We start from the raw sequence: 136008 nt of genomic DNA, 5'->3' as shown, positions 1-136008 counted from the left end.
ATGTTCTAGAGACCACTGATATGAAGAAGATGCTCTTCTCATCACACCGGTGAATTGAAATAATAGTTCAGAAAAGTAAATAAGGAATTGTGAGTACTGAAAGGATTTTGCAGGCCAGGGGAAAGGTGCAGAATGAGAATGGATTGCCCTGCTATATCTCATTTAAAATGATGTTTTAGGCAGTGAGCTTGAGAAACAGGTCTTCATAGCAATCCAACATGGAAAATAAATACTTCTGCCACATCATCACATTCCCTTTCTTTTATTCCAGGAGGTCATATATGAATTTAGCTCTAGTGAGTCAATACAGAAATTATAGATTTAAAAGGAATCTCACTTTTTTTTTAATAGAATGGGACACAAGAGATTTCGACAGAAGAGTACTGGAAACACTCGTCCCTCTCACCCTGGTTTGATTAGCTCAGGGTACGGAAATTAGATTGTGTCGTTCTCCAGTGTGTAACTGAGAGGTACATAACAGAAATCTCAGAGTACATGCAATTGTTATCTATCTGGTGCGAATGCTTAGGAATGCAGAGTTTTATTCCTTTTAATTAAAACACAAATAAAATCCTATTGAGAAGATTTTGGGATTAAATTCTTTTCTACTCCTCTTTGTCCTGGTCACTGCCGTTTTGTACGGTAACTATTTGAAATACTAAATGGGACTGTTAGGCAAAGCTTTTTTGCTGATTCTTGCATTGTATGACTGTTTGTAATTCTGAACTTCAGTTTTAGAAAGACTCAAAAAATCCAGGCCACTATGACACTTTTGAATCAGCTGAAGTGGTTTAATATTACAGCCTTTGTGATAATGATGCAGAAGAGTTGCTGGTTTAGACACCCTGACTTCTGAGTTTTACCAGTACCTTTCAGCCTTTTGAGGATGAGGTATGTGAATTTATCAAAGCTTTCAATTTTACTCTATTTTATTAAGGGAGAAGCAAGAAAACTGAGTGACGCTCAAATTGTCCAGTACCTTCTCTTGTCAAAAAGCTGGGGGGGAAGAGAAGGCTTTACTGATTGTGAGTCAAAACTGTAGATTTTGGTCTAATTTATTTGGCATACAAGTATAACTCTGTTTGATATGGTTTTGTTTCATAGCAGCATAGAAAACACCTATCAAAGTTTTAAATATTAATGCAAAACCTTCAGTGAAGTCCTGCCCTAATATTTTAGCAGAATGGGAAACATTCAGTTTGCATGTCATCCATGTGCCAGAGCATTTGATAACACAACAAAAGGATCTGTTTTACCAAGCTGGTTCTGACACATAAAAGCTGTGACTTCAAATTATTTTCCCCTTTTAAAATTCCTATTAATTCTTTTTTCTCAATACTAGTGTTGTTATATTTGTTTCCTAAGGGTATCCAGGTATTTTCACTGGAATAATGCAATTTCGAGACATTTCTTTTCTGCATGCCAAATTCATTGCATTAATCACTGTACGCAAACATGGCTCAGCACTGTCCAGTGGCAGTAAGGAGATGCAGCTTCTCAGTGGCTGGTTTCTGAGCTGGCAGAGAGCAATGGGGAGTGACAGCCATCACCATCTTCTGATGGTTTGGCTGTGGGACATGGGGCAAGAGCTGCAGCACACTTGGGCCAAAACACAGCACAAACCCCCACATCCATAGTGGGCAGTAATCTGCAATCATCCAAGCAAAGCAATAACAAAACTATGTTTCTTCTTGCCCCGAGACACCATCTGTTGAGAACAACATGAAAACATCTTCTGAAGATGCAGAAGAGAAACTTGGAGTGAGAGTTGTCCTGTGTGTAAGCGGAGGGTTGTCATCCATCGTGTTTGGGCACTACCTGAATATGTGAGCATCATGCCTCAGGCCAAAAATTAGCAGAACTGAGAGAGTCTAGAGCTGTTGAAGAAGAAATCAAATGTACTTCCATATTTTTAGAACTAAAGTTTTAACACTACTTTCAAAGGCTGTGTGAAAACACATATTTTGGGCACAGGGTGTATGTACTTTTTCAAACTTTTCTTTAGGGAATAAACATAGAGAACCACACACTCAGCAAGTGTAAATCAATAAAGCAGTTGAGAACCAGGCTCAGAGGAGGGTCTAAGTTTCAAATTTAGGGACAGAACCATACCGTTAAGGTTTTGCATTTGGGTTCAGGTTCAGAGCTGACTTTAAACAGACCAATCTGTTTGAGAGGCCAGGCGGGCTTTTCAAAGCCAGAAATATTCCTGGTAACAGTGGTCTTGCTTCTAAAAGGTTAACAGCCTTCATGAGTGGTCAGGCATAATATGTCAGTGCCAACATCAACAGTGATAGCTCAAATGAGGATTTGTTCTTACAAACCTTGTAAGCATGTATGTACTTATAATTCCACTGTAAGTATCTGGCTTTGGCTTCTTATACATTCGGCATCAGAAGAATGAATAAAGTAATAACTCTAATAATAATAAATAGTTGCTCTTTTACAGTTGCTTTTATTCCATATGCAGCCTGCACATGGACATATCCAAGTGTCTTCTTTATTTCCGTGTTACATTTATCTCATTCCTGCTTTCCCGTGGTTTATATTTTTATTTGCAGTATGAAAATACTTAAATCACCATTCCAATTTGTCTTTATTGCCCAGTGTGACCACTTATTCCAGCTGTTTATTTATCTTTGTGAAAAGGTTCTTACTGGTTTTTATTCGTGTTTATGTTTAGAATGCTTCTGCCATGTTTGATGGCTGCTGGGCCTCTTGGATGGGAGGATGTTTTACCATGTGCATCATTATCACTTCCTTCATTATTTTGTACACATTTTTAGGTCATCTTAAATGTTTTTCATCATCACTGAAAATAAGCTTAACACGTAACAGGTGTGGAGCCAGATGGGGACAGAAACCTTAAAAGAAAAATACTAGTTTATCCACCACAGTGCAGTGCCTCTCTCCATCAAACAGCATGAGCATATATTGATGCAAAGGGAGGTATAGCCTTCCTAGCCCACTCCCTCTGTAAATCCTCCTCTGCATAAGTGCCTTGCTTTGAAAGTCCGTATGACAGAAGAGAGCCGTGTAAAGCAAGTAAGTCTTCCAGGTCCCAAAATTGTGGGTCACTGACTATCTGGGTGTCATTCATAGCTCTTCACAGCCTGTTAAGTTATACTAAGATTTAATATAGCTGTAATGCTTAGCCTCCATTTTCCCTGTCATGGACACAAGGTGTAAACAAAATAGGTAGGGAGTTAGCTAAGTGTTGCTGAGCTGCCTTGGGGTTAAAGAATTGTTATGATGGCTTTATAGTGCCCTGCTATCTAGCATCAAGCTGGGCTGAATTTAGTAAGTGATCAGAGAACAGCTGGCTCCCAGTGATTCACAAATACCAGAAAGGTGCCTTTAGGATCACTGCAGCCAGGCAAAATTTGCAGAAGTCCCATGTCTCCTCTTAGAAGCACAGCAGCCTGAACCAGCCCCATAGTCACAACTGGGAGGAAAGGTGGTCAAAGTGGCACACTTTGTCCTGCCTTTTCTGTCTTGGCCTCCACCTGGTGCAGATGAAGTTCTGCCCCTGAAAGAGTAGAGAGATGAATTTCAATTCCTGTAGGACTGGGCTCTAAATCAGGAACAGTAATATAATCCTTGTTTTTCCCCTTCCTTCTCTATACTATTATTAGACCATTTCCTTTGTCCCTGTTTCTCATTTTTTTTTGTGAGTTTTTAGGAGACCACTATTATATTTTCCTTTTACTTTAATGTGAATATGTCTAGAAAGTCTATTGTTGTCAGTGGAAATATTTATGTAGTTTAGCATTCAGTATTTCCATTTGCTCCTTTAATTTGATCCTTTAACTTACTTCTGCTTATTTTGCATACAGTGCCTTCAAATCCTCTGCACCAGATTTGTTTATCTTGTTTAAAAGCTTTCAGCTCTCTGCTTGTAAAACTCTGTGCATTTCATTCCTTACCTAACCACAGCGGCAGACAATGTTGCACTTTCCCCTGTTTAGATTGAAGTGGGAAGAATTTCAGCTGCACTCTTTCCAACAGTTGCTTAAACATTTCCCAGTTTTTCCCTAGTAGCTTTCCCACAGTTAGTAGAAATCCAATCAAAAGTACTTTCCACTCTTTTCAGAGTCAGCTACTTTATTTCTCTTATGCTTTCTGGTAATACTCTGTGTTCAGCCTTGAAATTTCTCAGCCATCTTATATATTTTGAGAGAATGTTATATATATATAGTGTGTGTATGTGTGTGTGTATGAGTAAATACACGCATGTATGCACACACACAACTCTATTTAGCCTTTTTCTTCTTTCTTTCCTCGCTTTGGCTTCCAAACTGCTTATATACCAGTCTTGTGTTTTGGGGTGTTTTTTTTAAAACCATTGCGCTATTTTCTTAGTGTAGCAAAACCATTAGTGGGATGGAGAGACATCTGCTATGAGGCATTTGTCCTATCTTTGGGGACATCTGACCAATTGGACAACTTGGTGTGAGTTCTGGCACAGGCCACCAACCCAGATGTTTTGGTGGTATGTAGGACAGTGAGAAAGGAGTGTTGTTAGGCTAAGAAGGGAGAGACTGTAAACAGAAAAAGTTGGATTTGTTTTTCCTGAATGGATGAGTGCAGGACTGAAGCTGCCTTTCAAAGCAGAAGTCTCAGAGTTACAGAAGGCTACCTGGTGGGTAGACTATCACAAAACCCACTCCCTGATTATCTGTCACTGTCACACGGCTGCTCTTACCTAGCCCCACATCCTAAGATTCTGGAAGTCAAAGAAGTCTCTGCAAGAGAAGTACATTTGGTGCTTTATACTAACAAGAACTGAAAAAGCATTAGATAATCAACCCTTTCAAAATCCTCAGGCTTAATTGAGCCCTGTGTGGTTCCAGTTTTATGCTGGTTTGGATCCAACAATTTCACTAGCATGAAAGAGGATGAATTAGGCACTTGAAGTATTGTTTAACGAACTGGTTGTATAGAAAGGCCAACGGGAGCAGAAGCATGAGGTGACTCAAGTCAAGATTTCTGTTCTTGTGCTCATTCTTCAAGGCTGTGCTTCCACATCAAGGGCATGTAGTGGGATATGCAGTTTGGTCAAAGCCAAAAGCTGTGGGATGTGGGCTAGCTCTTCAGCTGGTTTTAACTGGCACAGCTCCCATGAAACCAAGTTTTAATTCATGGAGCAGTTCCCATTTTATACTCACTGGGGGAAACCTGGCCACTGGTTTTAGCTCCCAAACTCATATAATATTTATTTTCTCCACCCAGATGGTGCCTCCAACCCAGTTTTATTTCCGTATGACTACTGTGCTACACATTTCTCTTTGAAATCCAGTCTCCAACGATACTTCTCTGTAATGGGTACTTCCTCACTAATTTTGAAGTGTTGACCTGAGAACCAGCTGGGTATAAGTGCAGCACCTCCAGACACCCTGTGAAATCCTAAGCACAGCTGCAGCAAGTGAATATATTTGCAGTAGTAACTGGAATGAAACATTATATTAAAAGTGGAATAGAAAGATGCTAGGACCAAGTAAATAAAAGAACATGCCCCAGTGTATGAACATGGTGGAGGGAGCAGAGGCAGAATTCACTGAGTGTGAATTGATTCACCTGCTGGCATATTTATTTTGGGACTTTTCTATAAAGCAAATAATCAAAATATGGTGGTGAAATAGTGTATGTTTAAAGAGTAAACAGATATGTGCCACTTTTTATTTCTCATGTAGCATTTATTGCTAAGTGTTAAATGAGTTGTCCTGCAACTAGATAGGGAGTGGAGACATTTTGAAAGAGCCACTTTGTAAAATGTACAATAATAACTACAGCATCCAGGCTGATCAAGAATGTCTTATAGTATTATCAGTAGGTATTTAAAAACCCTAATGATTTGTTTGTTTATTTGAAGTTGTAGGGTTATTTTTCCTTTTTTTTAGTAATAGTGTGGCAATAATGCTTTTTTGTTATAAGAGGAATAATGTCAACAGAAGGCTAAAAAGCACATGCCTGTAGAACATCTGCTCTGAGAAGCTACTTGAAAAATAACCACCCAGTAGCAGGATAAGAAAACATCTGTGAAGCACTGGGAGGAATATTAGCAATGGAAGGAGGCAAGGAAGGACATGTGAGGTCAGACCTAGGTCAGGAACAAACACCTACCAGTGGCAGCACCTCTTATTTATTTCACAATTACATCTATATCTAACATTCAGATTTTGTTAGAAGCAGGGAAGGATGTGGCAAGGGGAAAACTGAGTAGGGTGGCCATCATCTTACCAGGTGAAAGACTGAAGCCCCAGCTCCCCACCCTCACACAGGCAGCCCGGGCATTGGCGTGGGAGGGAGGGAGCGCGTTGCTGGCCAGGCTTGGGGCAGGCACTGGAGCACTTTGCATGATCAGAACCCAATATGTGTATGCATATAGCCTGCTCCTTGTTTTCCTTTGTTGTGCTTTAGATGTTGGATGAATCACACAAGATTTTATTATTAAAGCACTGATCTTATTAAGATTGTATACAAACAAGCCATCTGCCTTCACACATGTATTTGAAGATTTTTGACACTGGCAGTTTGATTTCAAGGCACTTACAGAACACTTCTTTGCTGAATATTGGGAGAATGACACATAGCAGTGTCTTAACCGTTAAGCAGACATTTGGCTTTAATTCGTGTGCAGATTATGCTCCGTTTTAAAAGTGGGATAGTTAGTGTTTATTCGATTACACCAACACAGCTCCTCAGCAACTTTTAACAAAGAACACATACTACTGAGACATTTCCCACAACATACCATGGCCTCAAAATCCCAATGGATTGCTATAGAATAAACAGTCAGGAATTCCTGGAAATTAAAAAACAAAAACCACATGGACGGTAGGAGAAAATTAAATTAGTGACCCTAGGTAGAAACAAGTCAGATTTTCAGGCATCCACTCTGTTTCCAATCGTATTTATTCATTTTCTGGAATTAATCAACCTCTTAGATTTCCCTTTGGATATGGCTTTTTCCATTACAAATTTAAGGATATTGTAGAACGACAACTTCAATATACTATAGGTTGTATATTATTCTTCTGAATAACACATGCAGAAATTGATACATATTTGTAAAGAGTACATGTATGAGAAAGAGCTAAGTACAGATAGATGGAAGTGTATGTCTCTGTATTTAGAGAGAGGTGAGATGCTGGTAAACTGGTGCATCAACTCATTATGAGATGCTCAGTCTACAGAAAGAAACCAAACCCAATCTTTTATTGCTCGTTACAGATCCTATTTCACATAATAGATCATGAAATGGAAGAAAGGAGAAGCTATGACTAAGAGCCAGGCATAGGAGTCAGGATGTTTTGTCACCCTGAACAGATCAAATTTGCTCATATTCCAAAAAATGGAGCAAATAGTTCCAGCTTATTCAAGGTGCTCTGAATCTACCTGGTCAGGAACCCTCACCAGGAAAACATTAAACATCTCTTAATGAGGATAATGTTTGAACACCTCCTTATTTCAGTGGACTTAAGCATGGTACATCCTAACAAGGGACAGTTCTGTGAATCACAACCTGAGTTCTGCCTTGTAATCTGGAAAGGTGACGGCTGCAGCATTTTAAAAAGAAGGGCAGGTACTCATAATTTACTGAAAATCAGGCCTCTTTCAGGTGTCTCAAGCTGGGAGAGCAAATAGTAAGACAATAAAACAGGACCCTTTGGGAAAAAAATCTTCTCTTCCTGTGGAAAGCAAGTTATATTGATCATTTGTTGTTTTGATAGGTTGAAGTTCACAATGTTCCTATATTTTCTGGCTCTGACATACACAACACAGCAAGTACATTTTTAAGCCTCAGTTTGCAACCTGATCTGCCCAGGCAGACCTTTTGGTTCCTGAGAATTAACGATTCATTTGGCTGTATGATGGGAGGAGGCTGCCAGCAAGGAGGAGAACTAGTTTTCACCTAAACTGAAGATGTACACTCTCATCATCTACTAGGTAAAGAGCTTTTCCATCTTCAGATGTTTTCCTTGTCCACCTCCAGATGTTTTCATCTCTCTGATCTGCTGGTGAATGGTGAGGATGGTGTTTTGGAGGTGGGCTGTGAGCATTTAACTGTTTTGGAGGTACAACATGGCTAGAATAATATGTGCCTTTACAGTCTTAAAGCGATGCCAGTTTAACTTAAGTTTTGAATTGACAAAATTGACCCCTTACGAACTTCTGTTTAAACTCTTAGCTTGCTTCATACCTTTTTGTCGATTCAGTCTCTTGTGCAAGTTAAACAGGATTTAGGAGTGTCCAAACAATGTTCTATACCAGTTTAAATACATTGTTTTTTAAACATATATATAGCTCAGCTGTGTAAGGTTTTGTTTAGAGTTAGGAACATGAACAGTAAAATATAATATGGATTTCACAACCTTATCCATACTTTCAACATTTCCTGTACTTCTTTCCATTCATTCATCTAAAATGTTGAGTATACAGGAGTGTGTACAGCTCCTGACAGAGTGAGGAAGAGATGTTCATTTGGTGTCTTGGTATGACCAGAATGTATATATTTTAGGTAATAAAGGGGTAAAAAAAAGTTCTAAAACTTAACTGTTAGAAAAGATTTATTCAGAAATGAATACTATCCCAAAGTTTACCAAACATTTTGAAATCTAAAGAACACTTGATCAGGTTTGATTTTCTCCACACTCATTGCCTCTTCTGGGTTGATGACAAAAATTGTCTTCATCACCTGCAACATTCCTATTCTTTGCAGGGATACAGAGAGGAGAAAAAAGACTCTATTGCTAATAAGCATACAAGCCATTTATTTCAATAGTGTAGTAATCACTGTATAACGATTTACAAAAATTGTACATCCTCTGTTTAACTAAGGTTTTGCCTGTGATCATCATAATCAGTTCTGCCTGTTTGAAGAAACGCATGCTTGCACAGCTTGAAACATTTAAAACCTTTCAAGTCAGGCTTTGGCACCTCTGATGGTATGTACTGTGCTTATGACAGTTAATCATGTGAACTGAACTTTCTTTCTCTTCCCTTTAAACTTGGTAGATTTAAGATTATCTTTTTTTCCCCCTCATATTATTTCTTCAAAGTTAAATTTCCAGTGCATGAAACTACTTGACCTGGAAAATAAACACAGCACCGCATATAGAGCAGTGGGATAGCAAAAGAAATCCGACCTGTGTAACTAACAACAGAGACATGTAAAACAATGAGGGTCTAATTTTCTATGGTGTTTTAGCAACAGTTTTAGGGTACCTAAACAGATAGATGTGTCTGCAATTGTCCTCAATGTTCAGTACCTTCCATAAAGGAGTTTTAAAAATCTGGTCCTTGAATCTTCAGTGACTTACCTTTAATTTCCTCAAAGTAATAAAGGTTGGCATATATGACAGACTTCAGTGGAAACAGCTGATGTTTACTCCCTCTGAGAAAATCAGACCCTGCAGACCATAGTCTCTGCTGGTGAACCATGACTGGGCTCCTCTCACAACAGTGAGGGTGTCTAATTTTACACCTGTACACTCTTCCAGTACTGCGCTGCCTTCACTGTGGGTTTGGTTTTTTTTCTAACATCCAGACAGAATTTTGTTTCCTATGACCTGCGACTGTTGCCTCTTTTCCTTCTGCTGTGCACCTTGAGAAGAGTCTGCCTCTAAGACGGTTGCCTTGCCTTAATAACATAAAGGATCATGATACTCTCATATTAAAGAAGGCTGGAGAGTATGACAGAAACAAAAGAACAAATAGTCCCTTTGTAAATGTTTAGATAAAATTTGCATATGGCTTCTCATTGCGATTGCAGGGCATAATTCTATGGAGTAATTCCAATTCTGTGGAATAGATGAATTATGCAAGAGATAGATAATCAGTGACTTAAGCTCAAGATTAGTTTCTTAAAGGACTGTAGGGCAATCATCTGTTCCTTAGACTGTCTCAAATTGTACTCTATGATTCTGATTCACAGTATAAACACCCACACAATTTTTTTATCATCAATATACCTTATTTTGTTAGAGACAAAAAATTAATATAAATGAACAAAGAAGTCACTGTTTTTCCCCTAAAAAAGTAACTTCCTTTTAAAAAAACAACTGTCTATCCCCTTTTCTAAATATCAGGCTCCAGTATAAAGATGTAGCAGCAGAGGACGGTATAGATTGCCATTGTAGACATTCAGTGATTTCCTAAAAGCAGATTCTCATACTGCTTCTCTCGCCTTGGCTGCACCATTCTCTTCATGCTTTTACAGCGTCTTGTCTTAGTTTGATAACATTTTTTTCTATCTTCTTTGAATAGTGCCTTGTATGGGGTCTGACTTTGATGGGCACTTCCAGATACCACATCAATGCAAATGCTATCATGAACATATCTGGGTGTTGCTAATATACGCTTACAATATATATTTGTGAAGTATTTCAGTGTTTCAACAGAGAAGGCAAGTTAAAAATGCTGAGTGTTTAAGCAAGTGGATTGTGGTGCTCAAGAAAATGATTGCCTCTAGCACCACTAGATGCAATTTTTTTTTCCATTCTGTTTGTATTGGGTGTGTCTGACATTTCAAAGCAGCATCAGAAGGTAATGCTAAGTATTGAATGCATGCTTATTTATAGTTATTCCTTGTCTCGTGCAGGCCATAGGGCTTGTCACTGTATTTTTATATGGATAATATGTTATTTTTTCATTTCATTTTGGAGTGGTAAATAGGGATCACAAATAGCTTTTCTTTGCCTGAAATGTTTCTGTGTTTTACATGATTGGTTACTCACAGAATTCAAACACATTATATATACTGGATTTGTGTCCTTAAATACGTTTTACAGTACAACTCATGATGCTGCCATCCCAGAATTTTGGAAGACAGCAAGCTCATATTTTTAAAAGTATAAGGAAGTATAAGGCTCCTGATAAGGTAATTTTGGCAAGCTAAAGTTCTTTCACTTCTATTTATCCTGGAGGCATCAACAGGTACATTTTGCTTTATCACTTTAAGCATACAGGATCTGGAGTTTTGTTTTGTATATGCCATTAAAATAGCAGATTTTCTCTGTTACAGAGATGTAATATGGGTTGTATGAATTTTAGCGAGATGGTTGGAGTTACAGTAGAAGCAACCCAATCAAGGTGAAGGTTTGATGTGCATAAGAGAGGGCCTTTAGCCCTTTCTGATGGTGAGCCATGTTTCCAGATGACCAGAATGTTTTTAGCAACCAAGATGAAGTGCTTGCAGAAGTCCTTACCAGTAGTTCGCCAGCAGAGTTATCATAAAGTAGACTTGTCGTCTTAGGAGAAATTTTCTTTACATTGTCTTTTGAAAAATGAAGGGGAGCAGGAAGGTCATGACAACTGCTTTGCAGTGAGATGTCATCCTGGGTGTGAATTTGGAAGAGAAGTGTGGATGTGCTTTCAGAAGGGTGCTTACAGAACAAGTGACTTGTTTCCCAGTCTGTACACTGTCACACTGATCAAATACTGTGGTACATTGAGGGCATTTGTGAATGTCTAAACATAAGTTAACATGATTTATGTGAATTTGTAAGGAACTGGATAAATGAAGACATGTTTTGTCTCATACCAACTTTGTGATTTTATCTCATTTACCTTTCCATTTTGGTAAATATCTCACACAATATTTAAAAAAAAAGTCTTTTTAAAGGATGTTTGGTGTTTCTTGATAGGAACTGAAGTACAACAACGTGCCCTTTACCATACCTTTACAGTGTTGCCTGGAACCCTGCAGCTTTGTTTATGACAACATTATTCCACATTATATGTCACATATAATGTGGAATAATCTTGGACACAAATAGACCACTTTTGTTCAAGGGAGATTAATGATGGGGCTAACTTGCTGATTTAATAATCTCTGGGACCTAAAAGGGTGTATTTCAGGGACCAAATTTCCCTCTAGTTTTGCTTACAGTTTATGTTGTTCACACATATTAAGTAACTTCTAGAAGTTTTGGCTGAAAATTTAGTTAAGAGGCTGAACTCATATGTAGTCAGCATTTCTTCATCACACAGACATGCGCTATTCATAACGTAAGTGACATTTGACTCACACTTAACAACCTAATTATTTTCTTGCAAGGACATGTGTTAACCTAGACCCAGAGTCAGAAGATGTTTGCTGCCTATGTACAGCAAAACAAGGCCTCCTTACTTTTCTGTGGTCAACATTAGCTTCCATTTTGAAGGGGAGTCTTTATTTTACAATGCTTTACAATCCTGTGAACTCAAGAAAGTTCTTAGCATTTTGTTTAATGTACGCCTGTAAGGGAATAATGGACTACCTCAGCACTAGCTAGCAATGGCTTTGGGGTCTGAGCTGGCTTCTGTTGTGCAAAATGGATAGCCTTCACTAGTGAAAAAATCTCACTTCTTCCAGGAGGCCAGGGTGTACCCCGTGGCGGAGCACTCACATGTGGAGCATTCATTTCTCCCACAGTCTCCCAAAGGTGTCACAGCTGGAGTATTGGCCAGTATCTGTGATTTTTCAGATAACCAGTGATTCCAATAGTCTCAAGCTCAAAAACTGAACCCAGGATGTATTGTCCAGTGCCAAGCTCCACAAGCCACCTCTTCCTCTTAAGCAGAATAGCTAAATCTGAGTAATTGGCCAGGCTATCTATTTAGTTTTCAGTCTTCTCCAAGGAATCTTCTTGGTGATGGGATTTTTCCTAGTGAGTGATGCAGAATCTTTCTGCGTGCAAAGATCTATGGCAGTGTTTTATACCTGAAAAATATTTCAGCTAGGAAGTATCCTTAAACCTTCTGCTTTTGGCTAAATGTGTTATTAATCCTCAGTTTGGCTACACAGCAATGATAGTTAACCATTGTCAGGATTTTCTTGTCTAATGCTGCTTCAGAAATAAAGCAAACACTAGGGCACACCTGAAAGGAAAAAATCTTAGCCCGAGCAAGGTCTTTGATACGTTTTGTACATGTTATTGCTAGATGTGATGGATAGGTGTTTGTGTATGAACTGGATTTATGCCTTTCAAAGTTTGGCACATCTCACTTCCATAGTTCACATACAGTTTATATTTAAAGACAACTGGTAATGTATACAGCAACTGGTTACTCTGTAAGTAATATTAAATGGATATAAATCTGAATGATCACCCTGGAATGTGATCAGAGACTCTGGAGTATTGAGGATGAAGAATTCTGATCTGCTACCTGTTAGTATGCAAATGACACCATCTTAAACTACCCAAAATACCAAAGTACTCCTTCCCCTTTTACATGGAGTTACCTGTAAATACATAGAGAATACTGGCTGCTACTTTTTAACAGGAGACACCATGAGTCCTCAGCCCTTAACATTCATCTGGGCTTGTTGGCATAAGTCCTGGGTCCCATTTGCTATCGGCACTCCCATTACTGTTAACCCCTGGGCTCCTCTGGTGTGTGAGCTCAGTGCAGTTTACCACCTGCATATGTGATGGCTTTGCCACAGGTTTGGGGATTCAGCTTTTCCACTGCTTGCTATCCTGACAGAAATGTCTCTTTCAAGCTTCGCAGTGTCCATCCTGAATCTCTCCTCTTTTCCGTGTTCTGTACTTTAATTCTCAGAAGACTGTCCTGGGAGGAAGGCTTTCAGATAGCTGAGGCTTGACTCAGTCCCTGCTTGTTACTCATATAAATTATCCAGATTACTTACCAGCAGTAGGAGCACATTCCTGCACCTTCTTTTCTCTGATACACTGAGAAAAAAGACCTCATATTGTGCTGGGGCTTTCAGGCAAGAGGAAAAGGTAATACTGTTAAAACTATTACAAATAATGATTCTTTCTTAAATGATTTTTTAAAGATTGCATTTTAGAAATTGGAGGGAAGTCCTGGAGTACACAGCACTGTAGCCTGTCATTTCTGCAAATCCCTTTCATCACCTTTATTTGCTAATGTATATGTGATATGTGGGCCTGAGTCAATAGTCTGGGTTCACATTCAGGAATGTTTGCAATCGGTCCCTTACTTTTCAGTCTGTGTCTTCCCTAGTGTATAGGGAAGGACTTCATATTTCTTGTGATCATTAATGTCTGTCATGACACATACTTACAGAACAAAAATCTAGTTGTGTTAAAAAAGGGTTTAGGCTCAGATCACCACCCTGCAAAATCACAAAGGACAGCTGAGGAAGATAGGTTTGACCTGAGTGATTTCTATGAAAAAAACGAGTCTACTCAAGTATTTACTGAAGAATTGTTATTTTACATATGAAAGTGAAAGGTGTCCCTGCATGACTGATTTAATTTTTAATTTCTTGTCTTATAGTTAGATTACAGCTTCACTGGGACACTAGTTACTACCTTATTTCATCCAGTACGAGGCTTCTGCCATATAAATAGGACTGAAGCAAAGGGAAGGCAACAACACTTAACCTGGGACATGTGTTAATAATGTAGAAAAGGAGATCAGAGCTTCTGTCTGATTCCTATTGTAATAGCATTTGATTGTCTTTTCTTCTGTTTTAATGTTTAAATTTTTCTCTCCTTTTTTTTAAAACATTTTAAATATATCATAAGTTCTTATATTTGCTTTCTTTTTGAGCTAAAAATAGCAGGTAAGATTGTAGCACTGCATCAGCTATTTGAAAGGTGAACCAGGACCAATATTGTTTCTGTTTCTTCCATCTGAAAATTTCCTGTGCTTCAACAGTGATATTGCCTACTTTTTTCTACCTGAGCTTTGACCAAAGCCAAGACTAAGTTTCTATGTATTTTCATATGTAGAAATCTGTATGTAGAGATCTGGAACAAGAATTCCAAGAGCCTTAATTAAAAGGCACTTCTGAAGTGAGGTGTTATCACATGATTTCCTCCCCCCCCCCCCCCTCCCCTGTAGTATCATCTAACATGAGAAATATACAATTTGTTCCCATCCCCAAAATGCTGTACTGGAAGGACTAATAGCAGAGAAATGAAAGGTAAAAGTGAATTGTATTCCCTACCAAATCCAACAGCATTTTAAATTTTGTTAATCTCTTTGAAGAGGTATGAAAATCTGTATATGATAATTAAAAGAAATTTTGGCTGAGCAGCATTCATGCATCCTAGAAGTTCTGCAGTTTTCTTTGAAAATCAAGGAGACTTAAGGCTAAGATTCATCCACCTAACTTTTGACCCATGACTAATGCCTAGAGAGAAGCCTCGTCACTCTAAGCTTCATTCCCAATCAGTAGGAAGAGATGTAGGATGGATTTGGTTGAGGGGAGGAGAGTGTACTTTCATTTCATACATGTTTCAGTGTTTCGTAAACAGCCAGCTGGGATATTTGGAACTGAACCCTTCAGGCCTACCATAATAGGAGTTTAGCCAGAGTGAACACTACATCTTCACACACTGTTATGTTTTAATCTTCTACTTCATAACACTGGTTTGTCACTAGGTTCTCCGGAAAAATAGCCAGTAATGGTGTCTAAAAACAGAGAACTCTCTGAATCCCTGCAGTGGTCTTCCATCACATTTACATATGTGCATCTCTTCTCTAAATATCTCTAACCTCATCTCCATTGTTCATAGGCTCTGGATTGTGTTTATGAAAATATGTCTGGAATACAATTCCTTATAAAAGTACTGCGTGCTAAAGCTGCTTGGAGATCTCTTTTCCAGGGATCAGCCTCAGAGGATTTCCAAGCTACAACCACAAATTGTATCAGTTGTTTTCTGTAAGAAATACAGTACTTCATTATTGCCACAGGGGGTACTGTTGGCTTAATTTTGTATTTGAGTCACTGCTGCTGAAATTATTAAGTTAATGATTTATGCTCCTATGATACAACAATCTCTAGTGTTTAAATTTGTTACTATGTTTTGTTTACTGTTTATAACTACCACAGTTGTTTTAAATGCTACTAAAACTACTTGCCAGCGTGTATGGTTTATTTCTCCCTGCAGATTTTTACAAACCACTGATTGAATATGGGGAGGGGGGGAACTATAGTGATTTATGCTTGAAAAAAAAATCCCAGGAGCTATGAATTAACCACTGTTCTGCTATGTTCTGCTATATAGAAAAAATAACACTCTAGTGACACTGAACAATGGATGTCAAAACCTACTTATTCTAGTGCTTGCTTCTGGTTTTATCATAGTGGAAAATTTGAGTGCTTTTTCCTTTCTTTTTCTTTGAGTACTATGACTGCATCAGTTTTCAACTATGAGCTCACTAGTTTTTCCCCAGGGTTCCTCCTCATCATGCCATGTTAAGTACTTGATTCACTTAAACAGGCTAATGTTTGCAAAAGTGGAAAAAATGTCCCAGAATTTGCTGCTTGACAGAAGGTTAGCTCATTTAGCTCCTGGTGTACACAGAACATTTGGGAGGCTGATCTACAGCTTCAGGATAACCATCTGATAACAAAGCGAGGTAGATTCTGTGACTCTATTGCTTTGAAGAAAAGAAACACTGTTTTTCACTGGAAAGAGCAGTGAGAACATAGCTGAACTGTGTGGGGCAGGACAAGGAGACTTCACCAGTGTGTTACAGCTGTTGCAAGACAGTGTGACAACGGGCACTTTCCTTCACTCTGCTGGGTGAAGTTAAGGTCACAGTAAAGCACAAAAAACTGCTTCTAACATCACATCTTAGACCTCCTTTTCTGCAGCGCTAATGCCTGTTTTGCATTTGTCTCCTTTTATGTGCCCCCTGAGCCACCACTTCCATATGCTTAGCCAGTTGCTTACTCGTGAGTTTGTGATCAAAACTAGGGGTGCAAGTTAAATAGGTTTAGGGCGATATGTAAAACAGAGAGGACAGCTCTTACAGATAGCTAGAATTACAAATTCCACCCACTGGCTCCATCTCCATAGATACACAGACTATGGATCAACATCTGAACTGCTTTTCATTCAGCAGAGAGGTCAGGAGCACATGTTGCTGATCCACCCCTCAGCCTTCAGTGGTTCAGCCACTGGCCTTGTTCCCAGCAACTTCAGGCTGTTCAGACAGCCAAAAATTGATGGAGTTGATTAGGTGATGCTGTAGGAGCCATCCCAGCAGCAATGCACTACCAGAACCCCCTTACTCCCCAACACATGGGCTGGGATTTTCTCCTGTAGACATCTCTTAAATCAAACACTTATCATCAGACCAACATCAAACACTTGTTGCAGCAGGGAACAATGAGCCTGAGAGTTTCAAGTGGAAGGGAGATGCTGGCAATGTAGACAATCAGGCACAAGTATTTTAAGATGAAAAAGTATAGGATGTCACTTCTAAATTACAGTATAATGTAAACCTAAGGACTTTTAGCTAACAGGGCTCTACTATTTCTGCCCCAGATTTCCCAACAGAGGGGTGGCACAGATATTATACACAAGAGAATCAATGCATTTGGGGTCCGTCTGACTTACTACACAAAGCAATACCTCTACCTGGTGATATGCACATACACTTGCCTGGGGCTGCTGTACATCTGGCAGCCAGAGAGCTACCTTTTCTCTGGGCTAACTTATCCAGACAAATGGGAAAAGAGAGAACATTTCCAGGCAGAAAGAGAGGGTATATTGTGGGAAACCCCAAACTTTTAGTACCCCCAGCTAGTGACACAACCTGTTACGTGTCCCCTTTCACAAATTCATGCTATAGTTTCATTAACTGACAGCATGCAAGCAACTATGAAATCCTAAAAGCCGCAACAGAAGAGCCTTGAGCTCTACTTTAAATGAGCGTAGGCTTAAGTTAAGTTTTAGGTATGTTTTCACATACCTATCATGATCTTTCCACCATCCAATCCATCCTTCTCAACAAATACTGTGGAGGGAGCAAAGGCATTTCATGTGGTAGAGGAGAATTTCTCTGATATAAAGAAAACTTCGGATGTGTTAGTGAGAAAAGCATGAATTCACGGAGGAGATGTCAGGAGGGAGAGGAAGGGTTGGCTGTCCAGGGCACAGCTTTGAGGAACTGCACCCAATCCTGCAAACTCTTCCTAGTGTGAGTTGGGAGAAGATACAGATGTGAGTAATTCCTCTGGAGCTTCCTTTGAAATGCAAGTATGAATTTTACCTAAGATGTGCTTCAGCAGCTAATGGTGTACACAGGCGGCAGATGCCTGGGGTGACTGGAGGGTGGGATGCACTGCCTGTTGGTCCTCTCTGTTAGAAGCATGAAGTGCCCAGCTCCAGGGTGGTTTCACACACCCGCAGCTGACATGGCTTACCCATATACATTTGTGGGAAGTTAAAACTGGCATCCAGTAACAGAAGCCCACGGATGCTGCTGTCAGCCTCTCATTAGTGACTGCATCGGTGCAGAGAAGAAGCTGGCAAAGGAAATTATCTTGCTTCAGCAGGTATCTTTTTAAGCTAAATAAGCACCTAGTCAGAGATGAGCTACATTTTACGTACTTTCAGAGACATTCCTTCATTCCTTGTGTATTTTTCCAGGTCTGGAATGCTGCATATATGATATTTCCCTTAATAAAGCATTCAGGAGTTGTTTTTCAAGGAGGTGTATAAATATGGGAGTGCACTGTGCAAGGGAGGTCATGTGTAGAAGATGTGAGAACCTATTGGCAGAATTACCCTGCGACTTTATTTTATATGACTTGAAGCTATATTTTTTTTTCCTCACAGATTGTAAAATAACACTGATCTGTGTGTTAATGTGTGGCCTGTGAAAGGTGTGTGAAAGGTCCACTTGGCCCTCTGCAAGGAAAAGGCTCGCCTCCTCTGATTTAGATGACTCAGAAGGTTCTCTACATGGAAATTAACTCATCTAGGAAATTATCCATGGCAAGAGAAACATGAAAAAATTATTTTCTGGCACCAGGAAAACTTTTTCCTTAGTACATCGGGGTACCACAACTGTGGGAAAATAAAGGAAAGTGATAAACCTAAACTACAAGCTATCTGGAAACAACTCCCCCACGCACAATACACGTGAGCACACACCTCTGAATGGTTTTAGAGAACTAAGTGAAAGATCTCAAACAGACCAAGTAAGAAAAGAGACTCTTATTTTCATGGGTGAAATATTGATTGAAAAATGTAGAGGATTATTTCTCCCTGCGATGTGAAAACTTGAAGTGGGGAACCCTGTGTTTCAGAAGTAAAAATTAATATTAAGCACTCTAGCAGGAAGATGATATTTCCTGAAGCACTGAGACCCTCAAAACTGCAGAGGCAAGAAAAGCTGCAAGCTCCTCAAGTCAACTTTGTGCTCCTAAAACAAATGGAAAAAGTCAGTTTTCAGACAATATTTGTAATTTTTCGATGTTTTTTAATGTATCACTGCTGATCAGTCAGAAGAGAACTGTATAAAAGAACCTCCAGTGAGGTATGAGGTGTTTCACTGTTTTTACCAAGCAATAAAATTGTGTAGTAAGAGGACAATATAAAACTGTACATTTTTGTATAATTCAAACCCATTTTTTTTAAAGTGTGATTTAATCCTGGATGTAAAATCTGCCCTATTAGAGGAATGACTATATGATTGTGCCTCCAGCTTTTAACAGTTACAGCAGGGGCCAGTGTTCTTTACAATTTTTGTTTTATCATGAAATATAAACATTAGATTTGCAAATATGATTTTAACAGCTTTTATTTAAATAAAGTCATAACATTCTCATATGACATTTCCAAAACTCTTCCTGTTAACTCTGGAAACACTCTACTGCTGGATTTAATACACCCTATGTTCATGAACTTTATGTAAATAATAGGTATCTCAGAGGACCATAAGGACTGGTAAGCTTCTTCCTTTCTACTGGGGACAAAAATCCAAGTCAGAATGTCATTTGCTCGGCACTTTGTATTTTCACTAAAGTTGGTGGGAATTGAATTTACTGTCTAGAATTAATTTGATTTAAACAACATCTGTTCAACCCTTGATTCTTTATTTTGGAGCTGTGATCATTATACAAGCTGAGAATCAGACATAATTTTTGAGGACAGCAAAGGAAAATATTTTCTATATTTTCTTTTCACTTTTATTCACTGCATTAAAATGCCTTTGTCACTTAACAAGTGAGAGGTTCATCCCCCCTCTCTATGTCTCTGCTCCCTTTCTGCCCTCCCAGTCCATCTGGCTTTGTTCCTCTGTTTCTTTTGCTTCCCACCCTCAGTTATGATGTTATCAGTAAAACCAGTTTTGAAGCAAAACTCTCACACTCCACAAGACCATTCGTATATATGGTACGCTGACTTTTTGAGCACATGACTTGCTACCTCTCCCTATGTTGAATTCTTCACTCTTACTAACACTGTTTCCTGTCTGTAAGCCAGTTTTGAAGCTTACAATATTTGTAGAGTCCTCTCTCTCTCTCTTTCTGATTTGTAAGGGTTTTCTGAGAACTTTGTTACACAACCCATCATGCAGAATTGTACAAAGGCTTGGCTTTTGTGTTGTGCCTAATGGAAACCTGTGTGCTTGGAACAGCACCTGCTCTTCTACTGGGGTTTAAATCGGAAGGAAAAGTGTTTATTTCAGTGGACCTTAAGCTATGCCCCAATAATCATGCAGTGAAACAAATCACCTCCCATCAGAGAGCCGAATGGATTGAAGAGGAGGGTCCTTGTCCCCTTCTTGCATCATTTCCTAGTGACTGGGTGGGAGGAGGACTGGGAAGACCAGGAGATGGAAGGCAGAAGTTCCTACACTCACTCCTTGGACGAGGAGGCCAAAGGCTTCATACTGAAGCACAAAAACTGGAGTTCGTTTTAACCTCCCTAATAAGAAATGAGAAGTAAAAGGTACTTCAAGAGTAGCGTGATAACTATCAGTAAACAGTTAAAACTTCTATGCAGAAGAAACCAGGTTACATCAAGTTACCAAATGTTTTCTATAACACTATATTCCTCTCCTGTGGACAATTAGGAAGACTGCTCTGCACTGGAGGACTAGTGTTGACAGCACAGAGCTATGGACATTTCAGTGAAAAAGTTGCTGTTCTCTTCCTCCTGAGATCCAATAAAGATTTTATGCATTGGGTTTTGCCTTATTTCACTTCCATTGTGATGTTAAGTACAGAATGGCAATATTTATTTATGCTACACTGTCTGTTTGCATGAATTCATAACTATAAACAGGTACTTTCTTTTTTGATGGAAGCTATCTAACTAATGTTTTCCAGTGACCGCTTACATTGATTTTAAATGAAGTACCAAGCGACTTTTAGAAGGGGACTTGAGCAGTAGTTACATGGCATAGTACCAATTTTTAGCTCCATGTTTTGTAATCTATCATACACAAGCAAATCAATCCTCATTTGCCAAAGGAATGCTAACAGTGTCTTACGAGACTGTAAAATCATTAAGTCAAGTTATTCTGGCTTGTTCCCCACTGGATCTCTGTTCATGAAAATTATTCTCACTACAGAGCGTCTGCTCCTCTTTTGGTTTTCCATATTCTGCACATCTTCAAAACCTGACTACCGTCCTCAGTGACAATCATGTGTGTGCTCTCATTTTCAGGCCCAAGTAACAAAGCTTCCATCATTTATCTGCCTACTAGCTCCTGAGCTCAATATCTGTCATTGTGGTCAGGAAAATACACTTTTTAGTAGTGCTGTTATTTGTTCTGAATTCTGTCCTCTCTGGCTTTCCCCTGAGGGTGTTCCACTCCAAGTCAGCAAGAAAAGAAGAAGCAGAAACGTGGTTGTTTTCCCACCCTGCTTAGAGGACCTGGGTTGTTCACATGCTTCGAATGACATACAGATAAATATACGGACCTTGAAGTAGTTGTCCAAATGGGACATACAGACTTCTGGAGAGGCAGCTGTAATTAATTTAGTATTACAGCAAACCCGTGGCTCCTTCCTGAGGGTGAGGATAAGCCAGGAAGCTGTAATGAACAGTCTGTTGTTCTTACACCACCCAAGTGCCTTCCAGAAGGTGAGCTGGTCTTCCCTGGGAAGGGTCCATCACAGGGCTCTGGTCCTGGGCAGTAGATGGCAACGTTGCATACACTCAAGACAAAATTAGGCTTGTCAGGTGTCCTACATAGGCCTGCTCAAGGGGGGTTGGACAAGATGATCTCCAAAGGTCCCTTCCAACCCCTATCATTCTGTGATTCTGTCATTCTGTGATAGTCAAGTCAGTAAGAGATTAACATAATAGTTAAAAAAAATATATTTCTGCCTGTTCACCAAAAATTTCTCTTTCCTCAGCTGAAGAAGGGCCACAGAAACATTGCAGGCAAAGGTTTTCCCCTGGGATGTAGGAGTGGGGACAAGTAACTAGGGGATGGGAAGGGAACCTTTGTGGACAGCGGTAAAGAGGTACACCCATCTTATTACAGGTCTGTTTCAAATTACCCTCTACGAATTATGCAATAGGACTATTAAGACAAAAGACTATCCGTTTTCTAGGATCCTGTTCTGATGGTCCCCAAATAAAGTATTATTTCTGGGAATTTTTCTTTTTTATTTAAATTTAGTGACCTAAATGCTGTTCTAAACTTTTCAGAGACCTCGGAACTAACCTGAGAAATATCTCTGCTGGAGAGAGTCCTAGTAGTCTGATTTACCAGCCCACTTGTGTAGGCTAAGCTCCCATCACAAAGCCAGAGTCCACAAGACCTTCCTCTCATGTATGAACTAGACTGATCAGTCAAAGCTACCAGAAGTCAAAACTAAATCTGATCACTAATTTTTCTGACTTGCAGTGTTAAGAATATAGAAGATCCCTAAATCATTGTAGTTTCTGGTAGAGATCAGACTAAATTCTCCTGTGCTTTCACTACAGCTGTTTTTGAAAGCTTGCAGACTTTCCACATGCAATGCAATTCAGAGATCTGCTGACATTTTTCAGAGCACACAGATAACACAGAGAAGAACTGATTGAAATGTAGAGATCAAAAAATTCCCCCAAGAAGTAGTGCTTCGTTAAATGTCTCACCTGAATTCTAAAGCCCAGGGGAGGGTGCTTTGGTTCTAAAGGTGTTTTTGCTACTTGGAAATCCCTCAAAGAATCACCTCTAAACTGCTCAGCAACATCCTTAATTTCCCAATGAGAGAAATTAAAATGAATTGGGACTGACATGTAGGTGGGGAAGGAGAGAGAGAGGGAGGGAGGAGGGGAAGCTGGTTGATTTTCTGATACTGCCTTAGCAAAAGTTGCATGTTAATTTGACTCAGAAAAAAGAAATAAATACTGCATGAATTAATAAATTTTATGTTAATAAAATGCAAAAAGAATGGAGCAATTGATCTTGTAACTAATTAATAATCCTTTAGGAGGATTTATCAAGAGCTGCCAATAAAATATATTTTAAAATATTATTCATGGAACATATGGGAAAACCTACAGAGCTTTAGAGACTGAATGAAAGGTTTTAAAGCACTGCAGAGATTTCATTTGTAACCCTTTGTGTTGAGTTTTTTAATACCTCACAGTGATGACAAGAAGACTAGTGTTTGAGCAGAGCATCAGTTAGTGTTGCAGCTGTAATTCATCACAGATGGGGTTTATTTGATTTTATTTATCATGCCTTCTTTGAGGTTAAGCATCAGAGGCTGGATAGTATCTTCAGTAAGTGAAGTCACAGAGTTTGTGTGAGTATAATCTCTCGCTCTTGGCTGGTGGGTGAGTGGGAAGGCATTCTGAACGCTGGATGCTGTAGGATAAGCAGGGTCACATTCACGCAGTGTCACTGTGCTGGTTCAGTCGAGTGCATCAGGAGTTAACTGTGAGAAATGTGCATGTGTCAGGTTCTAGTAACTCTTCTCCCTGAAATCTCTGAGGGGCTGCTCTGAATCATGTCAGTGAATCATGATCCTTAAGAGTTGGGTCTGTCTCATCTAACTTCAGCAATGTTCACTTAAACTCTTTCTGGAGACAGTGGAGAGAGGTAGGCACCCTCACAAATCAGTCTTAGGATGGAATTAACTGGGCCATGTATACCAGAGGGGGAATGACTAATGTAGACTGTATGCCTAAAATATAGGTGGCCAACTTGGGTAAGATGAATGTACAGTCACTGCCTGTGACTGTACTAGCTGGAGGATTAATGGAGCACTGCTCACTTTGCTATCCCATCACTGTTGCTCACTGCCCTCCACCACAAGCATAACTTGAATATGGGACCAATGGCAGTGGTGGGAGGATCTGGATGTGGAAACACTCTGCTCCATGGAAATTCTGCTTTAGTGAATTGCTGGGGCAATTTCAGCTTTTTTAATGCCTCTTTAAGCACCTGGTATAGGGTGCAAACAAATGAAGGCCCTGACTTTGCAATGTTATATGTAGAGCTCTGAATTTGGGAGGTTGCATGCATAGGACTCCCTTGGCATACTTCCTTCAGAAAGCTGACAGAGCTCTAATCCATGAAGTAGTATGTACCAAGCTTTCTAGTATGTACCAAGCTTTCAGTATAAAGCCGAGAGTAAACCCACTATTATTATCAAAGCAAGGTCTACCAGCAGTTGTGTAAGACAAGACCAGTTCCTCATTTTGAGTTCACGTCTTTCTCCTAGCTCTGTAATGCAAATGGACCTGTCAGTTGCAGCAGTGAGAATCTGACCTCATTTGAGGTTCTTTTGTGCAAAGAAAAGGAGTTCTGTTCACCAGGCTCTGAAGATGTTCAGACGATGTTCCTCCTTTGATCTCCAGAGCAGGCTGGGCTCACAGCCTAAGCTTCTATTGCCAAAAATTCTGTGACCCCACAACTCCTACTCCTAATAAGATACCATCTGGTTTATGAGGGTGAGAGTAAATTCAAATTTAAAGTGAGAGGCATACCTCATAAGACGGGTGAATAAATATATAGTGACACAGTGCCATTAGTGCTATATGTATGTGAGATGTCCAATTATATGAGCCACACACAGATGGCCACACTTTAGAAGATTAGGTCAGTCGCCTTGCAGTTTATCTGGGGAATCACTATATAAATAAGCATCAACCATAGCAGAAAGCAGAGCTTTAAATGTAACATCCACTTCTTTTTTTTTTTTTTTTTTTCCTTTTATGATGTTTCAAATACGCCTCATTCCTCAGTAACTTCTGTCATCTGGACTCATGTGCATTTTTCAGCTATCGATTTGTAAAGGAAAAAATGCTGGGAGGTAGCAACATGGCTTTAATTGGAAAAACCACTTGAGAGCTCACATGTGCAGCTGATGCTGACCTAGATTATCTGACACCCATGAGCCATATACACCCTGGTACAACCGCACCTGAAATGAGAGGCCAGTTCCTCTCTCACAGCCTGTGGTATGAAACAGAAGTAATTATTTTGAAGGAAGAGCAGTGATGGTTGTGTAAGAACAGCACAAAGCCCAGGAGAAAACCTGGCAAAGTTACTGGGTAAGAGTCAGCCCTCTACAAAACTAAGCCCTGGGGGGTCCAAGCATTCTCGCACACCCAGTCTGATGTGTTGGGAGTAACACAAGATCACCTTCCTCAGCCTCAACCTGTGCTACTGCTCTGGTGCTAAAGAGGAAAAAAAAAGAAAAAAAAGAAATAAAAACAATAAAAACAAGTACTTTGGGACCTCAGAATGTTCTGTTTCAGCTTTGATTTTATAAAAAGCAGGTTATTATTTTAACATGTGGGATACTTATTTTTTCTGAATCTGTCTCCCTGCCTACCAAATAACTGGAGTATCATCTTGTTTCAAGCCTCAGATCTCAGTCTAGGAAAAACATAAAAACTAGCTTCCTTGCCCTCTTTCTCTTAGGCAGTGTCAGAAACATACATTAACATTTCATCCAGTCCGACCAACCGCAGAGCAAGGATTTTCAATTAACAATTTGTACACAAGATTCTTGCAAAGCAAATTATACTTTTGCTGAGCTGCAGCCTGTGTTGCGTTGTGCCAAAATGTCAACTCCCAGCATACAATGTGTTGAAGTGAAATATGAAAATTCTGCTTCTGTCTTAGTTGTCTAGTCATATACACCATATTGACATGGGATAGTAAGGAAATACACTCTAATGATAGGAGAACTGCAGCCAACATCTTGTTCATGGTTGGGCTAAATGTCAGTTTAGTGATAGTTATGGCAGGGGAGCATTAATTAAGTGTGAACTTTGATTAACAAAAACATCACCCTGGATGCAAAGCAGAGGAGCAACAACATGATCCTCCTGGCAATGTGAGTGGGGCGCTCTCCAGTCACCTTCCCAAAAGTCCACAACAACTCTAGTGTGTAACAAGATCTCTCTGGTAGATAGGGACGTGGCCAGAGCAGGCTCTGGGGTTGGGAACAGCCACTTTACATTCCACATCTGTACACAAAGCTAGTGGAAAGTGCAGGAAAACAACAGCCACTCCAGTTCTGCTTCCTAACTAACAGTGTTTCGTTTTCCCATATCCAACCTTAGATGCTTCTGTCACAGAGAGCAGTAATAGGCTTTGTTGCCTATTTGTATGCAAAGAAAAGGGCAGAAGAATAAGAGGCACACAGAGCTGGGATTAGGTTTTTCCATGGATCTCCCCATTGTACATGGTGGGAAGACCACATGAAAACCTTTGTTGCAAAAGTTTCTCTGAGGAATTCATGTTGTAGCAATTCCAGAAGAGCTCAGAAAATTAGCTGTACTATATGTATGCCCTCAGGAGATTTTGCCTGTGTGAGGGCATTTTATTTCCTAATTAGACAATCTGTTCTGCTGTGGATTCTTAATGAAACTCATGTCTGTGCTGAACCCCCCATTCAGGACTTACCTGAAGGATCTCTGTGGCGTGTAAAGACTTAGGCAAATGTCACCCAAAGCCCATGGGTAATGAGATGAGTTCCCTCATACCCACTGCAATTATTCTTCTTCACATGCTGTGAGATGCATCTGTAGAGTCTGAAAACAAGAGTCTGTCATCTGGTTTTATTTTGTTGCTCTTGAGAATGCCAAGTTGATTCAGCCAGGTCATGCATTGTCTAAATATATGCAGTAATTTTTTTGTTGTTGTGAAAATCAGCTTTAGATTTATGACTATGAACAATAATCTAGTTTATGCTCAGTTTTGTAGTCCTGCATGCTATTTTGCAAATAAAAACACCATTACAAAGTTTGAGCATTTAGACCAACCTTGAAGTTGACATGAAAATTTACATACTGAGCTATCAGTTCCCTAATGTTAGTACAGTTAATATGTTCCCTCTTAACCCTGCAATGTCCTTATATGCAAGTTATAGTTCTTGTACATCCCCTCTGAACACTATTGTGGTGCTAGTGACATATTTACAGTAGACATGCTAAACAGCTCTCACAAAGCAAGTGGGCTGCATTGCATTCTCCCTTTTTTGCTGCATTTAGTTAAAGCTTGAAAGAGCAATACCATACAAATGTAGTTCCTAGTAGCTGTACTGCAGCTGGACATTTTTCAAAGGTCCTTGAAATCCTTGAGCAAACATGTAAAAGTTACTGTGTAGAAGTTAATGGTTTTGATCTAAGTTTCAGTAGTATAAATCTGGAATAACTTCAGTGACCACATGTCTGAATATGCATATTTGTCTTCAGAACTTGGTTATAGTTCAATGTATGAATGCCCCATATACCCAACAGAAAGCTTCTATAGCGAGGTGTGGCAGCTGTTTAACACTGCACAGGAAAGCACAATTTAGGAGAGTTCTGCATCAGTCTCTGCCCTCAAATCAGTTTTGCAACAGTGCAAATGCATTGATTTATATGGAATTACAGCTTATAAACTCTAAGGGTAATTGAAGAATCAGAAAAATTACAACCAGCTGAAATCAAAGAAGGACTTCTATAGAAGCAAAAGCATAATTATTGGAAACTGCATTTTTCATGCTCAGCGGGTTTAACAGTAATACTGTTGAGAAAGTGTCAGGGACTGTTTCATGATCTCAGTCTTTGGGATGTAGATTTATGTTGCTTCCAAAATGTGACACTTCCCCAGATAGAGGACCCTCTAATTCATCTTTATTTCAAAAACCAGCTCAGATAGATAGACTAGTAGGGTAGTCCTAAATCTAGTTCAAATAGTTTCTCTCAGGTGAGTGCATAATGACAGCTGGTAAAATGGTAAGATTGAAGTGCACTCACAATGAAAAATTAGTCTATTGTCTTGTTTTAAAATGTGTCAACTTGTAAAAAAAAAAGATCCATATGGTAATGCTCAAGTTATTAAAACATGAAGTGTCCTAAAGTAGTAATCACTGGAAGATTTTTTGTTCCCTGTAACGATGCTGTGAGCAGGTGTTTTTTATTCTGACCAGAATCAAATAACACAAATCACAAAACCAAAGAATGGGTGAAGGTACCTTTGGGGTTATTCCTCCCCAGGTGCAGGACTTCCCCTTTCCCTTTGTTGATGTTCATAGGATTTCTGTTGTCGATTTGAATGCCCCCTGAATGGCAGCACAACCATCAGGTGTATCCCAATTTTAATCCCAGTTTTGCTTTGTCAGCAAAATTACTAGGAATACACTCTGTCCTGGTAGCCAGGTCATTACTGAAGATGTTAAAGGGTGTTGGACCCAATATCAACCTGTGGGCACACAACCATTGACAAGCCTTCAGCTGAATTTGTAGCTGCTGATTACAGCCCTTTGAGCCTAACAGTTCAGCCAGTTTTCAGCCCACCTTACTGTCCATTTATCTAGTCTGTACCTTATGAGTTTGTTTATCATGAACACGGTGTTGAAAGTCTTGCCAAAGTGAAGACAGGCAACATCAGCTGCTCTCCACTTGCCCACCAACGACTGTGTATGATTCCCCGTTCATATATCCGTGCTTGTCCTTCGTATGTTTGGAAATGGTTTCCAGGAGGATTAGCTCCATCACCTTCTTGAGGATCGGGGTGAGGTTGACCAACTGTAGTTCCCCAGATCTTCCTTCTTGCCCTTTGTGAAGACAGAAGGGACTTCTGCTTTCTCCCAGTCCTCAGTAACCTCCGCCATGCACCATGATCTTTCAAGGATTATTGAGAGTACCTTCGCAGTGATGTTGATCAGCTCCCTCATCAGTCATGGGTGGATCCCCCCAGATACCATGGATGTTCAGCTTGCTTAAATGTTCCTAACTTGATCCTCTTCCATCCTCCGATCCTCTCTATATTACTGCAGGGCCACCTACCTCTGTTTCCATGTCTTGTACACTTCCTTTTTATGTTTGCATTTTGTCAGGAGCTCCTTGATTTCTTCCGGATTGCAATGCACTGGCCTTGAATTTGGAGGGGGTCATCCCTGAATATCAATGAGTTCTCCTGGACCACTCTTTTCTCCAGTGCTGTATCACATAGGGTTGTTCCAAGCAGGCCTTTGAACAAGCCGAAGTCTGCTCTCCTGAAGTCCAGGGCTGTGGTCCTGATTTGGGGGTTTTTTGTGTCCTCTTAGGATCCTTAGTTCCACCATCTCAAGGTCACTGCAGCCAAGGTTGCCCCTGACCTTCACATCCCTGGCAAATTTGTCTATTTGTGAGTCTGAGGTCCAGCAGAGCGCTTCCCCTCATCTGCTCCTTGATCACCTGTGTCCAGAAGTGTCATCAGTGTACTCCAGAAACATCCTGGATTGCTTGTTCCCTGCTGTGGTGTCCCTCCAACAGATATCAGGGTGCTTGAAGTCCCCATGAGGGCCTGGACCTGCAAACATGAGGCTTCTTCCAGTTGTATGAAGAAGGCCACATCTACTTCTTCCAGGTCAGGCAGTCTTTAGCAGATACCCACCATAATGTTGCCCACATTGGTCTGCCCTCTAATCCTGGCCCATAAATGCTCAGCTGACTTGTCATCCCTCCCTAGGCAGGGCTCCATGCTTTCCTGCTGTTCTGTCACATTCAGGGTGACATCTCCTCCTCTCTATCCTGCCTGTCCTTCCTGAAGAGCCTGTATCGGTTTAGTGCAGCACTCTAGTTGTGTGAGCTATCCAACCATATCTCTGTGACCCCAGTGAGGCTGCAGCCTGGTGACTACACACAGATCTCTAATTCCTCCTGTTTGTTCTCCCCAGTTAGATTTTAAGCTATATCTAATTCAAATGCTTTATAGTTGCAAATGATACTAATTTGGGGTTTGAAAGAGTAATATTCTATTATTAGTCCACATATGCATATAATGTATAAGGAGCTGGTATTTTTGTCATTAACATATCTAAAGTATAGAGAACACAAGTGGGTTTCTAAGTTTAAATGTACCCTGCCTTTCTTATAAGGCCACAGTGGTTTACTGTTTCTTTCAAAGGGAATCTGTCTGATCCTATACCTGTTGAATTGTGAGCAGAATCTATAAAACTAATGTGACTTTCCTCCTTCCCCCTTGCATACATGCTGAGCCAGGTATTTTAATGTGGTTGTTATTATTATTATAAATTATTGTTATTGTTATCTTTATTACTTTACAATAGCAATTTTCTCTGACTCAGATGTGCAGAGACCTCTGTGTCACTACTATAGTTCATGGCCAGTCAACAGCATTTGGAAACTTGTTTCCATCTGGAAACTCTTTGCTGTCATATGGGAAATGCATTGGTGATGTCAGCCTTGTACTTAATGGAAAGAGATCCACAACACTTGAATTGTCACTGCTCAGCCAAAAGTGGCCAAGAACTGAATGTGCATGAAGCTCAAAATATTTTCTCAGCCACCGAGATCACTTCATCCAAGGATTGAAGCTCATTGGCAGCAAAGGGCACTGCTCACCCTGTTCTTGATCTATGGATAAGTAAAGTGCTTCTGTTTCCAGGCTCCCCTTCTAAGATGTTTCCTGAGCACTAAAAATGTTTCAAAAATGTAAAAGAAAACAGTTACAGAAAAACGATATTATAAGAAAATTCCAAACTGCAGTGAATGCCTCCAGCCAAATTTCTAAACTGGGCAACAGAATGAGAGGAAATGGTAACATATTTTTGCAGCACTTACACTTTTTATGCTATTGCTGGCACACACAGTTTTGTGCCTGTAGAGAGAGCAAAATATTGGAGTCAAAATCTATCCTGTAGATCTGAGAGCAGAATAATATTGAAGTTCAGCTCCGCAGTATAGGTCTGAAGATACAGTTGTGCCCTCGGGTTGAACTGCCTGTATGAAGCTGAAGGGTTTTTGGGAAAATCGGCAGAAGAGCTGGGACAAGTGAGTGAATTTGGTGGCCCCACTAAGGGCACCAGGTCCCTGCTGGGAGCCTGCAGCCAGCTGGCCATCCATGGCTGATATCCTTGACCCCACCATGGCATGTGTGGCTGCTAGCCTGGCCAAGCCTTTTGGGGACAGGGAAGGGAGCGTGAAAGTCCTGCTGGGAGGATAATGGCACTGTTTGTGTCTTGGGGAAGAAGAGGCAGAGCAGGTTGGATGGGAAGCCTCAGGAAACCCGGCATTGTTGCTTAGCAGTACTCATAGGAAACACTTTTGTTTGCTTGCTTGTCTTAAACTTTCACATAAGCACCCTCAGTCCCTTTGAAACTTGTTTAGAAATGAATGAAACACAGCATTAAGTGGCTGATACATAAATCAAACCATTACTGTAACTGTAGAATGATCAGTAGAGAAAAACAGCCTCTTTTTAGTTTGTTACTAGCCTGGAAAAAGCATTAATTAGCACTAATGAATCACCAGAGCTATGACTGAGCCAGGTTTCCAGCAATGCCAAAACACAAGCATGATTCAATTAAGGCTGAAGGTTTTAGTGCATGTGTTTTTATGGAACAGTCTTTTGACACTAGTGTCTTTTTAATAATGCTTTGCAAATCTCTTCCAATATTATTGCGTGCAGACAGAGCTTCCCAATTTACTGCAAACAATAAAGAGTCAGAAATGCATTTGTGACCTCCTTTTGGAAGAAATACTCATCTGGGTAATGTAATTATTATGTAAATTACTTAAAGTTAATGGTATTTTCTGTTTATGTTGGATTTACTGCTGTCAGAGTTGATGACTGACTAGTGCTAGAGCTTAGATATAGGCGGAAAAGTTCATGTGTTACTTAATTTAATTTAATGGTTCTGAGAAACTGCTCCTAGTGGGTAAACAAAATCTTATCAAGCAACTTCCACAACAATTTGTGTTTTCGTTGGTTATCTCTGCCATTCAGAGACAGGGGCCTAACTGTGCAATCTGACTCAATAGGGGATAATGTGGAATCACACCAAAGAGTTGTGAGAGGCCATATATTATTCTTGCCTAATGTCCTCAGAGTAGGGGGAAAGATAGTACAGCCTCTCTCTTTGCTGTGCAAAGAGCTCTGTCCTCTTCAGGTGAAGTCTGAGCACAAACCGAGAGGTGGCAGAAACCATCAAGTGGCACAGTCTGCAGCTGTTACTTCATTGCCACCCCGGACTGGCTTATACCCAGATATTATGATCTTCAGGGACAAGATTACTTTCTAGACCCTGAAATGCTCAAGTTTTCAAATCCAATGTGAAGACATGTGCTCTCTGCGATCCATGAAATTAAAGTTAGATGAAAGCCTTCTTAGTTAAAGGTGACTGAGGAAGAGGTATAGCATAATACCCAAGCTGTTTTCCTGGTGGGTGTCAGGAGCAGACCTAATGCCTCCCTCTGTAGTGTGAGAGTCACTGATTTTTTCGAACAGTTTATGCCTTTCAAAAGAGACTTGTAATTCCTTGTTTTGGCAGAATAAGCCAGTTCATGATCCTGAACCATCCATAGCGCTTGGAGTGAACAATCTTACTCTCTAAGTATTCATAAACCTGAGCTTATGGCAAACCAGTTTTCACCAAACATGAACTACCAATGCTTGTAATCTTTCTTCTTGCCACTCTTCCTTGTCACACTTCCCATTCCCTTCACCTCTTAGCTGAAACTGCATTGCTGCTGCTTCCTCCAAAGGGAGTCTGGAAGGTCACCCACAGTACTGGGTGGGCAAAGGGAACTCGCTGGCCAGGGGGAAAGTAGCAGCTCTGGCAACACAGAAGTTTTGCAATTTCCCCTAATTAGTAACCTGAATGTACTGTTGAGGAAAAGACACTTTGCATTTTCTCTGGAAACCCTTCACATGACCGTTAAGACCATGAACTGATGATACCACTGATAAGAGGATGTGGAAGCAGTGTTCCCTCATGCAGAGGTAGTCTGTACCAGAAACATTCATTTGAGTCTCTTCATCCTTCATCTACTTGAATTCTGAAGAGTTGAATAAAGCAGTAGAGCTGTAAGAAATATCAGATTTGCAGAATTACACAAACTGAGCAAAGTTTCACATCCCAGATGGCCATCAACTTTGCCCATTTCCAGTATGTCTCAGGCTTGCAGTCATCTACTCATCTTCTCTTCTTTGCTGCCAAGACTGCCTGCTGACAGTCTTTTTTCTTAGGAAAGGTCCAGCAATCATTCAGTGGGAGTACACGAGGCTGTCAGCTCCTCCTATACCACTAACACTGGGCTTGTTGTAATCTTTTCCACTATAAGCCAAAATTTCTCAGCACTTACGACCCAGATGTACACATTCATTTTGGTCTAAAACCTAAAACAGAAGGAATTAGGCCACCCAGCTCTGAACTAAGGACAAACTTCCCAATCTATGTGTTGTCCCTATGAGAAAAGTGTAGGTCTCAGTTCCAGCTGGGAACATTTATGACATTTGGTATGTCTGCACATTCTCACTGCAAGGGACAGATTGTCAAATTCTGCTTTTAGTTACATGCATGCAGCCCAAGTGAAATCAGTAAATGATCACATCATCAGCCTCTCCAGTGAAATCTAGGTCTTTTATAAGCTTCAGTAACAGACTTTTTTTGCTGTCTACTGTCACATAAATAAAATATGAAATTAATTTTTAAAAGATAGCAAAATGACTTTATAAACACAGTGCAGACCAAGAAAACATCAGAGTCCTAAAACAGGGAACCATACGCCTTCCCATAAAATTTGTTGGCATTGCTGTGGTGTATTTGTGTCATAACTTTAATTGCATTTAAACGTTGAATTTGGGGTACTTCATGTGAGGCTGAAACCTGAGAGGAGACCAAACTTGATAAACAGAATAAAGTTTATTAAAGCAGTGATTTACAGAGTAATTCCAAGTCTAGCTAAAGTTCTCTGTGTAGTAATTTCACAGGGCCTACTGTTTTTCTCCAAGTTCATCCTCTCTCTAATCTATGAGCTACTTTCCATAGCCTATGCAGATGGCTACAAGTTGGGATGTTACCGTTTTCCATTTGGATCATGTCACTGTCTTTTAGCAGAGGTTTATTTCATTCTGCTGCTGGGAATCAATGCCCTCCTGTTCAGTTTAGGTGACAGCATGTGGAGCTATCAGAATTTATGTTTTTTTTCTCTAAAATCCAAATTCCTGTTATGTCCTCAGATGCAACTAACAGCTCTCCAGGACAAATGGTGCTGTTAATACTAGGAAAATGCACACTGCAGTCATCATATGTACTTCCAGTACAACTCCTCTTATCTGCAATTCCTGTGGGCTACATTTATGACTCCTCTTCTTTCCTCCAAATGCTCAGTTGATTGTTTTGTTCATCAGAGTAATCCCCAAGACAATACTTGTGTGGCTGCAGTATGTTAGTAAAAAACAATTTTCCCCATTATAACTGACTCTGGTGCAGTTATCCCTGCCTGCATCCCAGTTAGAGAATGGCAACAACATGATGTTGTTTAAGAGACTAAACAATTTTTTGAAAACTCTGATACACAAGACAGAAAAATATTGACTTGAAAAGGTACAGGATGGACTATAAAAGAGGGGAGCTGCCACAGTAAAAGCAAAGATCATTTGATGTTTTATCATAGTTTCAAGGCTTTCTGACAGATCAGCATTGTCTGTTACAAGACCAGGTAAAACTTGATATGTCTATAAATTAATTTCTGTTCATTCATTCATTTCTATTAAAAAGCAAGCAAGTAAATACTGATTTACACAGCTTCATTGTTTTTCCCTACATATGATATGAAAACAAAATTGTCTAATATTTTTTCCAAGACTGTCTCTCCTTTTAGGCACTCTTCTGAAAATACTACCAAACCAGCAGCTACTTCTGAAAGCTTCTGCTCTGTGATTATCTCTGTTGGAAAAACAAAACTAGAGAAAAAAAAAAGTGTACTAGAAGGATCATTTAATCTTATGTGTTATTTCTCTTAAAAATGGGCAAGGATATGAAAATTAGAAGACTGTTAAATGGTGGTGGCCGTATACGGAACCAGTGGAGCAATATGTCTTGGTTTGAACTTTTGTGTATTCCTCGCTAACAGACTACCTAAACTTAATCTGTCTTCAAAAAGTTCTTTTAAATACAGTTAAAATACAGTCAGTAAGAAGTCAAGAAAAACAACAAAAAGAGAAAGAAGAGGAAAGGTAAATTGGGCATGCTTTGGTAAAAAGGAGAACTGAGTGCAGTGGGTCATGGCTTTCCCTAACAAACTGCACTCTGGGACGGAAAGGTTTGCAGGCTCTCCCCGGGACGAGGGAAACAGAAGAAAGCAAAAGAGAAAAGGTACTTGGGGAGAGGAGAGGGAAAGCTGCACGGCAAAGAAGAGGTTGCAGGTTGCCCATCCCCACGTCCTGGTGAGTTGAGGGTATCTCTTAGGAGCAGCGAGCATCATGTGGGCAGAGCGAGGGCAAGACGTAGGCAGGGCACTGTGGCCAGGAAGGGCAAAAGGTCCTCGGGCAACCACCGCCCCCTGCAGCTTGCTGTCCCCTGCAGCCATCCTCCTTGCGCACCGACTGTCGGGCAGTTTCCTCAGACGCCCCCGAATTCCCGGCAATGGGAGAGATTCGCTTCCACGCTGGGTGGTAGGAATGCGTCAGCTCACCCAAAAAGCTTTTGAAGCAGCTGCAACAGCAGCCGGCCTGCGGAGGCTTTTGTGCATCCCGGTGTGATCCCGGGGACGCCCGCACGGTGACGGAGGAGGAAAGATGAGCACTCTCACCTTCCTAGTAGGTAACTATTTTGCTCACAGGCTGTTGTGGTTCAACCCTGGCTCAACACCACGCAGCTGCTCGCAAACTGGCTGGCCCCTCCGCAGTGGGATGCAGGGAGAGAATCGGAGGGGTGAAAGGGAGAAAGCTTGTAGGTTCAGCTTCAGGTTCAGTGTTATGACGATTAAAAAAAAAAAAAAAGACAAAGAACAAACAAGAAAGAGAGGGGACAATAAAGGCCAAGAAAACCAAGTGATGCAAAAGAAAGCAATTGCTCACCACCAACCGACCGATGCCCAGCAAGGCCCCGACCAAGGGCAGCCCACACCAAACCACGCCCCGCCCCGGCTTCTTGCTGAGCACGACGGCGTCGTATGGTGAGGGATACGCCTTTGGTCGGTTGGGGTCAGATGTCCCTGCTGTGACCCCTCCCATCACCTTGGGCCGCCTGAGGAGCAGAAAAGCCCTTGGCGCTGTGCCAGCCCTGCTCAGCAATAACCAACACACCCCTGGGCTATCAAGGCTGTTTTCAGTGCAGGTGCAAAACAGAGGCCCATACAGGCTACTATGAAGAAAGGTAGAGACGAGGCTCGTCGTACGGCCCCACTTTGGGACTTCTTGGGCTCCATCTCCAAACTCTCCTGGCCTTCAGTAGGCCGTGGCAGCACAGGAGGCCGGCCTAGGTTCTGCCAATCCTCCTGGGTCCTCGCAAGACCAGCCTTCAGACATGCCAGGCCCTGGAGACACGGAGGAAAGGCTGGGCCGAAGAAGAGGTACCCTTAGCGCAAGGGGCTTTGGCGGGATGCGGAGCAAGAGGAGGAGATGAGCGAACTCTTAAGCAAAGCGGAGGTGCACAAGTCCCTGCTGGGCCCTGCTGGGCTGCAGCCTCAAGTGCTGAGGGAGCAGGCAGGTGGGCTTGTGAGGCCGCTGCAAAAGGGAGATGTGCTGAGGACGGGAAGACAGCAACCAGCGCGTGGGCTGATGAGCGGTGCAGTGGATGGAAACCTGGCTGAGCGGCCGGGCGCAGTGGCCGGTGACCAGTGGCACCAAGTGGACCTGTAGGCCAGGAACCAGCGGTCAAGCCCGAGGCAAGGGGCACTGCCGGCAGGTGGAGGGAGGTGGTCCTTCCCCTCTGCTCTGCCCTGCTCTGGGCTCCCCAGTGCAAGAGAGACATGGCCATAGTGGAGAGAACACCCAGTCCAGGGCCCCCCCCGCGGCCCCTCCCCCCCACTCCAGCTTCCGTTGGGGTCGGACTGTTGGCGTCAGTTGGAGCCAGCAGCCACCAGAGACAGCAGGAGGGAGCTGTGCTGGCCTGGAGCAGCGCTGGGAGGAAGCAGGGTCTGGCCGAGCAGCACTGCCCTGGCACGGGCACCTGCAGCAGCACAGGCACCCCGCTTCCCATCGTTGCTGTTGCCGGCTGGGCCGCGTCCTTGGCACACGGCGAGGGCCCTCCTGTCCCGGGCGGGATGGGCCAGGCCAACTGCTGCTGCGGCTCCAGGTGGGCTCTCCCTGTGGCTCGGGGACACGTGAGTACAGGCGGGCCCCGCAGCAGCAGCCGTCCTCACGCCTGCCGCTCTCCGCTCCGCAGGGAGGCTCTCAGCGATGCCGAGGCGGTGCTGAGCACGGACGTGCGGCTGACCCGGGGCCGCAAGAGGAGCGAGAGGCGCCTTCTCCTCCTCCAGGAGGATGTGGTGGTCGCCAAGTTGCAGTAAGACCCCTAGAGCCCCGTTGCCTTTCCCCCACGCCTGGCCCTGGGACCAGGGCAGGGACGGCCTGTCACCAGCCCCAGGCCCCGGGCCCTTGCTGCTGGGTGCACCAATGTCCGTGGCAAGGGCAGGTGGGGGAGAGGGCTCTGCCCAGGAGGACCCCAAGGAGGCCACCTCCAGCTGAGTGCCCGCCTCTCCTCTCTGCAGGCATGGCACCACCCTGCGCCCACAGCTCCGCCTGGCCCTGGACCAGCTGTGGGTGCTGAGTGGCACGAAGCAGGCGTGGGGGGAGGAAGAAGAAGAGGCAGAAGGCAGCGATGAGGGCAGGACCTCCCTCGTGTTCATCTGGCCCACCGGCTCCTGCATTGCCGATTTTGGGTGAGGCGTGGTGCCACGTGCCATGGCCGGGCAGGAGAGGTTCCCAAGCGTGCCCACGTCATGCGGTGAATGGCCTCTGGCCTCCGGCCTCCGTGCAGAGCCTAGGCACGGAGCAGGCAGCACGGCGGCAGGGAGGGATGGGGGCACTTCCATGTCCTGCATCCCCTGGTGACCTTTTGCTCCCCAAAAGGGAAGAAGGGCAAAAGCAGCCGCTCTGGCAGGACAGAGGGTGCCAGGGCTTGGGCAGTGCCTCTGTCCTGCCCCACGGGGCTTCCTCCCGCCCCTGTGTCCTTCCCCACAGGGCAGGGCTGTGCAGGCGCCCGCCTCTGCCCAGGGGCTGGCAGGCAGCAGGGCCTGACACTCTTCCTCCTCTCTTTCTGCAGCTCCCAGGAGCTGAAGGAGCTGTGGCTGGGCACACTGCTGGGGTAAGCCAGGGGGGATGCTCCAGGCACAGCCGGATGGGGGAACACAGCTCCCCAGCTGGGCAGAGGTGCCCCCGCGGCTGTGGGCAGCTCTCGGGCAGAGCTGCCTGACAAGAGAGAAGAGGCGGCTTGGAGCTCACGCAGCTCCCTCCCTGTCCCTCCCCTGGGCACAGGACACCAGAAGGAGCCAAGAGAGTCCGAGTGACCCGAGTGCCCTCCGTCAAACTCCTTGAGAGGGAGCTGAGCCGCCGCCATGCCGTGAGTGTCTCTCTGGTCTGGGCTCAGTCCCCGAACTCTGCTCTTCCAGGCGAGCAGCAGAGGCATCGCTGCTCACCTTCTCCCGCTTCTTCTTCTTCTTCTCTCTTGCCCAGTGGAGGCCATTCAGCACCAGGAGCCTGGAGAGGCTGATGGAGCGCCAGGCAAAGGTGAGAATGGCTGCCTTTCAGCCAGCTCTGGCTGTGCCGGGTGCCAGGGATGTGCGGCGAGCGTGCTGAGCTTGTGCGGGAGGCAGGCAGGGAGGCAGGGAGAGAGGGAGGGAGGGTGCGGCGGTGCCACTCGGAGAGCGGAGAGGGTTGGGGAGGCACCAGGGGCCCCCGGATGGTCCTCGCTGGCGGCGCTGTGAGGAAACCTGCTGTGCGGGGCAGGCGGCCCGGCAAGGCAGAGGGCCCCAGATGCGCCACGCTCAGGCTGCTGGTGCCGGCTGGCAGCTCGCCGGTGGCCCTTCCTGCTGCGGGCCTGCTCTCTGAGCGCAGCCCGGTTCTTGCAGGCTGATCCCAAGCAAGGGCCGCTGGTGGTGCCGTCTAGCAATGGAGAGGGACTTTGCTGCTCACCAGGTGAGTTTTGGAAGGAAAGGCAACCTCCTGCAGCCGGTTGCTCTGTCCTCACTGTCTCTTGAGTGTCTCCATGCAGGCTGGTCAGCCCAAGGGAGGACGCGTCCTGGAGGAGCAAGGACACCCGCTGGGCAGCGGCCGCTGGACGTGGTTCTGTGGGGACACGCGGGCTCTGCTGCTGCCCACAGCTTGTAGGAGGGCAGGCCGAGGGCTGGGCCGGGCTGTCCCTCCCGGTGGCACGCTGGCTCTCAGGAGGCTCCGAGCCAGAGCCGCTGAGCCAGGGCCCCGGTTCCAGCTGCCGGCTCCCTGCCTGTCCTGCCGCAACGCACCGCTCAGCATCGCACTTGCAGGCAGGGCAGGGCAGTCTCCGGGAGCCTGCCCATTGAGGGGCTCTTGCTCTGTTTCCCTTTGCAGCAGGAGGGAGCACCAGGAGGAGGAGGGCGCTGCCCTGGCCCTTTGCTCTGCGGTGGGGCCCGGCCGCTGCCCAGGCGCCAGGGCAGGCAGGCTCCGGCTGCAGCAGGGCGCTCTTTGGGCAGCCCCTGGCAGCCCTCTGCGGGGACGACGGCACGCTGCCCCAACCCATGCAGGTAAGCCAGCCTGCTGGAGGGGATTCCCCAGCCCTCCAGGTGCTCCCTAGAGGCAGTGGGTGGGTGCCCCCAGCAGCTCCGGGGACAGGGGGTGACGCTCTTTGCCCCCCCAGCAAGGAGCCAGCTCTGGGGCAGAGCTCTGGCCACCGCTCTTGCAAGGCAGCTCCTCAGCCAAGCAACTCTCCCCCTGCCTCTCCTGCAGGAGCTGCTGGCTGTCCTGCAGCAGGAAGGGCCGTTGACGGAGGGGATATTCCGCAGAGCTGCCAGCAGGAAAGAGCTTCAGGAGTTGCAGGAGGCCCTGGACCGCGGCACAGACGTCGACCTGGCAAGCCAGCCGGCACTGCTGCTGGCCGTCCTCTTGAAGGTGAGTGCTTCTGACCCACAGCTGGAGGAGCTCCTGCCTGGCCTGGAGCGTTGAAAGGCTCATGTGGAGCCCTTGGTCTGGCAGGACTTCCTCCGAAGCATCCCCGCCAAGCTCCTCGTCAACGACCTCTACGAGGACTGGGTGGCAGCGATGCAGAAGAGCAGCAAGGAGGAGAAGCTCTCAGAGCTGAAAGCGTAAGCGTGGGCAGCAGCCTGCGTGTTGAGCGGGAGCCCTGACCGCTGGCTGAGGGCCCCCGCAAAGCTGCGCAACGCAGCCGCTGGATCCCCCCTGCCTTGGGCAAGGCTGGGGCAAGGCTGTGGGCAACGCCTGCTTCATTAACCTTGTGTTCCTATTCGCTCAGGGTGGCCGACAAGTTGCCTGCAGCCAACCTCCTCCTCCTGAGGCAGCTGCTGTCCCTCCTGCAGCACATCGGCCGCAGTGCAGCCACCAGCAGGATGAGCTGCAGCAACCTGGCTATCTGCGTTGGGCCGAACCTGCTGAGCCCGCCCAACGAGGAGCTGCTCCCGCTCGAGGCCATGCTGGAGGTCACTGAGAAGGTGCGCTGTATTGAGTAGCCGGCTGCAGCCTTCCCGGCCTGTCAGAGCTTGGCTGCTCCAAGGTCTCGGGACGCCTCCTCCCTTGAGCAAATGCTGCTGGTCCGCTTTCCGGCAGCTGGCTTGAGAGCAAGGGCTTGGTGCGCGCAGGTGAAGGTGCTGGTGGAGTTTCTGGTGGAGAACTGCAGGGAACTCTTTGGGGAGGAGACGAGTGACCGTTCCTGTCCACGAGCCAAGGAGTCGCCAGCCCCCGCGGAGAGATCCAGAGGTAAGAGGAGGGACGGAGGCTTGTCAGAGGCTGGGGCTTGGCACGGCAGAAGCCTCAGCACCACTTCTGGCGGGGCTGGGCATGGAGCGTTGTCCTCTCAGCGCCGCTTGTCCCGTGGCCTCTGTTTGGCCACTGCCTCTTTGGGGCATGAGGCCTTTGCGCGGCAAGATGAGCTGAAGCCTGCAGGCAGGGCATCAGAGGGCCGAAAAGAGAAGCGGTGTAGGGCTTTGGGTGGGTTTTGCTTGGGGTGTCTCTTACTTCCAAGAAGCCGCTTTGCTGCACGTGCTTTTTCTTTCCAGATGCGTGTTTGGAAGAGCCAAGTGTCCCCGCAGCCGCAGCAGCCGCCGAGCATCAGGTAGAAGCCTTGCCGCACGCCACCCCCTCCCTGCTCGGTGCCTTCACAGAAGCTGGGGGGGATACGGTGCTGGAGGCTGAAAGGGGAGAGGTGTGTCAGGTCCTCAAACTCTGTGGCAGCGTGTCTGGTGTAGGAGGGGAGCCTGTGACGAGGCCAAGTGGCTGCTGTGCCTGTGCCTGCACCTATGCCAGTGCCTGTGCCTGTGCCTGGCAGTCGAGCTGCTGTGTGCCGGTGGTATTCCTCCACCCACACGGGATGACAGATTGTAAGGGAGACTGGCGAGGTTGTTTCTCAAATGCACTAGGCGTGTGCTTAGTCAAACACAGTGGCCCCAAAATAGCTACAAAAAGACAGAGGGAAGTAGATGGCAAGCGCCAAAGAGTTTTGCTCAGGTCCTACTTGGTCGGTGCTTCATCAAGTCTATTTGGGGTTGATCTCCTCTGGAGAGGAGGGAGCTGCGCTGGAGAGCTATGGTAGCAATTGGGCAAGTGGTCGCTTATCGCCCCAGGTCGTCTCTTGCCACCTGCCAACTCCAACGTTTCCGTTCTAGGCACCTCCAGCTTTGCCTCCCTCCACCCTCGAGAGCATGGCGGGCTCCCTGGGGCACCCAGGAGAACGGGCGAGCCTTTTGGAAGAGAGAAGGTAAAATGGGCGTGCTTTGGTAAAAAGGAGAACTGAGTGCAGTGGGTCATGGCTTTCCCTAACAAATTGCACTCTGGGACGGAAAGGTTTGCAGGCTCTCCCCGGGACGAGGGAAACAGAAGAAAGCGAAAGAGAAAAGAGGCCTGGGGAGAGGAGAGGGAAAGCTGCACGGCAAAGAAGAGGAGCAAGAGAGGAAAAGTTCCGGGGGACGGAGCAGTGAAAAGACGCCGGAGGGTGCAGCAGGTCCGGAAGCCCAGGTGTGTAGCAGGCCCTGCTGCCCATCTTTCCTAACTCTCCGCACTGCTCTAAGTCAGCGCAACTTGCTGGCAAGGGACGGCGAGGGACGGTGCTGCGCAGGGTTTGGAGAGGCCTCCATGGCAGCTCCCCAGGGGCTCCCGATGGAGCCCTGCTGCGTGGCCCAGGGGCAGCGTGCGTCTCTGCACACGCACGGGTCTCTGAGGGCATCACCCCTAAGGGTAAGGAGAAGGCGGCAGAGCCACCGCGTAGGCGATGCCAGCGCTAGCTCTCTCTTCTGGGCTAGGAAGAATTCCTGGCAAACGGTGTACCCCAAAGAGAGGGGAACACAACCCTACCTCTTGCTGCCGTGGTGGGTTTCTCAGAGCTTTCCGACTTTGTCATTGCAGGTGCCGATTTGTTTTCCGTGGCTGACCCGCTGTGCCTCGTGGGCCCCCGCACATGGTGTCCCCAATAAAATAAAATGATCTTTCCTCTCTTCTGACTGTGTCTGCCATGGGATCTTGTGGAGTGGGGAGAGGCTGTTTTCTGATGGATCCTCGGGGAGGAGTTTGGGATCGTCCCTTGTGCCAGCATGCTTTCCGCTGGGCATGAGGGCTGAGCTGAGGTGCTTTAGGAGTGAAAGCACAGCAGGAGGGTGGGGGCTGGAAGGGACGCGTGGACGTCACCTGCTCCAACATCTGCTCAAGCAGGTTCACCTCGAGCAGGTTGCCCATCCCCACGTCCTGGTGAGTTGAGGGTATCTCTTAGGAGCAGCGAGCGTCATGTGGGCAGAGCGAGGGCAAGACGTAGGCAGGGCACTGTGGCCAGGAAGGGCAAAAGGTCCTTGGGCAACCACCGCCCCCTGCAGCTTGCTGTCCCCTGCAGCCATCCTCCTTGCGCACCGACTGTCGGGCAGTTTCCTCAGACGCCCCCGAATTCCCGGCAATGGGAGAGATTCGCTTCCACGCTGGGTGGTAGGAATGCGTCAGCTCACCCAAAAAGCTTTTGAAGCAGCTGCAACAGCAGCTGGCCTGCGGAGGCTTTTGTGCATCCCGGTGTGATCCCGGGGACGCCCGCACGGTGACGGAGGAGGAAGGATGAGCACTCTCACCTTCCTAGTAGGTAACTATTTTGCTCACAGGCTGTTGTGGTTCAACCCTGGCTCAACACCATGCAGCTGCTTGCAAACTGGCTGGCCCCTCCGCAGTGGGATGCAGGGAGAGAATCGGAGGGGTGAAAGGGAGAAAGCTTGTAGGTTCAGCTTCAGGTTCAGTGTTATGACGATTAAAAAAAAAAAAAAAGACAAAGAACAAACAAGAAAGAGAGGGGACAATAAAGGCCAAGAAAACCAAGTGATGCAAAAGAAAGCAATTGCTCACCACCAACCGACCGATGCCCAGCAAGGCCCCGACCAAGGGCAGCCCACACCAAACCACGCCCCGCCCCGGCTTCTTGCTGAGCACGACGGCGTCGTATGGTGAGGGATACGCCTTTGGTCGGTTGGGGTCAGATGTCCCTGCTGTGACCCCTCCCATCACCTTGGGCCGCCTGAGGAGCAGAAAAGCCCTTGGCGCTGTGCCAGCCCTGCTCAGCAATAACCAACACACCCCTGGGCTATCAAGGCTGTTTTCAGTGCAGGTGCAAAACAGAGGCCCATACAGGCTACTATGAAGAAAGGTAGAGACGAGGCTCGTCGTACGGCCCCACTTTGGGACTTCTTGGGCTCCATCTCCAAACTCTCCTGGCCTTCAGTAGGCCGTGGCAGCACAGGAGGCCGGCCTAGGTTCTGCCAATCCTCCTGGGTCCTCGCAAGACCAGCCTTCAGACATGCCAGGCCCTGGAGACACGGAGGAAAGGCTGGGCCGAAGAAGAGGTACCCTTAGCGCAAGGGGCTTTGGCGGGATGCGGAGCAAGAGGAGGAGATGAGCGAACTCTTAAGCAAAGCGGAGGTGCACAAGTCCCTGCTGGGCCCTGCTGGGCTGCAGCCTCAAGTGCTGAGGGAGCAGGCAGGTGGGCTTGTGAGGCCGCTGCAAAAGGGAGATGTGCTGAGGACGGGAAGACAGCAACCAGCGCGTGGGCTGATGAGCGGTGCAGTGGATGGAAACCTGGCTGAGCGGCCGGGCGCAGTGGCCGGTGACCAGTGGCACCAAGTGGACCTGTAGGCCAGGAACCAGCGGTCAAGCCCGAGGCAAGGGGCACTGCCGGCAGGTGGAGGGAGGTGGTCCTTCCCCTCTGCTCTGCCCTGCTCTGGGCTCCCCAGTGCAAGAGAGACATGGCCATAGTGGAGAGAACACCCAGTCCAGGGCCCCCCCCGCGGCCCCTCCCCCCCACTCCAGCTTCCGTTGGGGTCGGACTGTTGGCGTCAGTTGGAGCCAGCAGCCACCAGAGACAGCAGGAGGGAGCTGTGCTGGCCTGGAGCAGCGCTGGGAGGAAGCAGGGTCTGGCCGAGCAGCACTGCCCTGGCACGGGCACCTGCAGCAGCACAGGCACGCCGCTTCCCATCGTTGCTGTTGCCGGCTGGGCCGCGTCCTTGGCGCACGGCGAGGGCCCTCCTGTCCCGGGCGGGATGGGCCAGGCCAACTGCTGCTGCGGCTCCAGGTGGGCTCTCCCTGTGGCTCGGGGACACGTGAGTACAGGCGGGCCCCGCAGCAGCAGCCGTCCTCACGCCTGCCGCTCTCCGCTCCGCAGGGAGGCTCTCAGCGATGCCGAGGCGGTGCTGAGCACGGACGTGCGGCTGACCCGGGGCCGCAAGAGGAGCGAGAGGCGCCTTCTCCTCCTCCAGGAGGATGTGGTGGTCGCCAAGTTGCAGTAAGACCCCTAGAGCCCCGTTGCCTTTCCCCCACGCCTGGCCCTGGGACCAGGGCAGGGACGGCCTGTCACCAGCCCCAGGCCCCGGGCCCTTGCTGCTGGGTGCACCAATGTCCGTGGCAAGGGCAGGTGGGGGAGAGGGCTCTGCCCAGGAGGACCCCAAGGAGGCCACCTCCAGCTGAGTGCCCGCCTCTCCTCTCTGCAGGCATGGCACCACCCTGCGCCCACAGCTCCGCCTGGCCCTGGACCAGCTGTGGGTGCTGAGTGGCACGAAGCAGGCGTGGGGGGAGGAAGAAGAAGAGGCAGAAGGCAGCGATGAGGGCAGGACCTCCCTCGTGTTCATCTGGCCCACCGGCTCCTGCATTGCCGATTTTGGGTGAGGCATGGTGCCACGTGCCATGGCCGGGCAGGAGAGGTTCCCAAGCGTGCCCACGTCATGCGGTGAATGGCCTCTGGCCTCCGGCCTCCGTGCAGAGCCTAGGCACGGAGCAGGCAGCACGGCGGCAGGGAGGGATGGGGGCACTTCCATGTCCTGCATCCCCTGGTGACCTTTTGCTCCCCAAAAGGGAAGAAGGGCAAAAGCAGCCGCTCTGGCAGGACAGAGGGTGCCAGGGCTTGGGCAGTGCCTCTGTCCTGCCCCACGGGGCTTCCTCCCGCCCCTGTGTCCTTCCCCACAGGGCAGGGCTGTGCAGGCGCCCGCCTCTGCCCAGGGGCTGGCAGGCAGCAGGGCCTGACACTCTTCCTCCTCTCTTTCTGCAGCTCCCAGGAGCTGAAGGAGCTGTGGCTGGGCACACTGCTGGGGTAAGCCAGGGGGGATGCTCCAGGCACAGCCGGATGGGGGAACACAGCTCCCCAGCTGGGCAGAGGTGCCCCCGCGGCTGTGGGCAGCTCTCGGGCAGAGCTGCCTGACAAGAGAGAAGAGGCGGCTTGGAGCTCACGCAGCTCCCTCCCTGTCCCTCCCCTGGGCACAGGACACCAGAAGGAGCCAAGAGAGTCCGAGTGACCCGAGTGCCCTCCGTCAAACTCCTTGAGAGGGAGCTGAGCCGCCGCCATGCCGTGAGTGTCTCTCTGGTCTGGGCTCAGTCCCCGAACTCTGCTCTTCCAGGCGAGCAGCAGAGGCATCGCTGCTCACCTTCTCCCGCTTCTTCTTCTTCTTCTCTCTTGCCCAGTGGAGGCCATTCAGCACCAGGAGCCTGGAGAGGCTGATGGAGCGCCAGGCAAAGGTGAGAATGGCTGCCTTTCAGCCAGCTCTGGCTGTGCCGGGTGCCAGGGATGTGCGGCGAGCGTGCTGAGCTTGTGCGGGAGGCAGGCAGGGAGGCAGGGAGAGAGGGAGGGAGGGTGCGGCGGTGCCACTCGGAGAGCGGAGAGGGTTGGGGAGGCACCAGGGGCCCCCGGATGGTCCTCGCTGGCGGCGCTGTGAGGAAACCTGCTGTGCGGGGCAGGCGGCCCGGCAAGGCAGAGGGCCCCAGATGCGCCGCGCTCAGGCTGCTGGTGCCGGCTGGCAGCTCGCCGGTGGCCCTTCCTGCTGCGGGCCTGCTCTCTGAGCGCAGCCCGGTTCTTGCAGGCTGATCCCAAGCAAGGGCCGCTGGTGGTGCCGTCTAGCAATGGAGAGGGACTTTGCTGCTCACCAGGTGAGTTTTGGAAGGAAAGGCAACCTCCTGCAGCCGGTTGCTCTGTCCTCACTGTCTCTTGAGTGTCTCCATGCAGGCTGGTCAGCCCAAGGGAGGACGCGTCCTGGAGGAGCAAGGACACCCGCTGGGCAGCGGCCGCTGGACGTGGTTCTGTGGGGACACGCGGGCTCTGCTGCTGCCCACAGCTTGTAGGAGGGCAGGCCGAGGGCTGGGCCGGGCTGTCCCTCCCGGTGGCACGCTGGCTCTCAGGAGGCTCCGAGCCAGAGCCGCTGAGCCAGGGCCCCGGTTCCAGCTGCCGGCTCCCTGCCTGTCCTGCCGCAACGCACCGCTCAGCATCGCACTTGCAGGCAGGGCAGGGCAGTCTCCGGGAGCCTGCCCATTGAGGGGCTCTTGCTCTGTTTCCCTTTGCAGCAGGAGGGAGCACCAGGAGGAGGAGGGCGCTGCCCTGGCCCTTTGCTCTGCGGTGGGGCCCGGCCGCTGCCCAGGCGCCAGGGCAGGCAGGCTCCGGCTGCAGCAGGGCGCTCTTTGGGCAGCCCCTGGCAGCCCTCTGCGGGGACGACGGCACGCTGCCCCAACCCATGCAGGTAAGCCAGCCTGCTGGAGGGGATTCCCCAGCCCTCCAGGTGCTCCCTAGAGGCAGTGGGTGGGTGCCCCCAGCAGCTCCGGGGACAGGGGGTGACGCTCTTTGCCCCCCCAGCAAGGAGCCAGCTCTGGGGCAGAGCTCTGGCCACCGCTCTTGCAAGGCAGCTCCTCAGCCAAGCAACTCTCCCCCTGCCTCTCCTGCAGGAGCTGCTGGCTGTCCTGCAGCAGGAAGGGCCGTTGACGGAGGGGATATTCCGCAGAGCTGCCAGCAGGAAAGAGCTTCAGGAGTTGCAGGAGGCCCTGGACCGCGGCACAGACGTCGACCTGGCAAGCCAGCCGGCACTGCTGCTGGCCGTCCTCTTGAAGGTGAGTGCTTCTGACCCACAGCTGGAGGAGCTCCTGCCTGGCCTGGAGCGTTGAAAGGCTCATGTGGAGCCCTTGGTCTGGCAGGACTTCCTCCGAAGCATCCCCGCCAAGCTCCTCGTCAACGACCTCTACGAGGACTGGGTGGCAGCGATGCAGAAGAGCAGCAAGGAGGAGAAGCTCTCAGAGCTGAAAGCGTAAGCATGGGCAGCAGCCTGCGTGTTGAGCGGGAGCCCTGACCGCTGGCTGAGGGCCCCCGCAAAGCTGCGCAACGCAGCCGCTGGATCCCCCCTGCCTTGGGCAAGGCTGGGGCAAGGCTGTGGGCAACGCCTGCTTCATTAACCTTGTGTTCCTATTCGCTCAGGGTGGCCGACAAGTTGCCTGCAGCCAACCTCCTCCTCCTGAGGCAGCTGCTGTCCCTCCTGCAGCACATCGGCCGCAGTGCAGCCACCAGCAGGATGAGCTGCAGCAACCTGGCTATCTGCGTTGGGCCGAACCTGCTGAGCCCGCCCAACGAGGAGCTGCTCCCGCTCGAGGCCATGCTGGAGGTCACTGAGAAGGTGCGCTGTATTGAGCAGCCGGCTGCAGCCTTCCCGGCCTGTCAGAGCTTGGCTGCTCCAAGGTCTCGGGATGCCTCCTCCCTTGAGCAAATGCTGCTGGTCCGCTTTCCGGCAGCTGGCTTGAGAGCAAGGGCTTGGTGCGCGCAGGTGAAGGTGCTGGTGGAGTTTCTGGTGGAGAACTGCAGGGAACTCTTTGGGGAGGAGACGAGTGACCGTTCCTGTCCACGAGCCAAGGAGTCGCCAGCCCCCGCGGAGAGATCCAGAGGTAAGAGGAGGGACGGAGGCTTGTCAGAGGCTGGGGCTTGGCACGGCAGAAGCCTCAGCACCACTTCTGGCGGGGCTGGGCATGGAGCGTTGTCCTCTCAGCGCCGCTTGTCCCGTGGCCTCTGTTTGGCCACTGCCTCTTTGGGGCATGAGGCCTTTGCGCGGCAAGATGAGCTGAAGCCTGCAGGCAGGGCATCAGAGGGCCGAAAAGAGAAGCGGTGTAGGGCTTTGGGTGGGTTTTGCTTGGGGTGTCTCTTACTTCCAAGAAGCCGCTTTGCTGCACGTGCTTTTTCTTTCCAGATGCGTGTTTGGAAGAGCCAAGTGTCCCCGCAGCCGCAGCAGCCGCCGAGCATCAGGTAGAAGCCTTGCCGCACGCCACCCCCTCCCTGCTCGGTGCCTTCACAGAAGCTGGGGGGGATACGGTGCTGGAGGCTGAAAGGGGAGAGGTGTGTCAGGTCCTCAAACTCTGTGGCAGCGTGTCTGGTGTAGGAGGGGAGCCTGTGACGAGGCCAAGTGGCTGCTGTGCCTGTGCCTGCACCTATGCCAGTGCCTGTGCCTGTGCCTGGCAGTCGAGCTGCTGTGTGCCGGTGGTATTCCTCCACCCACACGGGATGACAGATTGTAAGGGAGACTGGCGAGGTTGTTTCTCAAATGCACTAGGCGTGTGCTTAGTCAAACACAGTGGCCCCAAAATAGCTACAAAAAGACAGAGGGAAGTAGATGGCAAGCGCCAAAGAGTTTTGCTCAGGTCCTACTTGGTCGGTGCTTCATCAAGTCTATTTGGGGTTGATCTCCTCTGGAGAGGAGGGAGCTGCGCTGGAGAGCTATGGTAGCAATTGGGCAAGTGGTCGCTTATCGCCCCAGGTCGTCTCTTGCCACCTGCCAACTCCAACGTTTCCGTTCTAGGCACCTCCAGCTTTGCCTCCCTCCACCCTCGAGAGCATGGCGGGCTCCCTGGGGCACCCAGGAGAACGGGCGAGCCTTTTGGAAGAGAGAAGGTAAAATGGGCGTGCTTTGGTAAAAAGGAGAACTGAGTGCAGTGGGTCATGGCTTTCCCTAACAAATTGCACTCTGGGACGGAAAGGTTTGCAGGCTCTCCCCGGGACGAGGGAAACAGAAGAAAGCGAAAGAGAAAAGAGGCCTGGGGAGAGGAGAGGGAAAGCTGCACGGCAAAGAAGAGGAGCAAGAGAGGAAAAGTTCCGGGGGACGGAGCAGTGAAAAGACGCCGGAGGGTGCAGCAGGTCCGGAAGCCCAGGTGTGTAGCAGGCCCTGCTGCCCATCTTTCCTAACTCTCCGCACTGCTCTAAGTCAGCGCAACTTGCTGGCAAGGGACGGCGAGGGACGGTGCTGCGCAGGGTTTGGAGAGGCCTCCATGGCAGCTCCCCAGGGGCTCCCGATGGAGCCCTGCTGCGTGGCCCAGGGGCAGCGTGCGTCTCTGCACACGCACGGGTCTCTGAGGGCATCACCCCTAAGGGTAAGGAGAAGGCGGCAGAGCCACCGCGTAGGCGATGCCAGCGCTAGCTCTCTCTTCTGGGCTAGGAAGAATTCCTGGCAAACGGTGTACCCCAAAGAGAGGGGAACACAACCCTACCTCTTGCTGCCGTGGTGGGTTTCTCAGAGCTTTCCGACTTTGTCATTGCAGGTGCCGATTTGTTTTCCGTGGCTGACCCGCTGTGCCTCGTGGGCCCCCGCACATGGTGTCCCCAATAAAATAAAATGATCTTTCCTCTCTTCTGACTGTGTCTGCCATGGGATCTTGTGGAGTGGGGAGAGGCTGTTTTCTGATGGATCCTCGGGGAGGAGTTTGGGATCGTCCCTTGTGCCAGCATGCTTTCCGCTGGGCATGAGGGCTGAGCTGAGGTGCTTTAGGAGTGAAAGCACAGCAGGAGGGTGGGGGCTGGAAGGGACGCGTGGACGTCACCTGCTCCAACATCTGCTCAAGCAGGTTCACCTCGAGCAGGTTGCCCATCCCCACGTCCTGGTGAGTTGAGGGTATCTCTTAGGAGCAGCGAGCGTCATGTGGGCAGAGCGAGGGCAAGACGTAGGCAGGGCACTGTGGCCAGGAAGGGCAAAAGGTCCTTGGGCAACCACCGCCCCCTGCAGCTTGCTGTCCCCTGCAGCCATCCTCCTTGCGCACCGACTGTCGGGCAGTTTCCTCAGACGCCCCCGAATTCCCGGCAATGGGAGAGATTCGCTTCCACGCTGGGTGGTAGGAATGCGTCAGCTCACCCAAAAAGCTTTTGAAGCAGCTGCAACAGCAGCTGGCCTGCGGAGGCTTTTGTGCATCCCGGTGTGATCCCGGGGACGCCCGCACGGTGACGGAGGAGGAAGGATGAGCACTCTCACCTTCCTAGTAGGTAACTATTTTGCTCGCAGGCTGTTGTGGTTCAACCCTGGCTCAACACCATGCAGCTGCTTGCAAACTGGCTGGCCCCTCCGCAGTGGGATGCAGGGAGAGAATTGGAGGGGTGAAAGGGAGAAAGCTTGTAGGTTCAGCTTCAGGTTCAGTGTTATGACGATTAAAAAAAAAAAAAAAGACAAAGAACAAACAAGAAAGAGAGGGGACAATAAAGGCCAAGAAAACCAAGTGATGCAAAAGAAAGCAATTGCTCACCACCAACCGACCGATGCCCAGCAAGGCCCCGACCAAGGGCAGCCCACACCAAACCACGCCCCGCCCCGGCTTCTTGCTGAGCACGACGGCGTCGTATGGTGAGGGATACGCCTTTGGTCGGTTGGGGTCAGATGTCCCTGCTGTGACCCCTCCCATCACCTTGGGCCGCCTGAGGAGCAGAAAAGCCCTTGGCGCTGTGCCAGCCCTGCTCAGCAATAACCAACACACCCCTGGGCTATCAAGGCTGTTTTCAGTGCAGGTGCAAAACAGAGGCCCATACAGGCTACTATGAAGAAAGGTAGAGACGAGGCTCGTCGTACGGCCCCACTTTGGGACTTCTTGGGCTCCATCTCCAAACTCTCCTGGCCTTCAGTAGGCCGTGGCAGCACAGGAGGCCGGCCTAGGTTCTGCCAATCCTCCTGGGTCCTCGCAAGACCAGCCTTCAGACATGCCAGGCCCTGGAGACACGGAGGAAAGGCTGGGCCGAAGAAGAGGTACCCTTAGCGCAAGGGGCTTTGGCGGGATGCGGAGCAAGAGGAGGAGATGAGCGAACTCTTAAGCAAAGCGGAGGTGCACAAGTCCCTGCTGGGCCCTGCTGGGCTGCAGCCTCAAGTGCTGAGGGAGCAGGCAGGTGGGCTTGTGAGGCCGCTGCAAAAGGGAGATGTGCTGAGGACGGGAAGACAGCAACCAGCGCGTGGGCTGATGAGCGGTGCAGTGGATGGAAACCTGGCTGAGCGGCCGGGCGCAGTGGCCGGTGACCAGTGGCACCAAGTGGACCTGTAGGCCAGGAACCAGCGGTCAAGCCCGAGGCAAGGGGCACTGCCGGCAGGTGGAGGGAGGTGGTCCTTCCCCTCTGCTCTGCCCTGCTCTGGGCTCCCCAGTGCAAGAGAGACATGGCCATAGTGGAGAGAACACCCAGTCCAGGGCCCCCCCCGCGGCCCCTCCCCCCCACTCCAGCTTCCGTTGGGGTCGGACTGTTGGCATCAGTTGGAGCCAGCAGCCACCAGAGACAGCAGGAGGGAGCTGTGCTGGCCTGGAGCAGCGCTGGGAGGAAGCAGGGTCTGGCCGAGCAGCACTGCCCTGGCACGGGCACCTGCAGCAGCACAGGCACGCCGCTTCCCATCGTTGCTGTTGCCGGCTGGGCCGCGTCCTTGGCGCACGGCGAGGGCCCTCCTGTCCCGGGCGGGATGGGCCAGGCCAACTGCTGCTGCGGCTCCAGGTGGGCTCTCCCTGTGGCTCGGGGACACGTGAGTACAGGCGGGCCCCGCAGCAGCAGCCGTCCTCACGCCTGCCGCTCTCCGCTCCGCAGGGAGGCTCTCAGCGATGCCGAGGCGGTGCTGAGCACGGACGTGCGGCTGACCCGGGGCCGCAAGAGGAGCGAGAGGCGCCTTCTCCTCCTCCAGGAGGATGTGGTGGTCGCCAAGTTGCAGTAAGACCCCTAGAGCCCCGTTGCCTTTCCCCCACGCCTGGCCCTGGGACCAGGGCAGGGACGGCCTGTCACCAGCCCCAGGCCCCGGGCCCTTGCTGCTGGGTGCACCAATGTCCGTGGCAAGGGCAGGTGGGGGAGAGGGCTCTGCCCAGGAGGACCCCAAGGAGGCCACCTCCAGCTGAGTGCCCGCCTCTCCTCTCTGCAGGCATGGCACCACCCTGCGCCCACAGCTCCGCCTGGCCCTGGACCAGCTGTGGGTGCTGAGTGGCACGAAGCAGGCGTGGGGGGAGGAAGAAGAAGAGGCAGAAGGCAGCGATGAGGGCAGGACCTCCCTCGTGTTCATCTGGCCCACCGGCTCCTGCATTGCCGATTTTGGGTGAGGCGTGGTGCCACGTGCCATGGCCGGGCAGGAGAGGTTCCCAAGCGTGCCCACGTCATGCGGTGAATGGCCTCTGGCCTCCGGCCTCCGTGCAGAGCCTAGGCACGGAGCAGGCAGCACGGCGGCAGGGAGGGATGGGGGCACTTCCATGTCCTGCATCCCCTGGTGACCTTTTGCTCCCCAAAAGGGAAGAAGGGCAAAAGCAGCCGCTCTGGCAGGACAGAGGGTGCCAGGGCTTGGGCAGTGCCTCTGTCCTGCCCCACGGGGCTTCCTCCCGCCCCTGTGTCCTTCCCCACAGGGCAGGGCTGTGCAGGCGCCCGCCTCTGCCCAGGGGCTGGCAGGCAGCAGGGCCTGACACTCTTCCTCCTCTCTTTCTGCAGCTCCCAGGAGCTGAAGGAGCTGTGGCTGGGCACACTGCTGGGGTAAGCCAGGGGGGATGCTCCAGGCACAGCCGGATGGGGGAACACAGCTCCCCAGCTGGGCAGAGGTGCCCCCGCGGCTGTGGGCAGCTCTCGGGCAGAGCTGCCTGACAAGAGAGAAGAGGCGGCTTGGAGCTCACGCAGCTCCCTCCCTGTCCCTCCCCTGGGCACAGGACACCAGAAGGAGCCAAGAGAGTCCGAGTGACCCGAGTGCCCTCCGTCAAACTCCTTGAGAGGGAGCTGAGCCGCCGCCATGCCGTGAGTGTCTCTCTGGTCTGGGCTCAGTCCCCGAACTCTGCTCTTCCAGGCGAGCAGCAGAGGCATCGCTGCTCACCTTCTCCCGCTTCTTCTTCTTCTTCTCTCTTGCCCAGTGGAGGCCATTCAGCACCAGGAGCCTGGAGAGGCTGATGGAGCGCCAGGCAAAGGTGAGAATGGCTGCCTTTCAGCCAGCTCTGGCTGTGCCGGGTGCCAGGGATGTGCGGCGAGCGTGCTGAGCTTGTGCGGGAGGCAGGCAGGGAGGCAGGGAGAGAGGGAGGGAGGGTGCGGCGGTGCCACTCGGAGAGCGGAGAGGGTTGGGGAGGCACCAGGGGCCCCCGGATGGTCCTCGCTGGCGGCGCTGTGAGGAAACCTGCTGTGCGGGGCAGGCGGCCCGGCAAGGCAGAGGGCCCCAGATGCGCCGCGCTCAGGCTGCTGGTGCCGGCTGGCAGCTCGCCGGTGGCCCTTCCTGCTGCGGGCCTGCTCTCTGAGCGCAGCCCGGTTCTTGCAGGCTGATCCCAAGCAAGGGCCGCTGGTGGTGCCGTCTAGCAATGGAGAGGGACTTTGCTGCTCACCAGGTGAGTTTTGGAAGGAAAGGCAACCTCCTGCAGCCGGTTGCTCTGTCCTCACTGTCTCTTGAGTGTCTCCATGCAGGCTGGTCAGCCCAAGGGAGGACGCGTCCTGGAGGAGCAAGGACACCCGCTGGGCAGCGGCCGCTGGACGTGGTTCTGTGGGGACACGCGGGCTCTGCTGCTGCCCACAGCTTGTAGGAGGGCAGGCCGAGGGCTGGGCCGGGCTGTCCCTCCCGGTGGCACGCTGGCTCTCAGGAGGCTCCGAGCCAGAGCCGCTGAGCCAGGGCCCCGGTTCCAGCTGCCGGCTCCCTGCCTGTCCTGCCGCAACGCACCGCTCAGCATCGCACTTGCAGGCAGGGCAGGGCAGTCTCCGGGAGCCTGCCCATTGAGGGGCTCTTGCTCTGTTTCCCTTTGCAGCAGGAGGGAGCACCAGGAGGAGGAGGGCGCTGCCCTGGCCCTTTGCTCTGCGGTGGGGCCCGGCCGCTGCCCAGGCGCCAGGGCAGGCAGGCTCCGGCTGCAGCAGGGCGCTCTTTGGGCAGCCCCTGGCAGCCCTCTGCGGGGACGACGGCACGCTGCCCCAACCCATGCAGGTAAGCCAGCCTGCTGGAGGGGATTCCCCAGCCCTCCAGGTGCTCCCTAGAGGCAGTGGGTGGGTGCCCCCAGCAGCTCCGGGGACAGGGGGTGACGCTCTTTGCCCCCCCAGCAAGGAGCCAGCTCTGGGGCAGAGCTCTGGCCACCGCTCTTGCAAGGCAGCTCCTCAGCCAAGCAACTCTCCCCCTGCCTCTCCTGCAGGAGCTGCTGGCTGTCCTGCAGCAGGAAGGGCCGTTGACGGAGGGGATATTCCGCAGAGCTGCCAGCAGGAAAGAGCTTCAGGAGTTGCAGGAGGCCCTGGACCGCGGCACAGACGTCGACCTGGCAAGCCAGCCGGCACTGCTGCTGGCCGTCCTCTTGAAGGTGAGTGCTTCTGACCCACAGCTGGAGGAGCTCCTGCCTGGCCTGGAGCGTTGAAAGGCTCATGTGGAGCCCTTGGTCTGGCAGGACTTCCTCCGAAGCATCCCCGCCAAGCTCCTCGTCAACGACCTCTACGAGGACTGGGTGGCAGCGATGCAGAAGAGCAGCAAGGAGGAGAAGCTCTCAGAGCTGAAAGCGTAAGCATGGGCAGCAGCCTGCGTGTTGAGCGGGAGCCCTGACCGCTGGCTGAGGGCCCCCGCAAAGCTGCGCAACGCAGCCGCTGGATCCCCCCTGCCTTGGGCAAGGCTGGGGCAAGGCTGTGGGCAACGCCTGCTTCATTAACCTTGTGTTCCTATTCGCTCAGGGTGGCCGACAAGTTGCCTGCAGCCAACCTCCTCCTCCTGAGGCAGCTGCTGTCCCTCCTGCAGCACATCGGCCGCAGTGCAGCCACCAGCAGGATGAGCTGCAGCAACCTGGCTATCTGCGTTGGGCCGAACCTGCTGAGCCCGCCCAACGAGGAGCTGCTCCCGCTCGAGGCCATGCTGGAGGTCACTGAGAAGGTGCGCTGTATTGAGCAGCCGGCTGCAGCCTTCCCGGCCTGTCAGAGCTTGGCTGCTCCAAGGTCTCGGGATGCCTCCTCCCTTGAGCAAATGCTGCTGGTCCGCTTTCCGGCAGCTGGCTTGAGAGCAAGGGCTTGGTGCGCGCAGGTGAAGGTGCTGGTGGAGTTTCTGGTGGAGAACTGCAGGGAACTCTTTGGGGAGGAGACGAGTGACCGTTCCTGTCCACGAGCCAAGGAGTCGCCAGCCCCCGCGGAGAGATCCAGAGGTAAGAGGAGGGACGGAGGCTTGTCAGAGGCTGGGGCTTGGCACGGCAGAAGCCTCAGCACCACTTCTGGCGGGGCTGGGCATGGAGCGTTGTCCTCTCAGCGCCGCTTGTCCCGTGGCCTCTGTTTGGCCACTGCCTCTTTGGGGCATGAGGCCTTTGCGCGGCAAGATGAGCTGAAGCCTGCAGGCAGGGCATCAGAGGGCCGAAAAGAGAAGCGGTGTAGGGCTTTGGGTGGGTTTTGCTTGGGGTGTCTCTTACTTCCAAGAAGCCGCTTTGCTGCACGTGCTTTTTCTTTCCAGATGCGTGTTTGGAAGAGCCAAGTGTCCCCGCAGCCGCAGCAGCCGCCGAGCATCAGGTAGAAGCCTTGCCGCACGCCACCCCCTCCCTGCTCGGTGCCTTCACAGAAGCTGGGGGGGATACGGTGCTGGAGGCTGAAAGGGGAGAGGTGTGTCAGGTCCTCAAACTCTGTGGCAGCGTGTCTGGTGTAGGAGGGGAGCCTGTGACGAGGCCAAGTGGCTGCTGTGCCTGTGCCTGCACCTATGCCAGTGCCTGTGCCTGTGCCTGGCAGTCGAGCTGCTGTGTGCCGGTGGTATTCCTCCACCCACACGGGATGACAGATTGTAAGGGAGACTGGCGAGGTTGTTTCTCAAATGCACTAGGCGTGTGCTTAGTCAAACACAGTGGCCCCAAAATAGCTACAAAAAGACAGAGGGAAGTAGATGGCAAGCGCCAAAGAGTTTTGCTCAGGTCCTACTTGGTCGGTGCTTCATCAAGTCTATTTGGGGTTGATCTCCTCTGGAGAGGAGGGAGCTGCGCTGGAGAGCTATGGTAGCAATTGGGCAAGTGGTCGCTTATCGCCCCAGGTCGTCTCTTGCCACCTGCCAACTCCAACGTTTCCGTTCTAGGCACCTCCAGCTTTGCCTCCCTCCACCCTCGAGAGCATGGCGGGCTCCCTGGGGCACCCAGGAGAACGGGCGAGCCTTTTGGAAGAGAGAAGGTAAAATGGGCGTGCTTTGGTAAAAAGGAGAACTGAGTGCAGTGGGTCATGGCTTTCCCTAACAAATTGCACTCTGGGACGGAAAGGTTTGCAGGCTCTCCCCGGGACGAGGGAAACAGAAGAAAGCGAAAGAGAAAAGAGGCCTGGGGAGAGGAGAGGGAAAGCTGCACGGCAAAGAAGAGGAGCAAGAGAGGAAAAGTTCCGGGGGACGGAGCAGTGAAAAGACGCCGGAGGGTGCAGCAGGTCCGGAAGCCCAGGTGTGTAGCAGGCCCTGCTGCCCATCTTTCCTAACTCTCCGCACTGCTCTAAGTCAGCGCAACTTGCTGGCAAGGGACGGCGAGGGACGGTGCTGCGCAGGGTTTGGAGAGGCCTCCATGGCAGCTCCCCAGGGGCTCCCGATGGAGCCCTGCTGCGTGGCCCAGGGGCAGCGTGCGTCTCTGCACACGCACGGGTCTCTGAGGGCATCACCCCTAAGGGTAAGGAGAAGGCGGCAGAGCCACCGCGTAGGCGATGCCAGCGCTAGCTCTCTCTTCTGGGCTAGGAAGAATTCCTGGCAAACGGTGTACCCCAAAGAGAGGGGAACACAACCCTACCTCTTGCTGCCGTGGTGGGTTTCTCAGAGCTTTCCGACTTTGTCATTGCAGGTGCCGATTTGTTTTCCGTGGCTGACCCGCTGTGCCTCGTGGGCCCCCGCACATGGTGTCCCCAATAAAATAAAATGATCTTTCCTCTCTTCTGACTGTGTCTGCCATGGGATCTTGTGGAGTGGGGAGAGGCTGTTTTCTGATGGATCCTCGGGGAGGAGTTTGGGATCGTCCCTTGTGCCAGCATGCTTTCCGCTGGGCATGAGGGCTGAGCTGAGGTGCTTTAGGAGTGAAAGCACAGCAGGAGGGTGGGGGCTGGAAGGGACGCGTGGACGTCACCTGCTCCAACATCTGCTCAAGCAGGTTCACCTCGAGCAGGTTGCCCATCCCCACGTCCTGGTGAGTTGAGGGTATCTCTTAGGAGCAGCGAGCGTCATGTGGGCAGAGCGAGGGCAAGACGTAGGCAGGGCACTGTGGCCAGGAAGGGCAAAAGGTCCTTGGGCAACCACCGCCCCCTGCAGCTTGCTGTCCCCTGCAGCCATCCTCCTTGCGCACCGACTGTCGGGCAGTTTCCTCAGACGCCCCCGAATTCCCGGCAATGGGAGAGATTCGCTTCCACGCTGGGTGGTAGGAATGCGTCAGCTCACCCAAAAAGCTTTTGAAGCAGCTGCAACAGCAGCTGGCCTGCGGAGGCTTTTGTGCATCCCGGTGTGATCCCGGGGACGCCCGCACGGTGACGGAGGAGGAAGGATGAGCACTCTCACCTTCCTAGTAGGTAACTATTTTGCTCGCAGGCTGTTGTGGTTCAACCCTGGCTCAACACCATGCAGCTGCTTGCAAACTGGCTGGCCCCTCCGCAGTGGGATGCAGGGAGAGAATCGGAGGGGTGAAAGGGAGAAAGCTTGTAGGTTCAGCTTCAGGTTCAGTGTTATGACGATTAAAAAAAAAAAAAAAGACAAAGAACAAACAAGAAAGAGAGGGGACAATAAAGGCCAAGAAAACCAAGTGATGCAAAAGAAAGCAATTGCTCACCACCAACCGACCGATGCCCAGCAAGGCCCCGACCAAGGGCAGCCCACACCAAACCACGCCCCGCCCCGGCTTCTTGCTGAGCACGACGGCGTCGTATGGTGAGGGATACGCCTTTGGTCGGTTGGGGTCAGATGTCCCTGCTGTGACCCCTCCCATCACCTTGGGCCGCCTGAGGAGCAGAAAAGCCCTTGGCGCTGTGCCAGCCCTGCTCAGCAATAACCAACACACCCCTGGGCTATCAAGGCTGTTTTCAGTGCAGGTGCAAAACAGAGGCCCATACAGGCTACTATGAAGAAAGGTAGAGACGAGGCTCGTCGTACGGCCCCACTTTGGGACTTCTTGGGCTCCATCTCCAAACTCTCCTGGCCTTCAGTAGGCCGTGGCAGCACAGGAGGCCGGCCTAGGTTCTGCCAATCCTCCTGGGTCCTCGCAAGACCAGCCTTCAGACATGCCAGGCCCTGGAGACACGGAGGAAAGGCTGGGCCGAAGAAGAGGTACCCTTAGCGCAAGGGGCTTTGGCGGGATGCGGAGCAAGAGGAGGAGATGAGCGAACTCTTAAGCAAAGCGGAGGTGCACAAGTCCCTGCTGGGCCCTGCTGGGCTGCAGCCTCAAGTGCTGAGGGAGCAGGCAGGTGGGCTTGTGAGGCCGCTGCAAAAGGGAGATGTGCTGAGGACGGGAAGACAGCAACCAGCGCGTGGGCTGATGAGCGGTGCAGTGGATGGAAACCTGGCTGAGCGGCCGGGCGCAGTGGCCGGTGACCAGTGGCACCAAGTGGACCTGTAGGCCAGGAACCAGCGGTCAAGCCCGAGGCAAGGGGCACTGCCGGCAGGTGGAGGGAGGTGGTCCTTCCCCTCTGCTCTGCCCTGCTCTGGGCTCCCCAGTGCAAGAGAGACATGGCCATAGTGGAGAGAACACCCAGTCCAGGGCCCCCCCCGCGGCCCCTCCCCCCCACTCCAGCTTCCGTTGGGGTCGGACTGTTGGCATCAGTTGGAGCCAGCAGCCACCAGAGACAGCAGGAGGGAGCTGTGCTGGCCTGGAGCAGCGCTGGGAGGAAGCAGGGTCTGGCCGAGCAGCACTGCCCTGGCACGGGCACCTGCAGCAGCACAGGCACGCCGCTTCCCATCGTTGCTGTTGCCGGCTGGGCCGCGTCCTTGGCGCACGGCGAGGGCCCTCCTGTCCCGGGCGGGATGGGCCAGGCCAACTGCTGCTGCGGCTCCAGGTGGGCTCTCCCTGTGGCTCGGGGACACGTGAGTACAGGCGGGCCCCGCAGCAGCAGCCGTCCTCACGCCTGCCGCTCTCCGCTCCGCAGGGAGGCTCTCAGCGATGCCGAGGCGGTGCTGAGCACGGACGTGCGGCTGACCCGGGGCCGCAAGAGGAGCGAGAGGCGCCTTCTCCTCCTCCAGGAGGATGTGGTGGTCGCCAAGTTGCAGTAAGACCCCTAGAGCCCCGTTGCCTTTCCCCCACGCCTGGCCCTGGGACCAGGGCAGGGACGGCCTGTCACCAGCCCCAGGCCCCGGGCCCTTGCTGCTGGGTGCACCAATGTCCGTGGCAAGGGCAGGTGGGGGAGAGGGCTCTGCCCAGGAGGACCCCAAGGAGGCCACCTCCAGCTGAGTGCCCGCCTCTCCTCTCTGCAGGCATGGCACCACCCTGCGCCCACAGCTCCGCCTGGCCCTGGACCAGCTGTGGGTGCTGAGTGGCACGAAGCAGGCGTGGGGGGAGGAAGAAGAAGAGGCAGAAGGCAGCGATGAGGGCAGGACCTCCCTCGTGTTCATCTGGCCCACCGGCTCCTGCATTGCCGATTTTGGGTGAGGCATGGTGCCACGTGCCATGGCCGGGCAGGAGAGGTTCCCAAGCGTGCCCACGTCATGCGGTGAATGGCCTCTGGCCTCCGGCCTCCGTGCAGAGCCTAGGCACGGAGCAGGCAGCACGGCGGCAGGGAGGGATGGGGGCACTTCCATGTCCTGCATCCCCTGGTGACCTTTTGCTCCCCAAAAGGGAAGAAGGGCAAAAGCAGCCGCTCTGGCAGGACAGAGGGTGCCAGGGCTTGGGCAGTGCCTCTGTCCTGCCCCACGGGGCTTCCTCCCGCCCCTGTGTCCTTCCCCACAGGGCAGGGCTGTGCAGGCGCCCGCCTCTGCCCAGGGGCTGGCAGGCAGCAGGGCCTGACACTCTTCCTCCTCTCTTTCTGCAGCTCCCAGGAGCTGAAGGAGCTGTGGCTGGGCACACTGCTGGGGTAAGCCAGGGGGGATGCTCCAGGCACAGCCGGATGGGGGAACACAGCTCCCCAGCTGGGCAGAGGTGCCCCCGCGGCTGTGGGCAGCTCTCGGGCAGAGCTGCCTGACAAGAGAGAAGAGGCGGCTTGGAGCTCACGCAGCTCCCTCCCTGTCCCTCCCCTGGGCACAGGACACCAGAAGGAGCCAAGAGAGTCCGAGTGACCCGAGTGCCCTCCGTCAAACTCCTTGAGAGGGAGCTGAGCCGCCGCCATGCCGTGAGTGTCTCTCTGGTCTGGGCTCAGTCCCCGAACTCTGCTCTTCCAGGCGAGCAGCAGAGGCATCGCTGCTCACCTTCTCCCGCTTCTTCTTCTTCTTCTCTCTTGCCCAGTGGAGGCCATTCAGCACCAGGAGCCTGGAGAGGCTGATGGAGCGCCAGGCAAAGGTGAGAATGGCTGCCTTTCAGCCAGCTCTGGCTGTGCCGGGTGCCAGGGATGTGCGGCGAGCGTGCTGAGCTTGTGCGGGAGGCAGGCAGGGAGGCAGGGAGAGAGGGAGGGAGGGTGCGGCGGTGCCACTCGGAGAGCGGAGAGGGTTGGGGAGGCACCAGGGGCCCCCGGATGGTCCTCGCTGGCGGCGCTGTGAGGAAACCTGCTGTGCGGGGCAGGCGGCCCGGCAAGGCAGAGGGCCCCAGATGCGCCGCGCTCAGGCTGCTGGTGCCGGCTGGCAGCTCGCCGGTGGCCCTTCCTGCTGCGGGCCTGCTCTCTGAGCGCAGCCCGGTTCTTGCAGGCTGATCCCAAGCAAGGGCCGCTGGTGGTGCCGTCTAGCAATGGAGAGGGACTTTGCTGCTCACCAGGTGAGTTTTGGAAGGAAAGGCAACCTCCTGCAGCCGGTTGCTCTGTCCTCACTGTCTCTTGAGTGTCTCCATGCAGGCTGGTCAGCCCAAGGGAGGACGCGTCCTGGAGGAGCAAGGACACCCGCTGGGCAGCGGCCGCTGGACGTGGTTCTGTGGGGACACGCGGGCTCTGCTGCTGCCCACAGCTTGTAGGAGGGCAGGCCGAGGGCTGGGCCGGGCTGTCCCTCCCGGTGGCACGCTGGCTCTCAGGAGGCTCCGAGCCAGAGCCGCTGAGCCAGGGCCCCGGTTCCAGCTGCCGGCTCCCTGCCTGTCCTGCCGCAACGCACCGCTCAGCATCGCACTTGCAGGCAGGGCAGGGCAGTCTCCGGGAGCCTGCCCATTGAGGGGCTCTTGCTCTGTTTCCCTTTGCAGCAGGAGGGAGCACCAGGAGGAGGAGGGCGCTGCCCTGGCCCTTTGCTCTGCGGTGGGGCCCGGCCGCTGCCCAGGCGCCAGGGCAGGCAGGCTCCGGCTGCAGCAGGGCGCTCTTTGGGCAGCCCCTGGCAGCCCTCTGCGGGGACGACGGCACGCTGCCCCAACCCATGCAGGTAAGCCAGCCTGCTGGAGGGGATTCCCCAGCCCTCCAGGTGCTCCCTAGAGGCAGTGGGTGGGTGCCCCCAGCAGCTCCGGGGACAGGGGGTGACGCTCTTTGCCCCCCCAGCAAGGAGCCAGCTCTGGGGCAGAGCTCTGGCCACCGCTCTTGCAAGGCAGCTCCTCAGCCAAGCAACTCTCCCCCTGCCTCTCCTGCAGGAGCTGCTGGCTGTCCTGCAGCAGGAAGGGCCGTTGACGGAGGGGATATTCCGCAGAGCTGCCAGCAGGAAAGAGCTTCAGGAGTTGCAGGAGGCCCTGGACCGCGGCACAGACGTCGACCTGGCAAGCCAGCCGGCACTGCTGCTGGCCGTCCTCTTGAAGGTGAGTGCTTCTGACCCACAGCTGGAGGAGCTCCTGCCTGGCCTGGAGCGTTGAAAGGCTCATGTGGAGCCCTTGGTCTGGCAGGACTTCCTCCGAAGCATCCCCGCCAAGCTCCTCGTCAACGACCTCTACGAGGACTGGGTGGCAGCGATGCAGAAGAGCAGCAAGGAGGAGAAGCTCTCAGAGCTGAAAGCGTAAGCATGGGCAGCAGCCTGCGTGTTGAGCGGGAGCCCTGACCGCTGGCTGAGGGCCCCCGCAAAGCTGCGCAACGCAGCCGCTGGATCCCCCCTGCCTTGGGCAAGGCTGGGGCAAGGCTGTGGGCAACGCCTGCTTCATTAACCTTGTGTTCCTATTCGCTCAGGGTGGCCGACAAGTTGCCTGCAGCCAACCTCCTCCTCCTGAGGCAGCTGCTGTCCCTCCTGCAGCACATCGGCCGCAGTGCAGCCACCAGCAGGATGAGCTGCAGCAACCTGGCTATCTGCGTTGGGCCGAACCTGCTGAGCCCGCCCAACGAGGAGCTGCTCCCGCTCGAGGCCATGCTGGAGGTCACTGAGAAGGTGCGCTGTATTGAGCAGCCGGCTGCAGCCTTCCCGGCCTGTCAGAGCTTGGCTGCTCCAAGGTCTCGGGATGCCTCCTCCCTTGAGCAAATGCTGCTGGTCCGCTTTCCGGCAGCTGGCTTGAGAGCAAGGGCTTGGTGCGCGCAGGTGAAGGTGCTGGTGGAGTTTCTGGTGGAGAACTGCAGGGAACTCTTTGGGGAGGAGACGAGTGACCGTTCCTGTCCACGAGCCAAGGAGTCGCCAGCCCCCGCGGAGAGATCCAGAGGTAAGAGGAGGGACGGAGGCTTGTCAGAGGCTGGGGCTTGGCACGGCAGAAGCCTCAGCACCACTTCTGGCGGGGCTGGGCATGGAGCGTTGTCCTCTCAGCGCCGCTTGTCCCGTGGCCTCTGTTTGGCCACTGCCTCTTTGGGGCATGAGGCCTTTGCGCGGCAAGATGAGCTGAAGCCTGCAGGCAGGGCATCAGAGGGCCGAAAAGAGAAGCGGTGTAGGGCTTTGGGTGGGTTTTGCTTGGGGTGTCTCTTACTTCCAAGAAGCCGCTTTGCTGCACGTGCTTTTTCTTTCCAGATGCGTGTTTGGAAGAGCCAAGTGTCCCCGCAGCCGCAGCAGCCGCCGAGCATCAGGTAGAAGCCTTGCCGCACGCCACCCCCTCCCTGCTCGGTGCCTTCACAGAAGCTGGGGGGGATACGGTGCTGGAGGCTGAAAGGGGAGAGGTGTGTCAGGTCCTCAAACTCTGTGGCAGCGTGTCTGGTGTAGGAGGGGAGCCTGTGACGAGGCCAAGTGGCTGCTGTGCCTGTGCCTGCACCTATGCCAGTGCCTGTGCCTGTGCCTGGCAGTCGAGCTGCTGTGTGCCGGTGGTATTCCTCCACCCACACGGGATGACAGATTGTAAGGGAGACTGGCGAGGTTGTTTCTCAAATGCACTAGGCGTGTGCTTAGTCAAACACAGTGGCCCCAAAATAGCTACAAAAAGACAGAGGGAAGTAGATGGCAAGCGCCAAAGAGTTTTGCTCAGGTCCTACTTGGTCGGTGCTTCATCAAGTCTATTTGGGGTTGATCTCCTCTGGAGAGGAGGGAGCTGCGCTGGAGAGCTATGGTAGCAATTGGGCAAGTGGTCGCTTATCGCCCCAGGTCGTCTCTTGCCACCTGCCAACTCCAACGTTTCCGTTCTAGGCACCTCCAGCTTTGCCTCCCTCCACCCTCGAGAGCATGGCGGGCTCCCTGGGGCACCCAGGAGAACGGGCGAGCCTTTTGGAAGAGAGAAGGTAAAATGGGCGTGCTTTGGTAAAAAGGAGAACTGAGTGCAGTGGGTCATGGCTTTCCCTAACAAATTGCACTCTGGGACGGAAAGGTTTGCAGGCTCTCCCCGGGACGAGGGAAACAGAAGAAAGCGAAAGAGAAAAGAGGCCTGGGGAGAGGAGAGGGAAAGCTGCACGGCAAAGAAGAGGAGCAAGAGAGGAAAAGTTCCGGGGGACGGAGCAGTGAAAAGACGCCGGAGGGTGCAGCAGGTCCGGAAGCCCAGGTGTGTAGCAGGCCCTGCTGCCCATCTTTCCTAACTCTCCGCACTGCTCTAAGTCAGCGCAACTTGCTGGCAAGGGACGGCGAGGGACGGTGCTGCGCAGGGTTTGGAGAGGCCTCCATGGCAGCTCCCCAGGGGCTCCCGATGGAGCCCTGCTGCGTGGCCCAGGGGCAGCGTGCGTCTCTGCACACGCACGGGTCTCTGAGGGCATCACCCCTAAGGGTAAGGAGAAGGCGGCAGAGCCACCGCGTAGGCGATGCCAGCGCTAGCTCTCTCTTCTGGGCTAGGAAGAATTCCTGGCAAACGGTGTACCCCAAAGAGAGGGGAACACAACCCTACCTCTTGCTGCCGTGGTGGGTTTCTCAGAGCTTTCCGACTTTGTCATTGCAGGTGCCGATTTGTTTTCCGTGGCTGACCCGCTGTGCCTCGTGGGCCCCCGCACATGGTGTCCCCAATAAAATAAAATGATCTTTCCTCTCTTCTGACTGTGTCTGCCATGGGATCTTGTGGAGTGGGGAGAGGCTGTTTTCTGATGGATCCTCGGGGAGGAGTTTGGGATCGTCCCTTGTGCCAGCATGCTTTCCGCTGGGCATGAGGGCTGAGCTGAGGTGCTTTAGGAGTGAAAGCACAGCAGGAGGGTGGGGGCTGGAAGGGACGCGTGGACGTCACCTGCTCCAACATCTGCTCAAGCAGGTTCACCTCGAGCAGGTTGCCCATCCCCACGTCCTGGTGAGTTGAGGGTATCTCTTAGGAGCAGCGAGCGTCATGTGGGCAGAGCGAGGGCAAGACGTAGGCAGGGCACTGTGGCCAGGAAGGGCAAAAGGTCCTTGGGCAACCACCGCCCCCTGCAGCTTGCTGTCCCCTGCAGCCATCCTCCTTGCGCACCGACTGTCGGGCAGTTTCCTCAGACGCCCCCGAATTCCCGGCAATGGGAGAGATTCGCTTCCACGCTGGGTGGTAGGAATGCGTCAGCTCACCCAAAAAGCTTTTGAAGCAGCTGCAACAGCAGCTGGCCTGCGGAGGCTTTTGTGCATCCCGGTGTGATCCCGGGGACGCCCGCACGGTGACGGAGGAGGAAGGATGAGCACTCTCACCTTCCTAGTAGGTAACTATTTTGCTCGCAGGCTGTTGTGGTTCAACCCTGGCTCAACACCATGCAGCTGCTTGCAAACTGGCTGGCCCCTCCGCAGTGGGATGCAGGGAGAGAATTGGAGGGGTGAAAGGGAGAAAGCTTGTAGGTTCAGCTTCAGGTTCAGTGTTATGACGATTAAAAAAAAAAAAAAAGACAAAGAACAAACAAGAAAGAGAGGGGACAATAAAGGCCAAGAAAACCAAGTGATGCAAAAGAAAGCAATTGCTCACCACCAACCGACCGATGCCCAGCAAGGCCCCGACCAAGGGCAGCCCACACCAAACCACGCCCCGCCCCGGCTTCTTGCTGAGCACGACGGCGTCGTATGGTGAGGGATACGCCTTTGGTCGGTTGGGGTCAGATGTCCCTGCTGTGACCCCTCCCATCACCTTGGGCCGCCTGAGGAGCAGAAAAGCCCTTGGCGCTGTGCCAGCCCTGCTCAGCAATAACCAACACACCCCTGGGCTATCAAGGCTGTTTTCAGTGCAGGTGCAAAACAGAGGCCCATACAGGCTACTATGAAGAAAGGTAGAGACGAGGCTCGTCGTACGGCCCCACTTTGGGACTTCTTGGGCTCCATCTCCAAACTCTCCTGGCCTTCAGTAGGCCGTGGCAGCACAGGAGGCCGGCCTAGGTTCTGCCAATCCTCCTGGGTCCTCGCAAGACCAGCCTTCAGACATGCCAGGCCCTGGAGACACGGAGGAAAGGCTGGGCCGAAGAAGAGGTACCCTTAGCGCAAGGGGCTTTGGCGGGATGCGGAGCAAGAGGAGGAGATGAGCGAACTCTTAAGCAAAGCGGAGGTGCACAAGTCCCTGCTGGGCCCTGCTGGGCTGCAGCCTCAAGTGCTGAGGGAGCAGGCAGGTGGGCTTGTGAGGCCGCTGCAAAAGGGAGATGTGCTGAGGACGGGAAGACAGCAACCAGCGCGTGGGCTGATGAGCGGTGCAGTGGATGGAAACCTGGCTGAGCGGCCGGGCGCAGTGGCCGGTGACCAGTGGCACCAAGTGGACCTGTAGGCCAGGAACCAGCGGTCAAGCCCGAGGCAAGGGGCACTGCCGGCAGGTGGAGGGAGGTGGTCCTTCCCCTCTGCTCTGCCCTGCTCTGGGCTCCCCAGTGCAAGAGAGACATGGCCATAGTGGAGAGAACACCCAGTCCAGGGCCCCCCCCGCGGCCCCTCCCCCCCACTCCAGCTTCCGTTGGGGTCGGACTGTTGGCATCAGTTGGAGCCAGCAGCCACCAGAGACAGCAGGAGGGAGCTGTGCTGGCCTGGAGCAGCGCTGGGAGGAAGCAGGGTCTGGCCGAGCAGCACTGCCCTGGCACGGGCACCTGCAGCAGCACAGGCACGCCGCTTCCCATCGTTGCTGTTGCCGGCTGGGCCGCGTCCTTGGCGCACGGCGAGGGCCCTCCTGTCCCGGGCGGGATGGGCCAGGCCAACTGCTGCTGCGGCTCCAGGTGGGCTCTCCCTGTGGCTCGGGGACACGTGAGTACAGGCGGGCCCCGCAGCAGCAGCCGTCCTCACGCCTGCCGCTCTCCGCTCCGCAGGGAGGCTCTCAGCGATGCCGAGGCGGTGCTGAGCACGGACGTGCGGCTGACCCGGGGCCGCAAGAGGAGCGAGAGGCGCCTTCTCCTCCTCCAGGAGGATGTGGTGGTCGCCAAGTTGCAGTAAGACCCCTAGAGCCCCGTTGCCTTTCCCCCACGCCTGGCCCTGGGACCAGGGCAGGGACGGCCTGTCACCAGCCCCAGGCCCCGGGCCCTTGCTGCTGGGTGCACCAATGTCCGTGGCAAGGGCAGGTGGGGGAGAGGGCTCTGCCCAGGAGGACCCCAAGGAGGCCACCTCCAGCTGAGTGCCCGCCTCTCCTCTCTGCAGGCATGGCACCACCCTGCGCCCACAGCTCCGCCTGGCCCTGGACCAGCTGTGGGTGCTGAGTGGCACGAAGCAGGCGTGGGGGGAGGAAGAAGAAGAGGCAGAAGGCAGCGATGAGGGCAGGACCTCCCTCGTGTTCATCTGGCCCACCGGCTCCTGCATTGCCGATTTTGGGTGAGGCGTGGTGCCACGTGCCATGGCCGGGCAGGAGAGGTTCCCAAGCGTGCCCACGTCATGCGGTGAATGGCCTCTGGCCTCCGGCCTCCGTGCAGAGCCTAGGCACGGAGCAGGCAGCACGGCGGCAGGGAGGGATGGGGGCACTTCCATGTCCTGCATCCCCTGGTGACCTTTTGCTCCCCAAAAGGGAAGAAGGGCAAAAGCAGCCGCTCTGGCAGGACAGAGGGTGCCAGGGCTTGGGCAGTGCCTCTGTCCTGCCCCACGGGGCTTCCTCCCGCCCCTGTGTCCTTCCCCACAGGGCAGGGCTGTGCAGGCGCCCGCCTCTGCCCAGGGGCTGGCAGGCAGCAGGGCCTGACACTCTTCCTCCTCTCTTTCTGCAGCTCCCAGGAGCTGAAGGAGCTGTGGCTGGGCACACTGCTGGGGTAAGCCAGGGGGGATGCTCCAGGCACAGCCGGATGGGGGAACACAGCTCCCCAGCTGGGCAGAGGTGCCCCCGCGGCTGTGGGCAGCTCTCGGGCAGAGCTGCCTGACAAGAGAGAAGAGGCGGCTTGGAGCTCACGCAGCTCCCTCCCTGTCCCTCCCCTGGGCACAGGACACCAGAAGGAGCCAAGAGAGTCCGAGTGACCCGAGTGCCCTCCGTCAAACTCCTTGAGAGGGAGCTGAGCCGCCGCCATGCCGTGAGTGTCTCTCTGGTCTGGGCTCAGTCCCCGAACTCTGCTCTTCCAGGCGAGCAGCAGAGGCATCGCTGCTCACCTTCTCCCGCTTCTTCTTCTTCTTCTCTCTTGCCCAGTGGAGGCCATTCAGCACCAGGAGCCTGGAGAGGCTGATGGAGCGCCAGGCAAAGGTGAGAATGGCTGCCTTTCAGCCAGCTCTGGCTGTGCCGGGTGCCAGGGATGTGCGGCGAGCGTGCTGAGCTTGTGCGGGAGGCAGGCAGGGAGGCAGGGAGAGAGGGAGGGAGGGTGCGGCGGTGCCACTCGGAGAGCGGAGAGGGTTGGGGAGGCACCAGGGGCCCCCGGATGGTCCTCGCTGGCGGCGCTGTGAGGAAACCTGCTGTGCGGGGCAGGCGGCCCGGCAAGGCAGAGGGCCCCAGATGCGCCGCGCTCAGGCTGCTGGTGCCGGCTGGCAGCTCGCCGGTGGCCCTTCCTGCTGCGGGCCTGCTCTCTGAGCGCAGCCCGGTTCTTGCAGGCTGATCCCAAGCAAGGGCCGCTGGTGGTGCCGTCTAGCAATGGAGAGGGACTTTGCTGCTCACCAGGTGAGTTTTGGAAGGAAAGGCAACCTCCTGCAGCCGGTTGCTCTGTCCTCACTGTCTCTTGAGTGTCTCCATGCAGGCTGGTCAGCCCAAGGGAGGACGCGTCCTGGAGGAGCAAGGACACCCGCTGGGCAGCGGCCGCTGGACGTGGTTCTGTGGGGACACGCGGGCTCTGCTGCTGCCCACAGCTTGTAGGAGGGCAGGCCGAGGGCTGGGCCGGGCTGTCCCTCCCGGTGGCACGCTGGCTCTCAGGAGGCTCCGAGCCAGAGCCGCTGAGCCAGGGCCCCGGTTCCAGCTGCCGGCTCCCTGCCTGTCCTGCCGCAACGCACCGCTCAGCATCGCACTTGCAGGCAGGGCAGGGCAGTCTCCGGGAGCCTGCCCATTGAGGGGCTCTTGCTCTGTTTCCCTTTGCAGCAGGAGGGAGCACCAGGAGGAGGAGGGCGCTGCCCTGGCCCTTTGCTCTGCGGTGGGGCCCGGCCGCTGCCCAGGCGCCAGGGCAGGCAGGCTCCGGCTGCAGCAGGGCGCTCTTTGGGCAGCCCCTGGCAGCCCTCTGCGGGGACGACGGCACGCTGCCCCAACCCATGCAGGTAAGCCAGCCTGCTGGAGGGGATTCCCCAGCCCTCCAGGTGCTCCCTAGAGGCAGTGGGTGGGTGCCCCCAGCAGCTCCGGGGACAGGGGGTGACGCTCTTTGCCCCCCCAGCAAGGAGCCAGCTCTGGGGCAGAGCTCTGGCCACCGCTCTTGCAAGGCAGCTCCTCAGCCAAGCAACTCTCCCCCTGCCTCTCCTGCAGGAGCTGCTGGCTGTCCTGCAGCAGGAAGGGCCGTTGACGGAGGGGATATTCCGCAGAGCTGCCAGCAGGAAAGAGCTTCAGGAGTTGCAGGAGGCCCTGGACCGCGGCACAGACGTCGACCTGGCAAGCCAGCCGGCACTGCTGCTGGCCGTCCTCTTGAAGGTGAGTGCTTCTGACCCACAGCTGGAGGAGCTCCTGCCTGGCCTGGAGCGTTGAAAGGCTCATGTGGAGCCCTTGGTCTGGCAGGACTTCCTCCGAAGCATCCCCGCCAAGCTCCTCGTCAACGACCTCTACGAGGACTGGGTGGCAGCGATGCAGAAGAGCAGCAAGGAGGAGAAGCTCTCAGAGCTGAAAGCGTAAGCATGGGCAGCAGCCTGCGTGTTGAGCGGGAGCCCTGACCGCTGGCTGAGGGCCCCCGCAAAGCTGCGCAACGCAGCCGCTGGATCCCCCCTGCCTTGGGCAAGGCTGGGGCAAGGCTGTGGGCAACGCCTGCTTCATTAACCTTGTGTTCCTATTCGCTCAGGGTGGCCGACAAGTTGCCTGCAGCCAACCTCCTCCTCCTGAGGCAGCTGCTGTCCCTCCTGCAGCACATCGGCCGCAGTGCAGCCACCAGCAGGATGAGCTGCAGCAACCTGGCTATCTGCGTTGGGCCGAACCTGCTGAGCCCGCCCAACGAGGAGCTGCTCCCGCTCGAGGCCATGCTGGAGGTCACTGAGAAGGTGCGCTGTATTGAGCAGCCGGCTGCAGCCTTCCCGGCCTGTCAGAGCTTGGCTGCTCCAAGGTCTCGGGATGCCTCCTCCCTTGAGCAAATGCTGCTGGTCCGCTTTCCGGCAGCTGGCTTGAGAGCAAGGGCTTGGTGCGCGCAGGTGAAGGTGCTGGTGGAGTTTCTGGTGGAGAACTGCAGGGAACTCTTTGGGGAGGAGACGAGTGACCGTTCCTGTCCACGAGCCAAGGAGTCGCCAGCCCCCGCGGAGAGATCCAGAGGTAAGAGGAGGGACGGAGGCTTGTCAGAGGCTGGGGCTTGGCACGGCAGAAGCCTCAGCACCACTTCTGGCGGGGCTGGGCATGGAGCGTTGTCCTCTCAGCGCCGCTTGTCCCGTGGCCTCTGTTTGGCCACTGCCTCTTTGGGGCATGAGGCCTTTGCGCGGCAAGATGAGCTGAAGCCTGCAGGCAGGGCATCAGAGGGCCGAAAAGAGAAGCGGTGTAGGGCTTTGGGTGGGTTTTGCTTGGGGTGTCTCTTACTTCCAAGAAGCCGCTTTGCTGCACGTGCTTTTTCTTTCCAGATGCGTGTTTGGAAGAGCCAAGTGTCCCCGCAGCCGCAGCAGCCGCCGAGCATCAGGTAGAAGCCTTGCCGCACGCCACCCCCTCCCTGCTCGGTGCCTTCACAGAAGCTGGGGGGGATACGGTGCTGGAGGCTGAAAGGGGAGAGGTGTGTCAGGTCCTCAAACTCTGTGGCAGCGTGTCTGGTGTAGGAGGGGAGCCTGTGACGAGGCCAAGTGGCTGCTGTGCCTGTGCCTGCACCTATGCCAGTGCCTGTGCCTGTGCCTGGCAGTCGAGCTGCTGTGTGCCGGTGGTATTCCTCCACCCACACGGGATGACAGATTGTAAGGGAGACTGGCGAGGTTGTTTCTCAAATGCACTAGGCGTGTGCTTAGTCAAACACAGTGGCCCCAAAATAGCTACAAAAAGACAGAGGGAAGTAGATGGCAAGCGCCAAAGAGTTTTGCTCAGGTCCTACTTGGTCGGTGCTTCATCAAGTCTATTTGGGGTTGATCTCCTCTGGAGAGGAGGGAGCTGCGCTGGAGAGCTATGGTAGCAATTGGGCAAGTGGTCGCTTATCGCCCCAGGTCGTCTCTTGCCACCTGCCAACTCCAACGTTTCCGTTCTAGGCACCTCCAGCTTTGCCTCCCTCCACCCTCGAGAGCATGGCGGGCTCCCTGGGGCACCCAGGAGAACGGGCGAGCCTTTTGGAAGAGAGAAGGTAAAATGGGCGTGCTTTGGTAAAAAGGAGAACTGAGTGCAGTGGGTCATGGCTTTCCCTAACAAATTGCACTCTGGGACGGAAAGGTTTGCAGGCTCTCCCCGGGACGAGGGAAACAGAAGAAAGCGAAAGAGAAAAGAGGCCTGGGGAGAGGAGAGGGAAAGCTGCACGGCAAAGAAGAGGAGCAAGAGAGGAAAAGTTCCGGGGGACGGAGCAGTGAAAAGACGCCGGAGGGTGCAGCAGGTCCGGAAGCCCAGGTGTGTAGCAGGCCCTGCTGCCCATCTTTCCTAACTCTCCGCACTGCTCTAAGTCAGCGCAACTTGCTGGCAAGGGACGGCGAGGGACGGTGCTGCGCAGGGTTTGGAGAGGCCTCCATGGCAGCTCCCCAGGGGCTCCCGATGGAGCCCTGCTGCGTGGCCCAGGGGCAGCGTGCGTCTCTGCACACGCACGGGTCTCTGAGGGCATCACCCCTAAGGGTAAGGAGAAGGCGGCAGAGCCACCGCGTAGGCGATGCCAGCGCTAGCTCTCTCTTCTGGGCTAGGAAGAATTCCTGGCAAACGGTGTACCCCAAAGAGAGGGGAACACAACCCTACCTCTTGCTGCCGTGGTGGGTTTCTCAGAGCTTTCCGACTTTGTCATTGCAGGTGCCGATTTGTTTTCCGTGGCTGACCCGCTGTGCCTCGTGGGCCCCCGCACATGGTGTCCCCAATAAAATAAAATGATCTTTCCTCTCTTCTGACTGTGTCTGCCATGGGATCTTGTGGAGTGGGGAGAGGCTGTTTTCTGATGGATCCTCGGGGAGGAGTTTGGGATCGTCCCTTGTGCCAGCATGCTTTCCGCTGGGCATGAGGGCTGAGCTGAGGTGCTTTAGGAGTGAAAGCACAGCAGGAGGGTGGGGGCTGGAAGGGACGCGTGGACGTCACCTGCTCCAACATCTGCTCAAGCAGGTTCACCTCGAGCAGGTTGCCCATCCCCACGTCCTGGTGAGTTGAGGGTATCTCTTAGGAGCAGCGAGCGTCATGTGGGCAGAGCGAGGGCAAGACGTAGGCAGGGCACTGTGGCCAGGAAGGGCAAAAGGTCCTTGGGCAACCACCGCCCCCTGCAGCTTGCTGTCCCCTGCAGCCATCCTCCTTGCGCACCGACTGTCGGGCAGTTTCCTCAGACGCCCCCGAATTCCCGGCAATGGGAGAGATTCGCTTCCACGCTGGGTGGTAGGAATGCGTCAGCTCACCCAAAAAGCTTTTGAAGCAGCTGCAACAGCAGCTGGCCTGCGGAGGCTTTTGTGCATCCCGGTGTGATCCCGGGGACGCCCGCACGGTGACGGAGGAGGAAGGATGAGCACTCTCACCTTCCTAGTAGGTAACTATTTTGCTCGCAGGCTGTTGTGGTTCAACCCTGGCTCAACACCATGCAGCTGCTTGCAAACTGGCTGGCCCCTCCGCAGTGGGATGCAGGGAGAGAATCGGAGGGGTGAAAGGGAGAAAGCTTGTAGGTTCAGCTTCAGGTTCAGTGTTATGACGATTAAAAAAAAAAAAAAAGACAAAGAACAAACAAGAAAGAGAGGGGACAATAAAGGCCAAGAAAACCAAGTGATGCAAAAGAAAGCAATTGCTCACCACCAACCGACCGATGCCCAGCAAGGCCCCGACCAAGGGCAGCCCACACCAAACCACGCCCCGCCCCGGCTTCTTGCTGAGCACGACGGCGTCGTATGGTGAGGGATACGCCTTTGGTCGGTTGGGGTCAGATGTCCCTGCTGTGACCCCTCCCATCACCTTGGGCCGCCTGAGGAGCAGAAAAGCCCTTGGCGCTGTGCCAGCCCTGCTCAGCAATAACCAACACACCCCTGGGCTATCAAGGCTGTTTTCAGTGCAGGTGCAAAACAGAGGCCCATACAGGCTACTATGAAGAAAGGTAGAGACGAGGCTCGTCGTACGGCCCCACTTTGGGACTTCTTGGGCTCCATCTCCAAACTCTCCTGGCCTTCAGTAGGCCGTGGCAGCACAGGAGGCCGGCCTAGGTTCTGCCAATCCTCCTGGGTCCTCGCAAGACCAGCCTTCAGACATGCCAGGCCCTGGAGACACGGAGGAAAGGCTGGGCCGAAGAAGAGGTACCCTTAGCGCAAGGGGCTTTGGCGGGATGCGGAGCAAGAGGAGGAGATGAGCGAACTCTTAAGCAAAGCGGAGGTGCACAAGTCCCTGCTGGGCCCTGCTGGGCTGCAGCCTCAAGTGCTGAGGGAGCAGGCAGGTGGGCTTGTGAGGCCGCTGCAAAAGGGAGATGTGCTGAGGACGGGAAGACAGCAACCAGCGCGTGGGCTGATGAGCGGTGCAGTGGATGGAAACCTGGCTGAGCGGCCGGGCGCAGTGGCCGGTGACCAGTGGCACCAAGTGGACCTGTAGGCCAGGAACCAGCGGTCAAGCCCGAGGCAAGGGGCACTGCCGGCAGGTGGAGGGAGGTGGTCCTTCCCCTCTGCTCTGCCCTGCTCTGGGCTCCCCAGTGCAAGAGAGACATGGCCATAGTGGAGAGAACACCCAGTCCAGGGCCCCCCCCGCGGCCCCTCCCCCCCACTCCAGCTTCCGTTGGGGTCGGACTGTTGGCGTCAGTTGGAGCCAGCAGCCACCAGAGACAGCAGGAGGGAGCTGTGCTGGCCTGGAGCAGCGCTGGGAGGAAGCAGGGTCTGGCCGAGCAGCACTGCCCTGGCACGGGCACCTGCAGCAGCACAGGCACGCCGCTTCCCATCGTTGCTGTTGCCGGCTGGGCCGCGTCCTTGGCACACGGCGAGGGCCCTCCTGTCCCGGGCGGGATGGGCCAGGCCAACTGCTGCTGCGGCTCCAGGTGGGCTCTCCCTGTGGCTCGGGGACACGTGAGTACAGGCGGGCCCCGCAGCAGCAGCCGTCCTCACGCCTGCCGCTCTCCGCTCCGCAGGGAGGCTCTCAGCGATGCCGAGGCGGTGCTGAGCACGGACGTGCGGCTGACCCGGGGCCGCAAGAGGAGCGAGAGGCGCCTTCTCCTCCTCCAGGAGGATGTGGTGGTCGCCAAGTTGCAGTAAGACCCCTAGAGCCCCGTTGCCTTTCCCCCACGCCTGGCCCTGGGACCAGGGCAGGGACGGCCTGTCACCAGCCCCAGGCCCCGGGCCCTTGCTGCTGGGTGCACCAATGTCCGTGGCAAGGGCAGGTGGGGGAGAGGGCTCTGCCCAGGAGGACCCCAAGGAGGCCACCTCCAGCTGAGTGCCCGCCTCTCCTCTCTGCAGGCATGGCACCACCCTGCGCCCACAGCTCCGCCTGGCCCTGGACCAGCTGTGGGTGCTGAGTGGCACGAAGCAGGCGTGGGGGGAGGAAGAAGAAGAGGCAGAAGGCAGCGATGAGGGCAGGACCTCCCTCGTGTTCATCTGGCCCACCGGCTCCTGCATTGCCGATTTTGGGTGAGGCATGGTGCCACGTGCCATGGCCGGGCAGGAGAGGTTCCCAAGCGTGCCCACGTCATGCGGTGAATGGCCTCTGGCCTCCGGCCTCCGTGCAGAGCCTAGGCACGGAGCAGGCAGCACGGCGGCAGGGAGGGATGGGGGCACTTCCATGTCCTGCATCCCCTGGTGACCTTTTGCTCCCCAAAAGGGAAGAAGGGCAAAAGCAGCCGCTCTGGCAGGACAGAGGGTGCCAGGGCTTGGGCAGTGCCTCTGTCCTGCCCCACGGGGCTTCCTCCCGCCCCTGTGTCCTTCCCCACAGGGCAGGGCTGTGCAGGCGCCCGCCTCTGCCCAGGGGCTGGCAGGCAGCAGGGCCTGACACTCTTCCTCCTCTCTTTCTGCAGCTCCCAGGAGCTGAAGGAGCTGTGGCTGGGCACACTGCTGGGGTAAGCCAGGGGGGATGCTCCAGGCACAGCCGGATGGGGGAACACAGCTCCCCAGCTGGGCAGAGGTGCCCCCGCGGCTGTGGGCAGCTCTCGGGCAGAGCTGCCTGACAAGAGAGAAGAGGCGGCTTGGAGCTCACGCAGCTCCCTCCCTGTCCCTCCCCTGGGCACAGGACACCAGAAGGAGCCAAGAGAGTCCGAGTGACCCGAGTGCCCTCCGTCAAACTCCTTGAGAGGGAGCTGAGCCGCCGCCATGCCGTGAGTGTCTCTCTGGTCTGGGCTCAGTCCCCGAACTCTGCTCTTCCAGGCGAGCAGCAGAGGCATCGCTGCTCACCTTCTCCCGCTTCTTCTTCTTCTTCTCTCTTGCCCAGTGGAGGCCATTCAGCACCAGGAGCCTGGAGAGGCTGATGGAGCGCCAGGCAAAGGTGAGAATGGCTGCCTTTCAGCCAGCTCTGGCTGTGCCGGGTGCCAGGGATGTGCGGCGAGCGTGCTGAGCTTGTGCGGGAGGCAGGCAGGGAGGCAGGGAGAGAGGGAGGGAGGGTGCGGCGGTGCCACTCGGAGAGCGGAGAGGGTTGGGGAGGCACCAGGGGCCCCCGGATGGTCCTCGCTGGCGGCGCTGTGAGGAAACCTGCTGTGCGGGGCAGGCGGCCCGGCAAGGCAGAGGGCCCCAGATGCGCCGCGCTCAGGCTGCTGGTGCCGGCTGGCAGCTCGCCGGTGGCCCTTCCTGCTGCGGGCCTGCTCTCTGAGCGCAGCCCGGTTCTTGCAGGCTGATCCCAAGCAAGGGCCGCTGGTGGTGCCGTCTAGCAATGGAGAGGGACTTTGCTGCTCACCAGGTGAGTTTTGGAAGGAAAGGCAACCTCCTGCAGCCGGTTGCTCTGTCCTCACTGTCTCTTGAGTGTCTCCATGCAGGCTGGTCAGCCCAAGGGAGGACGCGTCCTGGAGGAGCAAGGACACCCGCTGGGCAGCGGCCGCTGGACGTGGTTCTGTGGGGACACGCGGGCTCTGCTGCTGCCCACAGCTTGTAGGAGGGCAGGCCGAGGGCTGGGCCGGGCTGTCCCTCCCGGTGGCACGCTGGCTCTCAGGAGGCTCCGAGCCAGAGCCGCTGAGCCAGGGCCCCGGTTCCAGCTGCCGGCTCCCTGCCTGTCCTGCCGCAACGCACCGCTCAGCATCGCACTTGCAGGCAGGGCAGGGCAGTCTCCGGGAGCCTGCCCATTGAGGGGCTCTTGCTCTGTTTCCCTTTGCAGCAGGAGGGAGCACCAGGAGGAGGAGGGCGCTGCCCTGGCCCTTTGCTCTGCGGTGGGGCCCGGCCGCTGCCCAGGCGCCAGGGCAGGCAGGCTCCGGCTGCAGCAGGGCGCTCTTTGGGCAGCCCCTGGCAGCCCTCTGCGGGGACGACGGCACGCTGCCCCAACCCATGCAGGTAAGCCAGCCTGCTGGAGGGGATTCCCCAGCCCTCCAGGTGCTCCCTAGAGGCAGTGGGTGGGTGCCCCCAGCAGCTCCGGGGACAGGGGGTGACGCTCTTTGCCCCCCCAGCAAGGAGCCAGCTCTGGGGCAGAGCTCTGGCCACCGCTCTTGCAAGGCAGCTCCTCAGCCAAGCAACTCTCCCCCTGCCTCTCCTGCAGGAGCTGCTGGCTGTCCTGCAGCAGGAAGGGCCGTTGACGGAGGGGATATTCCGCAGAGCTGCCAGCAGGAAAGAGCTTCAGGAGTTGCAGGAGGCCCTGGACCGCGGCACAGACGTCGACCTGGCAAGCCAGCCGGCACTGCTGCTGGCCGTCCTCTTGAAGGTGAGTGCTTCTGACCCACAGCTGGAGGAGCTCCTGCCTGGCCTGGAGCGTTGAAAGGCTCATGTGGAGCCCTTGGTCTGGCAGGACTTCCTCCGAAGCATCCCCGCCAAGCTCCTCGTCAACGACCTCTACGAGGACTGGGTGGCAGCGATGCAGAAGAGCAGCAAGGAGGAGAAGCTCTCAGAGCTGAAAGCGTAAGCATGGGCAGCAGCCTGCGTGTTGAGCGGGAGCCCTGACCGCTGGCTGAGGGCCCCCGCAAAGCTGCGCAACGCAGCCGCTGGATCCCCCCTGCCTTGGGCAAGGCTGGGGCAAGGCTGTGGGCAACGCCTGCTTCATTAACCTTGTGTTCCTATTCGCTCAGGGTGGCCGACAAGTTGCCTGCAGCCAACCTCCTCCTCCTGAGGCAGCTGCTGTCCCTCCTGCAGCACATCGGCCGCAGTGCAGCCACCAGCAGGATGAGCTGCAGCAACCTGGCTATCTGCGTTGGGCCGAACCTGCTGAGCCCGCCCAACGAGGAGCTGCTCCCGCTCGAGGCCATGCTGGAGGTCACTGAGAAGGTGCGCTGTATTGAGCAGCCGGCTGCAGCCTTCCCGGCCTGTCAGAGCTTGGCTGCTCCAAGGTCTCGGGATGCCTCCTCCCTTGAGCAAATGCTGCTGGTCCGCTTTCCGGCAGCTGGCTTGAGAGCAAGGGCTTGGTGCGCGCAGGTGAAGGTGCTGGTGGAGTTTCTGGTGGAGAACTGCAGGGAACTCTTTGGGGAGGAGACGAGTGACCGTTCCTGTCCACGAGCCAAGGAGTCGCCAGCCCCCGCGGAGAGATCCAGAGGTAAGAGGAGGGACGGAGGCTTGTCAGAGGCTGGGGCTTGGCACGGCAGAAGCCTCAGCACCACTTCTGGCGGGGCTGGGCATGGAGCGTTGTCCTCTCAGCGCCGCTTGTCCCGTGGCCTCTGTTTGGCCACTGCCTCTTTGGGGCATGAGGCCTTTGCGCGGCAAGATGAGCTGAAGCCTGCAGGCAGGGCATCAGAGGGCCGAAAAGAGAAGCGGTGTAGGGCTTTGGGTGGGTTTTGCTTGGGGTGTCTCTTACTTCCAAGAAGCCGCTTTGCTGCACGTGCTTTTTCTTTCCAGATGCGTGTTTGGAAGAGCCAAGTGTCCCCGCAGCCGCAGCAGCCGCCGAGCATCAGGTAGAAGCCTTGCCGCACGCCACCCCCTCCCTGCTCGGTGCCTTCACAGAAGCTGGGGGGGATACGGTGCTGGAGGCTGAAAGGGGAGAGGTGTGTCAGGTCCTCAAACTCTGTGGCAGCGTGTCTGGTGTAGGAGGGGAGCCTGTGACGAGGCCAAGTGGCTGCTGTGCCTGTGCCTGCACCTATGCCAGTGCCTGTGCCTGTGCCTGGCAGTCGAGCTGCTGTGTGCCGGTGGTATTCCTCCACCCACACGGGATGACAGATTGTAAGGGAGACTGGCGAGGTTGTTTCTCAAATGCACTAGGCGTGTGCTTAGTCAAACACAGTGGCCCCAAAATAGCTACAAAAAGACAGAGGGAAGTAGATGGCAAGCGCCAAAGAGTTTTGCTCAGGTCCTACTTGGTCGGTGCTTCATCAAGTCTATTTGGGGTTGATCTCCTCTGGAGAGGAGGGAGCTGCGCTGGAGAGCTATGGTAGCAATTGGGCAAGTGGTCGCTTATCGCCCCAGGTCGTCTCTTGCCACCTGCCAACTCCAACGTTTCCGTTCTAGGCACCTCCAGCTTTGCCTCCCTCCACCCTCGAGAGCATGGCGGGCTCCCTGGGGCACCCAGGAGAACGGGCGAGCCTTTTGGAAGAGAGAAGGTAAAATGGGCGTGCTTTGGTAAAAAGGAGAACTGAGTGCAGTGGGTCATGGCTTTCCCTAACAAATTGCACTCTGGGACGGAAAGGTTTGCAGGCTCTCCCCGGGACGAGGGAAACAGAAGAAAGCGAAAGAGAAAAGAGGCCTGGGGAGAGGAGAGGGAAAGCTGCACGGCAAAGAAGAGGAGCAAGAGAGGAAAAGTTCCGGGGGACGGAGCAGTGAAAAGACGCCGGAGGGTGCAGCAGGTCCGGAAGCCCAGGTGTGTAGCAGGCCCTGCTGCCCATCTTTCCTAACTCTCCGCACTGCTCTAAGTCAGCGCAACTTGCTGGCAAGGGACGGCGAGGGACGGTGCTGCGCAGGGTTTGGAGAGGCCTCCATGGCAGCTCCCCAGGGGCTCCCGATGGAGCCCTGCTGCGTGGCCCAGGGGCAGCGTGCGTCTCTGCACACGCACGGGTCTCTGAGGGCATCACCCCTAAGGGTAAGGAGAAGGCGGCAGAGCCACCGCGTAGGCGATGCCAGCGCTAGCTCTCTCTTCTGGGCTAGGAAGAATTCCTGGCAAACGGTGTACCCCAAAGAGAGGGGAACACAACCCTACCTCTTGCTGCCGTGGTGGGTTTCTCAGAGCTTTCCGACTTTGTCATTGCAGGTGCCGATTTGTTTTCCGTGGCTGACCCGCTGTGCCTCGTGGGCCCCCGCACATGGTGTCCCCAATAAAATAAAATGATCTTTCCTCTCTTCTGACTGTGTCTGCCATGGGATCTTGTGGAGTGGGGAGAGGCTGTTTTCTGATGGATCCTCGGGGAGGAGTTTGGGATCGTCCCTTGTGCCAGCATGCTTTCCGCTGGGCATGAGGGCTGAGCTGAGGTGCTTTAGGAGTGAAAGCACAGCAGGAGGGTGGGGGCTGGAAGGGACGCGTGGACGTCACCTGCTCCAACATCTGCTCAAGCAGGTTCACCTCGAGCAGGTTGCCCATCCCCACGTCCTGGTGAGTTGAGGGTATCTCTTAGGAGCAGCGAGCGTCATGTGGGCAGAGCGAGGGCAAGACGTAGGCAGGGCACTGTGGCCAGGAAGGGCAAAAGGTCCTTGGGCAACCACCGCCCCCTGCAGCTTGCTGTCCCCTGCAGCCATCCTCCTTGCGCACCGACTGTCGGGCAGTTTCCTCAGACGCCCCCGAATTCCCGGCAATGGGAGAGATTCGCTTCCACGCTGGGTGGTAGGAATGCGTCAGCTCACCCAAAAAGCTTTTGAAGCAGCTGCAACAGCAGCCGGCCTGCGGAGGCTTTTGTGCATCCCGGTGTGATCCCGGGGACGCCCGCACGGTGACGGAGGAGGAAGGATGAGCACTCTCACCTTCCTAGTAGGTAACTATTTTGCTCGCAGGCTGTTGTGGTTCAACCCTGGCTCAACACCATGCAGCTGCTTGCAAACTGGCTGGCCCCTCCGCAGTGGGATGCAGGGAGAGAATCGGAGGGGTGAAAGGGAGAAAGCTTGTAGGTTCAGCTTCAGGTTCAGTGTTATGACGATTAAAAAAAAAAAAAAAGACAAAGAACAAACAAGAAAGAGAGGGGACAATAAAGGCCAAGAAAACCAAGTGATGCAAAAGAAAGCAATTGCTCACCACCAACCGACCGATGCCCAGCAAGGCCCCGACCAAGGGCAGCCCACACCAAACCACGCCCCGCCCCGGCTTCTTGCTGAGCACGACGGCGTCGTATGGTGAGGGATACGCCTTTGGTCGGTTGGGGTCAGATGTCCCTGCTGTGACCCCTCCCATCACCTTGGGCCGCCTGAGGAGCAGAAAAGCCCTTGGCGCTGTGCCAGCCCTGCTCAGCAATAACCAACACACCCCTGGGCTATCAAGGCTGTTTTCAGTGCAGGTGCAAAACAGAGGCCCATACAGGCTACTATGAAGAAAGGTAGAGACGAGGCTCGTCGTACGGCCCCACTTTGGGACTTCTTGGGCTCCATCTCCAAACTCTCCTGGCCTTCAGTAGGCCGTGGCAGCACAGGAGGCCGGCCTAGGTTCTGCCAATCCTCCTGGGTCCTCGCAAGACCAGCCTTCAGACATGCCAGGCCCTGGAGACACGGAGGAAAGGCTGGGCCGAAGAAGAGGTACCCTTAGCGCAAGGGGCTTTGGCGGGATGCGGAGCAAGAGGAGGAGATGAGCGAACTCTTAAGCAAAGCGGAGGTGCACAAGTCCCTGCTGGGCCCTGCTGGGCTGCAGCCTCAAGTGCTGAGGGAGCAGGCAGGTGGGCTTGTGAGGCCTCTGCAAAAGGGAGATGTGCTGAGGACGGGAAGACAGCAACCAGCGCGTGGGCTGATGAGCGGTGCAGTGGATGGAAACCTGGCTGAGCGGCCGGGCGCAGTGGCCGGTGACCAGTGGCACCAAGTGGACCTGTAGGCCAGGAACCAGCGGTCAAGCCCGAGGCAAGGGGCACTGCCGGCAGGTGGAGGGAGGTGGTCCTTCCCCTCTGCTCTGCCCTGCTCTGGGCTCCCCAGTGCAAGAGAGACATGGCCATAGTGGAGAGAACACCCAGTCCAGGGCCCCCCCCGCGGCCCCTCCCCCCCACTCCAGCTTCCGTTGGGGTCGGACTGTTGGCGTCAGTTGGAGCCAGCAGCCACCAGAGACAGCAGGAGGGAGCTGTGCTGGCCTGGAGCAGCGCTGGGAGGAAGCAGGGTCTGGCCGAGCAGCACTGCCCTGGCACGGGCACCTGCAGCAGCACAGGCACGCCGCTTCCCATCGTTGCTGTTGCCGGCTGGGCCGCGTCCTTGGCACACGGCGAGGGCCCTCCTGTCCCGGGCGGGATGGGCCAGGCCAACTGCTGCTGCGGCTCCAGGTGGGCTCTCCCTGTGGCTCGGGGACACGTGAGTACAGGCGGGCCCCGCAGCAGCAGCCGTCCTCACGCCTGCCGCTCTCCGCTCCGCAGGGAGGCTCTCAGCGATGCCGAGGCGGTGCTGAGCACGGACGTGCGGCTGACCCGGGGCCGCAAGAGGAGCGAGAGGCGCCTTCTCCTCCTCCAGGAGGATGTGGTGGTCGCCAAGTTGCAGTAAGACCCCTAGAGCCCCGTTGCCTTTCCCCCACGCCTGGCCCTGGGACCAGGGCAGGGACGGCCTGTCACCAGCCCCAGGCCCCGGGCCCTTGCTGCTGGGTGCACCAATGTCCGTGGCAAGGGCAGGTGGGGGAGAGGGCTCTGCCCAGGAGGACCCCAAGGAGGCCACCTCCAGCTGAGTGCCCGCCTCTCCTCTCTGCAGGCATGGCACCACCCTGCGCCCACAGCTCCGCCTGGCCCTGGACCAGCTGTGGGTGCTGAGTGGCACGAAGCAGGCGTGGGGGGAGGAAGAAGAAGAGGCAGAAGGCAGCGATGAGGGCAGGACCTCCCTCGTGTTCATCTGGCCCACCGGCTCCTGCATTGCCGATTTTGGGTGAGGCATGGTGCCACGTGCCATGGCCGGGCAGGAGAGGTTCCCAAGCGTGCCCACGTCATGCGGTGAATGGCCTCTGGCCTCCGGCCTCCGTGCAGAGCCTAGGCACGGAGCAGGCAGCACGGCGGCAGGGAGGGATGGGGGCACTTCCATGTCCTGCATCCCCTGGTGACCTTTTGCTCCCCAAAAGGGAAGAAGGGCAAAAGCAGCCGCTCTGGCAGGACAGAGGGTGCCAGGGCTTGGGCAGTGCCTCTGTCCTGCCCCACGGGGCTTCCTCCCGCCCCTGTGTCCTTCCCCACAGGGCAGGGCTGTGCAGGCGCCCGCCTCTGCCCAGGGGCTGGCAGGCAGCAGGGCCTGACACTCTTCCTCCTCTCTTTCTGCAGCTCCCAGGAGCTGAAGGAGCTGTGGCTGGGCACACTGCTGGGGTAAGCCAGGGGGGATGCTCCAGGCACAGCCGGATGGGGGAACACAGCTCCCCAGCTGGGCAGAGGTGCCCCCGCGGCTGTGGGCAGCTCTCGGGCAGAGCTGCCTGACAAGAGAGAAGAGGCGGCTTGGAGCTCACGCAGCTCCCTCCCTGTCCCTCCCCTGGGCACAGGACACCAGAAGGAGCCAAGAGAGTCCGAGTGACCCGAGTGCCCTCCGTCAAACTCCTTGAGAGGGAGCTGAGCCGCCGCCATGCCGTGAGTGTCTCTCTGGTCTGGGCTCAGTCCCCGAACTCTGCTCTTCCAGGCGAGCAGCAGAGGCATCGCTGCTCACCTTCTCCCGCTTCTTCTTCTTCTTCTCTCTTGCCCAGTGGAGGCCATTCAGCACCAGGAGCCTGGAGAGGCTGATGGAGCGCCAGGCAAAGGTGAGAATGGCTGCCTTTCAGCCAGCTCTGGCTGTGCCGGGTGCCAGGGATGTGCGGCGAGCGTGCTGAGCTTGTGCGGGAGGCAGGCAGGGAGGCAGGGAGAGAGGGAGGGAGGGTGCGGCGGTGCCACTCGGAGAGCGGAGAGGGTTGGGGAGGCACCAGGGGCCCCCGGATGGTCCTCGCTGGCGGCGCTGTGAGGAAACCTGCTGTGCGGGGCAGGCGGCCCGGCAAGGCAGAGGGCCCCAGATGCGCCGCGCTCAGGCTGCTGGTGCCGGCTGGCAGCTCGCCGGTGGCCCTTCCTGCTGCGGGCCTGCTCTCTGAGCGCAGCCCGGTTCTTGCAGGCTGATCCCAAGCAAGGGCCGCTGGTGGTGCCGTCTAGCAATGGAGAGGGACTTTGCTGCTCACCAGGTGAGTTTTGGAAGGAAAGGCAACCTCCTGCAGCCGGTTGCTCTGTCCTCACTGTCTCTTGAGTGTCTCCATGCAGGCTGGTCAGCCCAAGGGAGGACGCGTCCTGGAGGAGCAAGGACACCCGCTGGGCAGCGGCCGCTGGACGTGGTTCTGTGGGGACACGCGGGCTCTGCTGCTGCCCACAGCTTGTAGGAGGGCAGGCCGAGGGCTGGGCCGGGCTGTCCCTCCCGGTGGCACGCTGGCTCTCAGGAGGCTCCGAGCCAGAGCCGCTGAGCCAGGGCCCCGGTTCCAGCTGCCGGCTCCCTGCCTGTCCTGCCGCAACGCACCGCTCAGCATCGCACTTGCAGGCAGGGCAGGGCAGTCTCCGGGAGCCTGCCCATTGAGGGGCTCTTGCTCTGTTTCCCTTTGCAGCAGGAGGGAGCACCAGGAGGAGGAGGGCGCTGCCCTGGCCCTTTGCTCTGCGGTGGGGCCCGGCCGCTGCCCAGGCGCCAGGGCAGGCAGGCTCCGGCTGCAGCAGGGCGCTCTTTGGGCAGCCCCTGGCAGCCCTCTGCGGGGACGACGGCACGCTGCCCCAACCCATGCAGGTAAGCCAGCCTGCTGGAGGGGATTCCCCAGCCCTCCAGGTGCTCCCTAGAGGCAGTGGGTGGGTGCCCCCAGCAGCTCCGGGGACAGGGGGTGACGCTCTTTGCCCCCCCAGCAAGGAGCCAGCTCTGGGGCAGAGCTCTGGCCACCGCTCTTGCAAGGCAGCTCCTCAGCCAAGCAACTCTCCCCCTGCCTCTCCTGCAGGAGCTGCTGGCTGTCCTGCAGCAGGAAGGGCCGTTGACGGAGGGGATATTCCGCAGAGCTGCCAGCAGGAAAGAGCTTCAGGAGTTGCAGGAGGCCCTGGACCGCGGCACAGACGTCGACCTGGCAAGCCAGCCGGCACTGCTGCTGGCCGTCCTCTTGAAGGTGAGTGCTTCTGACCCACAGCTGGAGGAGCTCCTGCCTGGCCTGGAGCGTTGAAAGGCTCATGTGGAGCCCTTGGTCTGGCAGGACTTCCTCCGAAGCATCCCCGCCAAGCTCCTCGTCAACGACCTCTACGAGGACTGGGTGGCAGCGATGCAGAAGAGCAGCAAGGAGGAGAAGCTCTCAGAGCTGAAAGCGTAAGCATGGGCAGCAGCCTGCGTGTTGAGCGGGAGCCCTGACCGCTGGCTGAGGGCCCCCGCAAAGCTGCGCAACGCAGCCGCTGGATCCCCCCTGCCTTGGGCAAGGCTGGGGCAAGGCTGTGGGCAACGCCTGCTTCATTAACCTTGTGTTCCTATTCGCTCAGGGTGGCCGACAAGTTGCCTGCAGCCAACCTCCTCCTCCTGAGGCAGCTGCTGTCCCTCCTGCAGCACATCGGCCGCAGTGCAGCCACCAGCAGGATGAGCTGCAGCAACCTGGCTATCTGCGTTGGGCCGAACCTGCTGAGCCCGCCCAACGAGGAGCTGCTCCCGCTCGAGGCCATGCTGGAGGTCACTGAGAAGGTGCGCTGTATTGAGCAGCCGGCTGCAGCCTTCCCGGCCTGTCAGAGCTTGGCTGCTCCAAGGTCTCGGGATGCCTCCTCCCTTGAGCAAATGCTGCTGGTCCGCTTTCCGGCAGCTGGCTTGAGAGCAAGGGCTTGGTGCGCGCAGGTGAAGGTGCTGGTGGAGTTTCTGGTGGAGAACTGCAGGGAACTCTTTGGGGAGGAGACGAGTGACCGTTCCTGTCCACGAGCCAAGGAGTCGCCAGCCCCCGCGGAGAGATCCAGAGGTAAGAGGAGGGACGGAGGCTTGTCAGAGGCTGGGGCTTGGCACGGCAGAAGCCTCAGCACCACTTCTGGCGGGGCTGGGCATGGAGCGTTGTCCTCTCAGCGCCGCTTGTCCCGTGGCCTCTGTTTGGCCACTGCCTCTTTGGGGCATGAGGCCTTTGCGCGGCAAGATGAGCTGAAGCCTGCAGGCAGGGCATCAGAGGGCCGAAAAGAGAAGCGGTGTAGGGCTTTGGGTGGGTTTTGCTTGGGGTGTCTCTTACTTCCAAGAAGCCGCTTTGCTGCACGTGCTTTTTCTTTCCAGATGCGTGTTTGGAAGAGCCAAGTGTCCCCGCAGCCGCAGCAGCCGCCGAGCATCAGGTAGAAGCCTTGCCGCACGCCACCCCCTCCCTGCTCGGTGCCTTCACAGAAGCTGGGGGGGATACGGTGCTGGAGGCTGAAAGGGGAGAGGTGTGTCAGGTCCTCAAACTCTGTGGCAGCGTGTCTGGTGTAGGAGGGGAGCCTGTGACGAGGCCAAGTGGCTGCTGTGCCTGTGCCTGCACCTATGCCAGTGCCTGTGCCTGTGCCTGGCAGTCGAGCTGCTGTGTGCCGGTGGTATTCCTCCACCCACACGGGATGACAGATTGTAAGGGAGACTGGCGAGGTTGTTTCTCAAATGCACTAGGCGTGTGCTTAGTCAAACACAGTGGCCCCAAAATAGCTACAAAAAGACAGAGGGAAGTAGATGGCAAGCGCCAAAGAGTTTTGCTCAGGTCCTACTTGGTCGGTGCTTCATCAAGTCTATTTGGGGTTGATCTCCTCTGGAGAGGAGGGAGCTGCGCTGGAGAGCTATGGTAGCAATTGGGCAAGTGGTCGCTTATCGCCCCAGGTCGTCTCTTGCCACCTGCCAACTCCAACGTTTCCGTTCTAGGCACCTCCAGCTTTGCCTCCCTCCACCCTCGAGAGCATGGCGGGCTCCCTGGGGCACCCAGGAGAACGGGCGAGCCTTTTGGAAGAGAGAAGGTAAAATGGGCGTGCTTTGGTAAAAAGGAGAACTGAGTGCAGTGGGTCATGGCTTTCCCTAACAAATTGCACTCTGGGACGGAAAGGTTTGCAGGCTCTCCCCGGGACGAGGGAAACAGAAGAAAGCGAAAGAGAAAAGAGGCCTGGGGAGAGGAGAGGGAAAGCTGCACGGCAAAGAAGAGGAGCAAGAGAGGAAAAGTTCCGGGGGACGGAGCAGTGAAAAGACGCCGGAGGGTGCAGCAGGTCCGGAAGCCCAGGTGTGTAGCAGGCCCTGCTGCCCATCTTTCCTAACTCTCCGCACTGCTCTAAGTCAGCGCAACTTGCTGGCAAGGGACGGCGAGGGACGGTGCTGCGCAGGGTTTGGAGAGGCCTCCATGGCAGCTCCCCAGGGGCTCCCGATGGAGCCCTGCTGCGTGGCCCAGGGGCAGCGTGCGTCTCTGCACACGCACGGGTCTCTGAGGGCATCACCCCTAAGGGTAAGGAGAAGGCGGCAGAGCCACCGCGTAGGCGATGCCAGCGCTAGCTCTCTCTTCTGGGCTAGGAAGAATTCCTGGCAAACGGTGTACCCCAAAGAGAGGGGAACACAACCCTACCTCTTGCTGCCGTGGTGGGTTTCTCAGAGCTTTCCGACTTTGTCATTGCAGGTGCCGATTTGTTTTCCGTGGCTGACCCGCTGTGCCTCGTGGGCCCCCGCACATGGTGTCCCCAATAAAATAAAATGATCTTTCCTCTCTTCTGACTGTGTCTGCCATGGGATCTTGTGGAGTGGGGAGAGGCTGTTTTCTGATGGATCCTCGGGGAGGAGTTTGGGATCGTCCCTTGTGCCAGCATGCTTTCCGCTGGGCATGAGGGCTGAGCTGAGGTGCTTTAGGAGTGAAAGCACAGCAGGAGGGTGGGGGCTGGAAGGGACGCGTGGACGTCACCTGCTCCAACATCTGCTCAAGCAGGTTCACCTCGAGCAGGTTGCCCATCCCCACGTCCTGGTGAGTTGAGGGTATCTCTTAGGAGCAGCGAGCGTCATGTGGGCAGAGCGAGGGCAAGACGTAGGCAGGGCACTGTGGCCAGGAAGGGCAAAAGGTCCTTGGGCAACCACCGCCCCCTGCAGCTTGCTGTCCCCTGCAGCCATCCTCCTTGCGCACCGACTGTCGGGCAGTTTCCTCAGACGCCCCCGAATTCCCGGCAATGGGAGAGATTCGCTTCCACGCTGGGTGGTAGGAATGCGTCAGCTCACCCAAAAAGCTTTTGAAGCAGCTGCAACAGCAGCTGGCCTGCGGAGGCTTTTGTGCATCCCGGTGTGATCCCGGGGACGCCCGCACGGTGACGGAGGAGGAAGGATGAGCACTCTCACCTTCCTAGTAGGTAACTATTTTGCTCGCAGGCTGTTGTGGTTCAACCCTGGCTCAACACCATGCAGCTGCTTGCAAACTGGCTGGCCCCTCCGCAGTGGGATGCAGGGAGAGAATCGGAGGGGTGAAAGGGAGAAAGCTTGTAGGTTCAGCTTCAGGTTCAGTGTTATGACGATTAAAAAAAAAAAAAAAGACAAAGAACAAACAAGAAAGAGAGGGGACAATAAAGGCCAAGAAAACCAAGTGATGCAAAAGAAAGCAATTGCTCACCACCAACCGACCGATGCCCAGCAAGGCCCCGACCAAGGGCAGCCCACACCAAACCACGCCCCGCCCCGGCTTCTTGCTGAGCACGACGGCGTCGTATGGTGAGGGATACGCCTTTGGTCGGTTGGGGTCAGATGTCCCTGCTGTGACCCCTCCCATCACCTTGGGCCGCCTGAGGAGCAGAAAAGCCCTTGGCGCTGTGCCAGCCCTGCTCAGCAATAACCAACACACCCCTGGGCTATCAAGGCTGTTTTCAGTGCAGGTGCAAAACAGAGGCCCATACAGGCTACTATGAAGAAAGGTAGAGACGAGGCTCGTCGTACGGCCCCACTTTGGGACTTCTTGGGCTCCATCTCCAAACTCTCCTGGCCTTCAGTAGGCCGTGGCAGCACAGGAGGCCGGCCTAGGTTCTGCCAATCCTCCTGGGTCCTCGCAAGACCAGCCTTCAGACATGCCAGGCCCTGGAGACACGGAGGAAAGGCTGGGCCGAAGAAGAGGTACCCTTAGCGCAAGGGGCTTTGGCGGGATGCGGAGCAAGAGGAGGAGATGAGCGAACTCTTAAGCAAAGCGGAGGTGCACAAGTCCCTGCTGGGCCCTGCTGGGCTGCAGCCTCAAGTGCTGAGGGAGCAGGCAGGTGGGCTTGTGAGGCCGCTGCAAAAGGGAGATGTGCTGAGGACGGGAAGACAGCAACCAGCGCGTGGGCTGATGAGCGGTGCAGTGGATGGAAACCTGGCTGAGCGGCCGGGCGCAGTGGCCGGTGACCAGTGGCACCAAGTGGACCTGTAGGCCAGGAACCAGCGGTCAAGCCCGAGGCAAGGGGCACTGCCGGCAGGTGGAGGGAGGTGGTCCTTCCCCTCTGCTCTGCCCTGCTCTGGGCTCCCCAGTGCAAGAGAGACATGGCCATAGTGGAGAGAACACCCAGTCCAGGGCCCCCCCCGCGGCCCCTCCCCCCCACTCCAGCTTCCGTTGGGGTCGGACTGTTGGCGTCAGTTGGAGCCAGCAGCCACCAGAGACAGCAGGAGGGAGCTGTGCTGGCCTGGAGCAGCGCTGGGAGGAAGCAGGGTCTGGCCGAGCAGCACTGCCCTGGCACGGGCACCTGCAGCAGCACAGGCACGCCGCTTCCCATCGTTGCTGTTGCCGGCTGGGCCGCGTCCTTGGCACACGGCGAGGGCCCTCCTGTCCCGGGCGGGATGGGCCAGGCCAACTGCTGCTGCGGCTCCAGGTGGGCTCTCCCTGTGGCTCGGGGACACGTGAGTACAGGCGGGCCCCGCAGCAGCAGCCGTCCTCACGCCTGCCGCTCTCCGCTCCGCAGGGAGGCTCTCAGCGATGCCGAGGCGGTGCTGAGCACGGACGTGCGGCTGACCCGGGGCCGCAAGAGGAGCGAGAGGCGCCTTCTCCTCCTCCAGGAGGATGTGGTGGTCGCCAAGTTGCAGTAAGACCCCTAGAGCCCCGTTGCCTTTCCCCCACGCCTGGCCCTGGGACCAGGGCAGGGACGGCCTGTCACCAGCCCCAGGCCCCGGGCCCTTGCTGCTGGGTGCACCAATGTCCGTGGCAAGGGCAGGTGGGGGAGAGGGCTCTGCCCAGGAGGACCCCAAGGAGGCCACCTCCAGCTGAGTGCCCGCCTCTCCTCTCTGCAGGCATGGCACCACCCTGCGCCCACAGCTCCGCCTGGCCCTGGACCAGCTGTGGGTGCTGAGTGGCACGAAGCAGGCGTGGGGGGAGGAAGAAGAAGAGGCAGAAGGCAGCGATGAGGGCAGGACCTCCCTCGTGTTCATCTGGCCCACCGGCTCCTGCATTGCCGATTTTGGGTGAGGCATGGTGCCACGTGCCATGGCCGGGCAGGAGAGGTTCCCAAGCGTGCCCACGTCATGCGGTGAATGGCCTCTGGCCTCCGGCCTCCGTGCAGAGCCTAGGCACGGAGCAGGCAGCACGGCGGCAGGGAGGGATGGGGGCACTTCCATGTCCTGCATCCCCTGGTGACCTTTTGCTCCCCAAAAGGGAAGAAGGGCAAAAGCAGCCGCTCTGGCAGGACAGAGGGTGCCAGGGCTTGGGCAGTGCCTCTGTCCTGCCCCACGGGGCTTCCTCCCGCCCCTGTGTCCTTCCCCACAGGGCAGGGCTGTGCAGGCGCCCGCCTCTGCCCAGGGGCTGGCAGGCAGCAGGGCCTGACACTCTTCCTCCTCTCTTTCTGCAGCTCCCAGGAGCTGAAGGAGCTGTGGCTGGGCACACTGCTGGGGTAAGCCAGGGGGGATGCTCCAGGCACAGCCGGATGGGGGAACACAGCTCCCCAGCTGGGCAGAGGTGCCCCCGCGGCTGTGGGCAGCTCTCGGGCAGAGCTGCCTGACAAGAGAGAAGAGGCGGCTTGGAGCTCACGCAGCTCCCTCCCTGTCCCTCCCCTGGGCACAGGACACCAGAAGGAGCCAAGAGAGTCCGAGTGACCCGAGTGCCCTCCGTCAAACTCCTTGAGAGGGAGCTGAGCCGCCGCCATGCCGTGAGTGTCTCTCTGGTCTGGGCTCAGTCCCCGAACTCTGCTCTTCCAGGCGAGCAGCAGAGGCATCGCTGCTCACCTTCTCCCGCTTCTTCTTCTTCTTCTCTCTTGCCCAGTGGAGGCCATTCAGCACCAGGAGCCTGGAGAGGCTGATGGAGCGCCAGGCAAAGGTGAGAATGGCTGCCTTTCAGCCAGCTCTGGCTGTGCCGGGTGCCAGGGATGTGCGGCGAGCGTGCTGAGCTTGTGCGGGAGGCAGGCAGGGAGGCAGGGAGAGAGGGAGGGAGGGTGCGGCGGTGCCACTCGGAGAGCGGAGAGGGTTGGGGAGGCACCAGGGGCCCCCGGATGGTCCTCGCTGGCGGCGCTGTGAGGAAACCTGCTGTGCGGGGCAGGCGGCCCGGCAAGGCAGAGGGCCCCAGATGCGCCGCGCTCAGGCTGCTGGTGCCGGCTGGCAGCTCGCCGGTGGCCCTTCCTGCTGCGGGCCTGCTCTCTGAGCGCAGCCCGGTTCTTGCAGGCTGATCCCAAGCAAGGGCCGCTGGTGGTGCCGTCTAGCAATGGAGAGGGACTTTGCTGCTCACCAGGTGAGTTTTGGAAGGAAAGGCAACCTCCTGCAGCCGGTTGCTCTGTCCTCACTGTCTCTTGAGTGTCTCCATGCAGGCTGGTCAGCCCAAGGGAGGACGCGTCCTGGAGGAGCAAGGACACCCGCTGGGCAGCGGCCGCTGGACGTGGTTCTGTGGGGACACGCGGGCTCTGCTGCTGCCCACAGCTTGTAGGAGGGCAGGCCGAGGGCTGGGCCGGGCTGTCCCTCCCGGTGGCACGCTGGCTCTCAGGAGGCTCCGAGCCAGAGCCGCTGAGCCAGGGCCCCAGTTCCAGCTGCCGGCTCCCTGCCTGTCCTGCCGCAACGCACCGCTCAGCATCGCACTTGCAGGCAGGGCAGGGCAGTCTCCGGGAGCCTGCCCATTGAGGGGCTCTTGCTCTGTTTCCCTTTGCAGCAGGAGGGAGCACCAGGAGGAGGAGGGCGCTGCCCTGGCCCTTTGCTCTGCGGTGGGGCCCGGCCGCTGCCCAGGCGCCAGGGCAGGCAGGCTCCGGCTGCAGCAGGGCGCTCTTTGGGCAGCCCCTGGCAGCCCTCTGCGGGGACGACGGCACGCTGCCCCAACCCATGCAGGTAAGCCAGCCTGCTGGAGGGGATTCCCCAGCCCTCCAGGTGCTCCCTAGAGGCAGTGGGTGGGTGCCCCCAGCAGCTCCGGGGACAGGGGGTGACGCTCTTTGCCCCCCCAGCAAGGAGCCAGCTCTGGGGCAGAGCTCTGGCCACCGCTCTTGCAAGGCAGCTCCTCAGCCAAGCAACTCTCCCCCTGCCTCTCCTGCAGGAGCTGCTGGCTGTCCTGCAGCAGGAAGGGCCGTTGACGGAGGGGATATTCCGCAGAGCTGCCAGCAGGAAAGAGCTTCAGGAGTTGCAGGAGGCCCTGGACCGCGGCACAGACGTCGACCTGGCAAGCCAGCCGGCACTGCTGCTGGCCGTCCTCTTGAAGGTGAGTGCTTCTGACCCACAGCTGGAGGAGCTCCTGCCTGGCCTGGAGCGTTGAAAGGCTCATGTGGAGCCCTTGGTCTGGCAGGACTTCCTCCGAAGCATCCCCGCCAAGCTCCTCGTCAACGACCTCTACGAGGACTGGGTGGCAGCGATGCAGAAGAGCAGCAAGGAGGAGAAGCTCTCAGAGCTGAAAGCGTAAGCATGGGCAGCAGCCTGCGTGTTGAGCGGGAGCCCTGACCGCTGGCTGAGGGCCCCCGCAAAGCTGCGCAACGCAGCCGCTGGATCCCCCCTGCCTTGGGCAAGGCTGGGGCAAGGCTGTGGGCAACGCCTGCTTCATTAACCTTGTGTTCCTATTCGCTCAGGGTGGCCGACAAGTTGCCTGCAGCCAACCTCCTCCTCCTGAGGCAGCTGCTGTCCCTCCTGCAGCACATCGGCCGCAGTGCAGCCACCAGCAGGATGAGCTGCAGCAACCTGGCTATCTGCGTTGGGCCGAACCTGCTGAGCCCGCCCAACGAGGAGCTGCTCCCGCTCGAGGCCATGCTGGAGGTCACTGAGAAGGTGCGCTGTATTGAGCAGCCGGCTGCAGCCTTCCCGGCCTGTCAGAGCTTGGCTGCTCCAAGGTCTCGGGACGCCTCCTCCCTTGAGCAAATGCTGCTGGTCCGCTTTCCGGCAGCTGGCTTGAGAGCAAGGGCTTGGTGCGCGCAGGTGAAGGTGCTGGTGGAGTTTCTGGTGGAGAACTGCAGGGAACTCTTTGGGGAGGAGACGAGTGACCGTTCCTGTCCACGAGCCAAGGAGTCGCCAGCCCCCGCGGAGAGATCCAGAGGTAAGAGGAGGGACGGAGGCTTGTCAGAGGCTGGGGCTTGGCACGGCAGAAGCCTCAGCACCACTTCTGGCGGGGCTGGGCATGGAGCGTTGTCCTCTCAGCGCCGCTTGTCCCGTGGCCTCTGTTTGGCCACTGCCTCTTTGGGGCATGAGGCCTTTGCGCGGCAAGATGAGCTGAAGCCTGCAGGCAGGGCATCAGAGGGCCGAAAAGAGAAGCGGTGTAGGGCTTTGGGTGGGTTTTGCTTGGGGTGTCTCTTACTTCCAAGAAGCCGCTTTGCTGCACGTGCTTTTTCTTTCCAGATGCGTGTTTGGAAGAGCCAAGTGTCCCCGCAGCCGCAGCAGCCGCCGAGCATCAGGTAGAAGCCTTGCCGCACGCCACCCCCTCCCTGCTCGGTGCCTTCACAGAAGCTGGGGGGGATACGGTGCTGGAGGCTGAAAGGGGAGAGGTGTGTCAGGTCCTCAAACTCTGTGGCAGCGTGTCTGGTGTAGGAGGGGAGCCTGTGACGAGGCCAAGTGGCTGCTGTGCCTGTGCCTGCACCTATGCCAGTGCCTGTGCCTGTGCCTGGCAGTCGAGCTGCTGTGTGCCGGTGGTATTCCTCCACCCACACGGGATGACAGATTGTAAGGGAGACTGGCGAGGTTGTTTCTCAAATGCACTAGGCGTGTGCTTAGTCAAACACAGTGGCCCCAAAATAGCTACAAAAAGACAGAGGGAAGTAGATGGCAAGCGCCAAAGAGTTTTGCTCAGGTCCTACTTGGTCGGTGCTTCATCAAGTCTATTTGGGGTTGATCTCCTCTGGAGAGGAGGGAGCTGCGCTGGAGAGCTATGGTAGCAATTGGGCAAGTGGTCGCTTATCGCCCCAGGTCGTCTCTTGCCACCTGCCAACTCCAACGTTTCCGTTCTAGGCACCTCCAGCTTTGCCTCCCTCCACCCTCGAGAGCATGGCGGGCTCCCTGGGGCACCCAGGAGAACGGGCGAGCCTTTTGGAAGAGAGAAGGTAAAATGGGCGTGCTTTGGTAAAAAGGAGAACTGAGTGCAGTGGGTCATGGCTTTCCCTAACAAATTGCACTCTGGGACGGAAAGGTTTGCAGGCTCTCCCCGGGACGAGGGAAACAGAAGAAAGCGAAAGAGAAAAGAGGCCTGGGGAGAGGAGAGGGAAAGCTGCACGGCAAAGAAGAGGAGCAAGAGAGGAAAAGTTCCGGGGGACGGAGCAGTGAAAAGACGCCGGAGGGTGCAGCAGGTCCGGAAGCCCAGGTGTGTAGCAGGCCCTGCTGCCCATCTTTCCTAACTCTCCGCACTGCTCTAAGTCAGCGCAACTTGCTGGCAAGGGACGGCGAGGGACGGTGCTGCGCAGGGTTTGGAGAGGCCTCCATGGCAGCTCCCCAGGGGCTCCCGATGGAGCCCTGCTGCGTGGCCCAGGGGCAGCGTGCGTCTCTGCACACGCACGGGTCTCTGAGGGCATCACCCCTAAGGGTAAGGAGAAGGCGGCAGAGCCACCGCGTAGGCGATGCCAGCGCTAGCTCTCTCTTCTGGGCTAGGAAGAATTCCTGGCAAACGGTGTACCCCAAAGAGAGGGGAACACAACCCTACCTCTTGCTGCCGTGGTGGGTTTCTCAGAGCTTTCCGACTTTGTCATTGCAGGTGCCGATTTGTTTTCCGTGGCTGACCCGCTGTGCCTCGTGGGCCCCCGCACATGGTGTCCCCAATAAAATAAAATGATCTTTCCTCTCTTCTGACTGTGTCTGCCATGGGATCTTGTGGAGTGGGGAGAGGCTGTTTTCTGATGGATCCTCGGGGAGGAGTTTGGGATCGTCCCTTGTGCCAGCATGCTTTCCGCTGGGCATGAGGGCTGAGCTGAGGTGCTTTAGGAGTGAAAGCACAGCAGGAGGGTGGGGGCTGGAAGGGACGCGTGGACGTCACCTGCTCCAACATCTGCTCAAGCAGGTTCACCTCGAGCAGGTTGCCCATCCCCACGTCCTGGTGAGTTGAGGGTATCTCTTAGGAGCAGCGAGCGTCATGTGGGCAGAGCGAGGGCAAGACGTAGGCAGGGCACTGTGGCCAGGAAGGGCAAAAGGTCCTTGGGCAACCACCGCCCCCTGCAGCTTGCTGTCCCCTGCAGCCATCCTCCTTGCGCACCGACTGTCGGGCAGTTTCCTCAGACGCCCCCGAATTCCCGGCAATGGGAGAGATTCGCTTCCACGCTGGGTGGTAGGAATGCGTCAGCTCACCCAAAAAGCTTTTGAAGCAGCTGCAACAGCAGCCGGCCTGCGGAGGCTTTTGTGCATCCCGGTGTGATCCCGGGGACGCCCGCACGGTGACGGAGGAGGAAGGATGAGCACTCTCACCTTCCTAGTAGGTAACTATTTTGCTCGCAGGCTGTTGTGGTTCAACCCTGGCTCAACACCATGCAGCTGCTTGCAAACTGGCTGGCCCCTCCGCAGTGGGATGCAGGGAGAGAATCGGAGGGGTGAAAGGGAGAAAGCTTGTAGGTTCAGCTTCAGGTTCAGTGTTATGACGATTAAAAAAAAAAAAAAAGACAAAGAACAAACAAGAAAGAGAGGGGACAATAAAGGCCAAGAAAACCAAGTGATGCAAAAGAAAGCAATTGCTCACCACCAACCGACCGATGCCCAGCAAGGCCCCGACCAAGGGCAGCCCACACCAAACCACGCCCCGCCCCGGCTTCTTGCTGAGCACGACGGCGTCGTATGGTGAGGGATACGCCTTTGGTCGGTTGGGGTCAGATGTCCCTGCTGTGACCCCTCCCATCACCTTGGGCCGCCTGAGGAGCAGAAAAGCCCTTGGCGCTGTGCCAGCCCTGCTCAGCAATAACCAACACACCCCTGGGCTATCAAGGCTGTTTTCAGTGCAGGTGCAAAACAGAGGCCCATACAGGCTACTATGAAGAAAGGTAGAGACGAGGCTCGTCGTACGGCCCCACTTTGGGACTTCTTGGGCTCCATCTCCAAACTCTCCTGGCCTTCAGTAGGCCGTGGCAGCACAGGAGGCCGGCCTAGGTTCTGCCAATCCTCCTGGGTCCTCGCAAGACCAGCCTTCAGACATGCCAGGCCCTGGAGACACGGAGGAAAGGCTGGGCCGAAGAAGAGGTACCCTTAGCGCAAGGGGCTTTGGCGGGATGCGGAGCAAGAGGAGGAGATGAGCGAACTCTTAAGCAAAGCGGAGGTGCACAAGTCCCTGCTGGGCCCTGCTGGGCTGCAGCCTCAAGTGCTGAGGGAGCAGGCAGGTGGGCTTGTGAGGCCGCTGCAAAAGGGAGATGTGCTGAGGACGGGAAGACAGCAACCAGCGCGTGGGCTGATGAGCGGTGCAGTGGATGGAAACCTGGCTGAGCGGCCGGGCGCAGTGGCCGGTGACCAGTGGCACCAAGTGGACCTGTAGGCCAGGAACCAGCGGTCAAGCCCGAGGCAAGGGGCACTGCCGGCAGGTGGAGGGAGGTGGTCCTTCCCCTCTGCTCTGCCCTGCTCTGGGCTCCCCAGTGCAAGAGAGACATGGCCATAGTGGAGAGAACACCCAGTCCAGGGCCCCCCCGGCGGCCCCTCTGTTGGCGTCAGTTGGAGCCAGCAGCCACCAGAGACAGCAGGAGGGAGCTGTGCTGGCCTGGAGCAGCGCTGGGAGGAAGCAGGGTCTGGCCGAGCAGCACTGCCCTGGCACGGGCACCTGCAGCAGCACAGGCACCCCGCTTCCCATCGTTGCTGTTGCCGGCTGGGCCGCGTCCTTGGCGCACGGCGAGGGCCCTCCTGTCCCGGGCGGGATGGGCCAGGCCAACTGCTGCTGCGGCTCCAGGTGGGCTCTCCCTGTGGCTCGGGGACACGTGAGTACAGGCGGGCCCCGCAGCAGCAGCCGTCCTCACGCCTGCCGCTCTCCGCTCCGCAGGGAGGCTCTCAGCGATGCCGAGGCGGTGCTGAGCGCGGACGTGCGGCTGACCCGGGGCCGCAAGAGGAGCGAGAGGCGCCTTCTCCTCCTCCAGGAGGATGTGGTGGTCGCCAAGTTGCAGTAAGACCCCTAGAGCCCCGTTGCCTTTCCCCCACGCCTGGCCCTGGGACCAGGGCAGGGACGGCCTGTCACCAGCCCCAGGCCCCGGGCCCTTGCTGCTGGGTGCACCAATGTCCGTGGCAAGGGCAGGTGGGGGAGAGGGCTCTGCCCGGGAGGACCCCAAGGAGGCCACCTCCAGCTGAGTGCCCGCCTCTCCTCTCTGCAGGCATGGCACCACCCTGCGCCCACAGCTCCGCCTGGCCCTGGACCAGCTGTGGGTGCTGAGTGGCACGAAGCAGGTGTGGGGGGAGGAAGAAGAAGAGGCAGAAGGCAGCGATGAGGGCAGGATCTCCCTCGTGTTCATCTGGCCCACCGGCTCCTGCATTGCCGATTTTGGGTGAGGCATGGTGCCACGTGCCATGGCCGGGCAGGAGAGGTTCCCAAGCGTGCCCACGTCATGCGGTGAATGGCCTCTGGCCTCCGGCCTCCGTGCAGAGCCTAGGCACGGAGCAGGCAGCACGGCGGCAGGGAGGGATGGGGGCACTTCCATGTCCTGCATCCCCTGGTGACCTTTTGCTCCCCAAAAGGAAAGAAGGGCAAAAGCAGCCGCTCTGGCAGGACAGAGGGTGCCAGGGCTTGGGCAGTGCCTCTGTCCTGCCCCACGGGGCTTCCTCCCGCCCCTGTGTCCTTCCCCACAGGGCAGGGCTGTGCAGGCGCCCGCCTCTGCCCAGGGGCTGGCAGGCAGCAGGGCCTGACACTCTTCCTCCTCTCTTTCTGCAGCTCCCAGGAGCTGAAGGAGCTGTGGCTGGGCACACTGCTGGGGTAAGCCAGGGGGGATGCTCCAGGCACAGCCGGATGGGGGAACACAGCTCCCCAGCTGGGCAGAGGTGCCCCCGCGGCTGTGGGCAGCTCTCGGGCAGAGCTGCCTGACAAGAGAGAAGAGGCGGCTTGGAGCTCACGCAGCTCCCTCCCTGTCCCTCCCCTGGGCACAGGACACCAGAAGGAGCCAAGAGAGTCCGAGTGACCCAAGTGCCCTCCGTCAAACTCCTTGAGAGGGAGCTGAGCCGCCGCCATGCCGTGAGTGTCTCTCTGGTCTGGGCTCAGTCCCCGAACTCTGCTCTTCCAGGCGAGCAGCAGAGGCATCGCTGCTCACCTTCTCCCGCTTCTTCTTCTTCTCTCTTGCCCAGTGGAGGCCATTCAGCACCAGGAGCCTGGAGAGGCTGATGGAGCGCCAGGCAAAGGTGAGAATGGCTGCCTTTCAGCCAGCTCTGGCTGTGCCGGGTGCCAGGGATGTGCGGCGAGCGTGCTGAGCTTGTGCGGGAGGCAGGCAGGGAGGCAGGGAGAGAGGGAGGGAGGGTGCGGCGGTGCCACTCGGAGAGCGGAGAGGGTTGGGGAGGCACCAGGGGCCCCCGGATGGTCCTCGCTGGCGGCGCTGTGAGGAAACCTGCTGTGCGGGGCAGGCGGCCCGGCAAGGCAGAGGGCCCCAGATGCGCCGCGCTCAGGCTGCTGGTGCCGGCTGGCAGCTCGCCGGTGGCCCTTCCTGCTGCGGGCCTGCTCTCTGAGCGCAGCCCGGTTCTTGCAGGCTGATCCCAAGCAAGGGCCGCTGGTGGTGCCGTCTAGCAATGGAGAGGGACTTTGCTGCTCACCAGGTGAGTTTTGGAAGGAAAGGCAACCTCCTGCAGCCGGTTGCTCTGTCCTCACTGTCTCTTGAGTGTCTCCATGCAGGCTGGTCAGCCCAAGGGAGGACGCGTCCTGGAGGAGCAAGGACACCCGCTGGGCAGCGGCCGCTGGACGTGGTTCTGTGGGGACACGCGGGCTCTGCTGCTGCCCACAGCTTGTAGGAGGGCAGGCCGAGGGCTGGGCCGGGCTGTCCCTCCCGGTGGCACGCTGGCTCTCAGGAGGCTCCGAGCCAGAGCCGCTGAGCCAGGGCCCCGGTTCCAGCTGCCGGCTCCCTGCCTGTCCTGCCGCAACGCACCGCTCAGCATCGCACTTGCAGGCAGGGCAGGGCAGTCTCCGGGAGCCTGCCCATTGAGGGGCTCTTGCTCTGTTTCCCTTTGCAGCAGGAGGGAGCACCAGGAGGAGGAGGGCGCTGCCCTGGCCCTTTGCTCTGCGGTGGGGCCCGGCCGCTGCCCAGGCGCCAGGGCAGGCAGGCTCCGGCTGCAGCAGGGCGCTCTTTGGGCAGCCCCTGGCAGCCCTCTGCGGGGACGACGGCACGCTGCCCCAACCCATGCAGGTAAGCCAGCCTGCTGGAGGGGATTCCCCAGCCCTCCAGGTGCTCCCTAGAGGCAGTGGGTGGGTGCCCCCAGCAGCTCCGGGGACAGGGGGTGACGCTCTTTGCCCCCCCAGCAAGGAGCCAGCTCTGGGGCAGAGCTCTGGCCACCGCTCTTGCAAGGCAGCTCCTCAGCCAAGCAACTCTCCCCCTGCCTCTCCTGCAGGAGCTGCTGGCTGTCCTGCAGCAGGAAGGGCCGTTGACGGAGGGGATATTCCGCAGAGCTGCCAGCAGGAAAGAGCTTCAGGAGTTGCAGGAGGCCCTGGACCGCGGCACAGACGTCGACCTGGCAAGCCAGCCGGCACTGCTGCTGGCCGTCCTCTTGAAGGTGAGTGCTTCTGACCCACAGCTGGAGGAGCTCCTGCCTGGCCTGGAGCGTTGAAAGGCTCATGTGGAGCCCTTGGTCTGGCAGGACTTCCTCCGAAGCATCCCCGCCAAGCTCCTCGTCAACGACCTCTACGAGGACTGGGTGGCAGCGATGCAGAAGAGCAGCAAGGAGGAGAAGCTCTCAGAGCTGAAAGCGTAAGCGTGGGCAGCAGCCTGCGTGTTGAGCGGGAGCCCTGACCGCTGGCTGAGGGCCCCCGCAAAGCTGCGCAACGCAGCCGCTGGATCCCCCCTGCCTTGGGCAAGGCTGGGGCAAGGCTGTGGGCAACGCCTGCTTCATTAACCTTGTGTTCCTATTCGCTCAGGGTGGCCGACAAGTTGCCTGCAGCCAACCTCCTCCTCCTGAGGCAGCTGCTGTCCCTCCTGCAGCACATCGGCCGCAGTGCAGCCACCAGCAGGATGAGCTGCAGCAACCTGGCTATCTGCGTTGGGCCGAACCTGCTGAGCCCGCCCAACGAGGAGCTGCTCCCGCTCGAGGCCATGCTGGAGGTCACTGAGAAGGTGCGCTGTATTGAGCAGCCGGCTGCAGCCTTCCCGGCCTGTCAGAGCTTGGCTGCTCCAAGGTCTCGGGATGCCTCCTCCCTTGAGCAAATGCTGCTGGTCCGCTTTCCGGCAGCTGGCTTGAGAGCAAGGGCTTGGTGCGCGCAGGTGAAGGTGCTGGTGGAGTTTCTGGTGGAGAACTGCAGGGAACTCTTTGGGGAGGAGACGAGTGACCGTTCCTGTCCACGAGCCAAGGAGTCGCCAGCCCCCGCGGAGAGATCCAGAGGTAAGAGGAGGGACGGAGGCTTGTCAGAGGCTGGGGCTTGGCACGGCAGAAGCCTCAGCACCACTTCTGGCGGGGCTGGGCATGGAGCGTTGTCCTCTCAGCGCCGCTTGTCCCGTGGCCTCTGTTTGGCCACTGCCTCTTTGGGGCATGAGGCCTTTGCGCGGCAAGATGAGCTGAAGCCTGCAGGCAGGGCATCAGAGGGCCGAAAAGAGAAGCGGTGTAGGGCTTTGGGTGGGTTTTGCTTGGGGTGTCTCTTACTTCCAAGAAGCCGCTTTGCTGCACGTGCTTTTTCTTTCCAGATGCGTGTTTGGAAGAGCCAAGTGTCCCCGCAGCCGCAGCAGCCGCCGAGCATCAGGTAGAAGCCTTGCCGCACGCCACCCCCTCCCTGCTCGGTGCCTTCACAGAAGCTGGGGGGGATACGGTGCTGGAGGCTGAAAGGGGAGAGGTGTGTCAGGTCCTCAAACTCTGTGGCAGCGTGTCTGGTGTAGGAGGGGAGCCTGTGACGAGGCCAAGTGGCTGCTGTGCCTGTGCCTGCACCTATGCCAGTGCCTGTGCCTGTGCCTGGCAGTCGAGCTGCTGTGTGCCGGTGGTATTCCTCCACCCGCACGGGATGACAGATTGTAAGGGAGACTGGCGAGGTTGTTTCTCAAATGCACTAGGCGTGTGCTTAGTCAAACACAGTGGCCCCAAAATAGCTACAAAAAGACAGAGGGAAGTAGATGGCAAGCGCCAAAGAGTTTTGCTCAGGTCCTACTTGGTCGGTGCTTCATCAAGTCTATTTGGGGTTGATCTCCTCTGGAGAGGAGGGAGCTGCGCTGGAGAGCTATGGTAGCAATTGGGCAAGTGGTCGCTTATCGCCCCAGGTCGTCTCTTGCCACCTGCCAACTCCAACGTTTCCGTTCTAGGCACCTCCAGCTTTGCCTCCCTCCACCCTCGAGAGCATGGCGGGCTCCCTGGGGCACCCAGGAGAACGGGCGAGCCTTTTGGAAGAGAGAAGGTAAAATGGGCGTGCTTTGGTAAAAAGGAGAACTGAGTGCAGTGGGTCATGGCTTTCCCTAACAAATTGCACTCTGGGACGGAAAGGTTTGCAGGCTCTCCCCGGGACGAGGGAAACAGAAGAAAGCGAAAGAGAAAAGAGGCCTGGGGAGAGGAGAGGGAAAGCTGCACGGCAAAGAAGAGGAGCAAGAGAGGAAAAGTTCCGGGGGACGGAGCAGTGAAAAGACGCCGGAGGGTGCAGCAGGTCCGGAAGCCCAGGTGTGTAGCAGGCCCTGCTGCCCATCTTTCCTAACTCTCCGCACTGCTCTAAGTCAGCGCAACTTGCTGGCAAGGGACGGCGAGGGACGGTGCTGCGCAGGGTTTGGAGAGGCCTCCATGGCAGCTCCCCAGGGGCTCCCGATGGAGCCCTGCTGCGTGGCCCAGGGGCAGCGTGCGTCTCTGCACACGCACGGGTCTCTGAGGGCATCACCCCTAAGGGTAAGGAGAAGGCGGCAGAGCCACCGCGTAGGCGATGCCAGCGCTAGCTCTCTCTTCTGGGCTAGGAAGAATTCCTGGCAAACGGTGTACCCCAAAGAGAGGGGAACACAACCCTACCTCTTGCTGCCGTGGTGGGTTTCTCAGAGCTTTCCGACTTTGTCATTGCAGGTGCCGATTTGTTTTCCGTGGCTGACCCGCTGTGCCTCGTGGGCCCCCGCACATGGTGTCCCCAATAAAATAAAATGATCTTTCCTCTCTTCTGACTGTGTCTGCCATGGGATCTTGTGGAGTGGGGAGAGGCTGTTTTCTGATGGATGCTCGGGGAGGAGTTTGGGATCGTCCCTTGTGCCAGCATGCTTTCCGCTGGGCACGAGGGCTGAGCTGAGGTGCTTTAGGAGTGAAAGCAAAGTAGAGCGTTACACAGGAGGCTGGGTGCTCACATCTCTGTAGTGGGATGAAGGGAGAGAATCACAAGAGTTTATCTGTGAATCTATAATATAATTGTGGTGAAGACAGCATTGCAAACATCAGCAGTGATGAATTCCATGCCTGTCCAAATCCAAGTGAAACAGGCACTGCTCTTTTCCCTTAGGTGCCACATCTTTTTTTTTGTTTTCTGTTGTTACATTGAGGATTTACCCAGCTTCAGCGGGGGTTTGCAAGCACATATTTGTGAAACATCCCTAATGTCACAAAAAGTAAGGGATAAAGATGGTGAAGATTTTTGTAATAGCACATTTATCTTTCTTTTACATTTTTACTGCAATAAAAATAAACTGGAGAATGGAACTACAGTTTCAAGCCCAAAGCAGCAGAACCAAGAACCCCATCTCACCTTCAATCTAACGGCATTTTTAGCTTTGCAGAGCCCATGTGCACTGGCTCAAAAGGTAAATTTAGCTGCTTAAATCAAGGGATGAGCTGTAATCTCTCTCCAACATTAATAAGGCCACACTGATCTCAGTTACAACACATTTGTATACAATAACTATGCTGATGTCCATGGAGTTGCTCTAGATTTACAAGCAATGTAAGGAGCGTCTGAACACAGGGCACAAAGTTCATTGTCCTTTTTTAAAAAAAGTGAACATATCTAATAATCTGTGCATAAAATGCATTAAAAGTAAATAAAATCTGCAGTGCTCTATTGTTACAGAAAACTCTACCTTTGCTTGTAAGGGAGCTGGCAATACTGCCCGTGGCTGTCTGTATGGAGGGACTCTATACTTCCTTATGGAATGATTTTGTAGTTGTTTATGCTAACTTAAAAATTTGGCAAATAAATCTTTATGTAGGCCTAGGAAATGCTGATTTGCCAGTTCTTAAAATCTTCACTGGTCACAGCAGTTACCTTAGCGGAATTTTGTGCTTTAGAGAGACTGTTTAAAATACTTCTGGAAAGGAAGGGTCACTCCAGGAAAAGCAGTATGTTAACAGACTTTTCTGCCATGGCAAGACTGAAAATTTCAAACCAAGACATTCTTTGTCCTGTATACAGGTACCATGACATGGACAGAAATAGCATCTGAAAGACAATGCTTTTTGTGAGCATATGTGTAACACGTAAAAACAGTAAGTCTCTTGTATTTCGTAACTGATTAAATTCTAGAAAGACCAAAATTTGTGTTCATGTTATGATAAACACAAGTTATGAAAAAATGGCTAAAAGCAGTGTTTGTCATTTTTTCATCTGTCTTGTTGATGCTTGTCAATGCACTTTAACTATGTGTCACAGTCAAGTCTACTGAATGGCATACTTTGTGAGTTTCAAAATGAGGAAAAATGCACCATAAAATTTTTACATATGCCAACTGACTGTAAATGCGATTCAATATGTGGGACTTCCTCCAGCTTTGTTCTTTCGTGGATTGCTATTAGCTTACATTTGAAATCTCTGTTGGCCACACATTTCACATTGTTCTTCCAAATGTAATCATTTCTTTCTTTTATCTGATCTCCGACAGTCTCTCTGTTTTCATCAATACTTGACAGCAATTCCCAAAGATACAATATAGTCCACTCCAATATCCTCGTGCATACTCTCTTCTCCCTTTGAAATCCAATACCTAAGCAGTGAAATAATTTATTGTGCCTTATTTAGAATTTTATTTTTTGCATGTATTTTGATACTGTCCCTTTGAAACAAAAGTTATTTGGAAATTTAAACCAACTGTTCTCAAAAAATAGCTATGAAATATTGTTCAGTCTCTCCCCTTTTCAAAGATGCAGCATTTATCTTGTTTATTTTTCATACATTGCTTAAATATTCTTCATATATTGCATCCCAAACCATAATTTTATCAGAACGCACAAAACCTAATATACAATAGCCACCTGAAAACAAAGTATAAAAAAAATCAGTCCTGCACAGGCTGCTGCCATCCAGAAATCACTCTTTGCAAGCAGAGAAGATTAAATATCCTTAGACCAGTTTTTCCCATTCAGGTTCTGAAGCAGCTCCCTCAAAGCAGAGGGAAGGTTTTGGTTCTAGGTATTCAAAAGATTTCACAAAGTTTTAACTTCTGTAATAATTCCTGTTATGGAGTTTACTGGTTCAAGCAAGAGCTGTGAAAAAAAAACCTACTTAAGAATTGAGCGATCAATTCATGTGTCTAAGTACTGTTTAATTTGACTAAAATTCCTAGTATCAGGGCAAAGAGAAGCAAGAGTTTGTCTGCAAAATTTAAAACTGGATATAGTCCAGGAGACACCTGTCTTCCCTCTACTCAAACTGCAGCTCCTGGGATGAAGGGAAGGGGTGAGAGGGGTTGGTTTATTTGTTTCCTATATTCTTTCCACTCTTTGCTTCCCTTTTTCTTGTGTCCTTTTACCTAGCATACATTTTACTGGTCCTCTTAAACATTTCAGAGTTTGGGGCAGTCCTTGTTTGCTCATTTGTATCAACATTTATGAAAGTTACTATTTGGGATTTGTGCTTAGGGTTGTGCAGAAGTGTTCAGAATTTTGCAATGAAGCAAAGGAATATGTGTAATTCCTAAATCGATGAGTCTCAAGATTATGTAAATTAACACAGTTTGGGGACTGAATGTGTGAGATTGGAGATAATTGAAAAGCAAGTGCTGAATGGGAGAAGAAATGAATGCTGGACTGAGACTGGCACTGCTGGCGGGAACAATGGTATTGGTCACAAAAACAGACAAGTAGAAAGAGTCATTTAAGAAAGCATGTGTTACAATATTTATGTATGTGTACTTGTTGGCCTGTTCAGAATGAAGAAATATAAAAGTGATTGAAAATGAAAGAATAAACATTTCAAATCTGAAAGCATGTTTTGAGCACCTTGGAGTAAATTCTCATTTGAGGTTCAAGTTTGTTCATCCTGTCTGTATCTGAATGGGTTTGCCCACCCTTAATTTACATCACATGTTACTGGTTGTGTACAGTGGAAATTCTGATCTGAATTATGCATTGCATAACCTGATTGCCATAAACAAAGTCTGGAAGAAATGTAGAATCTCTAAAAAAAAATTGTTTTCATTGAATCAGGATTTCAATGTTAACTGTTCAATATTCAAGAAATTACCATTAGCACTGAATAGTTCTGTTTGGTGTTTGATATACACATTCAGTTGGTGATGCATTTCTTCCTGGAATGGAAGGCTTCTATAGCACTAAATAAATTTGAGACCTTGAGTGTATATTTTGGCATCTTTTTAATGAATTCACTACCCAGCAAGTTTCAAAGGTCATGATAAGATCAAAAACTTCAAAAACATATTCTTTTGTTATTTTTTTAAGCTCTGCTCTGACACTAAACTATTTACGACATCTTTTTGGAACTGAAATGTTGCATGTCTCTATAAAAGTATTGAATTTTTTTTTCATTCAGTTCCAGAAGATAGAAGAGGACCGTATGTGAGGAGATACAAACACACAAAGAAAAGTTGTTCCAAAGATACTAAAATGATTTTTGAGCATGGTGATGGTGTCAAGCAGTAAAGCACTGGGTATGCCCTTTCTATTTTGTTTACATAAAAGTGAATTAAAGAAATGCAAAGTATTCTGTAATTTCAGCAAGCTTAGCTTTGCGTGTGCTTGGCTATGTATACATGAATTTATAGGATTATAATCCTTCACTTGCCTGGTTTATGGTACTGAACATGGAGTAGATTCAGTTTCACACTACACTGTGAATGAATTATTTGTTGCATGGGCTTTTGTTGTGCTATAGAGGAAGCTCCCTCATTTTCTTGCGGAGGCTGAAATAACGCCAAGACAAAGCCATGTTGTGGAATCCTTCTAGACCTCTCATTTTTGCTCTACATTGGAATATAAAGTCATGCTAGATATCTGTTCCTAAGGACTATCACAAATCTTTAGTGCATAAGAAAAATTTTCACTCACTTAGTAAAAGCAAGATTTTGGTTCTTCTGTATTTCCCCCCCCTCTATTCTACGGTAAACAAAACCATAACTGTTTCAAGTTCTATGCAGACCTGACAAATGCTTAAAATACATAAGTAGGGAAACAAAATTTTTTTAATAGTTGAGAATTTAAAAAAAATCAGAGGAACTTATAGGACTGCTCTATGTATATCATGGCAAGTAAAGACATAAAAAAGATAATACGGGCATCTGCAGAAAACTTCCATGCAAGAAGAACGTGTCTTACAGACAAGACTTTCATTCAGCTTTAGTTACTTACGAAGGACTGGTTCTCTGCCAAAGCAGTTTACATATGTTTCCCAGACCTTACAAAAGGCACACTTTTATGCTATATCAGTTTCTCAGGAAATAAAGCGTTCAAGGTCTGCTTCTAGAAATTATCAGTGCTCTCTAACTGAGGTGGTGAAGATAAATGTGTTCAAGCCAACTGCAAACACCTCGAAAGACTTCACATAGTCCAGCACAAACCCTGAGCCCAGATAGCTGGTGTAAACTGGCACAGCTTCCCTGACTTTGTGGACTTCAGTGGGGTACTGTTGATTTACACCAGATGGGCATTTGACCTCTCGCTGTTCACTGAACAGACTTGTTAGACAAAAACTTTGACAAAAACTAACAATGGACACCATGATCTGAGTACTTAGGGAATTGATGGAATAAAAGCATCCAAACGTGTTAAATGTCTCAATGTATTGAACCTACTCATTGTGAAGGCAAGTCAAATACTGTACAAACCTTTCCCCCAGACTCAGCAAAATGTGAAAGAGCGAATCAAAACAAAATCAAATCCACAGCCAGGTCTGCTCCAGCACAGTCTTTACTTACAGGATCTCACGAATAAAAGGACAAAAGCATACAGTCACCATTTCTTGAAACATGATGTGTTTCATTTAAATGGATTGAGAAATTAAACTTTTAATATTTCTGTCTAACATATGAAGTGGAGCTTCCTGACCTGTCCATTGCAAAGTACCTGTCTTGCACACATCATCCATCTTTACACAAACAAACTGACTCTGGTTTCTGAGCAGTTTGGATAACTGAGTTAAACATTTTGTGGAGTGAAATCTTGGCTTTTTATCCACAACAGGAACAAACATTACTATAAAACATCATAGTGACAAAATTTTGGTCATATAACTATATGGGTCACCAGCCCTGGAAACATGGTGTGCGAGCGCTGCTGTCCCAACCTGAGGACCTGAGCAAGTATCTCTACCTGGACACACACTGCATGACAGCTCAATCCAAGGTAGCTTGGTGATTCTGCAACACTTTGTTCTCTGCAGTGTGGACAATCATTTTGGGTGCGTAGAGTTGTGCCCATGACTGCCAGCTTAATGAGTGTGCTAAAGATACACCTCAGCTCCATATCTCAATGAAAAACTTAAAAATCATAAGGGAGGGAATGACAGCTGTCTGCCCAGCTCTCCAAAATCCTGCCAGAAGCAGCTCAGCAAAAGCCTGGTCCTACTTATTGCAGGCTGTGGTGATCCAGGAGCATACAGGTATGAAGCAGGCTTTGATCCTGGGAAAGGAAAGCAGAAAGGAAAGCGGAAAAATAAATGTCTGAACTGCAGGGCTCCTCAACATCTTGCTCAGCTCTTGCCCTGAATGATCAGGACTATAACATTGCCTCAGGAAACCAAGAATTGGACTGACTTTTTTTAAAGGAAATATCAAGGGACAACTTAGTGATATATAACCTTTCCTAGCTGCTCACAGAGGAAATGATTCCTAAGGATCCCTTATCTTAAAATTAAATAGGTGACAATGGGGGAGAAACAGAACAGCTGTTTAGAAGCTGTCTTGAAAGAAAACAGAAAAGATTGTGTTCTTCGATGTGGTCCTGCTGCTTTAAAAAACTTTTATAGGCAATTAAAAAGTGAAGTAATGATAATAGTCTGACAAAATCCTTCCTTATCTTTGCTCCCTGACTTTACCTATCACTGCAGGAAGACCAGTTCACAGCTTGACTATATCTTTGGTTACAGCATATGAATCACTATCCTCCAAAGAGGTATTATTTACTTAAAAGTGATTAACAGGGATAAGAAGGGTCAGGGTGTTCCACTTTGTGCTGTTAGATGAACTAACTTGATGATAGGCATAATGCAATGGGTCTGGGAGAACTGTACTATGTGCCAAAATGATCCCATGCATTATCAGATCTTACCTACCCTTGTTTAAACTAAACAAAATTGTCAGCTACTCAGTTACATTTTCCATATGGTGCAGTATCTTCTGAGCAGCAACTTGAATCAATCTTTGTGAACTAATATTTTGAGTTATTTGCCTTTTATACACATTGCTCTCAACAGTGAATGTTGAAAGCAGTAATAAAAAAACCTAAGGAGACCGTGTGCTTTAATTAGTCTGTTCTTGTAGCTATTGTTATTATTAATGGAAGATTCATGTGATATCCAGTGGAAAAAAAAGAATTGAAAGACCATTTCATTTTAAGAAGGCAAACAAATTACATCATTTCATTTGGAAAGAAGAAAATGGATGGACCTGATTCTCCACTCACCCATGTCATTTTTCTACCAGTGTAACATAGCTGATGTTAGTAGAACTTTCCCTAATTCACACCAGGATGAAGAACAGAACAGGAGAACTGACACAGGGTGTGTATTTATGCAAGTCTTTCAACATCAGCTCTGAGCTGGGAGGGTGATCAGAGTTTGGAAGCCAACTCTGGAAGCCTTTCTAAGGACACTCAGTGTGAGTGCATTTACTCAGCTTGTGTAGTGTGGCTAGTTGCTGGAAGAAAGACAGGGTAGAAAGAAATAGAAGAAGGGTGAAAAAAAAGTTTAGAACTGGAAGGGATGGGATGTGAAACACATGTCACAGGATGACACAGTGGGATGATAGACTGGATGAACAATGAAGGAAGGAACATAGGAAATAATGAGTTGGGGGCCCACATTTTTGGTTGGCGGGAGCTTACCCTGTATTCTCTTCCTTCCAACCTCCTTCCCAAACTCTGCAGGACAATATCCTGATTTTAGTACAACTCCTCAAAAACCTGGAAACATCACTGGAAAACCAGATCATTTTATCCACTCACATGGGAACTGGCTGAAATAAAATGTACAGCAAGCCATTCTCCAATGACTTGTGATGTGAGAACAGGGAGTATGGGGAATGGGCAATAGTGATGGATTCATTCCTTGGCAGATCTTCTTGGCCATTTCCTTTCACACTCTACAACCCTCGGGAACTTGACAGCTCAGCTACTCCAGGCCTCTGGAAGTTTTGTTGGAGCAGAAAAACTTACTCCAGTTTCTGTCTTTGCTACACCAACAACTCTGTGTGTTTTCATCTAGAGATAATTTTGACCCTGAGAGTCTTCTTCCTTTAAATGATCCCCTCAAAATGCTTTTATTCTTCCTGGGGATTTTAAAGATGTTGCATGCTAATTCCATGATGATTCCCATTGACAATCTTGTTTTAATACATTTTTCCTCTCTATCCCTATTTTAATATCAGAACCCATTCATTATTTCTGCAGGTTCCTCCCAGTCTCTGCCAGGTCACCAAGGAAATCCTGCTCATTAGGCTTGGTTGACCATAGTGTGAGAACTCCACCTCAGAACTATCTCTACAGCCCATTTCCCTGTCCCTTGGAGGCACAGGGACTTCATTTCCTGATCCCACTCAGTCATTTTATCAATTAGGCCAGAAATGTTAATGCTCTTTGAATAGATCATTTCCTTTGACTGGAAAGAGTTTCTCTTGTGCAATTAGCTGTACAGGAAACAGTTTTGCGTTGATATGGTTATTTATTATTTCCTATTAGTGAGCAGCATATCCTGCGATAACTTTTGTAATTAGTAGGTCAAGTGTAAATTTCATCAGAATGCACGTCATAGCCCTCAGTTTTGGATTGAAATGCTAAGTACAAAAATAGTTTGAAGCTGTATGTCCTTACTTCCAAAGCACCTTTGGCACTGTGTTTGTCTGTGCCTTAACAGTCTTTATGTAAGTATAAAATAATAGCAAAAATGCATTTATCTTGTGTTTCTGTTAGAGTTCTCCTAAGCTGAGCTATACACTAATAGAAATAGCCCTGTGCCACTCTTCATTGCCAGAGGGGCAGACACAAGGAAAGAGCCCAGGGCATATAATCCTTCATTCAAACACGAGACTAATTACCACCCATATTATGCTAATACTGGATTATATTTAAATATCTACACCAATTAAACCTTTAGGTCAAGTGAGGACAGGATGCATGACAAAGTAGAGTTGGGAATTTTGGACTTCATGCAGCAGAGCACTATGTTCCTGTGAATTACCCATTTCTTTGAGAGAGAGAAATGTCTACAACAGGCGCAGGAAAAAAGGTGCAGTGACGTGATATTGTGGTGGCAAACACAGAAAGAAATTGAGGTATGGGTTATGTTTAAAAGTGATAAAAGAGAAAAGAATAGATTATTTTCCTGGAATTTGCAGGCACTCCTTTTTATTTTGGAAAGTTGTAATTAAAGTTGCACACATCAAATGTTTGTGGTCAATGAATTCAGCACTCTATCTTCAGAGCAAATCTCTGGATTCCTGTACTATATAAGGAGGCTGGAATACAGTTTCTTGGAAACACTTTAAAAAATAGCTCTATTTTCTCAATATTTTCTGCTGAAAAGCCTCCATTTTACAACCAACTCTACTCCTGCTCAGTTTTGTAGAGGGGGAGTCCCCACATTTGGATTCATTTCACTTTGGGATTGGAAATGCATCCATTTTGGTGGGCCCAGTTCACATAAGCTTAAAGCAGCCTGGGTTATGCTGCACCCTCTCTGGGCTCTGCTCTGGGGCCAGTGCATGAATTAACTGGGTCCTTCTCCAGCACGTACACAGTCACTTAAGACTTTTTATAGACCTCTTCTTCCAGCCTTTGTTCATTTCTGTTAATTTCCTCTGAACTCTTTGAACACAATAATGTCAAGAGCTGACTGTAGCATTCTAGGTATTATGCCATTGTTGGTACTTTGCCATTAAAAAAAGAAAGTTTCCCTTTTTTTTTGGCCTGTGACATGAATTGTCTGTAAATGCATCCCATATTTACATGAGGCTTTTTGCCATTTTAGCAGATGGAAATTTCATATCTAATTTAATGTCCATTAGGTCTCTTTCAGTACCACTGCTTTCCAAGTATGTCCCTCCTATGAAATTAGTATTAACCCCCCCCTGCACACACACACCACTATATAATTATCCAGCCCTTCCCCCACTTAAAGACCCTCAGACAAAACCTGGAATTAAATGTGTGAAACCCAAATGTGCACACTTAGTGCTACACACTCCTGATGCTTGTATTGGATCCACTGACTGCTTGTGAGAGCAGGCTCTGCTGGGATCAACAGCAGATAAACAAGAGGTCTGCTGCAGTCAGTGATTTCCTACTGGCAAAAAGCAGAGGAAGGTTCATGCCAGGACTGACACTAACATTTTTCAGGGTGAAGAGCAGCAGGGATGCAATTTTGCTTCTTTCAGGGGCTAACAGCAATGAAAAAACATGTAAAGCTGCTCTGGGCTTTACTGCTCTGGCCAAGGTGGAAGTGAATTTTTTCCACTTCCTTGCATAGCACAACCATTCCATTAAATTAATAATCCAACCCTTAATGCTGCAGATGACAGAAGAGGCCTTTGAAACTTGACCGAACAAATTATTTCAGCACACAGTGAACTCTCGGCACACACAGACTCCTCTTTCCATCGGTGAAATCATTAGTTAGCCTCCGCTTAAATATCCTGCTGAATTGGAGGCCAGTGTACAGTCTGCCAGCAGGAGCTTGCTGGGGACTGGTTTGTTTTGTGCAGATGCATTTTTAATTCCCTCCTGCCTGCTCCTTCATTAAGCTGTTCTTTCTCAGACAGGGGTTCAGACCTTCCCAGGAGTGGCCGAGGCTGACTCACCTCACTGCCCCCCAGGGTGTAGCGGGAGGCAGGAAACATGTTCACCCTGGGCTGAGGTTTTGAACATGGAATAGGAGAGGAAATTTGTTTTGTACAAATGATGGTGAACAAGGAAGGGAAGAAATTCACATTAGTCAGGCACAGGAGGTGTGAACAATCCTATTAAATAAATGTCTGCAAGCCACGCTCAAACAAGAGAGATATTTACACAGCAGGAGGACTGTGTGGAGGATGAATAATAAAAAATTATTTATTTTTTGTATATTTAGAAATCCAGGTAGGGACACATTAAATACTGAGAGGTTGTTTAAATTTCCACTTTCAAAGTAAATCATACATTCTGATACCACAGTATTACCAAAACATGTATTTTTTCTAGGATCCAATCCTGAAAGATCTGAACCATCAGCCCAAGGTAGCATCCCACCTTAGAGGGGCCTAATGACAAACCTGGGTGAAAAGAGGTCCTAAGGGCCCCAGAGTGCCTGTCTCTGGGGGAGAAAGCTGCAGCACAGGTACCGTGTGGGATGGCCGTGGGGCTGCACCCTGAACACCCCCAGCACATGGTCCTGGTGCTGGAGCTCTGCAGCTTGCACAGGGCACCAGTAATGACTAACCACAGGGGGTCTCCTGGGTTTTACAGGATAAGTGAAAAAAAGAGGTTAATTTAAAGATGCCTAAATGGATTGCTGGGGTACAAGCAGTACATGACGGAATTTCAAGCCTGGAGTTTAAACATATAATTCTTATTGAACTTATCCCCCTAATTTATCATGAGGGAAGGTCTTGATTTGGCATTACCAGGGCATACATGCTCTAAGAAGACACAGTTTAACAGAAGGACAGGGAATCTGACAAACGAAGCTTACTTGCACATTTCTAATCCAGCCTGGATCTAAACTTCTCCAGCATCCAGGGACTGTTTGGATCCAGAGTTTTTCTCCAGACCCATCTCTTCTTTTTTCAAATGACTGTTATTTTTTGAAACATAACACTGTGCAAACAAAAGTGAAGCCATACTTGAATGTCAAGAAATACATGGAGAACATCAGCAATATAGAGAATATATACTCAGGGAATAAGCTTCAGCAGGAATGCTAATTTAGTTATAGTTTTTAAAGCTGACTGCAAACAGCTGGGTAGCATTAACTGTATTAGGGAAACAAGAAAGGTGGAGCAAAATCTAGGGGACTAAGGTATGACAGTGCCAAATGTATGGAAAAGATTTGGAATATGTGAAATGTACTGCTGTTGGACCCACACTATATAATAATGGTGATGTGGTGTGCAGCTATCTCTGGGACTTCCCAGCACACTAAAAGATTTGTAGAGAAAGGTCTGTGGCTTGTGGCAGGCCACTCCTTTGATAACAGGGCAGGGAGACAGAAGCACAAGTTAAAATAGCATGTGCTGTGTTCTTTTATAGAGGCTTTGGTCTTACAAGAGAGGAGATCCTGACAGTCCTTTATTCTCTTTTCACACACGCTGCTCTACTCTGCAGCTACTCAAAAAGTCTGCAAAGTCAAAGCTGGGAGATTAGGTTTAAAGCACATCTGCTCCAGCTGCATAGCCCTTACTTTGCACTTTGCATTTTCCAAGAGCTGTGCAAACGTTAACTAATTAGACTGAGTCCCAGCAACACCATTCTCATGGCGGTAAGAGCTTTTATCTGATTTTTATGGATAGATGGAGGCAAAGAGAGCTCCAGGAACAGATTGCAAAACTTGTCCTCACATAAGTAGACCCATGTTCAGGCTGTTTCCATAGTTCAAGTGCCGGTTTCATGGACTGCAATGTTAAGCAAAACTGCTTTGTAAGGAGCTGGTTACTAGTGTGAGTAAGATGTTCAAAATATGGCCCTTTGTGGCTTGCCCAAGACCACACAGTGAGTTAGAAGCAGAGCTGGGATTTATCTTCCTTTAACTGATTTTTCTCACAGTTATGGTTTCATTGCAACCCTCTTGTGTTGTTTTAGTATTTTTTGTATTGCTTGATGTCTCTATACCTTATGGTATATTAATTTTTAACCTTATTAGAGTTGGGCCTGAAGTTGAGCAGAAGATATGTTGCTTCTTGACTCTCTGGGAACAGTAAGGTGTGTGCAGATTTTCACTGGTTGGCCATTTATCTGCTTCTTGTGGAAGTGGAGAACAGTTGATGCATCAACCCATGAGAGGTGATTGAACCAACTTTTCTTTAGATCTAGACAACAAATTGATAGCAATTTTTCTGCTGGCATTGATGCTTGAAGTTCATGTTTACTCTTGTCATATTTTATATTCTTCATGTGTTTCTTTGCAAAAACAACTTTCTGGGTTGCACTTTTTGGGTGCATTTGGAAAGCAGCCCGTTAGGGAAAACTAATTTTGGACAGTACTGCACGGTTTGTTTGAAGATTTTAGCTGTGCTGCCCAATGAAATGGCTTACACAACTTTGTACTTCTAAGCATGCAATCAGACAAAGTGCTGCTGACCTGTGCTAAGTATTACCACTCCCAGGCCATTCCTGACTGCTCGTCCCTTCCCTTCTGCCAGAAGTTACTGTCCTGTCAGATCTGCTAGGTTAAATAATTAATTAGGAATTTCTTTAGTCTCTGGCCTGGTCCTCTGCATTTGAGTTTTAAAAAAATGGCAAACTATAATAAGTTTCACATTATTCTTTAAAGCATGATCGTTTCACAGAACTGAGCTAGAGAGCAAAGGGAGGCAGAGCTGCACCTCCAGGACTTGGAGCTCAGGAGAGTTTCCTTTAGTGGTGGCAGTGGCAAGGAGTAGGGATGGGGAGGAGGCTGGGGATGGCACTTGCTGTAGCTGGGTCAACAGAATGGTCTTAGGTGGGCCAAGTGTGTCTGAATTGTATCGCCAAGTGTAAAATCCATATTAAAGTTTGGTTTGGAATTTGATTTTGGAAAACAGTTGAAAACTTAGTTTCTAAAATTAGCTTTTAGCAAGTAGTCCTGTTTATAAAGTTCATTCACTAACATGTTTATGGAAAACGAGCCCAGAAGGAAAGGAATGCAGTAAAAGTACATTCATTTGAAAATTCAAATAAAAATATTTGCTTTGAATCAGCGACTTTTTTTAATCCTTCTGTGCTCTTTGCCCAGTTTGTTAGTGCCTTTGTTGTCCAGCAAACAGTGTCACTGTCCTGAACTTTTCTTTTCTCATTGCCATGCAGTATGTGTGAGTGAAGACTCATGCCTGTTGTGTGGGGCAGCTGTTGGTCTTGTTTGTGAGCATGGGAAATCATTGTTAGTTAAAAAAAAGCAACAACAAAATTCACTCTCTCCCAAAGTCACCTTCCATTTTGGGAAGCTGTGTGGCAAGAACAGCTGGGAGCTGTTACTCTTGCATTGACAGCATTGGTAATACCAAATGTGAAAAATTAATCAAGCCTTCACAAGACTGGCTTAAAATAATTAGGTTTATAAACTGACACATTTCATTCGTCTTCTGGATACTGAAATACCTTTTTATTTTCCTTTAAAGTTTCTGTCCTCTGCTGCTGGCCGCTTGTTCCCACATCCTGCACCTCGGACAGAGCTCAGCCACATAGCCATTCCCCATTTGGTGCCAGAAGAAGGGTGTGGAAAGAAAAGGCTTGGGAAAGGGGGGGACGGAAATTACCTGAAACAATAAGAAAGCAGTTCAGGAGGCAGATGAGCAGAGTAGCGGAAGTGAAAATTGCTGTTGTTACTGTCTCAGTCCCTTACCCATCTGCTAATGTTAATAAGATGCCAAATCCTGTGAACACTCACTTCACATGTTTATACACATAGGGCTTGATGATAATGAACTTGGATAATGAGGAAGGTTGCTGAGACACAACACCACCATGATGTGGGATCCTCTCACTCTTATCTCCTTGTCAAGTGATCCCAGGTTCAGTAGGAGGTCATGGTGTGATAAAGGAACCCAAAACTGCACATAGGTCACCTCCCTTAGAGAAAATGCTATTCTGCTGCCCTAATATTCACATTTTTTGATTGAAAAATGCTTTGATCACACCATATTTGAAGAGCTGCAAAACTGCAAATGCAAAGTCATTCCTCTGACTTCAGTGTATCAACTCAGCATGAAGCCAGACACCATGCAGTAAGAGTTAACTTGTTATATCTATTAATTACTTCTATTTGGCTACTTCCATTTAAATATATTAAGTCTATCTTACTTCTTATCTGTATTAGTTATAGAGGGAAACCGATGAAATCCCTTCACAAATGATATTAGAAACAAATGTTTTCCACAGCTTTGATCATTTTGCATTGGCAAGCTCTTTGTTTTCATCCTTTTAAGCAAGTAAGATCACTGTGTAAAGAGGTGAACATGAACCAGAGCTGCTGATCTGAACACATAGATTTTTGAAGAACTTTGGATCCAGAAATTAATATCTAAGAAAAAAGAAACGCACCAGGAGGCAAGGACACCCTTTGATTTGAGCCTGTTTCAAACTCTGCAGAGACTGAGATACGAAGGTGAACATGAGTTGCCTGATTCCTTTCTAAATGTTTTTATGAAATGAATTTGGCTTACTTCTGCTAGCTAGATGGACCTGCAAACTACCCAGGGGACAACATGGGAAAATTGGCCTGGCAGGGTCCTTGCCATCTCCAGAGACTTCTTAATCCAGTACCTTTTACAAACACTAGAGTCATGTCATTAAAAATTTAAAAAAGTCAATCAAATTCTTTCCCACATTCATGTGTCTTTAGCTGTGTGTGGTAGGAAAAGGATCCAAAGTTTTCCCTCATGTGTTTGCTTTCATGGCAATGAACTGAACTGTTCCCCAGAGCCTTCGCTTTAGGGTTTCATGGTACTGAAAATTTAGTGGGCTTTAATTTGGCCTTGCCTTCTCTTGTGTTATAAAATGTGCAACAGTTTCTGTTCAAAGACTTATTTAAAGTTCTCCTTGTTTAATGTAGGAGCTGGTGAAAAACATAATTCCTGGTGGAAATAGTTTTAAACTCCAATCCTTCTTCATTCAGCTCCTTGTTCATCTACTAGTTTGCCTTCAGAAATTAAGCTACTTCAGATGTTTGATTTGTGGATTGTTCATTGTTCACATACTTTTTTAAAAAACCTAAAACACTGTTCTCACATGACTGTCAAGTAGGACAAAAAACATTTGCCTGTAAGTTTCTCTTCCTTCTCTTATCCAAAAAAAGAAGACCATCTAAGTGAGTATTTACCTTAGCAAGTGTGAACTGCTTATTTCAGGGTTTTTACTGTTTTATATTATATGTTATCTTTGTACTCTGCTTTGCATCATGCAACCTATTTTGTAGAATGAGAAAGTGAGACCAAAGGGAGTTAATTTCTAGCAGAGTCAAGACTTCTGGACTACAAGTTTAGAGGCCTCCAACTGGACAAAACCAACCCCTTGTTTATGTACCTTCAGTAATTCTGTGCAAGCCCACAATCATATTGTTACAGATTTATGGCCACCAGTGACTCCTACTTTTAGGACACTGAGTGCTCAGCACCTCACAGGGCCAGCAAAAAAACTTTATTCCTTCTGTTTCTCTACCACAATTGACAGCTTATAGTTCTCTCTCATGATGGTAGTACGTACTTCTGGACTTTCAGACCCTTGTCTGTCTTATATCCAGCAGATAACAGAAGGACATATGTCCTTGACTGATACACATGGAGTTTCTTTATGCATAAGACATGTGTCAGCTATTTATGTTCCTCTGCTGTGCCTTCCTTCAGCACACTCTCCAGAAACATGTGTGCAGTCATACCATATGATTCACAGTCTAAGGGCATAAATGCCTTGATTGCTTCGCTTAAAAAAAAGAAAATTCTGTGATTTCTCCTTGGTCATATCAGAAAGATTTTTTTCAGCTGGATGACTTTTGGGTTCTATCCTTTGATTTCAGTTTCAAGTTTCAAGTCCAAATGAACCCCAAATAACAAAAACCTCTGACTCCCACCTGGTTTCAATACAAAATCATGTTTTGTGTTCGTTTCAAAATAGGCCCAGGTTGGTTCAAAAGATTCATGAACCTTGGCAAACTTTTCAATGAGCATGATTTAAGTTTCTGTGTTTGCACTGTGTGGTTTTATTGTGAATGTTTCTCATGGTCTTAGTTAGGAACATAATATGGATTCACTACAACATCAGCTACATGATATCTTGCCTGCGTTTGATGGTTGATGCTCATGTTTTGATACATATCTACAAATATTCTTATATGCACAGTTGAGAACTTTGTTAACCTAAAAGATTGCCTTTCCCTAGATCAGTTAAGATTTTTGTTTCACTTGTAAAATAAACACATTCAGAATTACAGATGGAGAAAAAGAAGTCTCAGGGAAAGGAGCTTAGGAAGTTGGCAGATCTTCAGAGGAGTTATATTAAAGAAACAAGCATAAACTTTCTAAATATGGAAGGAAGGCTAGTAATTTTAGTTAGAGACAAATTTGGTTAGATTATAAGGTTTTCTGAGCCTCTGAAACAAGGAGGAATGGCACAGGAACACCTCTTTCACCCCTTTTCCTTGTCTCCTTAATTTCTAGGGATGAGATGGTATGGTGGGGGAGTACACAAGATAAATAATATTTTTCTGTTTTTAATATTGGCAGGATAAAGTTTATCCAGTTTCCTAGTGCATGATCTTGAATGGCAGGAGTTTGACACATTTTTATTCATCCCACAGAATGCATTTGTATTGTATATTACTGCATCACTGGAGGGACCTATGTCCTGAAATTTAGACTCTGATTCAAATTTCCTCCAGATTTGGGGAGGCTTTATATTTTGCTTCATAATTAAGATTATTAGGACAGATGTACTGCTAATTATTAGCATTGCAATAGTCCAGGTTGTTTCTAAATTGAACCAGAACTCAACATAAAGAAGCACAAGATTGCTTTTTGATTTCTATACTTCTGTTCTTTGATATCACATTTCCTCGTAATCAAAGTTTTGCCATTAAGGTACTACTTCAGTAAGAAAACATGAGAAATAGAATCACAGTGAAATAAATCTATCTTCATCTAATTTCTGTCTGCCATTCACAGATGCCAGCTTAATACAATAGCTCTTTGAGATGACGGACCCATGTGGGGCAGCAGTTCCAGTGACCCGAATGCTATGGTGTACAATTCAGCAGAGACTGCATAGCAACTGCACTAAGGTACACTTTCAAAAGGACCTCTTTATTTATACAAGCGTGTGTGCACATTCCTTGAGATAGCTCGAAAGCAGGAGATTTTGAGATTTCACTGAACAGCATGCCGGTCATTACAACGTGGTGATGCCTTTGCCGCATTGCCTGTAACAAAAATGTGCACATGGAAGGACAGGGTGTCACAGGCCTCATCTAAATGGTGCAGCTAAAACCACCTCCTCCCGGCTCAGCTGGAAGCAGTGTTCCTCTCTGCCTGGCTCAGATTGCTGCTTATGGTTTCAGTTAGAGCCAGTTGAAAAAGATCTATTTTGTACTTTTTGCATCTGAAAATAGGGCTTCATCAGCAATTACATTTGTCAGAAGGAAATCTGGAAGTAGAGCTCCTCAGAAGAGGAACCTTCATCTTAACCAGTTTGCACACAAAAGCTTTGAGCTCTGTTTTGGAAATTTCATAGGAGTTTCTGGGTCTTATACTATATGGTTGTTAATACAAAAAGGCATTTCAACCCTAAGGATGTAGAGGACATGACCATAGAGCTCTGATGAAAAATGAAAGGGAAAGGTCTCTGAATCAAAACCTGCATGATCTGGAGCACTTCTGGTGGCTGATGAAACCAGCAAGAAATTGCATGGTATCAACAGTTCAGCTCCTTTTCCCAAAGACGAACTCAGGGCCACCTTGCTGTTTGGAAACAGAAAAGTCTGGATGCGCGCTTTGCTGGATGATCTTTGAAAATCCCAAATGTATAATCTTAAAAAACTTTTTCCAGTGGAAGCCATGGTCGCTCCAAAGAGTGTCACACCCTTTGGCAGAGGGGCTCAGAGGCTCAGCAACGAGCAGACCACCCCATTTCCTGGAAACCCATTTACTGGTGCAAGTCACAAAAGACATAAAATATTTCTAGAGTGCCTGGAAAAATGTAGACCTAACCCTATTTGTTTGTCACCCTTTGGTTGGTTTTGGTGGGAATTTACTTGGCTGAACCAGCAAAATTGTAGCACTTTTTTCTTCCAAGAAAAAAACCCAGGGGAAAAAGAGATGGTAGGTTCACATAAAAGAGGATAAGAAGTGCAAATCTGTATTTTCACCAGTGTAAGTAAAAGCAAAATGTAGCCTGATACTTTATTACTTTTCCATTTTATTTCAAGCTGCTTAATATTTTCTGTTCAAAGGTAGTTTCAAGTCAGTAAAGATTCATTAAAACATTTTAGTGGTGGTTTAAGAATACTTTATGAATTAAATTATTATTTATTATTAACTGTGTTGGTGAACTGGGAATTTAAGAGGTCAAATACAGTTGGTATTTTATAGCTGTTTCTCACTAAAAAAAATCATCTTCTAAGCAGAATCAGTTTGTAATGAAAATTAATTATCTGGGTGAGCCATTATCAGTTTGGGAACATTTGACTCCAACATTTTTCAAAGCTGAGGAGGGAACGTGGAGGGAACACTGAAAACCAGCCGAAATTCTTTATTGCCTTACTATGTAACGTACATTTGCTCTCCCTAGGATAACTAGTGTCACGCTTGTCAGCAGTACATAAAACAGACAAACCCTTTTTTCACTTCCTCTACGTGACCAGAGCCCCACCAGTTCCTACCATCTCAGGATCCAACCCAGAGCTAGTAGCCTTTGTCACAGCTGTGTTTTGCACTTCTATCGTCCATGTCCTCTGGGGATCTCAAAGCGTTTTATGCTCATGATTAATTGCACTTTATAGTATTCCCAGGAAGTAAAATAAAAAGTCTTTTCTACTGATTTAGAGAAGTATGTGTCAGAGGAGTCTGTTGGTTGTCCTTGTTAAAACAATCAAAACAAACTCAGAGATTCCAGAGCGAGCGACGTGCAGTTCTTTCTCTCCATCTCCCGTGAGAGCTTTTAGTCTTTACAAATGCCTACGTGGCCACCATGCCCGTCCTCTGCACTAAATTACCTTCTTTATTGGCTATAGGATACCAGAGTGGATTTCCTCACGTAATTGTGGGTTTACATCTTTCAGCAGAGGTTGCTTTTCTTCATGTCTTGGCTTTCTCTCCTTATCTGCTTCTTAGAGCAGTTTCTGAGCTAACACTTTAATAAATTCACATTTTGGTACACCAGAGTCCTTCTAAAAGCAAAGGTGTATGTAGAGATAAAATGCAAAAGGTGAACATCTCAAAGACAACAGAGAAACAAAAGAAAAAAGATGAACATCTGTTTTAGTGACATCTCCTAAAGGCTTTAAAAGTTTCTGGAACCATTACTTCTTACTAAATTGATTCTGCCTGCGTGTTTGCAAACATTTTTTTTTTTTCAGAGTAACATCTAAAGTCACAGGTGCTTCAGGCTGTTAACAAGGTCATTTTTATAAGTGCGGATGGACCTGGATCTAGCCCTGTATTTCAGGTTAGCCAAGCTCTCAAATCTCCAGGTGCAGAGCAGAAAGAAAGATAGCTCTGTGCTGGACTGAGAGCAGACTGTGTTGTGTACAAGGGGCACCCGTGCATTCGGCTTCCGGTCACCAGCGTGAACAATTTTTAAGTGATGCCTTTGAGATGCATTCAGTTATTGGGCTGTATGCCATTTGATAAAGCGGATTTAGTGGTGAAGGTAAGGGTCCTAAGGTGAAGGTACGGCCTCATTATTGCAGTGGTATTGTGCAGCAGTGCTCCTACATGCCAGACTGCATTAGACTCATGCGGGGTGTTTGCTAGCACAGCATGTTAAGCTGCAGGTGTTCTGCAGCATACAAAGCCTTCAAAGATCAGTCTCAAATGTTTCTGTTACTATAAAGAGGATTAAAAGGATTTTAAAACATAGTGGGTCGGCCCGGCTGCTGGTGAAATTGCCAACATTTAGCAAAGAAGGGGGGAGGCTAGAGCAGCAGGGTGGAGTGGGCGCTTGGGGGAAGCCATACGGTACCTTTCAGGGGGGTTTTATGATCCAAATGTGGATCTGTAGCACTTTCAACTGGAACTCATTAAGAATTCATGGAGCAGAAAATGCGAGAGGTTCTGGAAATGAGGACTTTGAAAGGCCAAATGTGAGCTGTAAATAAAATAAAGTGCATATTCAATTTTGGCTATTAAACATCTCAGAACATTTTCTCAGATCAGCAGATCAGGCTTTCAACTAAAAACCTACCACTAAAAGAAAAGGACAAATAGAAGGAGTTTTACAGACTCTTAAGGCAAACAGCAGATAAAGACCATGATCAGATATTACATGTCTCAAAAACATGAGAGCTTATTGATTAGAAATGCTGAACCGCACCATTCATTCTGGCTCTGACTGAGCAATGTACCAAAGCATGTGTTTATCTTTAAGCATATTTTGAAATCCCATTGACTTCAATCATCATTGACCCCTGTTACTGAAATTGGACCCTTGGGAAGAGACAGCTTTCCTAAATATTATGTGTATAAACAAGAGAATCAGGAACACCCACACTTGCGAAAGCCAGCAGCTTAAGCGGCCCATACCAGGATCACTAAGAAACTGTCTTCTAAATTCATCTAGCATAGGTGGTGCTGGAGTTGGCAGTTCTTCATCACTGTATTTTCTAAAGGCCAAGATCTTTGCAAGAGAATATTTGTCTGCTGCTATATTCATTTAAGGTCTTCTTTAGAGAAAAGTTTCCTTCATTCCTCATTGCTTAGGATGTGGGCACCAAGTCATCTCAGGAGTTTGGGGATAAGTGTATTTATGTAAGTAAAACACTGTTTTGGACTAGCTTTATAGTGAAGCTGCTCCAGGAACACCCTCATCGTGTCAGCAGCTGAATGCCAGCTGAAGTAACATCACCCAGTTTGCAGCCTCATTCTCTCGTTTTGCAGCCACAACATTTACACTAGCTACAGTAATTTTCTTTTGAAAACCTTGACTTCCCTACCAGAGGCGATTCGTGTATAGTGGGCTTTTCTTCTTTGCCTGCTCTTTTGAATTTGATGACTATTGGTGTTACTTGCATTTTTAAGTTACTTAGAACTCTTCAAGAATAACTTTCCAATGCATTATTTCTACAGTGTAACAATAAAAAATAAATAATTCATAGCAAGCTATTGATCAAAGGTGGAGATCAAATAATAAGGAACAATTGCACCAAATCTAGAGGAAGCAAGACCTTTTTGTGCACTAGGTCTGTCAGTGCACAACACAATTTAGTCTGAAGAAATGCAGAGTATTAAATCTGGGAATAATAAATCAAAACAGGGAATAAAGTCTCTCCTGCTTATGGGAACACCTGTTAAAAGTAAACTCAAGTTAAACAAACAGCTCTCAGAGGAGTTGATTACTGCCTGTAATTTTCGATGGTGGTTTTTCCACTTTAAAAGAACACTTACCAGCTTGCTAGAACATGTTAAAAATTTCAGTTGCAGTTTTAATACAAATGTTATCCTCTCTGGCCAGTCTCTTCAGTTCCTGCAAGAGGTGCAGGATTTTAAATATATGAGAAAACCTGCCAAACCCTGAGGACTGGCCAGATACAATGGAAACTGGCTGGAGTTTTACTGAGATCACATGAGCACTTGGGTGGCTCTTACTCAACACTGTCTGAAATGAATAATCTTTTCTGAAGAATGGAGGCAGCTAATGCCTCAGTGAGCTAATGATTCCTTGAAACATTATAAAATTTGATTAATATGTGCAAAATACTCTGAAGTTATTAGAAGGAGGTGAAAAACATAAGAAGGATTCAAATGTTACAAGCAGTATTATGAATAGCAGCAACTTTACAGCACACACCAAACATGAAAATTGTTTTCAAGTTCAGGCAATTTAGCATAGCATCTATTGACACATTTAGGATGTGCTTTATTTTTAGCTTGTCTAGAAGAAATTTTGTCTTAAGCCTAAGGAGTTTCAAATTTAGGTAGCCACAACTACCAAAAGTTCACAATCACTACAATTGTCAGAAGTGCCAGAAGTTCACTTACATCACATACCTCAATTTTGCAGTGATTACCTTGCTATGCTATAGCTAAATGTTAACATTTTACATTGTTGGGAGATTATGACTGCACTGAGTGAGAAAAGACTATAGCTCAAGGTTTTAAGCCTGTGTAAGGTCACTGAAAAGCATGTGTCAGAGGTAGAGTTTGTAAAAATAACTGGAAATCCCTTTCCAATTCACAGAAATTCAATAGGGTAATGTTATACTCCAAAAAACCCATACTAAAAGAATTCTTTTCTGGATACTGGGATACTCTTGTAACTACAATCATCTTTGATAAGTACCCGTAATGGGCATTCTGTAAATCTGTCTTAAATATTATAAAACACTGTTTTACCCTTCATTTTAGCAGAAGCTTCCTTTTTATTCCAACACAGAACCTGGTTGCATCCTGGAATATGTGAACAGATAAGTTTCTGGATTAATAGTAATGTGCTTTAAACATTTCAACTTTGTATTTTATCTTGCTTTTTTAATAGAATTGCCCTTCTCAGGTGAGCTCCTTCATTGGCTTAACATTACATCACAACAGTCAGACACCCTACTTTTATCTTCCTGAGGCTGTGTTTGTTATCTCACACCTGCCTATATCTTTTATTTCCTCTCACATATTCTGCTCTGCATTCTTACAGATAGGGTAATTTCATCCTTTATACTCTTTTCTGCATCTTGAATTTGCTCTTTTTTGTGCTGTCCCTTACTCTTACAACAGATGCTTGTGGTAACTCTTCCTAGCTCTTAAGGTCTGTCATTTAAAATGAAATGCAGATATACTTCTCACCTTGGGTTGCTTGCTGGTAATACCATCAAAACTGCAGTAGCTCAGCTGAAATCTTATCTCTCTTAACCAACTCTTTGGGCCATGAGACGTGTCGCATCAAACAGCTCACAAAGCACATAGACTAGATTTCCTTTACCTCTCAATTCCTAGCAGAAGAAAAAATGCAATTAAAAGATTTCTAATTAAAACATAAATGTGTTTATATTTCTACTTTGGATAATTATTTAAAATGGTGAATTTTAGCATTCTGCCTGTCTAACATAAGGTCTTACTTTGCCACACTTGCTGAATCTGAACGTTGTAAGAAAAGCTAATGGGCTTCTCAGAATAAAATGCTTGATTTCCAGATGATCAGCTGCTGGGTTCCTGCTGCGTATTTTCCTGAGCCAAAAACATTTTTAGCTCAGAATAAATAACCTTATTGTCCATTTACCAAAACCATTTACTCATTTTAAAATTTATCTTTAGAAGTCCTCACAGTTTTCCTGTGTTTATTCCTGAAACAGATGCCACCAGAAAATGCTTCTCTCTCTTTTGGATTCCCGTACCTGGAATGGCACTACATATGCTGAACTAATTGATCATGATATTGATCCTTTAAGCATTTTACTATCATCCTTTCTTCATACTTATATTTTCACAAACTTGCTCTTAGCTTTCTGCTAGAAGTCAAGGGTGGTATTTTTTCAGTCCAAAAGGACATAATAGAAGAATACTGCTTGAAATTCTGCTCACTTAGAGAATTTATTTTTCTGATATTTTTTCATATTTAATAGAAAAAGAGAAAAGGTTACTTTTTCAAAATTTCTTTCTTTTAAGCCACGAAAATACGAAACCGGAGAGAAAGAAGTTAAGATCATTGTCTCTGTGGTTGGCCAAAAGGTTTTTCACTGTCTTCAACTTTTGAAGAGAAACATGGAAAAGCCCTAGGAATCTTTCATTTTTACTTTTAGCAACCTCATTCACCCCAATGCCCTCTCCCCCTCCCGATACAGTCTCAAAAGCTGTTCAGAAGCCACAATAGTTTAAAGAACTGATTGCTGCTGAAATTCCTCCTTGCATCCTCAGGTTGCTTACATTGTTAAAAGCAGGCTGCATGTGCATAAGCCACAGCCTTGATATTCACCATAGCACCATTGCAGGGAATAACTATTGTGCTGAATGTGGATTACTCTCCCATTTTAACATGCATTAATTACATTCATCACAGCCACTGTAACTTACATCTGTACTCAATGGTAAGCACAGGCTTATGCAATTTTCTTAATGAGGTCCCGAATTTCTTCTGCTTTCTCACTTAAACACAACTTTACCTCCTTACGTCTTTTTCTGCATTCTGTGGTGATAAATAATTACTTTTTTTGTGCCCTGAATGCTTCAGCTGTTGGTCAACAAGTTTTAGCCTCACTAAAACTGTGCACAGCACCTTGGATCAACCCAGACGGGAGCAACTGTGCTAATTTCACATGGCCACACCACAGCTGGCAGAGTCCACAGCGCACTCAGCAAATTCACCTCTGAGGCTGGACGGGCGGCTGAGCAAACACGGCAGAATTATGTCCCTTCTGAAAAGTGAGTCAGAAGCATAACCATGGTGACAGCAGTAAGGTGTCTGTATATTCTTCCTTCTGCTGGGTTTTGAAAGAAAATTAAGATGAAGTGAAAGCATAAATACGGTCTTATGTTTTCCAAATAGACCAGAAACTTAGCTGGTGCAATGTTGTTGGAAAGGCTGCTAAAGTTGTAATAAGGTTTTGTATGACCAGGGTGCTGTGCATCGTGTTCTTCATCATTCAGAGCCAAAGATAAATTTCTTATTTCCATGTGGAGATCTGTGGAAATACAGATCTCCATCTACTGACAGTAAATTATGGCTTAGAAGTGTCCCATCACTTGCAGCTTAAGTTGTGTTCAGTTTGCATTGCATGAGTCGTAAGATTTTTGAAAATTTTTATATTATATTATTGATAATGAAATGGCTGTTTACTTTGAGACGGGTCTTGGCTTATCACAGTGTGACTGGGACAAATTAGTTACTGTTATTTCACTGTACAGACTTATTGGACCATGGGCTTGATTTGAGGGTCTTCATAGAAAGACCTTCATGCAAAAGCAGGTGAGCAAGGGAAGATGAAGACATGGATGGGTCTGACCTGGCTCTCAGGATTTTGGCCTTGGAAAATAGTGGTGCCCAATTAGAAAAAAAGGACACAAAAGAGGTGGAATTATGAGATAACACTTCCGTATTTCTGAGCCTTTATTTTTGTGGTAGTTTCTTATTAAAATGTAGAACATCCTAAACATAATATAATTTTACCTGCATTATCTGTTTTCTCTTTAAAACTGTATTACAACACCTGTGAAGAAATAGCATGCTACAATACTTCAGTACATTGAAAGTAAAGGCTTAGTAGGGGTGAACCAAGATGAGTAAAAGCAAAGGTAGAGGATTGAAAGACGTATTTTATAATAAAGATGACTTATGTATCTTTAAATATTTCAGTTTCATCAGGAAACTACATACAGGTATGATAGAGGCAACATTCAGGTAAATATGAGTAGATATATGTCCACTTCTTCTGAGACCTTTAAGAACAGTTTCTGAGAAGGGAATAGCTACTTACTTTCACCAGCTCCTGCCTTAATGTAATGTGAAAAGTAAGGAAAATATTGGTGAGTTAGTACCTTTAATTTTTTTTTTAAATAAAATTAACAGCATCTTAATGGCAACTGCATCCCATGAAATATATATTGATGTGAGTTAGGCACATGCTTTTTTTTTTAATCTGGCCATGCAGCCTGCAAGAAACTCGAAGAATTTCTGAATACTAGGGCTGATGTATCTCTTATTTTCCAGGAAGGATATCAGGGCAATTAGCATATTTTTGGGGACTGTATTTAGACCAAAGAGAGAAAGAATGAGAAAGGGAATTCTACCTGTCTGACTATGGAAAGGTACAACACATACAGAGCCTTCTGTTCCCAATTGCACCAGCAAACACGTGTGCTGTGCTGGAGGTACACTTATTTCCATGCGGACCTGAGGCTAACTGCATAAACAGTAAACAGGGGGCCTCTTCTGAAATCCCATATGCTAATGGAAGATGTTCCCTCCAAGCTCCTTGACAATAAACATGCCCTGCCATTTCCTTTGGCCTCTTTCCTCAGTGAATGAGGGGTCTCTCATACAAACTGCTCCACAGGAAGATTGCTGGGAAGGAAACATAACAAGTGCAAAAGCAACCCGCAGATTGTTTCAACTAATACCAGTTTGCAGGATCCTCAAGTCACAGTTGTCAGAGAAGCGGCAGTTCTGGCTTTGCACCTTAGCTGATCTCTGAAGACCAAACGCTACAAAGGAGAGTGGGATGTATCATACGGAGTCAGATGCAGACATACCTGGTGATGTGGAGCGATCCTTTACCACAAAGACTTTCCTGAGTAGAGCTTCTTGCTACTCCATTTACACATCTAAAAAATGGCCTAAGTGTTGGAATCACAGCCAGTGTTTTGTTAATAATTTTTCATTTTAAAATATGTTTGTGAAAACATCTCATTAAAAACACCTGGGGAAGAGCTAGCAAGGTGGCAGGAATCCTTGCAGCACCAAATTTTTAAGCAGCACCCTCAGATTTTATTCCTGATCTCAACAGATTGCCTGAGAGTGCACACATTCAAGGATACATATGAATATCTGGGAGTTTTGCTATGATAACCCCAAAATGTCTGGGGTCCCATTGCTCAGCTACTTGCTGAATAGGGAGAGTAGAAGCCATTGTAGTTGATAACCCGCTGGGAGCTGTGACACTGTGCGAGGAGGACCATCCAGGAGCGCCGGTGGCTTTGCTGGTTTCCCACCGCCAAGCCTGCCTGATGCCCTGGCCCCTACCCACCACCACCGGATTTGAGGCGCTGGCCTGGGGGACGGACCCAGCCCTTTCCCTTTCTGAGCCGGTTGGCACAGAGGCAGTCATTGCAGGGTGTGCTGCTGGGCGCTGGCGTGGGACACTCAGGGCTGCCTGGGCCCCTTCCCTGTTGCCAGCAAAACGTGTTTTTGAGTTCTTTCTTGAAAGCAATCAGCGCCCTTAGCAACTGGGTGCCTTAAAATGTATTTATTACAGCTCCAGAGAAAACAGTAGTTTGCTTTTATATATGGACACCATAGTGACATAACAGTAAACTTAGAGCAATTCTCTGTGTTACTGCCATTTACAGTGGTTGCCTCAGGAACTGCAAATAAAGTTAAATGTTTTATTTGAGTGTTGGAAAAGGGTCACTGTCAAGTAACTTAGACCAAAAATTTAAGCTTTGGTAGGAAAGGAAAGAAAGTCTACAAAAGGCTCCATTAGTAAGAGTATTTTCAAGATTTTAAACAGACAAAGGTAAATTAGAGCTATTTAAAATTATTTTTTGCTACTTTGCCCTGCAGCATTTGCAGCCTATCACCAAGGGTGCTGTGTTAGTAAGCCTGCCAGCAAGGGAAGGAGATGGGAAGAAGAAGCAAAAGTGATTATGCCTTTTGGTTTCCTTGATTGTCCAAAAAAATTTAAACAGCATTGCTGTACAAAAGTGAGTATGATTTGTTTAATGCTTTACTTTTTCAAAACGTGAATGTTATTCACTCAATGGGAAAAAGAAAAGACCGTGGAGCTTGGAGTTTAACCAAAACATTTTTCTCCCAGTTTTCACAAATATTTTATATTTGCGACATTTTTTTCTCATTTATATACTTCAATGGTTTTATTAAAAGAGAGAAAGAAACCTATGACCTACACTGAAGAACACTTAATATTTCTGTAATACAGACACTGTCTGTCTGATTTTGGGATAGACTTCAGATCAAATTCCACTTGATTTGCTAGTCTAAATCCACAGCAAGTGTCCTAAGTAGCAAGTGTATGGACGTTAATTTGATCTGAAAGCAGACCTTGACCAGCAGATTTCAGGGAAGTTTTTAGTTGGCAGACTCATTGTACTTTCTTAGTCTCCTGTCAAGCTAATAAAGTGACATTAGGTCCAAAGACTGAAAAGGAGAAGTCTGAGGGAACAAGGCCTTCATTGGCAACTCACATGAAGTACAAGTCTTAAATAAAAAAATTGGGATTTTGAAGCTCACCTGTATTTTAGATGGGATACATTCTACAGGTAAAGATTTACCTTTGAAAAATCCAGGCTGAAGGATGAATCACTTTGTAATCTTTATGTGCAGAGATGTATCATGTGTTTGTGAACACTGCACTATGCTACACTGCTACATTAAAAATAGCAACTACTGAACAACAGATTTCATACATTCCAAGAAAAAAAACCCAAACAAACCAAAAAACCCTCTTCTGCTGTTGTCTTTTGCAGGCATGGCTTTTGTAGTTGATCTTTTAATGTAGGTCTAAATGAAGGGAAATCTGTCCATTGCAGAGATAGGAGCTGCCTTTGCATCCTATATTATGAGCATAAATATCTTAATGCTTTACAATATCCATAGCATATCATTAAATTGATTGTGAAAAGATGCATAAGAGACTAACTGGCCACCCACTTCTTCAAACCCCAAATTGCTGATTAAAAATTGTTAAGCATGTGAACCTAAGAAAAGCAAAGTTTAATGACCTTATCAGTGTAAACTATCCCATAATTATCTGATTTTCTAGCCACACATTACTCTCTTCTGCATGGACTTGATACTTGGGTTTCCTTTCTGCTCTCAGAAGGAAAGATAGGAGTTTCAGACCACCCATTGAGCTGTCTCACTGTGATGTTTAAGGCTGTTTCCGCATTTGATGATAAAACTGTAAGGTATGTATGTTCCACCATGAGGACATGTGGCACTATTTTAGAAAATGCTTGCATTACTTTGACCACTGAAATACATAGAGTTGAAAATAGGCCAGCATTCCAGAAATGCCTTTTCCTTCTTATCCACTATGGTTTTATTGTGCAAAATTCAGACAAATTCTGGCAAGGAAATAAATTTCTTGATTTCTTTTGAATAGGGAAGGAGTAGGGATTGCTTGGGAGGCAGTAGACATTCAGAGATGCAGAATTAGATCATCGGATATTGCACCTCCTTACCCAGCTGTAAATATCCTTCTCACAGAGTAAACATAGAACACAGGGAAGGTCAGTTATTGGACAATTCCCAAGAGATCAAGGGAAAAAATTAAAAATAACCACACAAAAAATATAAAACAAAAATATGATCAAATAATTACAGATGCTTCAGTTGATGTGCTAGTTAGAATTAAGTGAAACTTTTAGGAGATCTGCTTGGGTTTTGTTTACTTCAAGGCTTTTTATTATCTCCATGGGAAAAAGACAGAGATGAAGAAGGATGTTACAGAAAAGATTCAAAAGGCTTAAGCTGTCCTTTCAACACTTGCATTATTTTTAATAATGGAATAATGAAGTAAGAGGGTTTTTAGAAGAATGTAGATGATTGTTTGTTCCTTTTAAAATAAAACTGGTTTTGAAGTTGTGCTTTCCTTCTCCTCTCTGCATTCATTGTATAAATTGGGTTTTTTTCTCTGCTTTTTCTGTTTTCCTGTGTGCCATTTAGTGGTGGAAGATGCATAGCCTTTTTCTGGTCTTGAATCTCCAGGTCACAGAGTTAATCCTCAGCTTTCTAGAGGTGAACAGCACTAGTTTCACTAACTGCCAGTATCTCCACTGGAAGCAATGCCATGGTGTGCCAGTTGTTTACCCATTTTGTTTCTACTCCTGTTTATTTTGTTTGCTGATGTGGGGAGAGCATAATTTACATTGCACAAAGCACATGGTCAGGATTCAAGCCTGACTACCCAAACAAGCCTGACTCTGAGGAACAATCTATGTCCTTTCCATACCTATATCCCTAAAAAGAGGGATCTTTAAGAGCATTATTACAGTGCCAATCAAGCAGCTTTTGTGGTAGGTAGTGCATAAAGAATTAAAAAAGAAAGAGATGCTGCCTAAAGCACTCATATTTAATATATTTGTTAGGATGTGATTCGGAAAAATTGTAGGTTTTGAAATTAAGATAGGAACTCAGCAGAACAGAAAAATCAAATAAGAAAAAATGCAGACAGAAATTACAGCATGTCAAATGATGAGCAGGAACAATTTCTGGAAACATGACGCCCTTATTTCAAAGACAATAGGGTGGTGGCTTTCAGGGTACAGATGGAGTGACAGGAAGGTGCTTGTGCTTGGAATAGACTAAGAAAAGGGGGTCAAATCAAGCATTATGGGCTTGAAGGAAGATGGAAGCAAATCACTGTGTGCTAAAAGATCAAATAGGATGGAGATCACACTGTAGGATTTTACAAGCAAAGATAAGAAGATTACTTTTGATACAGTAATGGGGAAAGAATTAATACAAGAATGCAAAGGAAGAGCGCAGTCAGACTGCCAAGTCACAAATCTGATCCTACCAGCAGTGTTTTGAGTGGATGGAAGCAGGGTGCAGCGATATGACAATGTTTAACCCCCCCAAAAGATGAAGTTGTATTGTAAATGGAAATGCAAGAAATGATAACTTTCTGCTTTCTGGGCAGACAGAAAAAACTGAATATTTGGTACAGAAACAGAAGTGGCAAGACAGGCAGATGGCCTACTGTGGAGGCATCTGGTTTTCTGGCTCTAACAGCTTGTTGGAAATGCTGACTGTAGCCTCCTCACAACCAAGAAGGAGTCCATTGCGCTCCATTGGGATCTTTCATTGGATTCACTGGCAGAGAACTAACTATTGGTTTGTAGAATGAGGATAGGAATACAGACTGTTATGCTAAGCCAGTCCAACACAGGATCATTATTTCAACATAAATACATATGGTTTTTTACAGGAAACAGAAAAGGCTGACACCCTTTTAATGAATAAATCCAGCAAAATCAGGATGAATAATAATTCTGGTCAGTCTGCTTTTGGCTGCTCCTCAATTCAGCAGAAACCAGGTCTATCACAAAAATATTTCATTGTGTAATACATTCTATTTGACTGCTTTTATCTGTTTATGTCACACACAGACCAGGAATGAACGGTTAAAGGAAAATATGTGTTCCAGTAATACAGGTATATGAAAAATATCAGCCGAATTCTCCCATAGTATGCTTTAGAAAAGAGGTGAGTATGATCTTTCAAGCTGTTTGCTGGAACTATGTTAGTGCTGTAGTGTTAGCATATATAAGTATCCATATCACGTGATTTCAAATATATAGAACATACACAATATGTAAATGTCCTAAAAAACTTTGGTGATTTTCCCAAAATTTTTAATCTATTGAGAATATTGGTTAATGGAAATAAAAACCTTTCCTGAAAAGGCATCACTTTTTTTTAATCTTTTACTGTTCTTAAAAATGTACATTCTTATCTGAAACTCAACTCAATTTCAATGAACTGTTTATTAAAAAATGGAAGGCGTTATACCAAAAGAAAGATTGTCACAGCAGTCCCAAAATTTGCAGGATGTATTCTGCTATAGATAGTCTCTGAACCAATAAACCCAGATCTTACACAGTATATGGTCTGCAGAATGTGACCTTGTTCACTTATGAACACAGCTCATTTTACAGCCTGCAGGGAAAGGCAAGGAGACAGGAGAATTAACAAGCTATGGCCTGATCCACACATCAGAGTTGTGCTGTCAGATGGCCTGAGTGAACCTTTACCATTCTTCCCTATGCCAAGTAGCTACAGACGATGCCTCAGAATGAGGTGCCCTAAATTCACAAAGAAAAGGTTACCTGATAAATGCTTTGAAATTTCTTTTAAACTGAGAAGCTAACAGATGCCCAGGTGTAAAGAAGAATAAGAAAGTGAAGTATGGGACCCCATTCTAAAAGGAAGTCTTTGAGAGACTGAGAGAAAATTACCATGGGAGAAACTGAGCATGAGATTCATATTGTATAAATTTTACATCTGTATTTTATTGATCATGTGTATTTCTTTTATAAAAGTACAACTTCTATAATAACCAAAAGTTTTGCTTCATGAAGATAAAATTTCTTTTTGCTTTAAGTACGTCTCATGCCACTCAGATGATGGCAAGGGCAGGCACTTAATTTTTGTGGAAACACAAAATCTCTATAAATCAATACAGCAGACAAGTCTTAAGGAGCATCTGCAACCACTAAGCCAATCCAGGAGTAGGGGCATTTTATTCAATCTCTGTGGGGACTGATTCAATGGTAGGAGTGAAGATTTTCCCAGGTGGACATAGTTCAGTCCTTCACTGGCAAGGAGCTGAGAAGGAATGCAGAACTTTTTGAAATATTCGTAATACAGAAAATCTGTGATACTTCATGATTTTCCATAAAACAAGAAAAAACTTTAAAAATCTCAAGTGGAAGTCGTAATGTAGGACAAGATCATCTTACAAGAGATATCACAATCTTACATCATCATTTCCCAACACATAACTGCATGGAGAGTGTAATCCTCTGGGTTTACAGCTCTGCCACTGCCCAACCTTGTTTTGTTTTCACATGACACGGTGTCAGTGCTAAGACAAGGGAAAAAGGGAAAAAAGCAAAATTGTATTTCTCACTGTTAAAAGAAGAAAGAAAATAAACGTACAAGGTGCATTGCCTCTGATAACGTATAGAGTCCATTTATTTCACCAAACAGTCTCGTAGGTGACAGGACTGCAGTCACTCAGCTCACCGTTGGGAGATGGAGGCAGTGGTCAACTGTGACATCTCAAATGAAGCAACAGGCAATTCATTGATTTGGATTATTGAAACGGACAGTTCAGGGATTGATTATTACAGTTGATGAACATTCTCAGGCCACAGGTTTGCAACTCTAAAAAGGGCACATGGGCAGATAAAGGTGACACTCAGGGTTTTAAACACCAAATGTGGGGGTCCTAGTTAGGCTCGTTGGGCAATGCCAAGCACAGTTCTCTTACAATTGTATGATCAGGGTGTTCCTAGTGAAGGGCTCTTTGCTCCTACGGCACTTCCTAGCCTTAGTCCCCACTTTCAGTGTGTACTTACACTCCCCCACTACGTGTTCTAAGTAAAGTTAAAAGAATAAATAGGAAGGCCAAATTAAAAGGAATGGACAACACTACAAAACTGGAAAATCTGTGTAAAAGCTGTCCTTGTAATAATTTTGGCTGCACTAATTACCTGTCCCAATGAGAAATACTAGTGTGTGTGTGTGTGGAGAAAGCAATGATTTCCGGAATATGGGCAAAGAAACTCAAGGCTCGGGAAGTAAAGTGAGGGCATTGAATTATAAGCTGTTGAAGCAAGGAATCACCATAGTAAACCCAGATTTCAGCAGATGGTCTTGGAATACAGCACGGGAAGTTAGCACTCTTCACTGCACTCATACCACACCAGACAAGAAGAGAGAAAATATTCAGCTGCAAAACAGAACTGCAGTCAGACATCTTAGTAGAGGTAAATTGAAGCCTACTACTTTTGTTAAATGAGTAAGAGAAAACACCTCATTAAAGAACAAGGAAATATTAAGAAGTCCCCTTTGTTTACCCTCCACAAATGAAAGGTTGACTAAAGTTAATTTTAGTTAAATCTCCAGCAGTGTCCAAATACACAAATGAGAAAGTTAACACAGGGAAAAGTGCTCATGAGATCGAGGAATCGGAAAAGTCTCCCTATGAGTACCCCCCTAATGAAACATGCTCTTTTTCATCTTTCACCTCCTGGCATTTGGAAATGTTTGGGCAACAAACATTCTGCCTAAATGCCAGCCACTGAATAAAAATGAACCCTTAGGAAGCTGAAATGGGGAAGAAATTAAGGTAACTGATGACAGAAAAGCTAAAAGCCTTCTTTTTCTTTTTTTTTTTTTTTTCAAGGCTTTGGTTCACATTCAGAATAACGGTACCAGAGACATAATTTTTCAAGATGATTTTTTTGTTTCAGAGTAAACTCTTCCAGCTGTCCGTGGTGACTGTCCAGGGGGATTAAAAATTATTTTCCACATGATAATGACTAGCCAACTTTCCACTGTTCTCAGTGCAAGGAAATGTCATTTAATTATTGCACACAAAATGGCTTCTGCTGTGGACCTCCCAGTCATGGCACTGTTGATA

The 136008-nt window shown here is 51.2% G+C and overlaps 9 protein-coding genes across 9 annotated transcripts; all 9 read left to right on the top strand.

Annotated features, from left to right (window-relative positions):
* The first annotated feature begins 38459 nt into the window (after positions 1-38459).
* Positions 38460-42535, top strand: LOC135312398 (T-cell activation Rho GTPase-activating protein-like). The gene is made up of 12 exons (XM_064445482.1): positions 38460-38464; positions 38514-38631; positions 39116-39227; positions 39451-39623; positions 39826-39987; positions 40072-40181; positions 40349-40544; positions 40590-40809; positions 41109-41164; positions 41715-41806; positions 41893-42063; positions 42451-42535. The coding sequence occupies exons 1-12, from the start codon at positions 38460-38462 to the stop codon at positions 42473-42475; spliced, it is 1440 nt and encodes a 479-aa protein (XP_064301552.1). The 3' UTR covers positions 42476-42535.
* Positions 42536-43435: 900 nt separating this feature from the next.
* LOC135312397 (uncharacterized) lies at positions 43436-49978 on the top strand. The gene is made up of 15 exons (XM_064445481.1): positions 43436-43520; positions 44380-44641; positions 44732-44851; positions 45057-45227; positions 45611-45652; positions 45957-46074; positions 46559-46670; positions 46894-47066; positions 47269-47430; positions 47515-47624; positions 47792-48252; positions 48552-48607; positions 49158-49249; positions 49336-49506; positions 49894-49978. Exons 1-15 carry the CDS (start codon positions 43436-43438, stop codon positions 49916-49918), a joined length of 2160 nt encoding a protein of 719 aa, XP_064301551.1. The 3' UTR covers positions 49919-49978.
* A 900-nt stretch (positions 49979-50878) lies between these two features.
* On the top strand, positions 50879-57421 carry LOC135312396 (uncharacterized). Its single transcript, XM_064445480.1, has 15 exons — positions 50879-50963; positions 51823-52084; positions 52175-52294; positions 52500-52670; positions 53054-53095; positions 53400-53517; positions 54002-54113; positions 54337-54509; positions 54712-54873; positions 54958-55067; positions 55235-55695; positions 55995-56050; positions 56601-56692; positions 56779-56949; positions 57337-57421. Exons 1-15 carry the CDS (start codon positions 50879-50881, stop codon positions 57359-57361), a joined length of 2160 nt encoding a protein of 719 aa, XP_064301550.1. The 3' UTR covers positions 57362-57421.
* A 900-nt stretch (positions 57422-58321) lies between these two features.
* LOC135312395 (uncharacterized) lies at positions 58322-64864 on the top strand. The gene is made up of 15 exons (XM_064445479.1): positions 58322-58406; positions 59266-59527; positions 59618-59737; positions 59943-60113; positions 60497-60538; positions 60843-60960; positions 61445-61556; positions 61780-61952; positions 62155-62316; positions 62401-62510; positions 62678-63138; positions 63438-63493; positions 64044-64135; positions 64222-64392; positions 64780-64864. The coding sequence occupies exons 1-15, from the start codon at positions 58322-58324 to the stop codon at positions 64802-64804; spliced, it is 2160 nt and encodes a 719-aa protein (XP_064301549.1). The 3' UTR covers positions 64805-64864.
* A 900-nt stretch (positions 64865-65764) lies between these two features.
* LOC135312394 (uncharacterized) lies at positions 65765-72307 on the top strand. The gene is made up of 15 exons (XM_064445478.1): positions 65765-65849; positions 66709-66970; positions 67061-67180; positions 67386-67556; positions 67940-67981; positions 68286-68403; positions 68888-68999; positions 69223-69395; positions 69598-69759; positions 69844-69953; positions 70121-70581; positions 70881-70936; positions 71487-71578; positions 71665-71835; positions 72223-72307. Exons 1-15 carry the CDS (start codon positions 65765-65767, stop codon positions 72245-72247), a joined length of 2160 nt encoding a protein of 719 aa, XP_064301548.1. The 3' UTR covers positions 72248-72307.
* A 900-nt stretch (positions 72308-73207) lies between these two features.
* LOC135312393 (uncharacterized) lies at positions 73208-79750 on the top strand. Its single transcript, XM_064445477.1, has 15 exons — positions 73208-73292; positions 74152-74413; positions 74504-74623; positions 74829-74999; positions 75383-75424; positions 75729-75846; positions 76331-76442; positions 76666-76838; positions 77041-77202; positions 77287-77396; positions 77564-78024; positions 78324-78379; positions 78930-79021; positions 79108-79278; positions 79666-79750. Exons 1-15 carry the CDS (start codon positions 73208-73210, stop codon positions 79688-79690), a joined length of 2160 nt encoding a protein of 719 aa, XP_064301547.1. The 3' UTR covers positions 79691-79750.
* Positions 79751-80650: 900 nt separating this feature from the next.
* LOC135312392 (uncharacterized) lies at positions 80651-87193 on the top strand. The gene is made up of 15 exons (XM_064445476.1): positions 80651-80735; positions 81595-81856; positions 81947-82066; positions 82272-82442; positions 82826-82867; positions 83172-83289; positions 83774-83885; positions 84109-84281; positions 84484-84645; positions 84730-84839; positions 85007-85467; positions 85767-85822; positions 86373-86464; positions 86551-86721; positions 87109-87193. Exons 1-15 carry the CDS (start codon positions 80651-80653, stop codon positions 87131-87133), a joined length of 2160 nt encoding a protein of 719 aa, XP_064301546.1. The 3' UTR covers positions 87134-87193.
* Positions 87194-88093: 900 nt separating this feature from the next.
* On the top strand, positions 88094-94636 carry LOC135312391 (uncharacterized). The gene is made up of 15 exons (XM_064445475.1): positions 88094-88178; positions 89038-89299; positions 89390-89509; positions 89715-89885; positions 90269-90310; positions 90615-90732; positions 91217-91328; positions 91552-91724; positions 91927-92088; positions 92173-92282; positions 92450-92910; positions 93210-93265; positions 93816-93907; positions 93994-94164; positions 94552-94636. Exons 1-15 carry the CDS (start codon positions 88094-88096, stop codon positions 94574-94576), a joined length of 2160 nt encoding a protein of 719 aa, XP_064301545.1. The 3' UTR covers positions 94577-94636.
* Positions 94637-95536: 900 nt separating this feature from the next.
* On the top strand, positions 95537-102045 carry LOC135312390 (uncharacterized). The gene is made up of 15 exons (XM_064445474.1): positions 95537-95621; positions 96480-96711; positions 96802-96921; positions 97127-97297; positions 97681-97722; positions 98027-98141; positions 98626-98737; positions 98961-99133; positions 99336-99497; positions 99582-99691; positions 99859-100319; positions 100619-100674; positions 101225-101316; positions 101403-101573; positions 101961-102045. Exons 1-15 carry the CDS (start codon positions 95537-95539, stop codon positions 101983-101985), a joined length of 2127 nt encoding a protein of 708 aa, XP_064301544.1. The 3' UTR covers positions 101986-102045.
* Positions 102046-136008: the final 33963 nt, after the last annotated feature.

This window comes from Phalacrocorax carbo, chromosome 3 (assembly GCF_963921805.1).
Source record: "Phalacrocorax carbo chromosome 3, bPhaCar2.1, whole genome shotgun sequence".
Lineage (NCBI taxonomy): Eukaryota > Metazoa > Chordata > Aves > Suliformes > Phalacrocoracidae > Phalacrocorax > Phalacrocorax carbo.
Note: the sequence above shows the minus strand (reverse complement) of the source record. Positions and strands in the feature narration are given on the sequence as shown.

What these genes read in the sequence shown, in the direction of transcription:
- LOC135312398 (XM_064445482.1), top strand. An exon ending in TGATGGAGCGCCAGGCAAAG is followed by an intron (nt 38,632 to 39,115) that starts GTGAGAATGGCT and finishes GTCTCCATGCAG; the next exon opens with GCTGGTCAGCCCAAGGGAGG. An exon ending in CAGCAGCCGCCGAGCATCAG is followed by an intron (nt 41,165 to 41,714) that starts GTAGAAGCCTTG and finishes TTTCCGTTCTAG; the next exon opens with GCACCTCCAGCTTTGCCTCC.
- LOC135312397 (XM_064445481.1), top strand. Translation starts at nt 43,436, where the DNA reads ATGCCCAGCAAGGCCCCGACCAAGGGCAGCCCACACCAAACCACGCCC. An exon ending in TGCTGGCCGTCCTCTTGAAG is followed by an intron (nt 47,431 to 47,514) that starts GTGAGTGCTTCT and finishes TTGGTCTGGCAG; the next exon opens with GACTTCCTCCGAAGCATCCC. An exon ending in CAGCAGGTCCGGAAGCCCAG is followed by an intron (nt 49,507 to 49,893) that starts GTGTGTAGCAGG and finishes TTGTCATTGCAG; the next exon opens with GTGCCGATTTGTTTTCCGTG.
- LOC135312392 (XM_064445476.1), top strand. Translation starts at nt 80,651, where the DNA reads ATGCCCAGCAAGGCCCCGACCAAGGGCAGCCCACACCAAACCACGCCC. An exon ending in CAGCAGCCGCCGAGCATCAG is followed by an intron (nt 85,823 to 86,372) that starts GTAGAAGCCTTG and finishes TTTCCGTTCTAG; the next exon opens with GCACCTCCAGCTTTGCCTCC. An exon ending in CAGCAGGTCCGGAAGCCCAG is followed by an intron (nt 86,722 to 87,108) that starts GTGTGTAGCAGG and finishes TTGTCATTGCAG; the next exon opens with GTGCCGATTTGTTTTCCGTG.
- LOC135312391 (XM_064445475.1), top strand. Translation starts at nt 88,094, where the DNA reads ATGCCCAGCAAGGCCCCGACCAAGGGCAGCCCACACCAAACCACGCCC. An exon ending in TGGCTGGGCACACTGCTGGG is followed by an intron (nt 90,311 to 90,614) that starts GTAAGCCAGGGG and finishes CTGCTCTTCCAG; the next exon opens with GCGAGCAGCAGAGGCATCGC. An exon ending in TGATGGAGCGCCAGGCAAAG is followed by an intron (nt 90,733 to 91,216) that starts GTGAGAATGGCT and finishes GTCTCCATGCAG; the next exon opens with GCTGGTCAGCCCAAGGGAGG.
- LOC135312393 (XM_064445477.1), top strand. Translation starts at nt 73,208, where the DNA reads ATGCCCAGCAAGGCCCCGACCAAGGGCAGCCCACACCAAACCACGCCC. An exon ending in TGATGGAGCGCCAGGCAAAG is followed by an intron (nt 75,847 to 76,330) that starts GTGAGAATGGCT and finishes GTCTCCATGCAG; the next exon opens with GCTGGTCAGCCCAAGGGAGG. An exon ending in CCCCGCGGAGAGATCCAGAG is followed by an intron (nt 78,025 to 78,323) that starts GTAAGAGGAGGG and finishes TTTTCTTTCCAG; the next exon opens with ATGCGTGTTTGGAAGAGCCA.
- LOC135312396 (XM_064445480.1), top strand. Translation starts at nt 50,879, where the DNA reads ATGCCCAGCAAGGCCCCGACCAAGGGCAGCCCACACCAAACCACGCCC. An exon ending in TGATGGAGCGCCAGGCAAAG is followed by an intron (nt 53,518 to 54,001) that starts GTGAGAATGGCT and finishes GTCTCCATGCAG; the next exon opens with GCTGGTCAGCCCAAGGGAGG. An exon ending in CGCTGCCCCAACCCATGCAG is followed by an intron (nt 54,510 to 54,711) that starts GTAAGCCAGCCT and finishes CCTCTCCTGCAG; the next exon opens with GAGCTGCTGGCTGTCCTGCA.
- LOC135312395 (XM_064445479.1), top strand. Translation starts at nt 58,322, where the DNA reads ATGCCCAGCAAGGCCCCGACCAAGGGCAGCCCACACCAAACCACGCCC. An exon ending in CGCTGCCCCAACCCATGCAG is followed by an intron (nt 61,953 to 62,154) that starts GTAAGCCAGCCT and finishes CCTCTCCTGCAG; the next exon opens with GAGCTGCTGGCTGTCCTGCA. An exon ending in TGCTGGCCGTCCTCTTGAAG is followed by an intron (nt 62,317 to 62,400) that starts GTGAGTGCTTCT and finishes TTGGTCTGGCAG; the next exon opens with GACTTCCTCCGAAGCATCCC.
- LOC135312394 (XM_064445478.1), top strand. Translation starts at nt 65,765, where the DNA reads ATGCCCAGCAAGGCCCCGACCAAGGGCAGCCCACACCAAACCACGCCC. An exon ending in GTGGTGGTCGCCAAGTTGCA is followed by an intron (nt 67,181 to 67,385) that starts GTAAGACCCCTA and finishes TCCTCTCTGCAG; the next exon opens with GCATGGCACCACCCTGCGCC. An exon ending in CAGCAGGTCCGGAAGCCCAG is followed by an intron (nt 71,836 to 72,222) that starts GTGTGTAGCAGG and finishes TTGTCATTGCAG; the next exon opens with GTGCCGATTTGTTTTCCGTG.
- LOC135312390 (XM_064445474.1), top strand. Translation starts at nt 95,537, where the DNA reads ATGCCCAGCAAGGCCCCGACCAAGGGCAGCCCACACCAAACCACGCCC. An exon ending in AACTGCTGCTGCGGCTCCAG is followed by an intron (nt 96,712 to 96,801) that starts GTGGGCTCTCCC and finishes TCCGCTCCGCAG; the next exon opens with GGAGGCTCTCAGCGATGCCG. An exon ending in TCCTGCATTGCCGATTTTGG is followed by an intron (nt 97,298 to 97,680) that starts GTGAGGCATGGT and finishes CTCTTTCTGCAG; the next exon opens with CTCCCAGGAGCTGAAGGAGC.